At 32.1% G+C, this 144,179-nt stretch overlaps 4 protein-coding genes across 10 annotated transcripts; all 4 read left to right on the top strand.

Moving 5' to 3' along the window:
* The first annotated feature begins 9,811 nt into the window (after nt 1–9,811).
* On the top strand, nt 9,812–53,380 carry LOC130447327 (transmembrane protease serine 11G-like). Of its 6 annotated transcripts, none has more exons than XM_056784085.1 (9): nt 9,841–10,046; nt 14,127–14,353; nt 23,452–23,864; nt 27,781–27,921; nt 31,846–32,048; nt 36,116–36,283; nt 40,172–40,378; nt 49,788–49,949; nt 52,371–53,380. In XM_056784085.1, exons 2-9 carry the CDS (start codon nt 14,144–14,146, stop codon nt 52,586–52,588), a joined length of 1,722 nt encoding a protein of 573 aa, XP_056640063.1. In that variant the 5' UTR covers nt 9,841–10,046; nt 14,127–14,143; the 3' UTR covers nt 52,589–53,380. The 6 variants fall into 6 exon arrangements, with proteins under 6 accessions (XP_056640067.1, XP_056640063.1, XP_056640064.1 ...); XM_056784086.1 differs by lacking the exon at nt 9,841–10,046 and adding an exon at nt 10,136–10,276; XM_056784088.1 differs by lacking the exon at nt 9,841–10,046 and adding an exon at nt 10,785–10,988.
* Nucleotides 53,381–61,089: 7,709 nt separating this feature from the next.
* On the top strand, nt 61,090–91,658 carry LOC130447328 (chymotrypsinogen A-like). Of its 2 annotated transcripts, XM_056784092.1 has the most exons (8): nt 61,090–61,311; nt 65,829–66,032; nt 72,949–73,181; nt 73,249–73,343; nt 74,963–75,130; nt 87,351–87,557; nt 91,049–91,216; nt 91,280–91,658. In XM_056784092.1, the coding sequence occupies exons 1-8, from the start codon at nt 61,309–61,311 to the stop codon at nt 91,483–91,485; spliced, it is 1,284 nt and encodes a 427-aa protein (XP_056640070.1). In that variant the 5' UTR covers nt 61,090–61,308; the 3' UTR covers nt 91,486–91,658. The 2 variants fall into 2 exon arrangements, with proteins under 2 accessions (XP_056640070.1, XP_056640071.1); XM_056784093.1 differs by lacking the exon at nt 65,829–66,032 and having other exon boundaries at nt 61,170–61,311; nt 91,280–91,624.
* A 10,726-nt stretch (nt 91,659–102,384) lies between these two features.
* On the top strand, nt 102,385–102,819 carry LOC130448269 (ATP-dependent DNA helicase pif1-like). Its single transcript, XM_056785553.1, has one exon. It carries the CDS (start codon nt 102,385–102,387, stop codon nt 102,817–102,819), a length of 435 nt encoding a protein of 144 aa, XP_056641531.1.
* A 1,619-nt stretch (nt 102,820–104,438) lies between these two features.
* Nucleotides 104,439–140,877, top strand: LOC130447386 (proclotting enzyme-like). The gene is made up of 8 exons (XM_056784182.1): nt 104,439–104,561; nt 107,389–107,595; nt 122,021–122,253; nt 122,344–122,438; nt 132,032–132,199; nt 135,212–135,418; nt 140,364–140,528; nt 140,590–140,877. The coding sequence occupies exons 1-8, from the start codon at nt 104,559–104,561 to the stop codon at nt 140,793–140,795; spliced, it is 1,284 nt and encodes a 427-aa protein (XP_056640160.1). The 5' UTR covers nt 104,439–104,558; the 3' UTR covers nt 140,796–140,877.
* The last annotated feature ends 3,302 nt before the right edge of the window (nt 140,878–144,179 follow it).

Raw genomic sequence — 144,179 nt, 5'->3', positions numbered from 1 at the left:
AACAATAACAATTGTACATTTTAATTAATAATTCACAACTTATCAAACCTGGTTTTTATTAATAATTACAGTTTTCTCAGGAACTCAAAAAAATGAAAAATAAGAAGAATGGAAATGAAACCAGTGAAACGATAACTTGGTGCTATTTTTCGGCATTGAGTTTTATTGTCCCATCTCTTGAAGCCGCTTATTTTCAATGTAATTTGGTAAGTTTTTCTTAGACAATTTTTACAGAAAATTAGATATAAATATCGGTTGGAATGGAAGGAATACTTAATACAACAATACAAGGGGTGATTATTGCCAATGGTGGGGTGAGTGATTGTTGCCAGAAGCCTCCTCCCTCTACTACCTGCTCACCGCTTATATCATATTCTGTATTCTGTGGAGACATCTGGTTCTCAAACAAACTTCAAATTTTGTTGAGCATATTCATTTGGAAAATGCTACAGTTTTTCTAATGAAGCGACTCCAGTTGTCACATCAAACGAAAAATTATGTGCGAAGTAAAGAAAAAAGGAATATTTGGACAATGACGGTGTCATTAAAGCAGCACTAGAAGTGCTCGCTAGAAACCTCGATGATCATGACAAATTCGGAGAGTACGTTGCGTGCGAACTAAAATCTTCTAAACAGAAATTGCTTCTCTCATTGGAATGTTCTTCTTAAAAATTAATGGGCTCACTAATTGTACTAATAATTCAACCTCCACATTTGAAAATCTAAAAAAATTTCGAAACTGCTGGGATAGTTCCAATTCACGGGTCGATGTGTGGTAAGCGCCTAAATTATTCTGTCTTTGGACCCAAGACCTAACCCATTTTTTTTCTTCCCCGATTCGTTTTTCTTTGACATTCATAATATCAACAAATCCGCTGCTATTTCTCGTTTCCTTGAAGACATCTTGAATTAAAACACTACAGCTGATAGCACTGAACTAAAATATACTATACTAAATATACTATATTAGTAAATTATTAACCAAAGCTGTCAAAATTGAGTTGAAATACTAAGTAGAGCTTGTGTACCAGACTGTTTATTCTGTTGTAATAATGCCATCGTAAACCAACTAATATTTACTTAACTGTTACCACTTTTGTACACGTTTTTATATAAAAAATGATTATAATAGTCCAGGAGCTGTCAATCTAAAAAATTCCCTCATCACGTGTATGTAATTTTTTTTATGAAAATTGATAGTTTAAAACTATAGACATTGAAATAGGGATTTGCAAAGCCGGAAAAAATTAATTATTAAGAAGATCGATAAATGTTTTTCTCTTATGGTATGAAATGGTTTGCCTACAGTGTATTTGATAAAAAATTTCATTCTCTTTTATAAAAAATTTACGCAAACCAATTTTTTTGGCAGGAAAGCCTTTTTTAAAATGTGTGATGAGGGAGGAAATTTTCTCCTCACTACATGGTTTTTTTATTTTGTTCGTTTTAATGTCTACTTTAAGATTATCTTGGATTGGGGGCTCAGAAACGGCCTGAAATATCAAGCAAAGCAGCTTAAAATCCATTTATACATTTTCGATAATTAGAATTATAGTCAATGATCTAGAATAAATGTTCCTCTGTGAAAATACTATTGGAAGGGAGAAATTTCCTTTCTTGTCACACACTTTAAAAATAGACCAAAAAATTGGTTTGCGTAATTTTTTTCTGAAAGAGAATGAAATTTTATATCAAATACACTATAGGCAAATCTTTTCATACCATGTGAGAGAAACATTTATCGATTTTTTAATAATTAATTTTTTTCGGTTTTGCAAATCCACGTAGACCTCGCGATTTCAATTCTTATAGTTTTAACTATCAATTTTCATAAAAAGCTCCTGCATTATAACTATGTTATAGTATCTTTTATAGATGAAACTACTGATTTTTGTGACTTATTTGAATGTAGATTCGATATAGGTAATCATTTGAGTTGGTCTAGATTGAGGTGTATGTTTACTTGCTGAAACGTTTTGTGATCTTTCAAGGTTTGTCAAAAACTTTTTGGTTATGGTTACGGTCTATGTTAAGAAGATTACCAGTGTGTGTTAATAGAATAATGAAAAGGTGTGGAGAAGGTCTGAGGAATATATGTGTCCTACTTGACAGATTCGAACGATGGAGCATTATTAGATTGACCACGAGACTTAATTTGGCCGTGTTCCTATAATGACCCATTTTTTATTGATGCTGGAGCACTCTGAAATTGAGGATTTAAAATTAAAACTTTTTGATATTTAATATTGCGGCCATAAGATTGGAAAAAGTAAGGTTAACATAATCATTCATATTTTTATGATATATTCATAAGGTAATTACCTCCATTTTTTATATTGGAAACTTATATCAAATATTATTATCTCAACGTGAGAAAATTAAAGACCATCAGATGATACTTCTTTGAATATAATACTACAAATATTATTATAGCAATTTATAGTAAGCATAACAAAAGTTCTTAAGTAATAATAATGCAGCATTTTTATAAGTTAGAACAAGTACACAAGTACAACTATTATTTTCTGTCTCAATTCAGATGGCAGCAATTAGAAAAAGAAAACACCAAGACGAATTCCTTAATTACGCTTTTACACAAATAGAAGACAATGGTACAATGAAACCACAGTGAGTTGTATGTATCAAGGTACTGACTTCAGAATCTTTCAAAGAAAGTCAATTGAAGAAGCATTTAGATAATTTGCATTCACACCTGTCTTCCAAACCGCGAGAATGCTTTCTAAATATAGAAATATTTATTAAAAGACAAAGAGTGGACAGCAGCTTGTTTGGTACATTTGATCAGCGTTCAGCATCAAGGGCTAGCTTTGAAGTAGCTTGGTTAGTTGCTCGAAATAAGAAATCATACACTATTGGTGAAGATTTGGATGAACCAGCTGCTGTAAAAATGGCAGAGATTATGTGTGGTCAAAAAGAAGCGAAGAAACTGAATTCAGTGCCCTTGTCTGCGAGAATTGTGAAAGAACGAATTTCTATATTAGCAGAAAATATAGGGAAACAGGTTATTTTCGCATTAAAACAGGCTAAATATTTTGCTATTCAGATGAAACAACTGATTTTAGTAGAAATTCACAGCTAATGTATATGTTCGTTACAAAGGTGCAGATAATTTTGAAGAGGATTTGATGTTTTGCTCTTCTCTCAAGTTGAGATCTCGAGGAATTGATGTCTACAATAAAGTAAATGAGTACTTCAATGCGCAAAGTTTAAAATGGGAAAACTGTATTTCTGTATCCTTAGATGGAGCTCCAGTTATGCTGGGTCATATTAATGGTTTTTCGGCTTTCGTAACAAAAATTATCCAAATATTGAAGTTACTCACTGTATGATCCAACGCCAGGCCCTAATGGTCAAATATTTAGAACCTACACTGGAAGCCGTCATGCATGATGTCATCAAGATTGTACATTTTATAAAGGGACATGCACTAAGCACGCGTCTATTTCGTGAATTATGTAAGGACGATGATGCTGAATATACGGACCTACTTTATTATACAGAAGTAAGGTGACTCTCTCGCGGAAATGTACTAAATGGAGTATGGACTCTTAAAACTAAAGTCTAAATTTTTATGATTGATCAAAAAAATATTCTCGCAGATAAACTTAAAAATTCTTCTTGGGTTACATATGTCGCATATTTAGCGGACATTTTTGAGAGTGTAAATATACTAAACAAAGAATTGCAAAGAAAGACTAATTATATCATTTCAGCCAGAGAAATAGCGTCAGCGTTTGGAACAGAACAGAACAAGGTAGCTTCTTTTACAAGGTTAGCTTTGTTTTTAGAAGATTGCGAAAATATTACTTTTGCTGACATCATAAAATTGTAAGACATCTTATCAAACTTAGAAAGCGGTTTTCAGATTACTTTCCAGATCTTGATACATGTACTTTCAGTTGGATTGTAGATCCTTTTAAATGTGAAATTGCTATGATACCAGAAGAACCTTCAGGTTTGGCAGAAGCAATTCTTGAACTTCGATCTAATACTGAAGCACGTATTTAATTGGAGAGTAAACCGAATCTGTCGTCTTTTTGGTTGTCAAAAGCTGCAAAGGCTTTCAAAATTGCACATGAAGAGGCGGTTAATAAACGAAGAACAGAAATGGATTAAACGCCGAAGGCTGTATTCAAGTTGCTTTTGATGATGTTTGAATTAAATTTTTAATTATTTTTTTCTTTTCAAAATTATCATGGGGGGCTATAATATGAAAGATGATAAAAATAGGTGACTTCGTTTTTTTGCTCTTAGCCTGGGGTATTATCATCTTGCACAAAAATATTTTGGGGTAATGATTAAAAAAGTTCCCCGACCGCTGGTTTATACACATACTCTGGATTTAGGTCAAATATTTGGTAATACCTCGGATTAGCACAAATCTTTAGTTTCGATAAAACTTTCGATAAAACAGACTCTTTAACTCCCATTAAACATCCATTATTTTAAAACATAAGTGCTCTATCTTAATCGCTTGTGCCACCACTTCAAAATCTTATCTTGGGCAGCTCTTTTCATGTTTACGACCATTAAAATTTACAATACCCCCCAATATTTTGACTAAGTTTTGATAAATTTTTGAGTGATATTTGAGTATTTTCGCTATCACACGGTTATATTTTTCTGAATATTAAGCAGTTGCTGTAAACCTTGAGATGTTGTTCTCTCTTCCAGGTTTTGGTTTGAATACAATTGAGAACTACTTTACTACGTAAATAAAAAAATATCTTCTTCATCACTTGTTTTTCATGGTTCTCTTATTTCATTGCATAGTTATAAGAACAACTCAATTAATTTTTGGATTATAGTCTATTTGTACGAGAAAGTAATAAAACTTAGTAACTAATCCAAAACTTAGTGCAGTCATTTTAAACATTATTACAGAATAATCTAAATATTTCCTAAAATTTAATTTGTAACTAAAAGCCGCGTCTCCACTGGACAAACAATGGATAAACATTGTTTGCCAAACATTTGTCGAAAATTTCGACAAACTTTTTTGTTTGACAATGTTTTTGGTGTGGACGCTATCCCAACAAACATTTCATGTATGGAAGGAAAAGGGGCCGCCATTTTTGTTTGTCTAGAATGTTCCCGTCCTAGATCGAAGATTGTTTGTCAGTGACTTCCCCTAACACCTGTTTGGCTTGTTTTAGTGTATGTGGTGGTTTTCCGGCCTAATTTTTGGATATAAACATTATTATTTGTATTTTTTTATTGAAAATATTCAGTGGAAAAATGGGTGTATGGTTTTTCCACAAAATGAGTAAAGAGTTTTGGAGCCAGGAGAATTTGATAAGGTTAATTAATGTTTACGCAAGAGAGCTTGGCAATGAAATTGAAAATGAGGAAGAGGACGACATAAGCGAATATAATGACGAGATTAGAGATTCACCGTTGACAAAGTTTAGTTCGCTATGTAGTTTTAAAAATGACTAACCTTTATGGTTCATATCAAATTTTGAATTGGGCGTGCAATTAAAATAATATGTCAAGCGATTGTATTTGATTTCCAATAAAACCGGTTTTTCTGTAAACAAACTATTTATTCTTTTCCTACTTTATCACACTAAATTACTATTCATCATTTCGGAAATCATCACCACTATATTTATAACGCTGTAAAAACAATTGTCTCCGCCACCTAACTGACTATATAATGTTTAATGCCGAATCGCAATTGTTTGATGAAAATGTTTGCTGAAAATGTTTGTCAAACAATTGTTTGTTGAAATAAGAAATGTTTGTTAAAACTATGTGAGGTATATATTTCATTGAGAACAGAAAAATTAGCGTGATTAGTACATTTATTAAGTAGGAAACCAATTTGTTGAGCTATCAAGTTTTTATGTTTGAAGAGAAAGGGTTATAGACAGTTTTTAATTAGTTGTTTTTAGACAGCTAGGGAAATTCGTTGATTATAGATTCGTTGATTATAGAACATAAAACTTTAATCATCACTTCCGGAAAATTCAAAAATAACTTGACTTGTAACGCTGAACATTCATTGTGGCCGCAGGAAGTCTTATTTTGAATGCTGAGTATGGTTTGCTCTAGCCCAAATCTATCTACGGGTCTAAGGAAGGGACTGTGACTGATTCTCTTAGAAGGAACGAAGAAAGAGCATCACGAGATATATTAGAACTAATATTCTTACTTACGTTCACGAAATAATTCGTCTGTGTGGAAGTCAACAGTGTTTGATGAATGGGTTTTGTTTCTCAAATCATTGATAACATACCAAGTTTCTTTCGAGGAAGTTTTAGCTAGCGACATGCGATTGTTGTAATAGTTGTTGATAGTTTTCCGATACAATAATACATAGTTATTGATATAATTGAGGATGTGAGAATTGTCTGTGAACTTTTTAATATACGAGAGTGATCTCATATTCTTTAATGAAGTGCTAAAGCGCCAAAAACGAATTTCTATATCAGTTATTGAGAAAATATTCTTAATTTGTTTTAAATCATTCATATTTATAAACAAACAATTATGTAAAAGTGTTGATGACACAATGGAATTAGTTGTAGTACGCTTAGTGTTGGTAAATCTATGATTTACAGAGTTATTCAAGTAGAGAAATGTTGTTAAATTAAAACAGCACGCAAAGCTCCAGGAAAACCAAAAATTCAAATAGAAAATCATTTGAAAGAAAGACTTTAAAGGAAAGTACATCTTCTTTGGAAAATAATTTCCGACAGTAGACAAAGTTCTTGTCACACACCATAGAAACTTAAAAAAAATAGGTTTTAACTAGAAAAAGCATTACAAAAACTCTATTTTAAGATACGAGCTTGTAGTATGGAATAGAGCATATTTTATATAGGTGGAAACATGGATCAAATGAATTTTTCAAAAACAGGTTTTTCTAAAAAATAGATAATAGTACACTTCGGCAGTTAAACGGTTTTGTCAAAGGTGGTTTATCGACTTTTGAAATTCTTCTTTCCGGTGTTTTTAAAGAATGTTTCGAACAAATGATAGATTTGATTTCTCAGAACTGTATAATTGTATTCTTTATAAATGTATTCTTTCTCCACTATATTATTGCGAACTAAACCCGATTGAACTGGTATGGGCACAGATGAAGGGAGAAAAATGATTCCTTTAAAATAACTGAGAAAAGGGAGTTAATCATATAATTGAAGAAGAAGAGAGGAATGTGGAAGTTGAACAATATTACTGATATAATAATCGAGTAACTCATTGTGAATAATGGCTGCAACAATTCAGAAAATGGTACCGAATTTCGCTATCCAAACTTCGAAAACTTAATTTTTTCAAACGGCAACCCCCATTTTTGTCTTTACCATTGGATTCTACGTATTAAATTAAAGGGACGTGAGTAAATTTATATCTCTCAAATTAACGATTTTTGTAGAAACTTGAAAAAACTGAAACAAAAGCTAATATATCAACAAACAAACAATGAAAACAGCTTGACATTTAAGCGTTGCAAAAGTGTTCATCATGTCCCGTTTAGGATTTATTAATGAGGATTATTTCAATTTGCTGCTAACATACGGGAAATGTGCTAGGGTTATTCAAAACAGGACATTATGAACACTTTTGCAACGCTTAAACGTCAAGCTGTTTTCATTGTTTGATTGATTGTTGATATGTTTTTTTGGTTACTCCAGACAGCCCACAATTAAAAACCATAAAGATTTCAGATTTTTCAAGTTTCTACAAAAACCGTTAACTTAAGATATATGAATTTCCTAAGAAGTCCCCTTAATTTAAAGCGTAGAATCCAATGGTAAAGAGCAAAATCCAATATTAAAAATGCTTCTGGCAAATTATGCCGTATCTTTTCGGAAAAAACACTAACTAGTCTGGCAATAAATTCTTTTCCCCCCATGCGATTTAAAAATAAGCAAAATAAAGGTTTACGTTTATCTGCAACAAATATGCGATCTTTAACTCACTTTGTAAATGTTGCCCAAAAATTCATCAAATTCTATAACTCCTTCTCATTATCCGCTTTCATATCTCCCTGATACTAATGCTAATTTACAGAGATTCTTCTTTATGCTCTCAGTTTTATCAGAGCATCGCAGTACAATTAATGACATCAAAAATAAATACATCTGGAACAGATGGACAACAAAAATGATTTCGGATCTGCCCGAATGCAATTTAATTAACGTTTTATATCAAAATGGCACATTTTCTAATTGCTTTAAGACGGCTATAAATATACCTCTGCATAAAGGAGGAGATAAAAATCAGGCATCGAATTATCGCTCAATTGCGCACCTTCCCACGTTATCTGAGACCATAGAAAGATTGGTCAAAAAGAAGCTTTTATCATTTCTGCTTAAATATAAAATACTTACTACCTATCAATTTGCCATCACTCCACTGAAACAACTTTTTGTGATTTTTCTAAGGCTTTCGATTGTGTTAATCATAAAATTTCAATTAACAAATAGCAGTATTTCGGTTTCAGGGGAACACTTCTCGCATGGTTTAAGTCATACCTTACCAAGTCAGCTTGTAAAAGTTGATACATCGATATCTTCTCGCAATTTGGTTTCTTCTGTTTATAAACTACATCGCCTATCTAGACATCAGTGGTAAAATATGTTTATTTACACACAACACCAGTTTCTCTTGGAGCAACATGGTTCTCATGGCACTTCACTTTCTAAAACCAAAGTTTTTTATTAAATAACACCACCATTGACGTCGTTGCATCTGTAAAATTCTTAGGGCTTGTTGTGGACAATTCCTTGAAATGGGAGTTACATATTGCCGCCTTTGCTGAAAAACTGAGCTCCTTCCGTTTTGCGCTGAGATCAGTTTCCAAAGAACTGGAATTATCCATCTCCTTAACAGACTATTATCTCCCATATGCCTTTCCCATCTGGGTACGCGTGGCGCGACTCAATTTGAGCGAATCTTTAAACTAAAAAATAGAGCTGCTAGATATTTACTCCGATTAAACAGCAGGGCTCACTGCTTGGACTTCTTTAAAAGATTAAAAATTCTAACTCTTACTTCCTTATTCATCTTTGAATTCGTTTACCTAATTCATAGGCACGCTTCTCTAATTTCAGAAAGGTCGTTGCACGGCTAACCACTTAGGAACACAGTGCACGACCTTTACCTACCTACTCTACGTTCAGAATTTGTTAATGGCTCAATATTTTACAATGCAAAAAAATGCACAATCACTTGCCGTTTAAAATCAAATCGATATCTTTTCCCGTATTCCGAAATAATTTGAAGGCATATTTACTGGAAAGTGCCTTTTACTATGTAAACGACTTCTAATAATAATATTTAACTCCAGGCATTCAGCATACTGGTTTAATTTTTGTGTTTTTTTTTCTTTTAATGGAATTTTGCTATGGACTTATATACTAATTATTACCTATAATTTTATTACTCATTGTGGTTTTCTTCTGTATATTGAAATTTTATTTGCATCTTTATTTAGTTATTTTCATGTTTGTTTTCGGTTTTAACCAGCTTTTGTCTACAAATTGTAATACTTTTTTGACAATAAAGCATTTCTCTCTCTCTCTCTTCCTCTACCTAAGCTTTCCACCCATGACGGCTTACTTTACGTTGTTCCTGTCATACGTAGGTGAAAGCTAGATACTCTGAGATTCTGAAGCATAAACCTTATTTAGAGATCTTTTTAATGAGATTTTTGGTTCCTTTCTTATTGAAATAAAAATTGATAGCGATCGATGTTTTTGTATTTCATATAGTAGTTTTATTCTATTTAAATTCAAATTAGTCTAGAGTTGTTTTAAATACATTTTGAAATACCCACGTACATTAAAACAGTTCTCAAAATTAAATGTTTATTCACTGATTGTAAGTATCGTGGATTCGGGGATTCTCGTTTTCTCATCATATAAACTGGTTTCAATTTATGATCAAAAATATTTCTTCTAGTAGTTAAGAATACGTTCATAAGAATAACTTTAGTGAAGTGACAATTTCTAATAGGTTTATCAAAAATAAACAAGGATTTGCTTATTATTTGTTCAAAATACTAGTAGAAGGTACGTCAGTTATTTTCCATATTATTTATAAAAAAGGTTGTTTATAATGAATTCAATTTTTAAATAGTTGTTTACAATAGACATAAATTACAATATATTTTAATAATAAAATGTAGGAAGGTGAAGATTGTGTCTAATACATGGGAGATACAGCAATGTGATTATTTTTATTCTATTTTACTAAAATGTTAAAAAGTGGAAAATTTGTGTGACTTAAGTGAGAGAACAGTGTAAGCATTCAACAAATTTTTTTTTGAATAATTATTGGGAATATAGGCTTGTTAAAATATATTATACAGTATGGTTTCATCTTTTTTTGATTTCCCGTAGTAATTTTATAATATCAATTAGTTTTATAAAAATAACATATAATATAATTTTGAACTAAATAATATTAAATAGTTGATAGTGTTAAGATATTTAAAAAAAATTCTCCATACAATACATAATTTGGGATATATATGTTTATCAATAAAATATATGAAGGTCAAGCTAACATTTATAAATCGAGTGCTTCCACGAAGAATTCAATTAGTTATTAATTCTCAATTAGGATTCCACTGCCACCAATCTTATTTTTAACGATTTTGTTAGAATTATCGCTTAATATATGTAGAATTTTTGAAATTCTCATATTTTGAAGCTCTGATATTTTATAAAACTAATATATTAATAATTATTGTATAGCTTTATTGCATTCTCCCAATAGTCTTATAGTTTATATTTTAGAGCTGAGATAAAACTTTACTTAGCTGTTGGATGTTCAAGATATTAGTCATATAACCTCTTATACTACGAGCATACAAGTTCTTTTCTTCTTATAAATCTCGGGATTCTTGTCTGTCACTTTGCTTTAAGCTAATCCTCAATTTCTTAGATTTCACATCCGCAGGATGATGACGTTTATATCTAATGTTAGTTAATAGATCTCATAATTTTTTAGTAAGTAATAGTGAGTTTTTTCTAGTAAGTTAATATAATAAATAAATTTTTGTATCTCTTTTCCCATTTTCATTTAATTATTGAATAATTTGGTTATCTTTCGTTGTTTCTGTTTATTAATAATAACTGCTTAGTTGTTTGTTATTGTTCGATTATTTTTTTAAAACTCGTTTACTATCTTCGATTATCTTGTTAGGACTTTGTCCTGAGGCCTCAGCTGCTTTCTATCAAATTCCTTTAAAATATTATGTGTATTATACAAATATTCATATAACAATTTCAAGTTTATTCAATATTAGGATATTAAGAACGTAAGTACCTAACTGAGTGATATGGATTTGTAAAATTTACATATATTGGTTATAATAATGAATCTAGTGGAGGATATAATTCACAAAACAAACCTTTTTCTTGAGAAAAGAGTAGGATTATTCAATATCTGATAAATACATTTATAAAACTTTGTTTGAGGTCTCGTATTGTTTCTGTGTTTCATATTGATGTTTACGTTACGTTACACATTCTACAAATGAACTATATGAATTCGAAATGTATTGACTTTTTCATAAATTTTCAAACATTTATAAGTATCACGAAATATTTTAATATTTACATTCTTTATATTTCGAAAATCTTGTATATTTCTACGAAGAATATAAGGTTCAATGATCATCATCAACTCCGCTTTCTATGATTGAGTGGCAATTTGTTATTCAGAATTATTTGAAATCATGTGTTCGAATTAACGGAAATATTCCGTTAATATACTCAAAGAAATAGTTATTCCACTTATTTTTTGTTTACTTCGTGGTTTACTATGATATTTAAAATTTTTCTAATATTTCACCAAAAAATAAAAAAAAATTTGGCAGAACGTGTTTATACCACTATGTCAGCTGTCATTTTTAAAAAACACTCCAAGTTTCACAGAAATAAAACGTTAGATCGGTATTTTTATCAGTAGTTTCTGAAGGATAACACTTACAAATATCAATTTTTCAATTTAGGTGTTGCCTGGGAGTCGAAACAAAAAGTTAGGAGCCGATGTAATCATAATTTATGGAATATTTGTATAATTATTTAAAATAGAATGCGATACTTCAAAAAATAATTTTTTTGCATACGGAATCTCGAAAAATCGAAACAAATAAATTGATTAAAAATTCAGAGTGAGTTTTATGTATGGAACGACTCAATTATGTTGGAAACAACTTGTACGATTGTTATAAATTTTTGTTGTGGTGGTGGTATGGTGGTATTTACAAAGTTTTCCTTTTTCAGGAAAAATAATGAACTTTGTTATTTAAAATAGATCCCTCTATATATTTTGTGATTTTAGAAATCCTGATTATTCTTCATGTAATTCTCTTTACACCACCAAATGCCATAATTTCGGAGTTATAGCTACATTTACAGTATTTCCAACAAAGTTACAATAAATATTGTACATTTAGATGGTTACGATGGAATAAACTCGTTTAATTTGAATATTCTTTAATAATTTGTGTGCTAATACAAATCTCGTAACAAGATCTAGTGCCAGTAAGTAAATAAAAACTGGTGCAGTAAAATATTTATCCAATTAAATGCTTGTGTCATGTTAGAAGTAGATCCACATTTGTGAAGTAGAAAAATTACGAATTTTAAAAATTCATACAGTGAAGGCGATTACAACAGATACTCAAAATGTTGTCCATTTACTTCATTACAATAAGCCATGTGATTTTTAAAACTTTGCATCAACTTTGTGGTAATCGTATCTTTTAATTCTTGAATATTGCCAGGCTTGCTTTTATAAATAATGTTTTTTTAGTGACCCCACAGGAAATAGTCTAAAGGATTCATTTCGGGCGATTGCGGGGGTCAATTGATAAAACAACGCCTTCCAATCCATCTTTTGGGAAACACATTATTTAAGTATTGCCTCACGGCACATGCATAGTGAGGTGGGGCACCATCTTGTTGTAGCAAAATATTGTCGTTTGGGATATTGTTATTGTTTGAAAATTTCTAATGATGAAGTTTTTTTTCAATGTAATTGAAAATACTTGGATACTTGGATTTGGAAATATTTGAGCCAACTCAAGTACAATATTATTTTCCAATTATTTCGTCGCCTATTATTCCAACCTATACATTCAGTTTTTCGAGATATTGGGTGTGGGATTCACGCATTCAACGAGGATTGTTACGTGACCAGTTTCTACAATTATGCCGATTTACGTTTCCATTAATACAAAAAGTGGCCTCATCGCAAAACATAACATTACTTAAAAATTTTGATCGTTTTGATTTAACATTTTTGGATCATTAAGTCCGCAAACTCTTCACGTTATCAAAATCGTCATCTGACAACTCTTGTACCAACGTTACTTTGTATGGATGGAATTTATTATCACGTAAAATTTTCGTTACGGATGTTTGCGAAATATTGAGTTTCCTGGATATTTGTCTAGTACTCAAGTGTGGATCGTCTCCAGTACACAAACATCTAAAGATTTTTTTTCAATTGATGCAAATTTTCTGCACTGGGATTTGGATAAATCTTGTACTAAACCAGTTTCCTTAAAATTTTTTACCAATTTACTTATAGTAGATCTTCTTATGGGATTTCGGTTAGGATATAAATTATTAAAGATATTCCACGTTTCTTGTTGACTTCTACGCCAATCACCATAGCCTAATATCAATTCGTTCTTGTTCAGATAAGCGATCCATTGTGAGTTTTAATAAACTTCAACAATGATAATTTATTTAAATGTCAAATTTGTTATTGTAGCAGTCTAGCCACCTAAATGTATTATTTTAACTTCGGAGGAGAAAAGGCAAAAGTAGCTATCCGAAATTATGGGATTTAGGTATAGAGAATATTAGATGAAAAATAATAAGTATTTCTTAGGGATTTCTAAAAATTTAAAATATATAGAGGGATCTGTTTGAAATAACTAAGTTCATTATTTTTCCTGAAAAAGGAAAGATATGAATACTTTGTAAATACCACCATGATACCGGCCGTATCATAAGACCCTTGTACACAAAAATTTATAAAAATCGTAGTTCCGAGATAATTGTGACGTTCCATACATAAAACGCACTCAGTATAATTTTGCTGAGTATGCATTATTATAACTATTTTAGGCATTCCAACACTTCCTATGATGATCCTTTATATATTGATGATAGTTTATTTATCAAATGAAGTCGCGGCCCAAGTAGATTTTGATTCACCATGTTCAGATATATTTCATTATGAAAATCAAACAGAATCGAATAGATGGTTTGGAGTTATATCGATTAGAACTCTTGAAGACCTCACAGGAGTTTGGATTACAGTTATATTAGATCGTAGAGCGGAATTATTGGGGGTAAGTAATTATTCAGAAAAAACTTCATTAGAATTAATTCTATAATTGTTTCGATAATTTTCGGCTACAAACTGTATCTTTATGTCCAAAGTCGACAAAATCATGAATGATCTTAATATTGTGTTTCACTAGAAATGAAACCTGGTTTTATAGTTCAGGGCAGAGCTTTTTAGTTCAAAAAGTTTACAGTACAATCTTGTAATGAGGCAATTTTTTACTCCAGTTAATTATTAAGAACAAAAAGAAAGTTTTTTCGTACAAAAATGATTTATTCACGAAATGAAAATTATTTTCCAACTATTAATTTTCTAGAACTTTTTCCATTACATTTATGCATATATACATTGCAAAATTGACGGGTGGATGCCTGTTATCCAGGTGTTAGAGCTTGAAATTTCTCTTTTTTTTGGGATGTTTTGTTATGTTATGGTTTTTAATATATTTTTCGAATATTATGGTGTTTGTTCTATTTAAATAGTTTCAAAATTACTACAGGGAAATTGTATATGATGTAACTGTTTTGTTTTTCGATGTCATGTATTTTAGACTACAGAAAAATGATATCAAAGAATGATTCATCTGATATTCATATTTTAAAATAATTTGGGAAATGATAAAGATACCTATTTATGGTGAAAATTGTCAATTAACATTTTTAGCTAGAAATGATTTTTCTGTTTTTGACAGTTGACATTTTAACGTCCATAACGCAGTTTCCCGGTGGCAGCATAATTAATATTGATATAATAATTGGAACTATTATTTATAGAACAAGAAAAGACAATTTTGAGGAGTCAAAACATGTTAGAATCCCTTCAGTCAACCCGGAGTAATTGATGTTTAAAGAAAAATGATTAAAATTTACACATTTCGTAAGATATCTCGTAATACAAAAAAGATATCGACATGCAGTTTTCGCTATTCTGTTGCTAAATTGGGCTACTTAAAACTGCATGTTTCCATTTAACATTTTTCGACGATAGGTAGATTGAAAAAAATAAATAAATAGCACCCTCTAGCGTATACGTTACTCATTAGGTTGTTTGGAAATTATAACTCTTACATTGGTAGAAACGAGCTCTCTTAAAAAAGACTAAGTTTGCTCAGATAGGTTAAGTAGAACTGGACTTCCAGGCGTTTTTTTATAATAAAGTTCCCGCTTCCCCCCACCTCTTATTTGAAGAAATAGACTAAAACTTGTAAAATCAAATATACGCTGAATATCTTGAAGACTACGATAACCATAGTTTAAATGCATCTTAATTAGGCAAAATTTGTAAATTTCTTGAGGTCACTTTTGTTATAACTTTTTTTACCGAAGCTGTACTATAAACGGTTCCCGAGATATGGCCGAGAGCCATTCTTTGGGACACCCGGAACAATTAGTCAAGTCATTATAAAAATATTATCCTAAGCAACTTCATTTTATTCCTGAAACTGTCAAATGTCACCTTCAAAAATTCTGTCTATAATAATGTCCTTGTCATTTAATACACACTGTTACCTTCTATCTGGAAAACAACCTCGGTATCACGAATTTTCAAGAAAGGCAATAAACTTGACCCCAATAACTATTGCCCCATTAGCCTTACACCAATCATCTGTAAGGTTATTGAATCTATAATTTCAGAATATGTCAGTGAATTTCTTTTGATCGAAAAAATAATACCTGAATAACAACATGGATTTGTAAAAGGACGTTCAACAATGACGAATATACTTTGGTGTGTTAATGGACAAAATCTTTAGATAAGAAAATCCCGACGGACATCATTTACCTAGATTTTGCGAAAGCGTTCGACCGAGTGCCAAAACGAAGATTACTGTATAAATTGGAACATCTTGGCATACGAGGTGATCTAGTTAAATCTGTTTTCTTTCCTTTGTAATTTTTAATTTTCTAACTAGGTACTTTAATTTTTGTAATATATATAGATATTTCAGGGCTTATGTATCTTAGGGTCCCTACCCGTACCTTATTGTAATAATAATAATAATAATAATCTCCATTTTTCATTCGGATGTTTAAATATCCAATTTGTTGAAAATCATTTTAATTTGAAACAACTTATTGTATATTCATTTAATTATGATCAAGAAATTAAAATTATTTCTAGTCTATTTTTTAATCATTTTGTTCCCTTCAATATATTAATCCAATTTATTGAATTTCGTATATTATCCAGCACATAATTTTATATATATTTTGTTGAACTATTTATTTAGCACGATTGGTATATCTTACGAATAATCTATACCCTTGGAGAAGCTCTAGAATTAGTTAATTAATATCAAAAGAAAATGAGAACACTATAAGTTCAAACTTTTTACCAAAATTTTCTCCCCAAATTTTTATTTCCACTCAAACAGAAAACCTATATCTGTATTTCTAAATATGTTTACCCAACATATCTCTAGACTTCGTTGTAATATTTTTATCTCTACTTGTTTGAAAATATGTATGGTCATAACAGTTTATTTTCAACAGCAAGAATGACCCAACCGTTTCTTATCATATTCACCTTATCAAATTATATATTTGACATAAAGACTATATCAAATGAATAAGTTGTTATATGTCGTCAAAATAATTAGCATAAATAAAGCTTACTTAAAATACGAGTTTCTTTGGAACATGATCAGATATGTCTTGAAAAATATAAAATAGGTGTGAGACATATGCTTTCTCTCACTTTATACCAATACCTTCAATACTACAATTACACATTCTAGTCCTCGGGCCTTCGACCCATTTTTTTGATAATGACCAACAAGCTGGAAATTTGTTAATCGCTTGTTTAGGTCAAGACCGACAACTTTTTCCTTTGCGAAAAACCTCGATTTTGCGCCATTCGCCCCGTAGAGGGCGTTAACATGTAATTTGGGCGAGGTGCCAATAAGTAATTACCAACTGATATTGTTTGTTGATATTTGTTTCAACCGGGAGATTATTCATTATTATTACCTCAAAGAAATTTGTCCAACAAAAATAATGCGCCATTTCCCATGTCCGACAGGCTAATGATGTCAGTTTTCCACGCTTATATTAATGGATAACCAGCAAGCTGATTTTTTGAGAATTCGAAGGTTAATAATAATTAAAAAAGCATGTACTCATGTTGTCCACACTTGGAACCTGCGTTTTTAATAACCAATGCATCACTGATTACCAACAGGCTGATTTTTTTACTTCATAGTGATATATGAAACCTATTAAGTTTATTGGCCGACAATAATCATAGGGCAAACTTTTTAGATAATGAAAAAACACAACTGCTTTTTTGTCCAGTATAATGGACAAACTGTATCTTCATTTTTGGCTTTTTCTCTTGATCTACTTACTTTAAAATAGCTGAATGTGAACATATTTATATTTTGAATACTAACTAATACTAAAAATGATAAAATTAAGCATTTTTAGTTTTCTTAGCTCAGTTTTTGGTTCGACGAATTCAGGGTTGACTTGTACAAAATTTTGTGAGTTTCTATACAATTGTATAAAATTTTCTAAAATAATTTTTTTCCGAACTGTCAGTACCAAAATACTCGTTCATTTAGCATAATCCCACATTTTTTAAGTTTACCCAGCCAGCACAAAATATTTCTGAAAGCTTTGTGAAAGATTTTAAAAGGAATAGGTGAAAGATCACAGAAATATTTCATGATCTTTTTCGGAAATTCTTAAGAAATCCATCAATAGTTTTTATGCCTGAATAACAGAGAAGTATTGGTATTATTCTTCAATCCGTGTGCGTGAATACAGTTCACCACGAATTCCATGCGCATGCTAATTCTTGGAAGAGGGAATTGGTATAATATTGAATTAGTGAGCGTGAATATTGAGGGACAACCGGCCTGCTCGTTCAGTTCAGTAATATAAAATTGCAAAATAAATAGATGCTATCGAGAGTTGAGAAAATTTTACTCTTATTTCATGTACCTTTCAGCTTCTTTAAAGTATATAGAACAGGAAAAAATTAACAAAAAAAATCGAGAAAAAAGAATTTATATGTTCTTTGTGTCGGACTACGTTTATTGCGCAATATTTCTCGGTCAAAGTGATATTCAGTCAGAAAATATGTTTTTCTTATAAACCCTCCCGTTGTCCGACGGTTGGTAATCAGTGATGCATTGGTTGTTAAAAACCAGTGTTCCTCAGCAACTTGGTCTTTCTCCTTTCACTCTACTGATTCGGGTACCGCTATATCATGACTTCTCTACTGTAACTGTACAATCAGCTACTATGTCTGACAATGGCTCTACTATCCTCCTGCACGAGCTCCTTTATTGCAGTTACATACCATCCTCATTGGCGGAATTGTACATCAAACTGTAGATACTTCTGAGAGTTAGTCTGTGTCCCTCGAACCAGAAACCTGATGCTGCACTAAGCTCATCTATTTTTGAAGATGGATCCTCTATTTACGTCGAACGCCTTAGCCTTGCGATGACATGAGCATTCAACCTCCTTATGTAATAACCCATGATCTAAACATCATAGTACGGCTTTTTTGGTGACAAACGATCTCTTACATCAGTCTGAAACGATTCTAATTATATTTTTCAGCTAAGTATGTGTTGAAAACAATTACCGATCAATGAGTTATAGATTCGAACCCAGAACCACAGGTTACGCACATTATCAATTTGGTTATGTGTTAGTTGATATTGCATGATTCATTATCATTTCAATTTTTATATTTACGGGTTTGATAAGCCCAGAGGAAATTATAATAGTAAAAAAATTACATTGGCATAGCTTCGCCTCCAGCTGCTTTTGCAATATATATTATATTCCATACTAGCAGACCCGGCTACGCGTTGCTGGGGCTGAGTGATTTGATTTGAAATAATTCTAATGACAATACTATTGGTCTCTCTTCTGCTTGTTCAATAGAATTATACTGGCATCGAGTTGTTACACGTTCTTCACAATTGCCCATAATGATCTGAAGAAATTTTGGATCTTCATTTGGCATTGGAATCAATGATCCAATTTTATGATATACCTAGCCTTGAATTTTGAATGTTGTCTCAAAATTACGACCATCAGATGACAAATCACAAACTTTGGATGCTCTAAACGACGTCATTTGGAAGCAAGAATTAAATTTTCGTGTCAGGTTCAGGTGGAGTAGAGAGTGGCGACAATACATCTTTTCCTGATGCGCAACACATGCCGAGTGTTTCATTGTGAAATTTTAACGCCTGACAATAATTGCATGTTTTGTAAATGGCACCAATAGTAACTTTGGTATCAGCCGAGTAATCGTTGTCAGGTTCATAATTAAATGCAAGATGAACAAATAATCCACACGTTACTGCGCGGTTGGTTCGATGATTTTCTCCGTTTTGTTCTCTATATGAATCTATGTGTTGTTGACGTGCCACCTTGATTCTCAATGCATTTTCTTGTCGATGATTATCACGCTGCTCTCGTGCGAATTCTTTGAGCTGCATTTCTTTCTGCTCTCTGTTCGACTGATTCATGAGCTCTTTCAACACGTGCACATCGAGTCTTCTAGCTACGGGCATTAAGGTTGGATTTTTTGGGTGGCATTTTACTAAAAATAGTATTGAATTTTTAATGTGAATGAATTTCGCTGTTCTCTGAATAATTGTAAGCTAGAAGTAAAAAAAAAATATTCGAAGTAATGTATGCAACAAAGACAAAATGAAGACTGATTTGAAAGAAGCGACGTTAAGTGATATAGGCAAAATAAGACATGTATAGTGTGTAGTCTAAGAAAATAAATTACATTAAAATGATGCAAAGGACAAAATTTTAAAGTTCTCTGTGAAGAAATTCGCTTAAGGCGCCATCTGTTCCAGACTTATGGAAACTACGAATAATAACAACTATCAACGTTGATGATCAGTTTATTATTAATTATTGAGACCATTAATTTAAATAATAACTATCCTATCATTTAAGTTGGACCAAATTACATATATATGCCAACTTTCATGAATATCAGTTGACTCGTTTTTGAGTTCGTTCGGTATATACACAAGGACACTGAATTTTTATATATTAAGATTTAGAGTTCCCACCCCTACCCCATCTTACACATCAAACCCCACCACTATCCGTCACCAGCACGTTACGGAAGTCTTGTGTATTTGTCATCAAAGAGAATAAGGTGAGGAGAAATATTTTATTCAACTCTATCATGTTATATTTTGGTATTTTATGCTTCTTCAGTCCAGTAATATAAATAATATAAACCCAACTACTGTTCCATTCGCGAACATCAACTTATGATTGCGATGAGAAATATGTGTATCTTGTATCTACTGAATAATTGGAAAAGAGATTAAAATAAAATGAAAAGTTCACGCCAGTAATAACCTGCTACTCAAAGAGCGATCTACTCCATATAGAATGAAGAATTATTCATAGAAGATATCACAAAATTATAGTAATTAGTTTTTTTTAATGGCTTTTCAGGAGATAATATTCCTGGAAACATAATTGCTATTCAAGATAAATTCATATGAATGAGAAATCACGATAAATGGCGAAAGTGTTAGACAGTTGGTGACACCATCTAGCATCAATGCTGTCTGTTTAGCTTTTACAGAATCAGTATATTCAGTTAGTCAACCATGTTCATGGCATTTGATTATAAAAATTTCAATATAGTGCCCCCTCCCTATTATAAATACAACCTTTTACCAGTCATGGAAGATTTTAATGTGGTTGATTTGAACTTTTATAATTATTATTATAAATAATTTTATAAATCCTTATACCGTATCTCAGGATAATATTAATACAAAATTTACCTCATCAAGGTAAAATCGAAGACCTTGACTTTTTTTCATTCTATTTCCACAGTTTTTTGCTTCATGGGTTATATCAATTTACCTATTATCTTATATTTCTTATGAATCACACAGAATTAAGTAAGTACATTGAATTTTATTACTAGAACACGACGCTTCATCATTTAATATTAATAGGCCAGTAAAAAGGGCTGGGAACTTCAATTTAAATTGCTCCTACGATAATTTTGCACATCACTTATGAAGAATCTTATCACCCCCTAAGGCAGGTGCGACCCCCCCAAAATACGCGTCAAACTTTGAGGTAATTTCAGAATATCTCAGAAAATCATTGTCCTATAAAAAAAACTGTAGATTCAGAAAGGGCACAAAATTTTACAAAAAAATTCCTTCAACAATTTCGCCAAATTGTACCGTATTCCTGAACAAAATTGTTGAAGGTAAGCGTTTTCGCAATCTGCATGGCGCGCGGCAAGTTGCATTTTTTCAACCAGCGCGGGGATTAAACATCCATAACTCCCGATAGTAATGTCCGATTTTGACGAACCTTACGTCGTTTTGAAGATAAAAATTTCAGCTTTCCATTGACATATTGTTATCTCTCATCGCAGCAAAATTGCAGCTTAAGCTCTCATTACACTACTATTTCTAACTGCGTGAAATAATGTTCGAGATCACTGAAATCTTGTCTCTATCTTTGTAGCGAGTAAAATTAAAAGTTGAGGAGTACTTAATTGTTAAATTCCATAGTATTTAGTCGGTACCAGTAATGCTGGTTTCAAATACGATTATTTTCGAAAGTTCGTTTTTTTGGGCTATAAAATCTTGACAGAGTTGATAATTTCAAATATTGATATATAGGAATACTCTTTTTGAGAAGCTTTATAAAAATGCGCTTACTTGCAGGGATTTTAAATAAAACTCATTCAATCTTGTAGTAGCTGAAAACATACTCTGTCGACGTTTACTCACATTGCATCTTATCCGGGGGAAAATAAAATCAGTCCTTGCAGGAATAACGGGGACTTCAATACACCCAAAAGAACTATTCAGCAATGTACTTGGGAGGAACGCATTCAAATTCTTGTACCTGTACATTGTCGGCCGGAGACCTAGTCCGAGCGGCAGCAGGTGGGCCCCACTGTATGTGTTGTGTCTGTGTGCGCGCCGGCCGGTTGCGCAGTGGGCGGTCTACTACAGTGCCAGCAGTAGAACGATGTAAAAACGACGCTCAATCGACAGTTATTGCATGTTTTAAATCTAAGTTTCCAGTACATGGTTTTGTGCAAAAATGGTGAGTCTAATTTTATGTGTGATGAAAATGATGAGACTTCTAGCTTGACAATTATATTAGACAAGATCCACGAATTAAGTGTTTTCATGTGCATTCTCCTGCTGTGTTATTTTATTTGTCAGGTCTGTGTTTCATGTCCAACCAAGCTCCACTTCATATTAAGTATTGAAATTGTAAGATATGAGTTCCATGTGTATATGAGATGGATGTGTGTTTTCAAGTGTATATTGATGTCTGGCCATGGTCTTAGTTTTGATTGAATAGTATTTTCAAAGGTGCAACTAGGATTTAGAAGGAAACGTTGAAACTATTATTGATATTCTGTTCAATGAAACTTGATCAAATATCTGATAAGTAAGTATATTTACTGGATATTGGTCAGGTTTCAAAGGTGTAACTGTGAATCATGAGAAAATGCTCAAACTATTATTCAGATTTTATTCAAAGAAATCTTATTAACTGTCTGATAAGTATACTTTGAGAGAGTATACGTTTTTGCCATTTTAGGGGGGGTAGCACCCCCCTAAGAGGGTGATAAGATTGTTCCTAAAGAGGTTAACGTCGTTGCAAGGAATTTCATTCTATTTTTCGCGTTCATTTTCATTCATATTTATAGCCCAAAACTGATAAATTGCACGTTTTTTTAGAGAATATCCCCCAAAAATACGTTTTTTCTATTTTAGGGGGGGTAGCTCCCCTAAGAGGGTGATAAGTTTGTTGGTAATGATTCAGAACACTGTAACGACCACAAAGCAAAAAAATCGTAGGAGAAATTTAAGTTGAACTTTTGGGAGAAAAATTGATCTATTTACTGGCCTATAATCTTATGAACATTTTTTTCTGCCAATATAGATTATTTGTAAGAGTTTTTTCTTATAACATGTATTCTTTGATTTCATTGAAAGCGTGGTGTTTAAAAAATGTTCATAGTAATTTCGTAAAGTTATGAAATTTTGAGGTTTAATTCATAGAAAGATTACATCTGAAAAACTTCTATCTTCAACTTTTGTTTTAGAACTGGTTTGGCGAATCATTCACCACAGATAACAAGGAGTTCCGTATTACTAATCCTAATTATGTCCTTGAAGCAGGTCCGCCGGTATCTGTAAGATTTTTCGTACAATACTCTCTAACAGATAGAACAATCCCTAAATTGGAAACTATAAGACTGAATGGCAAAACTATTTGTAGCCGAAATAGTACTGAACATAAAAACGTTCCCACCTTGCATTTAAGTAAACCTACCCCTACTGCAATCCATACATCCAATGGGGGTAATAGGGAATATTATACCTCAAGTACTGATAAAGTTTATGTTTCAACAGAGAGTACTTCATTCTCGGGAACTAGAAGGCCTTCCGTCAATTCAAATGATGATAATTATAACGCCATTACGAAACCTCAAATAACTGGAACAGGAGCGAATATGTAAGTAGAAACATTTATAACGATGTTGGAACTTGCTACCATTACATCAGCACTCACAATTAGATTCTTCCTGTGATGCGTGTTTCGATTGCCAAGAATTCGATACTATCTTCAATCAGATATTTTTTATATTTGTAATTGTTATATTTGTACTTATTTATATAATTTTCTTCAACTTTTTCTTTTTTAGATCCTTTTATATATCTCTCGTGATGATTTCTCTTGATTTTAGGTATCTTTTCTATTAAAATAGAATGTAAAAATTTAAACTTTTTTACCTAATTCGGTGTTTAAACTGATTTTCAAAGAAAAGAGATTTAAAATCAAGATAATTTATCACGAAAAATTTATTGATATATAAAGATACTACATAATTAGATTAAATATTTATACAAATAACCCATATTTACCCAAATAATTTGATAGGACTTTAAATATTTTATACTTGGATGTTCAGAATTTGTATTTTTTGGTAATGTTAGTTCATCTCCTCTTTGGATATTCTATTCATTCCATCCTGTATATCAGCTGACTTTTGGATCTAGTTGAATATTACGTTATGGCCCTTTCTCTGTTATTCGAATTATTTTTTTACCAAGTGGCTAGAAAATTGCCCTATCCACCTTTCCCATGTTTCTGATTTTAAAAGTTCTTTGCTATTTGATTCCTTTTTTGTGTTTATATCGAAATTATAGTCATCCAGTTACAGATAATTGAATAACGCTGTTCGTTTCTCGAATTTGCTCTAAACCAGAAAGTTATAACAACTGAACGAAATAAATAATCTCACGCTTAATGGAGATATTTTCTATTAGAATATTTTCCGCTGTACTCTATTCTTGTCATTTATTTTTAATTAGACCTATTTAACAAACCCAGAGCTTGATGCATACATTTGTTTTCTTGAACAGACCTTGAACCTTTTTTAATTTAAGTGGATTCGAATTATTTTTATTTTATTCCACTAATAAATATCAAAATGATGGAATGTGTAAATGTAATTAGAAGCGTAAAAAACGTATTTTTGAGTAACCGAAATGAGGTATAATTTGTAATATGTGCTGCGATTAAATTAATACATGTATACAATGCTGTCAATATGTATGGAAAGGGATTTTAGTCCTCTGCTCAGCAATATAAAGTTTTTTGAATTTGGTAAAATCATAACTGCGAAAATTAATTTTTAAGATGTAAAATTTTGATAATGTCTCTATCAAAAAACTTTACGTAGAATGAAAATAATGTAATCAACGAATCCTTTGATAAAGGGGTCTAAAAACAGCTATAATTTTTCCCCTGAACAAGGGTGGTGAGAAAAATAACACTAGTAACTATCGTCCAATTGCATTATTACCAATCCTGTAGAAGGTAATTGGACAAATAATGGCAAATCTATGGCTGATTCTCGAACCGTAACAAGAACTTTGTCTATTGTCGAAAATTCTTTTTCAAAGATGTACTTTCCCTTAAAGTCTTTGTTTCGAATGATTTTCTATTTGAATATTTGGTTTTTCTGGAGCTTTGCATGCTGTTTGAATTTGGCCACATTTCTCTTCTTAAATAACTCTGTAATTCATAGATTTTCCACCAAGCGTCCTACAACTAATTCCATTGTGTCATCAACGCTTTTACATAAATGTTTGTCTATAAATATGAATGAATAATGTTTTCTCATTAACTGATGTAGGAACTGGTTTTCGGCGCTTTAGCACTTCATTCAAGAATATGAGATCACTCTTGTATATTAAAAAGTTCACAGACAATTCTCACATCCTGAATTATATCAATAACTATGAATTATAGAGGCTTTTCCCTAGCTGTCTAAAAGCAGCTATAATTCTTCCCCTGTACAAGGGGAAGATAATTGAGCGACTAATAAAAAATTGTCTGTTACTCTTTCTTTCCAAATATAAAATTTTTATAGCTCAACAATTTGGTTTCCTACCTAATAAATGTAATTATTACACTAATTTTTTTGTTCTCAATTAAATATATACCTCACTTAACAATAAATTTTATACGGTTTCAGTTTTTTGTGATTTCGCTAAGGCATTTGATTGTGTTGATTATTAAATTCTGATTATCAGACTAGAATATTATGGCATCCGATGTGTTCCCTTAAAATGGTTTGTATCTTACCTTGAATGTCTAAAACAATTGGTAAGAGCTAATGGCAAAGTTTCAAGTAAATTGCCAGCTAGCAGTGGTGTGCATCAGGGTTCAGTTTTGGGTCCAGTTCTTTTTTTGCTATTCATTAATAATGTCACAGACTTTCTTGGTCTACATATTGATGGTCCCCTCAATGGTCTGTACATGTAGAAAACTTGGCAAAAAATATCGTCTGCGATTAAATCTGTGTCTCCACAGCTCAATTCTCGTACTGCTTTAAACACTTACTACTCGTTGTTCGAATCGCATCTTCGGTATGGTTTGCCTTTCTGGGGGTTTTGTACTTTATACCTTTTCGAATCTATCTTCATATTCCAAAAAGGAGCTATTCTGTATATTTTTGGCTTGAGGAGTAGAATGCATTGCGATTTCTATTTTGGAAAACACAAAATTCTAACTTATTCTCTTAACTATGCCTACTTCTGCTTTGGTAAAAAATGTTTAAAGCCAAAAAATTATTCAATCAGGTACCCTCGGAACTAAAAATGGCAGATATATTTAATGAGTTCCAAATATTGACAAAGTCCTTATTATTCTGTGGCAGAATTCTACAATTTATCATAGACTCAATAGAATGGCATAATTCAATTTAGTGTGAAGTGAGATATTATATATATTTTAATTACTATATTAAATCAATTTGTTAATCTATATGTTTATATTATTTAATATAATTATATTTTATATAAAATAAAAAGCTTCTCTTTCTTTCTCTCAGGGGTTATTTTCTTAATTTCTATTCTAATTTTCTATTTGATTAACTTCTTAGTGCCTAAATTACAAAGACTTTTTCCGGATGTCCTCCAAAAGAGGTACTCGTAGATCAATTTATTTACTGCCAACAGGACGGAGCTTCACCGCATTTTGCGTACAGCGGGAAATTATTTAAATGAGGTTTTTCCCGATAGGTGGATTGGAGGACGTGGAACGATCGAATGGCCGGCTAGATCCCCCAATTTGACTCCTCTCGATTACTTCTCATGGGCTAATTAAAATCTTAACTATATTCTAATAGACCAGACAATATTGCTAATTTATAAGTTAGGATAACGGAAGAATTTAACAAAATAACCCCTGTGGTCATACAAAATGTTGTACAAGAATTCCAAAATCGCCTCGGTTATTGTCAAGAAAGGAAAGGTGGTCATTTTGAACATTCAATTTAATTGTAAAGTACATTAAAAAATACATTCTGAAAATTATGCTACATAATATTCATTTTACGTAAAGTGTTGTGATAGACACATTATAAAAATTCTTTCCACATAGTATATAATAATACTAAAATTGAATTTATTCCATACATATTGTATAAACGCGATTAAGTTGATACATGCAAATAAATGGTATAAGCTGTACAAATGTGGGACCAAAGACGATGATGAAATCCATTTTGGATTTCCCAGCACCTAGTATTTGATCGAAACGCTTTAGCAGTGAATAAAAATGATGATAATTTTGCCGTTTTCCTAGATCGATTTGAAGAGAATGGTCAAATTTGAGGTATACCATTTCGTGTTATGAAAATGTACCACTAGCTTGATTCAATTTTTTTGTTAGAAATAATATTATAGTAACGATCCAGTCACCATTCACGTCTAATTTGGTGAATAAACTAATATTTTTCAATAAAAAATCAAAATACCTCATTATTTGGAAAAACTAATAGTTCATTAGTTGTTTAACTTTATTAAATCGATCATTTTTATTAAGTGTAATTAGTTCTATGAATATTTTTTCATTGCAGCGACAGGAACGATTATAATAGGAAACCTCAGACTCAAAAAACAGGTGCTAATATTCGTGATTCAAACAGAAATACAAATTCTGATAATTCTAAATCAAATCAACTATCTACTAAGGATGACAATAGAGGTCACTCTAAAAAGTGAGTATATAGATAACTTTTTTTTGTTGAAACATTTAGTCCCCTTACAATGTGCCTTACACCGATAGATTATAAGCGTTAAGCGTACATTGCTGATTGAATTTGGAAGTAGTGCTAAATTCTGATAACTTAATTTTGATTTTAGTAATTATGGAACTATATTAGAACAGTTTTTATAATTATTAATGTTATGATAAGTACTATTGTAATTGATCTGCAATTAGTTGTTTTCGAAAATAAAGAGTATGAATATCCTCTTTTCGGAATTATATCATCACTTTAAAATGGAACATAATAAATTTACCTATATATATATATATATATATGTTAACCTTTTTTTTTGGGGTGGAAGTTAATGCCTTCTTCACAGCGGCCGGTGTGCAATGCTATGAGTTTGTGTGGGACTCTCACCCACTAAACCACCTTTCTTCTTTCCTTTTACATCTTTGGGAGCTGCGTACGCCGGGAGGACAATAAGTGGTCATATCATCAACGAATCTCTCCTTTCTTTTTATTTTAACCTTGAGTGTTACTATCCTCTTTCTCCTTTTTGGTCATAACGTCGGTCATGAATGTCGTTACCGAACCTTACCTAACCTAACCCCTTTTTTTGCCCTGAGGTGTGGTGGAAGCTAATGCCATCCTCACAGTGGGCAGGTGCAATGCTGTGAGTTTGTATGGGACTCTGACCCATTAAACCTCCCTTCTCCTTCCTCAATCCTTGGGAGTTGCGTACGTCGGGAGGACAACAAGTTGTCATTTCATCAACGTAACCTAACCTAACCTTACCTATAACCTAGCCTAGCCTCAGTGATTATTTTGACTTACTAGATATACTATAATGTAGACTAGGACGTATTAGTTTATTCTAGAATCTAGAGTGTGTGTATTTATAAAAGGATTAAATAGTTTGGCCTAGGCTAAATTGGTTTATCATATCGGGCTTGGACAAACTAATTTGGACTAGGCTATACTAGTTAATCCTATCACGTATTGGAAGAACGAGTTTGTCCTGAAATTGGGTTTGGCCGCTAACATATGCATTAAGACGAATCTTAACTTTATAGCTTCAATTTCAAAAAACTTAGTAATAAATACCAATTAGAAAAACATAAAATCGACACGCCGATGTCCAATTTATGAAAGTATTAACTACTGTAGTTGGAGTAAATTGTCATGACATATTACGAGGCCTACTATCTCAAGTTTTGGGATATGGCAAAAATAAAGTGAATACTCGTATGTCATATCTGACATTGCCATCATAGTTTTAATGGTGAACGTACTCAGAACGTGTTGTCATTTGAGTGCTGTTTGATTGTTATTGAGTTACAGATACTTAAAACATTCATCGCTGTGCGATGACTCTTTATGACTTTCGACGCGAATTAAACCAACACCAGTGTGCCGATCAACTCACTTAGACTTTTGGTGCTGAAGCACCATTTCGGGTCACATTGTTTCGTAGGTTTTCCGAATTCAATTGTAGTTGCACTTCGCTAGAGGATTAATTTCGTGAAGGTCATCCGATATCGGCTGTTGTCATAGGAAACATCAATGTTTCCCATACTTGGGAACTAGTTCCACTCTCATACATTCAATATTGCTAGAATATTTGACTATCAAGAAGATTTTTTTGCGTTGAATACCGCATTATTTGAGAATCGGTCAAAAAAAGCTTGTGTCGATTGGTGCATGGAAATGCTGAAAAAATTCAATCTTGTTGCTTCAAAAGACGTGTATAAGATCGTGACAGACGACGAATTATGGATCTATGCAAATGAAGCCGAAACTAAACAACAATCGATAGTATAGGTCTTTCAAGACAAGCCAAATCAAATAAGAGCATTGTTTTATGGTTTATAGATCTGATTATGTAAGCAGCTATCAAACTTGCTTTAGTTTTTCAGTGAGAGATTTGTTTAATGTTACATAGTTAAGAAGTATTTCATTGAATTTATTAAGTGGATGAATTGGGATTGAACATGATTCTTGATAATGGCTAAAGGAAAAAATGTTGAGCAAACTTTGCATTGTACGATTAGATTAGTCATTATACTCAATCCATTTGATTTGTTATTGAAAGAATAAAAGATTAAATTTTCATTGTCAATGGAATAATTGGTGAAAAGTATTTGAATAGTTTATATTACCTGGTAAAGCAAAAAGGCAATTTATCTCACTATATTTTTATCATTGACAAGGAAGGATGAACTTATAATTTGACAGATTGTATTAAGTTATAGTAAAAGACCCCCAAAGAAAATTTTGGAAGTTGATTTTCATTCACTTGCTAAGCATACAATACTTATTTTGCTCAGTCATGATTGTAAGTATACAACTATACTGAAATAGGTCGAGTAGGTCGAAAGTACAAGCTTTGTCTGCCTCCTTAATATTGCAAACTAAAATTGAAGATATTTAATATACAAAAAGACACAATTGTGCACTGCAACCAACCATTTACAATTTTACGTATTATTTCTCGATAGCTTACAATCTGTCAATGTCGAATCGTCAAATTGCGAAATAACATGCAGGGTTCATAATATGTCCGATTTTATCATCCGTCAAATTATGAACCGGCCCTGATTGGTGGGTCATGACGGTAGCTCGTTCTGTATCCATGGAGTTAGAAACAAAAGTGAGAGGCAAGAAAAGAATATTCACAATTAATTATGTGATATCAGGTATTTACGTTTTATGTTAATAGCTATGTATGTTCCGTGTAGTAGCAAAATAGAAAAATCATTAGTAAAAAATGTTCATTTATTGCAACATATCAGAGAACTGTGACATTAGAATTCCATTCGATTAAAGTCGTCAGAAATCAATGGCTTTACGACAATCCCTGTTTTAGGAAAGATTTTCTTTGAAAGACATGTCTTGCACAGGTTAAAAAATATTGTTATCTCAAATGTTATTACCACATATTTATTTCTCAAGGCGTGAACAATTTTGTCTCGTCGTCCAGGACCTCTAGCAATATGTGCCTCGAGTATTATTTGGTAATATGCTTCTGTTGGAATTATTTGTACTACTGGATCTGAGATCTGTTTTCTTTTTATTATTAAAACCTTTTGGTTACCAACATTCATAATATCATATTTATTTGCGTGTTGGTATTGTTTATTTGTTGGGGCCTTCCCTGAGATTTAGCTGAATTATAGTCTTCCAACAATTTGATTACACTTGTATTTTTTCACTTGTCCATTCCAACTTCTTACTATTTGCGCTGTGTCCTCTGTAATAGGTTCAATTGCGGACATTGTTATAATTGGATATAGCCTCACAAATCTCAAATAATAATATTGCACACAAGTTTCTTATACACTAAAAATGTTACTTTAAAAATGAAAACAGTGAATCTACTATTTAAAACATATAAATCTACCTACTATTTTCAATCTACTATTTAAAACATATATAAAACACTTATTGAAAATCACAAGAACATTTGTTTGTTTACATTCAGTGACTAGAGAATGGCCGTCAAAATTAGCGGCGCTTAACACTGCACGTTCAACCAATTAGCGAACAGTTCACAATTTGGCGATCTGATGTTGATAGATTATAAACTATCCAGAAATAAACGTAAAATTGTAAATGGTTGGTTGCAGTTCACAATTATTCGTCAGTTTATAATATGGCGAGAATTATTATAACCTAACGATGTTCACAATCATACGGTGACATATACACCTCAGCTTATTATGAAAAAAGAATAGTATCTACGGAACAACTAGTATTATAGTATTAGATACTTGGGTTATTTTATTTGATATAATTCCTATTACATCGTCATTCTCATTAGAATCATTCATTCATTCACCCAACTCTGATTATAGTCAGATTAACACATACGTTCATTATCATGTGCCTTGATATTAATGTCAGCAATTATCAACTGGTTTATTTTTACAGAGAAACAGATACAAACCGTATAAGTCATGTTCCGTTAAATGCAGAAGATGATTTTTTCCAGGGAGATTTTCATGTCCCCAATGATTCAGATATACAGCGGTATAATAACAGCAAAAAACAACAACATCAACTTGGTGTAAGTTGTGGTAGTGTAGTTGCAAGACCGAAACCGCTCATTTCATTTGGCCAAGATACAACACCAGGTCAGTAACAGCTTTTGTGAAAAAATTCAGAAACTTACATTTTCCATAAATGTTGAGGTTATAACTGAATGCCATTTGCCATTGTTCAAGACTTGAATTTCTTAAAGTGATATTAATAAAGTTACTAAGGAGGAAGTAATCGAATCGACTTAATGAATTGGTGTCAGTGAATTGTTATCTTATCACGCATACATCATTACATACCCTGTACGTGAGTTATTAGTATCTCACTAAGTATTAATAACTAACAAACTGATAATTTAACAACTATATAATAAATTTCTTGACAAATTTTAAGGCTAAGTACTTTCTTTGACTTGGCAATACTGATTTGCCTATTAATAGAGAAGATAGTCGTTCCGTCGGTACTTTGATGATTAGGTGTTTAACGTATAAAGATTTGTTTATGTTGTTTCTAAAATTGTATCTCTTGTACGGTCCAACAGTTTCAAACATTGTTTATGCTATTTTGGAACTTGTAGCCATTTCCAATTTCGTTCCCGACTTCATCAATAATCGAGGGTTGTATATAGAATGTAGAATATCGAATAGAAAGCTATCTATAGCTATATCAGCTCAACCCTTACAGAAATTATACATAAGAGTAATAATAATAATATACATAAAAATTTTGCAATTCCGCGTTCACAGGTCTTTTGAGATTGCCGGCTTCCGGACTATGTATTATAAGGACTCATTAACACTTTTGTACATGAATAATATTCATATTTTTTTTGGAGAATCGTTGTCTTTTTTGTTGACAATACTAGTCTCTTTATAGTTTATGTTTTAAACAAAAACCGAGCAATAATTGATCATAGGATGTATGAAATGTAAAATATGTGTGATGTTTTGAACTATTGAAATTCAAACCACGGTCCATACGATCCATATGATTGAAAATATTGTTGTTCCCCTTTACCGAGGTAGAAAAACTATATTAAAATGTAGAATGACCTTAACTATTGAGGATTTTTATTCCAAAGAGAAAAAGAGAGCATTCAAAATAATTTGAATAGTTTTTTCTTGACCATTGCTTCATTGAGCAACCCATGAAGATCAAAACTTCAAAAATATTACTAACTAATGAATGCATTGATAAGTAGAAGAGAACTAGAGTAAAGCTATCGGAATGTGTGACTTTTTGCTATTTTGTGGTTTATAATGAATGCTTTATTTTTTATCAATGTTTTTACTTTATTTTCCGAATATTGTGATATTTGTCCTATATAAACAGCATCGAAATTATTACAGGAAAATTTGCGAATAATGTAACTTCATTTTAATTGTTTCTAATTGACTACTGAAATATGAGACCAAATAATTATTCACTTCATATTGATATATAAAACAATTTGAGGACTGGTGAAGGTAATTATGGTGAATATAGGTAATTAACATTTTGACTTATAGGATCTCCTCTGTCTGTTTCCGTTAGTTAATAATATAATAAAATAAAATAATAATAATAGATATGTTATTTACCAGAGATCACGTCAAATGGACCCCCCATTTCATAATCAAAATTTGATCTATTTTTTTCCCATAAGTAGTTATGAAAAATGGCGGAAAATTTTTATTTTAACAATAAATTTTTTAAAATTAAAATTTTGAGTACTTTTAATTGAGAAATTGATTAAAAATTAACCGTTAACGATATATTAATGAAACTTTGAAGATTCATTGTTAAATACCCATATTTTGATAAAATATTATTGACTCAAATTTATTTGTTCGTTTCCATATTGTTAATTAACTTTTAAATTAACAAATGAAAATTTCATTGATTTCTCGGTAAAAAATGTATGTTTTTTTGACGGTTACATGCATTATTTATTCAAGTTTAATATTCCGAAAGCAAATTTCACTGTTCCCAATTAGTTTAAACAAAATGAATTTTCGTGCAATTGCACGCAAAGTCAGTATATCGCGTTCTCAGCACAGTCCGCGAAATTTAATTTTTTTATCATTTATAGCTTTTTCGTTTTTATGAATGTAAACCATTTCTAAAAATTCTCTTTTTCGTTTCCGTTCCAAAAATTTTAGAATTTTCATAATTGAATTTATGTTTTTTTGATATTTTATGGTTAGGTTGATGCTATTCAAAAAGGAAAAACTGCAGAAACGGATACTACGAGTACATTATCCAACTATTTCACTAAATTGAAATCTAAAACACCAAAAATCAAGAGAACTAATATTATATATCAAGTGCCTTGTACTAATCGTGACGCTGTCTATAAAGAACAGACATATCAGTATTTAGAAAATAGACTAAAAGGTCATCAATACGATAAAAATTAAAACTGCATTAACGAACCATGAAATATCAAAAAAACATGATTCAATTATAAAGATTCAAAAATTCTTGAATCGAAATCTCATACACGTAAAAGAGAATTTGAATAAATGGTTTACATTCATAAGAACGAAAAAGCTATAAATGATAAAAAGCAACTAAAAAATTTAACTAAAATTTATAGCTTCTATTCTATACATTCTAATAAAACTACAAATAATTTAATTGACTACTACTGTATTTTTGAGATGTAAGGACTAGGGAAAAATTAATTTTTCATATTAGAACAAAGTTCTAGTTTGATTTTATTGCTATTTTGATATTCATGATGAAGGTGATCTATTGATCATTATAAATACACTAATTGTCAATTTCAATATCATATTTTGATGAAGAAGAAAAATTTAAACGTCCATTTTATCTATTTTTCAAAAATTAAACTGTTATACCTATTATTTAGATTTTTCTGTACAATAATTATTTATTCACAATTTATTATTAACCGAAAAGAGAGTTTTTACTCTCATGTAAATAAACACGTGATGTGAGCTGCTATTATCGTACCTGTGTATATTGTACTTAACATTTTTTACAAATAGTTTGAAATTACAATAGAAACGTGTACATGTTTGATAAATATACGCGTTTTATTATTGTGAAAGGTAAGTTGAGCAAACAAATATAGTACATATTAAGTCACTGTTTCTCACAAATAAGTATTTCAATATAAAATCATGCAAGATATAAGAGCACGAAGGTCAGAAGAACAAATTCAACAACACAATGCAGTTATGTCAATCATAATCTCAAGATATACGAGATGAACGAAATCAACAGACAATTAAAACGAAAAGAAACGCGCAGATTCATAGTAAACAGAAGTAGAGGAATTGACCCACAACTTTTTCGAGTATTTACATCAGATTTATTTTTTCGACTAGCATTCCAGTATAAGACCGATGTTGAATATCAGGCTCATTTCAAAGTGGTTATTGCACATTTATATGTGGCACATTCTCGCGTAATTAATAGTAAAAATATGAATAATTATTTTTTATGTTTAGACAGCTATCACGAATTTTAATTTGAAATGTATTCGTTACTTCAATAGAGAATTCTTTATTAACCTAAATAAAGCGTACTTCCATTATCTATACAATGCTTTCGATTATAAGTACATCCCTATACACTTATACATAGTAAGTTAATTATCATTAACTGATAAATAAATACGAAAGATTACTTCTTATTCACTGCGACTATTTTTTGTGTGGCATAATAATCAAATAATTTTATTAATTACTGCATTAAAATTTATGAGATCCATCCGCTTCTGCTATTAATTATTTAGGATAAATCTCACATATCTCGATTACTTAAAAATTTGTTATGAGTGTAATATAGAAATTTATTACTGAATAGTCAAAAATACAGGAGTATCCTCGATCCTCTAAAAAATCCAAAAACTAATTCTCGAATGAATGTACTTATTCATATAACATTCAAGAAAATATAAAAACTATCATGCTCCAAGTGCAATACAACGCTGCGCGACTGATTACTAGAATGCAAAAAATCTCAATCTACGTAAATACTTGGAAGGTTATTTACGTATTTTGATAATACTTTTCATCGAGTCCCATTTTTTATGAATAATTAAACTTTTTTCTTTCACGGTCCATTATAGCTAACAACAATTTGGTTTTAAACGTTATCTGCTCATATGGAAAATTTTTCATGGTCAGCTAAAAATATTGTTTTTTTCTAGGAGAATGGCCATGGCATGCTGCCATATACCGTACCAAAGGAATTCAACTAATTTATATATGCGGAGGAACGGTTATATCTGAAAATCACATTTTAACTGCGGCACATTGTGTTACAAAAGCTCGTAGCAAAACAAGTGTTGATCCTCAAAGTTTATTAGTGTATTTAGGTAAGGTTTTCCGAAAATGGTAATATTCTTCAGCTGTATAAAAGACTTGAAGTTTCTGATCTAAATAAGAAACAAGACATTTTTGTTATATTTTTATTTTCAACCGTTCAAGTCTAAACATTTATTCTATCGATTCTTTAGCATTTTTAACATTTTTAAAGAATAGTTGCCGTTTTTCTCTTCAAAATAGACTTTATATATGCGTCTCATAAAAATTTCTCTCCTGTAATTTGAAACATAAGGTTACTAAACACAAAAAATTAGCTGGAGGCCAGTTCTGGTGAATAAGGTGGGTAATTTGCGTAATCCGCAGTAATAAGGGCAGTGAGTAGTGATCCAATGCTGCACCCAATACGTAGATAGTTTACGTATGTATAATTCTTAAGTCAGTATATGGCAAATACGTTCTTTTCATATGCCGATAGCCTCTTCTATTTCTTTATACATAATCCGACGGTTGTCCAATACCAATTTGAGGAACTGTTTCGCCATCAGTCAAGCTGATACGGCCACTTTTGAATGCAGCTGTCCAAAATTTTACGGTTGTAAACGATGGTGCAAAGTCCCGTACATAGTGTTTAACTCCACTTTGATTTGAATGATTATATATTCTCAATATCTCAGTTATGATCTCGATGTGATTTTGCTACTTCTCCCTTATGTTCAGATGGAAATTAGCTACTTAAAACATGCACAACATTCCAACATTTTAATTAGTCTAATTTTTAATTTATAAATTGAATTATGAGTGTGATTGAACATGTATAGTATTTAATAAAATTTGATGAACAAATAAAGCTGCAAATTAACTGCTATTTGTTGATTTGGGCAAAGTATTGCAGTATTCGGAGATAGATTGTGTACCGGGTGTTCCAATAAGAATAGCTCTCGATTATATCTCGGGAACCGTTTATAGTACAGCTTCGGGGAAAAAAATTTATTTCAAAAATGACTTCGAGAAAAACCTGGAAATTATCTACAGAGTTGTAGGTCCACCGCCAGAGGGCGTAATTAAATACCAAAAACTGTAAAATGAATAATTTACAAATTTTGCCTAATTAAGATGCATTTAAACTATGATTATTGTAATCTTCAAGAAATTTAGCATATATTTGATTTTACAAGTTTTAGTCTATCTCTTCAAATAAGAGGTGGGGGGAAGCGGGAACTTTATTATGAAAAAACGCCTGGAAGTCCAGTTCTACTTAAATATCTAGGCAAACTTAGTTTTTATGAAGAGAGTTCCTTTCTACCAATGTAAGAGTTATAATTTCGAAACAACCTAATGAGTAACGTATAGGCTATTTATTTATTTTTTTAAATCTAGCTATCTTGAAAAATGTTAAATGGAAAAATGCAGTTTTAATTGAGGAATATAAAAGTAGACCAATTTAGCAACAGATTAGCAAAAACAGCATGTTGATATCTTTTTCGTATTACGAGATATGTCTAAATTTTAAGCATTTTCCTTTAAACATAAATTACTCCGGTTTGACTGAACGGATTTTAACATTTTTTGACTCCTCAAAATTGTCTCTCCTTGTTCTATTAATAATAGTTTCAATTATTATGTCAATATTACTTATGTTGCCGTTTATTCTTTGAAGAGTAGATTGAACAACAGTTTAAATTTCTGCTCTCGAAATACTCTGAACGGCTTTTCGTATTCTGTCGATCATCTTATCTCTAGTAGTAGGTCTAATTGCACAAACAAGGTCTTTAATCCAACCCCAGAGATAGAAATCTAAGACGGTTAAGTCTGGTGACCTGGCTGGCCAAAAAATAGGCCTCCACGTCCTAGTCACCTATCAGGGTAAGCATTATCTTAAAATTCTCTAACTTGTCTGGAGAAATGCGCCGGACACCCATCGTGCTGAAACAACATAGACCTATGAGTTGCTACTGATATATCTTCTAGAAGAAGTGGTAATTCATCCCTTATAAAATTTAGGTAGCGTTCTCCGTTAATTGCGTTATCAAAAATAAAAGGTCCAATTATCTGACCATCTACAATACGGGTACTATTGATTTGTCGGATCAAATGACTGCTTATTCATCGCCATTGAGAAAACCAATTACATGGTATAAGGGGCCATCCATAAAGTACGTCACACGAATTTTAGGACTTTTGAACCCTTCCCCCCTTGTCCTTGTCACAGGTTGTCACATTTTTATAACCCCCCCCCCTCCTGATGTGACGTCACACATTTTTTAAATTTATGTATGTATTTAAAAATAATCGAGAGAAAACAGCTATTTTCATTTTTTACTTATTTTTATTAAATAATAATTTAATAAAATCAACATAAAGTCCAACATTTCATAAAATTTTTTAAATTTCCAATTCACATCCAAACTTTGCGTTTTAGTATTTTAAATTTCAACATGTGACGTCACAAAACTATTACCCCCCATTCCCCTTGTCACACGATGTCACACTTCGGTGATACCCTTCCTCCCCATTAACGTGTGACGTACTTTATGGATGGCCCCTAAGAAATTAGCTGTAGAATTGCTTCTAAACACTGCTCTTGTAAATGCAATGATTTTACATAAAACAGTGGCCAACAAAGAAATATCTGTGGTTGACTTCAGAAAAGCACTCGTTAAACATGAGCTGAAACGTAAAGATGGTCCAGTGAGGACGACTAGAAAATGGTATAATGCTTGTTATCACAACAACGTGATAAGTCATGACAGAAAGTACGCAAAAAATGAAACAAAAAGTAGCAACTTACTGTCCTGAAGGCCTTTCCCAACCCCATTACTGTTTGTCGTGTTTAAACAAAAAACATCGTTATTGATCAAAACATTTATTTCTGTTCAAAAATATTTTCAATTCACATAATGATTACTAATTAACAATAATAATAATAATAATTCATTAATTAATAACTTTATCAATACTTTATACTTTGGTTATTAATTTATAAGTCTCTAATCAAAATATTCCGAAAACGATTAGCAGTATCAAGATTTATCAGGAGTACCTTTTTGGTTTAAAATTCAATGATGTTCAAGTCCACTTGATATTTTGCTTTATAAATGTAATATTGAAAAAGTTATGTTCAATACTACTGGGTATGAACCGTGTAACTAGCGCCCTCAATAAAAGTCAGACATCAAAACAAATTCATTGGATGTATCAGCTTCAAAAACATATTCATATAAAATTTCAATATAATGTTGCAAGTAGTTACGACAAAATTGTAAAAAATTCTATATTTTTTTTCACGCACTTTATTGGCGTTTTATTTTTTACCGAGCAAATCCCAAATATTTTTCAGTTTTTCAGTTTCAGTTCTATCCTAAAGACTACACACATAGATCATGATCATGTATAGTTTTCAAAAATCTCTATCTTGTATTATATTCACAACTTGATTCAGCTTAATAATAATCAAGGATAAGTCCTTGATAAGTATGTGACTTTTTTATCACTATATCATTGCTACCTGGAACTTTATGATCATTTTCACAAATTTATATTGATTTATAAGATGGTGTTCAGAGCTAATTGTAATCAATTTTATTAGTAATTTTTTATTCCAGCTATTCCGTTTAGAATCGTTGAAATACCAAGAAAGACTTGGATTCGTCTTCTTACCATTAGATTTGTTTCCTAGTCCTAACCATTAGTTTGAATATATTAGAAATATCACAATTTTGGAGAAAAATCGTATTCTATAAATTATCATCTTCAATCATCTTGATTCAAACTGTAGTCTTGATACCTCCACGTTATTAGTAATTAGTAATATTTCACAGAGAATTTATTTATCTAATCATTTCTGAGGAATGCAAGTCGAGAAATATATTTTTATTGTTATATTTTCTTTATTTAAATATTTTCGATTTAGATAATGTATTTTTTTATAAATATTATAGGAAAATATAACTTGAAATCTTTTGGTGCCGAAACACAAGACAGAGATGTGGAAAATATTCGAATACATCCTGATTTCAATTCATCTACTTTCTACAATGATATTGCTATTCTCAAACTATCCAGACCAATTGAGATAACAGACTTTGTTAGACCTGTCTGTCTATGGGAAGGTGATACTAATTTGGAATATTTGACAAATAAAGAAGGTATATATTTTATTAGTACAATAAAACTATGTAATGTAAAACTTTATTTAGTTGATTAGACTAATTTTCTTTCACTCGTAAATTGTCTTTTTCTTAATAGGTATGCAATTATCGCATATTTTTTTAACGTTAATCCTTGCTTTGCGTTAATAAATATGTGAAAATTTTAATGATCTCCGTCAGTTCTATAAATTTAGTGATATATGTTTACAATTTTATTTCCGTTAAAAACTGCTTATAGTACAGGTAAAATGGGATTAAACTCGAGACTCTGCCTCTGATTTTCGAAATTCTTTTTCGGTTACTGAATAAACCTAGCAGCTCTTAACAAAATTACGGGCAGGGGTTTTCGCAATTTGAAACTTGAAACAAAAAAGGTCTCTAGTTATTTTTTCCTTGTAGCCACTATTTCTGAGTAAATCCCCCTCAACACTGAAAGCCGGGGCATCCGCTCGTGTATTCCCGCCAGTGCGGATTAAAGTCAATTTACGTTCCAGGCGCACATTGGAACTGCTCTAACTCTTAGTAAACTACTCCGTTTTCAAAAAATCAAAATGAGTCATGAAAGTTAAGATCTTCATTTTCTACTCGGGTAAGCTAGCATAATTTTCGATTTAGAAAATTTTCGAAAATCTTGCGAGATGAAGAGGTTATTGGCAACATAAGCACTTGAAGTTTCAATGGATAGTTTCGATCACTCGCCATATAAACTAGCAAATCTAAGACGAGATTTGTCGTTCGTGTTATTATTAATATTCTCATGTATATAACACATGTGAACTACTTCTTGGCTTCAAATGAGCTAACTTTTATTAAACACGATCTTGAACACTATCTTCGTTCTCGGTTGATTACTATTTCAATATTCACAGACTTTGTAATAATTTCTCTTTCTCTACGTTTTCGAGTTATTCGTGATTGAAAATATTCTTGAGCGTTCAAACACATTTTATAATGGGAATTTTGAGATTAGGAAAAAATTGAAACCTTTCTTGTACAGAATGTTGTGCTTCACATTTTTTGTCCCGGCAGTTTGTGAAAATTCTGAGGCTAGGTACAAATACCTGGGATATTTTTTTTAGAGAATTTTGTACTCTACATAGTTTGTAAAAGTAGTTTTTTCGAAATCCTCATAGTTTTTGAGTCATTCGCGTTTCAAAATTTTTTTGAGTTTCTAGTTCCAAAATTTCGAAAATCCATGCCTTGAATATATTTATTCATGATCCCAAAACCTCCCAGATTATAGAAAATCAAAACCGCCCAATTTGGATCATGGTTTTAGCTCAAAATTGCCTGATTTGCCTGTACTATTAAGAGAAAATACTGCTATCAAATGTGGAAATTTGAGCTCTAAAATAATTAGAATTATACCATCCAATTGCTACAATCCATATTTCAATTATGCCAAAAAGTAGGTAGTATTAGGAAACATTATTTTAATAGTGAAATCGGAGCTATACAAGAACTTGGGAAATTGCATGCAATTTTTCCGCCGTCAAGAGGTTAAGTTTCATGAGAAAAAGTTAGTTAAATGTATATTTACCAAATAGTATAATTTATTTTTATAGAGGTGTTTAAGTAGAGTTTATAATGAAACTACATAATATAATTTTCATATTGTCTCACACAACTTGAATATTTGTGAAAGAATCGGCAGAAATATGTAATAAAATATTTTTGGATACTGTATTTATGACACATGAACGATCTAACACAAATATAAAAATTCACTTTTCTGGTAGGTTTATTTAATTTTATGAGTAATCATGCCAAACGAATACGTGAAATGTTTTACAAGAATCACTTTTGATTTTCATAGTAGTCCAATCACCCTAAAAAAGTTATAAAGGTGACAAGTGACAAAAATCAGATTTTCGAAAATATCTCGTGATCTATTGTTCGGAGATCACTAGCAGTTATTATAAAAATGGTTCCTAATAAAATTATTAACAAAAAATATTCGCTGCATTTTTCTGTAAAATCGACTGTTTTCGTAGTAGAGCGCTGAAAAATCGACTATATTATGACGATGCACTCGTTTCCTCACCACCTACAAGGTAAAATACAAGGCGCGTTTTCTTACATGACATGACACATACTCCATAATATTCAATAAAAGGTTTTCTTATTCAAGATTAAATAATTTGTTATTGGAATTCAGTAGAATACCAAAAAAAAAACACAAATAAACTTTAGTATATAATTTTTTCTTATTCATTGTCGATATCTTTATTTTCTCTATCAGTAATAGTTGCTGACAAAACGTCAAGTGGACTAATTTCTAAATTGACATCTACATCTTCATCATTTCCATAATTTGTTGACCACGCGTTCAAGCATGAGTGACCACACCAATGTCCATAAACTTTTGAACACCTCAATCCAAATTATTTTTTGCACCCACATTGCCGCCATAACCTTTCGTACAATTACAAAAGATTGTGTTCAGTAGATAATTGGGTGCTGATAGTAATAAAGTCGTTATTGGATGTGGTATATTATATTTTAACTCCCAACCCCACTGCATATATATATATATATATATATATATATATATATATATACTATATATTATTTACTTTCACCTTATTTGCCTGTACTAAAATGGGTTGTACAACAGTTTAAACTCTTTAATCTTTTTAACTGTGCTATTTATTATGAAGTTACAATAAGTGTTCAAAATGAGTACCATTCACTTCCATACAATGGTATAATCTATTTTGAAATGCCTCTCTGACATTGCTTAATACGGCTGGATTTAATTGTCGACATTCATTTTCTATCCTCTCTCGTAAATCATCCAGAGATTCTGGTTGGGTAGCATAAACTTTTGTTTTTAAATACCCCCATAAAAAGAAGTCTAGGGGTGTTAAATCCGGTGACCTAGGTGGCCACTCCATCATCTGCCCCCTTCTATCTATCCAACGAGCGGGGAATGTTTCGTTTAAAAATTGTCGGACAGGCATAGCATAGTGTGGGGGAGCTCCGTCTTGTTGAAATACCAGGAAATCTTCGGAAAGGTTATCATCATTTTCTATTATTGTTGTAATACGTGGGTCAACCCCTTCCCTGAGTAACTCAAGATATGATTCACCATTTAAATTTCCGTTGATGAAGAAAGGTCCGACAATGTGGTCACCTAGGATACCACACCAAACGTTTAACTTTTGGGGATGTTGTGTATGGAATTCACACATAATATGTGGATCACTTTCAGCCCAATATCTACAATTATGCCTACTTACTAAGCCATTTAATGACCATGAGCATTCATCAGAAAAGCAAATATTGTTTAACAATTGTGGATTGTTATTGATAATTTGCGTCATTGATTCGCAAAACTCTAGACGACGATCAAAATCATCTTCATTCAACTCGTGCACCAACTTAACTTTGTATGGGTGGTACTTGAATTTATGTAGAACTCGGAAAACTGTAGAAGATGAAACACCGATCGCTCTACTTATTGTTGACAACGATTGGGGTTGTTGAGCCTCTAAGCTGACTTGCCCTAAAATTGCCACTTGGATTGCTTCGTTATATACGAGTCCCTCTCGCTTATGCACTTTATTGCAAACAGACCCTGTTGTGGTAAATTTCTCCATCAGTTGAATTACATACTTATGAGTTGCATGTCTTCCGTCATGTAATTCGTTAAATATTCTAGCAGTAGCTCTTGCACAATTATTATTTTGGTAGTATAAACCTACAATTTCAATTCTTTCTTGCCAAGAGTAAACCATTTCAGAGAAACAAAATAAATAATGTATCAAATTACACTATCAATAGTGACTACAAATTCTAGTTGACAATGTCAAACTTTAATAAAAAGTAGAGTTTTTTGTTGTTTGGATTTTTTAAGTAGAATAAATAGCACAATTAAAAAGATTAAAGAGTTTGAACTGTTGTACAACCCATTTTAGTACAGGCAAATAAGGTGAAAGTAAATAATAAGTAAAATTTGTGCTCTTAAAAGAAAAATTGTTTCTCTCATAAACTAACCACTTTAACCTACAAGTATTATACATTTTTGAAATCAGCTCAAAGAGGAGTATCCAAATTTTACATAAAAAATATGAAAAGTAATTTAAAAAAATAAAGGGGATGCTGCTAGGGGTGAGGGGGTGGTTTTTCCAGTAAGTTTAAATAAGCCATAATGCTTGCCCCTTCCAACATAAATTGACGTGTTTTTGGATTTTTTCTAAATACCAGTATTACAAAAGTTATTAAAGGTGGATACTTTTATCTGAAAAGCACTGTATATACTCAATAAATCTGCTTTGCTGAAGAAGTAAGGTAAAGGAAATTTCACTGCTGTACTTTGTTTTGTTGCAGTAATTATCTATCGATTGTTCTGAATTTGGGAAGCGTATATTGCTAGTGGAAAATGTATTCCAGCATTGACAATGACATCCCAAGAGCAATTCTTGTTGGAATATTTTTGCAAAATTATTTACACTAGGTGCTTTCTCAAGCATCTTCATGAATTTTCCTCCCCCCAAAAGTGCTGAAATTGTAACACATCATGGCACAGCAATGTGGATACTTGTTAACGCAATCAGTCGAGTATATTATGTTATAACATTGTTTTTTCATTGTTTTTTGAAAATAAATGATGTAGGTTTATCAAGTATATGTGTGTACGTATCACCCATTATGACCCATTGAAACAACTAAAATAACGTATATAACACTCAAGTTAAATTGAAAATTATTTCTTGAATGACGTAGTCCGATAAGCAGTAGCAGGTATAAAGAGACGGGTTTCGTAACAATGACATACGAAACATCTTGAAATCCTGTACGAGGCACAGATTCGTCTTAACCGTACCCTAAAGATGCTTTCTCAATACAGAAGAGAGCAGTTCGATTTATAGACGATCCAGAGTTGACCAGAAACTTGAGCAGCTTAGAGCATAGAAGAGATCACCGACCTGACTCTTTTTTACCGATACTACCACGGCAAATGCTAACATAATTCCGTCTAGAGCAGTTTTTACAAAGACCTATTCGATAGGCAGACGTGGATTATGAACACCGACTTCGCCTGTAGACACCCAGAAATTCAATTTATCGGGACTCATTTCTTTGGAAAAGTACAAGTCTGCAGAATCAGCTACATACAGCTTGGCATCTCCACACGGCAGTCACTTCTCGAATTACTTGAGTGTAATAGGGTTTATCCTTGCTTTTTATATAAAAAAATCTACCAGTGAGGAACATTTGGATAAGTTATAGTAGATTTTAATAAGTTTCTAAACCTCTATAGGATAAGTATATTAAAAAGTAATACAGTTTACGCCTTGGTGTACGGTATGCAATGTCATATGTGAGTCTAGTCGCATTCTCAGCGCTCAACTCCGAAAACTGTTGATTTTATTGAAAAATGCAAGAAACTTTTTTGTAGATAATTCTACTAGGAACAATTTCTATAATAACCGCTATTAACCTCCGAGCAATAGATCGCGAGATATTTGCGAAAAACTGATTTTCGTGACCTCTATAACTTTTTTTAGCCGGTACAATATAGAAGTCGATTTTTCACATCTTCATTACAAAACCGTAATAAAGGTTTATACAAAAATTCAGCTCATTCGGAAATTTTTCCGCTTTGGGATTTAAAATACCTAAAATGACTAGACTATATGTCTTGACGTTTATATTCGTATATGGTGTCGGGTGTTACTTTTGTACACTACTGATAGAGATGACGTTTAATTGATTGGCTTTCATTTTGCATTGATTGCTTCTTTGACGATTTTCGAAGGAATATGCTGGATACCCTTTAGGATCCATCTACAGTAGCATATTGAATTTCGTTTTAGAATCTAAGATAAAATTTCATTTAATAAATACGATATGATTTTCGAACAATAAGCCGAAACATTTTACCTAGTTGTTCTTGTACAAAATACAACTGTTTTCAAGTCTCAATTATTTTAACCATCTCTGAACATTATTCTGAGTGGATGTGGAATGTATACAATGCCAACATCATAAGCATAAATTAATGTTAGTATGTATATACAAACTTTAGCTTGTTTGTTGTGTGTGTCTAAAATGTTGAGGAGCGCCAAAGTCGATAAAGTGTAGGTTAGCTTACTTATTATTATATATCATAATCAATTGGCTATTGTTATTCCTGCATCAACTCTATAACTGATCTGTTTAGTTTCTCCCCATTTTCTTGTTCACTTTAATATAGCTGGTTTTTCCGTTATTTTTCATGAAACGATTTTTTTAAACACACTTCAATGTTCATTTGCCAATAAAATTTTATGCGGGTAGCAGATTATGCTGCCTCTTACTCATTTTTTGTTAATAGTTTAGCTACTAATTCTATTTCTAATTGCATTGTCGTAGTGTTAGATCTAATGATATTAGTTTCCCAGATGTCTCTTAGATTTTTTCAGTTGAATTTTTTGTTTTTTACGAAAGCTTTTTGTCTTCTTATTGGATTCTCTTGCCTTTTGAGGCACAATGTTTAACAAAGTTGTCCATACTATTCATACTAATTATGGTAAAATTCAATAGATTTAAATAACGATAAGATTGCATTAGTGGAATCAATATTTAGTACACCCGCGATGTTACTATATTTTCAGCTATCTCAAGTGGTCACCAGAGTATGTAAGTGCTATCAAGTAATTTTTGTTACACAGTTTCACATACATCTATTAAAATCAAGTTTTGGGCCGTGATTAGATGTCTTTTTTACATTTTTAATAAATAGCTCTAAAACCTAAACAGCAAAGCTCTAGATTTGAACATTGTCGAAGATTGTGATCTTTTGTCATTAGAATGCACTAGAATATTTGAATTGAAAACCGTACCTCGTCCGAGATCTTATTTGTAATATAAAATATCTAATATCGAAGAAATACAATTTACGAATTTACGAAGACATTGAAAAACCAATGTTGAGGTTAGTTCAGTAATGATTGTTGTTAGACTAACAATTATGCATATTATGAAAGTTGACCTATTAATTCAATAATCTGTAGAAGTTCGTCATTTCAAGCAAAACTAAAAATCAGAAATAATAAACACATATGGAAGTTGAACTGTGAATGAATATTAATTATACTGGTGTACAAAAAAATTTTTAGTAGTAACACAAGAACGAATAGCATATTATGATAAAATGAACTTATACAAATATGAAAATATGAAAAAAAATATTTGTAACGTAACGTGAGGTTTTTAAGTTACATTTATAGAACCATATTCATTGGTAAAATATTTAATATTTATTAAAAAAATAATTTGGCGTGTTTTAAATCGTATATATTGACAATATTTACAGCTTACATCTAATAAATATGCCTCACATCTATTGAAAACAAAAAAAATCACTTTAACTATCAATTAGCTCTACTTTTTCCTTTTATGAGGGTTGCACGTTCTCTTTTCAAAAACCAACAGTAATCACCCATCATGGCCGAACCCCATAATCCTTGATACTGAATTTCTATTGTTCTAATATCTTGGTGGAACCTTTCACCCTGCTCATCACTGACAGCTGCCAAATTTTCGGGAAACAATGTCAGATGGTAATGGAGAAAATGAATTTTCAATAACATTCGAGTACCAAGGGATTTGGAGGCGTCTAGAAGTTCATCAACTAACTGTTGGTAGTTTGGATCCATATTGTTGCCCAAAAATCCCCTCACTACACTAACAAATGCCTACCTAACAAGCTCCTGTCTGTTGAGCTTTTTTTCAAAATTGTCATCGTCCAGCAATCTTCTCATTTGTGGCCCAATAAAAATACCTTCCTTTAATCAATCCATCAATCAACTGGGGAAAGACTTCTCTAACGTATTGAATCCATCACCCTCTTTATCCACAGCCTCTACAAAGTTCTTCATCAATCCAAGTTTAATGTGAAGGAGGGGCAGAAGAACATTTTTGTATCTACAAGGGGTATAAACTTAACATTTTGAGACCCCGGTTGAAACTCACTTCTTGCTTGCCAATTTTTTTTACACAGTGTTGATTGCCCGACTGTCCCATGGACAAAGAAAACAGCAATGTTTCATAAACACTCCCTGAAGTACCATTAAAATTCCAGTCACCTTCAGGTCCCCACATATCTTCCACTTATACTTGTTGAATAAGTGACAGATATGTGGAAGTGGAATATTTTCTTAAGTTTCTTTCATCTTCATAGAATGATAAACTGGTATAGACGGTTTTAAATTTCCATTGTGTAATAACAGTCCTTTTAAACTGTATTTAGATGAGTCAATAAATAGGCGCCACTCACTGGGATTATGCTCAATATTAAGTTCCTTCATTAGACCATCAATATCGGTACACGCACACAACCAAATTATCCATATTGTAGAATGCAGAAAATGTAGCATTTCTTTTCCTAAAGGTCGTAATTTTTGTCTCTTTGGCTAAAAAGTTCTATTCCCTAAGACGGGAAGCAAGAAGTTCCGACTGTTGCTTCCCAAATAACGTGCTAAATAATTCACCTCACTTTGAACAATCAAATGTGGCTCGCCGGAACTGGTACTTGGAGTAAAAATAGGATCGGTGCATTGTTCTTCCGAGCTTCCTGATGTTACGTCGTCTCCAGTATCTTCTAAAACAATATTTTGCAGACCTAAAGGCTCAATCCGCACTGGTAAATCTTCGTTATCGGGAACAGTTCGTATAGCAGACTGCAAATTTGGATACTCGATCTTGTGCTTTCCTTTCTTAGAATAACATTCAGTCTTTGCTAGACAAAAATAGCAGTCATCAAAATGGTTAATAGGTTCCTGCCATATCATAGGAATTGCATAAGGCATGCTTTTTTCCTTCCCATTCATCCACTTCACCAATGACATGCTACAACTAATACAGCACGCGTGGGGGGCCCACTGCTTGTCTTGGTCTCCAATTATAGTACCAAAATATTTTAAATAGGCTTTTTTCACATTTTCGGAAAATGGCCTGGTTCGCAATTTCACCATAAATTCTCCACAAATATAGGAAAATTTGTCAGAAGTTTTGCAACTGCGGCGCGTTCATCTAGAAATTTTCGTCTTTATAATCCCTTTCTGCACTATGAACAGAGAACTACTTACTAAGAAACTCAACTGAATTCTAATTTTTAATATTATTTATATGTTTATTATTCAGTTCAGGTATTTTTTCGGCCATAAAATTTACCGATATTAGCCGCCCCTTTATAAAATTACCTACCTGCTAATGTAAATAGGGATAATTAAGCTATTGAAAAATAGTACCTGTTAGGGCTTAATAAATATTTTTTCTATTATCTATAAATATCTATAAATACCCGTCCATATTTCCAATTTAAAAGTAAAGGTCTCGCCTGTGTTACGAAAATCTTGTCGGCCAGTGTTATTAATTCCATACAGATTAAATATTTTGATTAACTTTTTGTTTTTAGGAACAGTAATAGGATGGGGATTCAATGAAAAAAGAGCTCTCTCAGAAAAATTAATGCAAGCAAAAATGCCCATAGTTTCGACAATTAAGTGTATATATTCAAACAGAGAATTTTTTTCACGTTTCACCTTTGAGAAGAATTATTGTGCTGGTTTTAGAAATGGTGAGTAGTCTTTAGAAAACAATTGATATTTCCACGGGATGAAATATTGAAACCAACTGGAATATTTGAAATTATGCATAAATAAAATAAAACTTTATATTTTCTTATCCTAGCCAGAAGTGAATTGAACTAGTCCATCATAAACATTTATAAAGAGCAATGTTGTTTACCTAGTATAGATATAAAATAAATCTTATTAAAATTTATTCATGTTGCTTCCATCTCTTGATCTTGCTGTACAATGTAATCTTATCATTCTCTTAATATTCTTTGATTCTTGTGATGAGTACGGCCGTCTAGACAAGGTGTTGGCTTTTTGGTGACAATAGTAGAAGAAGGCAAGCTTCTGATCCTGGTTCGGTGCTGCCCCCTTGTAGGCATTTCGATCTTATTTTCCCTGTGACTGGACTTTGTCTACACGATCTTCGTGCTTGCCCTGGTTTACCACAATTCCGACGTTTGCTCTCTCTCTCTCTCTCTCTCTCTCTCTCTCTCTCGGCTTCTTGTTAATCATACCTCTCAACAAGTTGACGATCTGGTCCAATTTATCTTTGTCATCTTCTTCTTGTATGGTTGTATTCCCGTTATATGCGGTGGCCTTCGTGGCTGCATCCTATTCAATAGCAGCAGTCAGGGCATCTACTAAGGTTTTTAGATGGGTTAATCGAAGCGTCCACTGCATATCATGATCGCGCAGGCCGTCAATGAATGCCTGGATGCCCAAACATTCCATCATGTTTTCTGGAGCTTATGGATAAGCAAATCGGAAAAGTTGGCAATGTCTACTTTCTACTCTTTAAGAATTTCGTCACGCTTCTGCCTTCTCTTCTTCATCTGCGATAGGATATAGGTCTAGATACTCGTGACTATTTCGCCACTCCAACCCCTTCTTCACCTGTTCGAAGTCCTCCTTCATGATAAATATCTCCTCCTCAATATTTGCAGAAATATCATTTTTAATAGTTGAAATATCGTTCTTCATTTCAGAAATTGACGAGATTAATGTGAACGTCACCTACCAGAGCCACTTTAATTCTTTCTACTAATTCGTTCTTTTTACCGGACGTTTCCGATTCGCGATTCTACAGCTTCGGATTTCAGTTCCATCACTTTCAGGTCACCAAGTCTCTTCGCCATGCTTACGTCACTATTGATTCACAATACTCCACACCTTACACTAATTAATGTTTTTCTAATTTATTCACACTCTTCGTGGGGTGAATTAATAAACACCGTCTCTTACGTTCTTAATTTATTTACATACTATACAATACACTTAATAATTCACTTATAAATATCACTTAAATAATTTCTGAGAATACTTTTACTAAATCGTTATTTTCACTATGACTATTTATTTATAACTGAACTAACTGCACAAATAATTTATATATATATATATATATATATATATATATATATATATATATATATATATATATAAATCTACAAAGTTCTATAACAAAAAGAAACAAAACAAATAAATAAATAGAATAGAAATTCTTTAGAAGAAATACTGTGAATAAATCGCCTGCTACTAAAAAATTATATATAAATGAATATCAAACGACTTCTGACATTTATAAAAAATGTGAAAGACGCCGCCCGAAAATCGCCGAGCGATTTCGCCGAATTTTGAAATATTCCATAGTAGCTGAACAGGGATGGCCTAGGGAACCATTGTTTGTACATACAACAGTACATACCTATAAAATACCCTAGATTTTTAATTATTCTCATAGTTTATTCCAAATATATATTATGTATATTTCTGGAATATACGTTAGCTACAATGTAAATATAAACGAGATGAAGGTGGGGAGGTGGAATGTATATACTGTATATTTGAGTTTACTATAGGTGTATGCCAAATGTTCACCATATATATTTCTAGAATATAGTAGTCATGTGTTTGTGATGTATAGGGAAAGCCATAATTTATATTGTGGAACATAAAAATTAGAATTCGTTTCAGTATAGTAGACAAGATTTGGTACTGGAGAATAGATAATAAATGATCACTCAGTTTTAAAAACACACAAAAATATTAAAATAATAAGTTTACATCAGACAGTTGACGCCATGGATTGCACTTTTCAGTAACAGTAAATACATTTACAAAGAAACAAAGTAGGGCTCCAAAAGGACATGTCCGATCAATTTCATTATGATTATCTTGAGGTGTAACCTGTAAAACTTAGTTTCACATTTTGCTGAGTAAAAACGGTCACCATATTCGTAAATTTATAACTATTAAGAATCTAAAAAAAAACAAATTGAAATATATAATACAAGTGAAGAACTATTTATTGAAATACCAGTCCTATTTATTTACCCTAGTATTTTATTCTGTGTATATTGAACATTCAGTTGAAGCTTCGACCTTGGGTAAAGCTAATTTATTCCTTTGTTCAATTCTAGGTACTTCGGTGTGCAATGGTGACTCAGGAGGATCAATGGTATTTCCAAAAAGAGGAACTAGTGGTCAAAATACTATTTGGCAGATTAGAGGATTAGTGTCTGTGGGTGTAGCATTACAAACCGAAGGAGTATGCGATACGTCACAATATATCATCTTTACAGATGTTGCTAAACACTTGTCATGGATACGACAGATTATGAATTCTAATAATAAATGATAATAAATAGTGTTTTAACTTTTGTGATAATTTTTCAATGACTTTCTATATTCTTCAACTCAATTTATATAGCTCCTCTATTTGGAACACTGATTTAATGATAAAATTTGCTTTTCTCACTTCGTTTTAAGAATGTGAGCAACCGTATTTGGGGTATAAAATAGCAAACAAGAAGAATTTTAATATCGACAAGTTTTAAAATAATTATTGTTGAAATATAGATACTAGATACTTAATAGTCGTTAAATTAACTAATCAAGACCCAAACTATCTATTATCAATGTACATTATAGGATATTTCTATAATATTCTAGCAGACTTAAGGAAACTATTGAATTCTTATATCTTTTGACAGTTAGGATAACAGTTGTATCTGATGTACCACATAACCTAATTCTAGCTGTTTTTCAATATTCAACCTCACTTTTACAATATCGCCATAAACTCTTTTGACCTGTATGTTTACCTAAACTTTCTGTTATTAATGTACTTTGTAGGACTGTAGACTAATATATACTGGAAAAAGGAATTTGGACCATTCAAGAATAAAGTGATACAGTTGAAATTTAAGATAGGGAGAACTGCTTGTAATTGAAATTGTTTCATTTGCCTCTTCCTTTACCGTTACCATTACTCGAAACTTTAAAGTAATGACAATCCAATCAGAATAAAGCAGAGAGGTAGAGAGTGGTATTCCGATGTTTATTCTTTCTTTATCAACAGTTCGCGCGTATTTGAAAAACATATACCTCTCTCAATATATTCAATATTAAATATATAAAACTGACTTGACTAAATCTTTTATTTGATAAAAAGTATGCTAGAGAGATCAGAACGAGAATTGTGGTGAGTAAGGGAATGTACGTAAATGTTGCCTGGGGACTCCTATGTGCATTGGTTTATCGATCCTCAATCTATAGTCTAAAAGTGAAAGTACTGCCAAAATCCTTTCTGGATGCCAAATTAGACTTCCTTACGACCTGGATTTTGAATGTTGATCTGATGAAGATCTATTAGAAGGCGAAGAACGAATCTTAGAGTTGTCAGTGACAAAGTGAAAAACATTGCGTATAAAAGTTTTCCAGTTATGTAGCTATTATCAGTTCAAGTTTGATTGATGCTTTATTAATACTTGGTACAGATAAGTATAGTATTAGTATATTACGTAACAAGAATTTCAAGTAACCCATTACGCATAAAGTGAAAAATTTGATGAGTGCGTAATGGGCTTACAACTCGTGTAACGTACTATACTTTTTCTACGCCCATTCATAGCATGCTACTTAAGAAAACGTGTCCTATTTTTAAAGAAATTGCATAATGTGCTGTCTATATTAAGGGGCATCACTCTTTCAATCCTAAATATATCTCGCTAATGCTAAAAGTTTTTATGATTTTTTATTGACTAAATTAGTGTAAATAGAAAAAAAAAAGTCCTACGTAAATCAATATTTTATTGTAATTTAATTAAATCCAGAAGTTTAAATTTTCTTCTCAAAACGCACGTGTATGTTATGAGATCTCACTACGTGCGATTTTTGACGTTTACAGACATGGGCGTAGAAAGTATTTACGGTCTCCAACTCTCTAAGGTAAAAACTGAAATGATGTTTCTCACGAGATGATGCATATAGATGACACAGTTCATGAGGAACGGAGTAGACTAAATTCGTACCAGAGGCGAAGACAAATAGGTGGCGGTTACCTTAAATTCGAAGATGTCTTTATGGCCCCACATATATAAGACGACTCGAAAGAAATCTTGAGTTGATCATTCAAAACTTATTTTGAACTTTATATTACTATATTCAGTAGAAATACAATAGCACGAACCCAGACATAAAGACAAAACTGAGGTAGCGTAATACAAAACGCGAACAATTAAAAAGTTATCTGACTTGATTTATTACGTACCGGGTGTCCTAATAAGAATGGCCTTTGACCATACCGCAGAAATCGTTTAGGGTACATCTATGGGGATAAATCATTTCCAGGTTTTTTTTGAGGCATTCGTTTGATAAATTATGTAAACTAATTAAATGACATTATTATAAGAAACGCCCCTAAAACCGATTCTACTTTACCGACTTAACCAATTTTTTTCTTCTTGTAAACACTAAATAATATGCAGTTTTATTGAGGGTTTATGAAGGAAGACCTGCATAGCATTAGAATAGCAAAGATCATAGTCGATATCTTTTTCTTATCCAGAGATATCTTACAACAACAAATGTTACCACTTTTCTTTGAATATAGATTACTTGTTGAAGTTAGGTACAGAACAGATTCTTACACTTTTGAACCCATCAAAATTGTCTTTCCTAGCTTCATTACTGATAGTTTCAATCATTATTTCTTTATTATTGTTAATGCAACGGGGAAAATGCGTTAGGGAAGTTAAAGCGAAAATATTATACTTATATAAAAATAAGTATTAGGTCACAGCAAAAACATCTGTCAAATGGTAATATGACAAATGAAGACCTAACTATCTTATCTAAAAATTAACTTATCACTACTTATATAATTAAATATTCACTACTAATTTATTTAGATCGACCGAATACTGCTTACTATTTTATTCCAATCACTATAACTTTTTATTACAAATGACTCTCGCCCGCTAAACAAGCTCGAATATATACTCGAGGTGAATAATAACGCACCACCCCGATTTCTGAAAAAATTTAAATTAATATTGCTATTATTTAACTCCTTTTCAATAATTTTGACGCAATAATAAGGAATGTGTATTAATTTTAAGTGATTTTTAATGAGTAAGAAAATAAAAATAAAAACATAGCAATAAAACCAAATTTCCTTAAAAATAAAACTTGCATTCTAAACAATAATGTTCCTTTTTTTAAAACGCTAGTAGCATGTATTTCCGCCTCTGGATGTGATTGTTGCTAACATTATCTTGGGCATACTTTCAATTAGGTGCTGTATCACTTCTTGAGGTATGTTCTTCCATTCCATTCCTCTAATGCCGCTCGCTCAAGCTCATTTAAATTTTGAGGAGATAGATTTCGAAGACGAAAGCAGCGTTTGAAAAGTCCCAGACATGCTCGATAGGATTCATATCTGGACTTCTTGATGGCCAGTCCAGGGTATGAATTCCTACTCCATTTAGGTAATTCAGAATATCTGTCGCAACGTGTGGTCTAGCATTATCATGCATTAAACGAAAATCATCACCAATAAATGGCCCAAACGGAACGACGTGATTTTCAAGAATGTCAGTTATGTATCTTGCTGCGTTAAGGGCGGGTCTAGGATGAGACACTAATTCTGTGCGGGCATCAAAACAAATTCCTCCTCAAAACATAATAAACCCTCCTTGGAATGGCTCCCTGTGAATGATACAAGACTGCGCAAATCTTTTTCCTCGCCGTTTTTTAATTTGATTACGTCCATCTGGACCTCTTAGACTGATTCTTGTCTCATCAGTAAATAAAACTTGACACCAATTTTCTAAATTTAATTTAATTTAGAATTTAATTCCAAAAAACGGCCATCTCGAGGAGTTAAAACTGAATGATGTCCTTGTCCAGGCCTCCTAGAATGTGAACCGATTTCTCGAAATCTTTCATCTATCTGCCAATGGTTGTGTGGTGCACGCCAAACAGATTTGCAACTCTTTACGATAACTTTGTCCCTGTCCAATTAACTCTGCTTAACTTAACTGTCTAACTCTATTCATTTTTTGTTTAACTAGTCTCGACTTTAACACATCTTGATTGACTTAAATTACTGCTGTCCACAAGTTGGTACAACAATAGAATGAAACATTGAAATATGTATAGAATTAAAATTTTAAAAAACCACAAAAACAGTTATTTGCTTATAAGAAATTTTGCTACATTTTATCGCTAACATTTAAAATACTTTAACATTATGAAAAAAAAGAAACCCAAAAGATTTTAGGTTTTGATATTGAAATGAAGGGTGATGCGTTATTTATGGCCACGAGTTTATATCAGAACGGAACTTCTAGAATTCTAGAAAGTAAACAGGTAAATAACTAAATAAATAATAAGACCTTCCTAGAAATCACATAGTTAAAGCAAAGAGGTATTTTTATTACATCCAAAACACATTTTGCTCTAGTTTCTGCGTAATTTTTTGTCGATTATGACTAAAATTATCCAACTAGACTTTATTTGTTGATTTCAGTTACACATGGGAGTTATTAAAATGTTAAATTTGTTCCCATAGAGGAAATTTTATAATGCAAACTAAATATTACACGTTTTCTTTTGGAGTGCCTTTTTAAAAAAGAGAAAGGAAGAACATAATTATACATTAATTTTTATCCGACTTATATATAAGCACGATGAGGCTCTTCGATAATGGCTTTCGATTCTTGAAGGTGTTTATATTTAGATTCATTTATCGCCAAAGGATGTTTATATAACGCCTCTATCTTCGCATTTTTGTCATCGTTAAAATTCCTCCTTTGAAAAAGCAGCCTATACTCATCTGTAAGGGTCTCCCGGTTATTACCTGTTCGTAATAGAGTCAAACTTGATTTTTTTCATAATTGTGGGAAAATTTAAATTAATATTGCTATTATTTAACTCCTTTTCAATAATTTTGACGCAATAATAAGGAATGTGTATTAATTTTAAGTGATTTTTAATGAGTAAGAAAATAAAAATAAAAACATAGCAATAAAACCAAATTTCCTTAAAAATAAAACTTGCATTCTAAACAATAATGTTCCTTTTTTTAAAACGCTAGTAGCATGTATTTCCGCCTCTGGATGTGATTGTTGCTAACATTATCTTGGGCATACTTTCAATTAGGTGCTGTATCACTTCTTGAGGTATGTTCTTCCATTCCATTCCTCTAATGCCGCTCGCTCAAGCTCATTTAAATTTTGAGGAGATAGATTTCGAAGACGAAAGCAGCGTTTGAAAAGTCCCAGACATGCTCGATAGGATTCATATCTGGACTTCTTGATGGCCAGTCCAGGGTATGAATTCCTACTCCATTTAGGTAATTCAGAATATCTGTCGCAACGTGTGGTCTAGCATTATCATGCATTAAACGAAAATCATCACCAATAAATGGCCCAAACGGAACGACGTGATTTTCAAGAATGTCAGTTATGTATCTTGCTGCGTTAAGGGCGGGTCTAGGATGAGACACTAATTCTGTGCGGGCATCAAAACAAATTCCTCCTCAAAACATAATAAACCCTCCTTGGAATGGCTCCCTGTGAATGATACAAGACTGCGCAAATCTTTTTCCTCGCCGTTTTTTAATTTGATTACGTCCATCTGGACCTCTTAGACTGATTCTTGTCTCATCAGTAAATAAAACTTGACACCAATTTTCTAAATTTAATTTAATTTAGAATTTAATTCCAAAAAACGGCCATCTCGAGGAGTTAAAACTGAATGATGTCCTTGTCCAGGCCTCCTAGAATGTGAACCGATTTCTCGAAATCTTTCATCTATCTGCCAATGGTTGTGTGGTGCACGCCAAACAGATTTGCAACTCTTTACGATAACTTTGTCCCTGTCCAATTAACTCTGCTTAACTTAACTGTCTAACTCTATTCATTTTTTGTTTAACTAGTCTCGACTTTAACACATCTTGATTGACTTAAATTACTGCTGTCCACAAGTTGGTACAACAATAGAATGAAACATTGAAATATGTATAGAATTAAAATTTTAAAAAACCACAAAAACAGTTATTTGCTTATAAGAAATTTTGCTACATTTTATCGCTAACATTTAAAATACTTTAACATTATGAAAAAAAAGAAACCCAAAAGATTTTAGGTTTTGATATTGAAATGAAGGGTGATGCGTTATTTATGGCCACGAGTTTATATCAGAACGGAACTTCTAGAATTCTAGAAAGTAAACAGGTAAATAACTAAATAAATAATAAGACCTTCCTAGAAATCACATAGTTAAAGCAAAGAGGTATTTTTATTACATCCAAAACACATTTTGCTCTAGTTTCTGCGTAATTTTTTGTCGATTATGACTAAAATTATCCAACTAGACTTTATTTGTTGATTTCAGTTACACATGGGAGTTATTAAAATGTTAAATTTGTTCCCATAGAGGAAATTTTATAATGCAAACTAAATATTACACGTTTTCTTTTGGAGTGCCTTTTTAAAAAAGAGAAAGGAAGAACATAATTATACATTAATTTTTATCCGACTTATATATAAGCACGATGAGGCTCTTCGATAATGGCTTTCGATTCTTGAAGGTGTTTATATTTAGATTCATTTATCGCCAAAGGATGTTTATATAACGCCTCTATCTTCGCATTTTTGTCATCGTTAAAATTCCTCCTTTGAAAAAGCAGCCTATACTCATCTGTAAGGGTCTCCCGGTTATTACCTGTTCGTAATAGAGTCAAACTTGATTTTTTTCATAATTGTGGGAAAATTTAAAATCTAGCTCTATTAAATTGTGATGTTGTGAAGGCCTAGCAACTCTTAGAAGGGCAATATAATTTGCTGGGTAATTAATGTTTAAAATATTTCTCCTATGGCATGAACATATCAACTTCCATTAGCTGCTCGATTAATATTTTTTTAGACTTTGCCAAATCACTTAAAGTAGAGGCTAGAACTTTGTTTCGATTCTGGTAATTACGAGTTCACCCGTCGGATATTAAAGTTACTTCTTTTACTAACTGAAGAAGATGATAAATGAAATCGACTATACAGGAAGTAAATTCATTGCTTGTAATGCTGCCGTTCCCCTAATGCCAAACGTACAACGTTACGTTTGCATTATTGAGCTCATATCCCGTAAAGTTGTGAAGCTGCAGTTTTTGTTTCTTAGAAACTTGCGATGCTAAAATTGAAGGGCATAATAATACACTCTGAAGGTGCATAGTTAAAACTATTTTTTTCTTTAATTTCTTATTTCTTAGATCTTTTGATATGTTTATGTTTCAAAATCTTTTTGATTTTAGGTCTCTTTTGTTTTGAAACAGACCCAAGAAGATTTAAAAACATAAACTATTTTTTCTTTAGAGGCTTGTGATTTTGTAACATTTTTTGCATCTCTCGCATCATTCTTATTCTTAATATGTTTCTTATATTTGTTCTGACTAACGCTTCCAAATTTAAAATCACAACACAAATCACACTGATCTTTCCTATGCAAATGGATTGCGATATTTTCATCATTCATAACTTTGGTAAAAAATAATTTACAGGATGGTTTTATTTTATTAGCAATACACTACTTCTTATAAACACTGAACATGTGAAGTTTTGACCTAAAAGTTGATTCAACATTAATTTTCTTTGAGGATGCCCGGCAGTAATGGCTAGGTACCTTTGGTAGTTGTCCGAACCATAACCTAATACTTTGTCTTCCTTTTTTTCTAGATGTTTCTAACTAAGAATCAGTCTCTTGCGGATTAGAATAGTAGTTCGAAGTAGCAACTCCTTTCACACATCTCTGAAATGTGTCTTCACTGAGGCTAAGAATATTAAGTAAAAACTTGCGGCGCACTCTTAATTTCTACTTATTCCTTTTTGTGGGTATACAAGATTAATCATGGAGCGGTATTAAATAAAGATTGATATTTTCCAATATACCTACATACGAATGTGAAATTATAAAAGCCGTCTCTGTCTATGGGAGCACAATGCTGCAACATATGCACGCAGTTGTCGATCTGTCATTTTTTTTTAATCTGTTGCTCGTTGTTCACAACAAGAAGCAATGGCGGCGGTATTAAAAGCTCATTGAGCGGAGATCGTTGCTGTTGATTGAATCGAATAAATTGAAGTTACTTAGTGGAGTAGAGCACTACAGATGTATAGAAAAAAATATCTGAGAAAATCAATGTCGCGTGAAAATAGTTTTTATAATTCAAACCAACTTATGTTTTATTTTTTTTTTTATTTTATTGCGATACGTAGACAGTTTAGAAGATAGATACAGAAATATTAATTAAATCTTTTGGAATTGTATCGAGTGAAACTGCATTAAAAGACGAATGTCGCCACAGCTTGCCGAGTCTTGTGTCAAGAGCCTCGCGAGGGTCTGGTTAGTGCATTATAGAACACATGCATTTTATGAAATTTTGAGAGTTTAAAATGTATGCACAACACCAATTACGTAATTGTTTTGAATTTAAATGAAAACATATAATTTCACATTTCCTCAATGTTCATGCTACTTTTAAAGTATGGTAACGTTTTTCAAAAGCGAACTGATACTTGGTCTACGACGTGAATCAGTTTTCATAGTATGTGATCTTTACTACCATGAGCATTAAAACTTTTCTTAATAAAAAGGAATTAGAGGAAAAATATTAGTAAGAGGAGTAGGAAAAAAATTATGGAATAAAGAAAATGTTTGAATCATTCTGACTTAGAGAATGAGATTTTATATATTTGGTTAATAATTACAATTTCGTTTTATTTAATAAGCAATGAGACAAATATCACGTAGTTATCATTTGCCCTCGTATATCCCGATTGTGATATTTAAAAAATACACACGGTAAGATTTGACCTTCACATAAATATTAACAAACGTTGTAGAACAGCTTATTGATACAACAAACCGAAAAATCAAATCAAATTTAATTGGGTTCTTCCAACTTCACGTTCAATGTTAATAAACGACTGTCAAAACATAACGAAAGGTTAAGGTTTATCTTGTGGCATGTTTGATTTCAACTCTATATGTGTGAATGTGTTGGACGCTAACTAAAACATGGTAAGTATTTGCCTTTATTTTATGATAGGTATATAAGACACGTGAATGAATTATTATCAAAATATTTAGATCTGATTCAAAACTTACATCTGTGAAAAAATAACGTATTCGTTAGAGTAACATATTATGCAGCATATAGTTTGATGAAAACCTGATCTAATTAACTCATGCAGACAAAATTGTTTTCTTCTTATATTTAAGATGAAACTAACATCCTAAATCCTTAAATTTCAAATAGATATGTATCTTTGTTGCTGTGATAAGGGACTTACTTGGGACTTGCATTACTAAAATTTATATTAATCTGAAGCTTTAGAATGTTCGGCCAATATTTTCCAAATCACATGTATTTTCATGTAGAATAATAAAAACAAAATCTGAAATATGGAGCAACAGCTTTAATTAAGTAAACAATTGTTTCAAAAGAGAGACAGTAGATTTCCAACTTATTAAAAGTTATTTGGTAAGAAAATAGGAAGTTGATTGAACAAAGTGAATAGCGAACAAGTAGGGAATTGAATAAAAAAGATACTATTTTTTGTCAGTAGTTAAAGCTTGATTTTTAAAAAATATCTTCAAATTCTGAACAAAACAAGAGAAGACAAGAATGAATATATAATGAATTTTAAAGAAAATAAAGATTACAAAAATATGAAGTGATGCCACCCTCGTAACTTCTCCCCGTCTTTAAGAATTGATGTTGGGCTCTTCAGTTTCCTTACTTTTAGATGATATCAAGAATCTCCGTAATGAAAGGAATATTATTACCTCCACATATATAATCATTAAAATGGGAATTGACGTTAATGTCAGAATTTTGTGTATTTTTCCATGGGAGATTGGCAATTCGATCGTATATAAGGCATCGTAGCTTTAAAATTCTTGGTGCTTAATAATTTCTTCATCAAAAACTTTTCATATTTTACTAAAATCTCGCATCCACTGGGAATTCTAATGAGAGTTGGCACATGAACTTCAAAAACTCGGTTATTTCGGCATGTTGATGAAAGAGTTTTTAGTTCTATTGTTATTACAACTACATTATTAGTTACTTGTTCGGTGATGGATTATTGAATATCAATCCCCGTGGCGTGGCAATTGGTCAGTGGTTGCCGCTTAAAATTTGAATTGTACTGTTGTCTCTTACAGTAGAATCTTGTTTCGAGCATTGATGTTCTTCTAACTGTATATTCTTTTATCTGTCACGTTTTTGATATTTTTCTGTAGAAGGTTGGTGTCCCTGAACAGTTTCATTTTGACAGTTAACTGGAAGATGCATTATTCGGTCATGAGAGTGTTGTGTGATGTTATTTCAATTGTAATATATTATTTACAATAAATTCTGATGAGTATTTAGTCAAAGTAAATGTCATGAAATATCGACAAACCATACAAATATGCAGTGAACATATTTCTTGGATAGACCCAATCTTAAAATGAATAGATGATTTAATATATTAAAATTATGTGTCACGCTCTAAAGAGGTAAATTATTTATGGCGGTAGAGGCCATGTCCCGTAATTTTGGTTGGGTCAACTGAAGTTATTAAACCGACATTTCGCTTACAGGATGAATTTATTTTGACTCCAACAAACAAAAATTCAAATAATATTTTGCAAGTGAACTGTCAAACATGAATCAGTGCTACTAACCGACCACCTATGTTACGGTATAATTTCCCTAATATACATTTTTAACAATTTTTCTATAAATAAATAATAAGAATATGAGCCGAAACAGAGAAAACAGTATGAAACACACGTAACAGAAGGCTACTCTATGATTCGTTTATTTGGAACTCTTACTGGAATGAAAATGAGAGGTACAGCAGGTAGCCCCAGAAAAATGGGCCATATTTGTATAAAAAAATGTCCGAATCGAAAAAACTATTTGTTCATAATTTGTTCTAATAATTGTGATTTAAACAAAACGTACCAGTTTTTCGCAAAAACGCGGGGCATATTTGGATTCAGCGGCTCAAAATACCTACGAATACCACTGTTTTATCCTTGACACTATGATTTCATACGGCCCGCTCCCAGACTAATACCTCAAAAACAAAAAATATTCTAATGGTATCTAGCGGTAAAATCTACCATGTTAGCCGCGGAAACCAATTGATACTAGTATTTATAATATTATATAATATTTATAATTAAAAAGTTACAAAAACTATAAAGTGTGAGAAAGGTATCGGTGCTTTATCGGGAAATAGAAAGAACTATTTAAATTCTCTAATCTCACAAAAAATAGAAAAAGTTATATTCATCTATCTGCAGATTTGATTGAAATATGAATTATGTGAAAAATTTCTTGGAATGTTCAAAGATAATTTGAATCCAAAAAATTACCATATTATTGAAAATGATTTAAATCATATTTATCTTTAAATAAAAAGTGTGTGTAATATTCATAAATATCAGAATTCATTTTATTGTTAAAAAGCAAAGTGAATCTACTGATTATATATATTTTTATTTGAAAAATCTGAATAAATTTAAATCAGAAAAATTACCATATTCTTAAAAATGATTTAAATCATGTTTATGTTCTAATAAAGTCTGTTTGTGTAAGATTCATGAATATCAGAATTCATTTTATTAATCTAAAAAAGCAATGTAAATATATATATATATATATATATATATATATATATATATATATATATATATATATATTGAAATATATTGAAATGATCAGAAATCTAAAAGCAAGTAGGTACATAATGAAAATTTATAATTTATTGAGATTAGTTTTACTAAAGATAATAATTAAACTAAAGGCAGGATATCGATAAAAAAAATAAAAGAAATTGAATTGATATTTGTAAGTTAATTAATTATAGTTATTTCATATATAAGGAATTATTTATTAAAAATGATATATTCTAAAAGGATTGCATATGTACAAATCATAATTTGTATCATAGAATAATGTTATTAATTATAAATTAATATAAAACTTAGTGGAAGATTGATTTTTTTTTAAAAAATATATGAAACTGTTGCCAAAATGACCCATAATAGTGAAAATTCATAAACTATTAATGAAATAAAAGTTTATTTAAAAACATAAATATAAGAACTGACAAGTGTTTGAAAAGTGAAGGACATTGTGAGGAGACAAGAGCAGCAAAAGTCTAGTCAGTCATATTATATGGTTGCTAAGGAAAAAAAAACAAAAAAAAAGAAGGGGATTTTTTTATTTTTGGAAAAAGAGTATCAGCAGAAAAGAGAATGGGGAGTGCAAAGTTATAAGAAATAGAAGTTAAATTTGAATCAAAATACAAAATAATTGCGAATTATTAAAGATGAATGGAAGATAAATATCTGGACTGAAGAAAATCCAATGAGTTGAAGATTTGTTACTAATCCAATGAGTTGAAGTTTTGTTACTGACAATTCACAGAAGTAAATGCAAGTTTTAGATCTGATATTGCAAGATATTATCATCTCAGGTCAGTTCCTTCACGTATTATTGGCCAATAATAATAATAGTAACAATATAAAATAATTTATAAAAAAACAAAAAAAAGGAATATTACCTATACTTACGTTGACAATGGATAAAATTCCTTATTTGTGAGGTTAAGATTCCTTTTCCGTAGAAATAATATGAATTGTGTAGTATAATTAAATTTTGTTCAATGTATCATATGTAATCCTTCCACAGAAATAGAACTTCTTGATTATATCATATAAAATTGACATAATTTTTTTAGTATTTTCCTTATATTGTACATCTAAATAATAGAATATTCATCTGAGTCGATTTATAACAGAGAACTGTGTAGAATTATCAAATTAGAGGAACGGCTAACTTCAGGTTAGACTCATAGGCGTACTCAACTACATTTTATTAAACTTTATTTGAATTAAAAATAATACAATTAACTTTTAACATAAAACTTTTATTATTTATTTATGCTAGAACTCAAGAACTCAAAGAGAGAATGAGTTTCATGCCCGTCATATATATATATATATATATATATATATATATATTAAAAATCTTAATAAAGCTGAAACTGTTTTAATATTAAAAAGAGATCACAAAGAATGTTAAGAAAACCTTTTATTGAAGAAAAACAATAGACGAAGTACAAAAATGCTTCGAACAGTGGGACAAATTTATTAGTTGTAATGAAGAGTATTTTGGAGGGAATAATGTTTGTTAAATAATTCCGAGACTCTCCCTCAAATTATAGTTTCTTTCTGTATAAAATTCTAAAAACACCATATTGACTTTTCACTGTATCCTCTCTTAATGGGCGCGTAGTCGGTTTGAAATTTCACAAAAGTGTTTTCAAGAAATAATTTAATTTAAATTTAAAATTTAAAAACTTTAATTAAAAAACATGCTTATTCATTGGAATTTTTTTCAATTCTTCTCATCATATTTGGGGAGACAAAAAATTACTTTAATTTACTGTAGCCAAATTGAAACTACAAACACCGTATCTTTCTGAAGCATGGACTCTTTGTAATTATAATCACATACACATTTTTATTCGCAGAGTCTCGTGAACATCATTATATTATTAGCATTTGTGCAGAAGATTAAAGGACAAATTGAATCACCCTGTCCAAAATATTTTGTTTTTGAACCAAATAAATCTGAAGATGATAGATGGTATGGTATTATCTCATTAAGCAGCACGAGAGATTTGAAAGGAATTAATTTGTATCTAGAATTTGATAAATCAATTATTCAGTTAGGGGTAAGTATTATCCAAATAGAGAAACATTTTGATGTGGCATTGAATTATTAATTATGGACTGCTCCATTAAAAGCGAAATGATACAACAAATTATTCACTTGAATTGAATTACAAGGATAAACTTTATATATTCCGCTAGGACCATAACCCTTAAACTTCGATGAAATCAATATAATTTCAAGTATATCTCATTCAACTGGCACTTCGTTTCGATAATTTTAACTGTAAATTACGCGAATGCCAATTAAGACTTTCGCCTTATTATAACAATCAGATCTAATTTTCATCATAACCACTTAATAATAATTTATTATAAAAGTAGGTCTGGTCAATACGGCTCACATTTTCAAACGCTGGAGTTGTACGAGGGTTGCTACTTAAGTTTTGGGATATAGCCACACTGATGCGAATATGTCAAATATCACATTGTCATCATAAAGTTTGACATTTTCAATGGTGAACTTACTCATAACATGTTATAATACGAATGTTATTTGAGTTGTTTACACATTTTCTTGTGATGACTTTCTATAACTTTCGAACGTGAAAAGGTCGTCCAAAAATAAGCTATTATACCAGAAAACACTGATATGCTGTACGAAAACTGATATTACGAGATTTGTTGGCATTGGATACCGCATAATTTGACATATGCCTCAAAAAAGCTGTCCATTGATGCAAAAAAATGCTGGAAAAATTAAATGCGGTACTTCATAAGACGTCAATAAGATCGTGACAGGCGACGACTAAACAACAATTGGGTCTTGCAAGACGAGCCAAATCCAACAAAAGTTATGAGAGCACGTAGCACTTCGAAAGAAATTGTCGCCTGTTTTTTCGGAATAACTGGACATGTTCCATCAGTGCAACGTAGAATCGGTCAATTCTGAATGGCAAATCAGCATTTGTTTGCCAGAATTGTTCAAAAAATCAGAAAACCTATCGCAGAAAACGGATCCTTATCCACCTCGATAATGCGAGCTCTCGCACATCAGTTCAATGAAAAATATTTTTAAACAATCGAAATATCGAATTAATGGGTCATCTGTCGTACAATCCTTATTAATATTTTATAAAATAATAAAGTTATATCCAATTATAAATATTTCAAAACTTAAGCAGCAATCCCCGTAACTAGCTTTGAAAAATAATAGCAGTCGAGTTCAAGAAACCACAAGAGGAACACATAAATTATGTACATTATTTAGTGGCTTCAGCATACTCCATACATTTTTAAGTAATTGACAATATTTCGAAAATAATCTTCGGATGCAAGAGAAATAATGAAAAATAGAATAGATAAGATACTGTTTGTCATAACAATTTTTAGTGATTGATCTTTTTAATGATAGTAGAATTTATTTTGTCGTATGTATTCTAGGACGTGATATTTTATTTTTTGGTGAAAAGCCAATAATCATTTCTGTATTCGAATTTCCTCTGTTCCCTTTTTATTTATGTCTTTCATATGCTTTGATTCATATCCAAATTAAATGGCTTAAATGGAAATATTCTTATCTTATCTTATTTTGAAAATATAGTTTAAGTTTAACAAACTTTACTGAATACTTATTTTCGTTTCAAGAATAGCAAACTTGTCTTATTATTGTAATGTTTTTCTTATTTATTTACTCTTTCTATTCGTAGGGTAAATTTATGGACACTGTCTCTTACGCTCTTAATTTATCTAAACACTGTACACTACACTTAATTAACTTATAAAAATTAACTTATCACTAACACTTAACTCACTTATATAATTTATTTAAACTCTTTGGTTACTTGCTATCTCGTTCTGTTCACTATGACTATTCATTATAAACTAACTAACTGCGCTCAACAAATTTGTTTATATATCCCAAAAAAATTCTCAAAAGTTCTAGAAAATAAAGAAACAAAACAAATAGATCGTCCTAGAAATTAATTGAAAAGTAACAATGTAAATAAACATCAAATGAATTTTGCAGTTTATAAAAAGTATATCAAATGCGCCACGCCTTCACGGAATTTTAGAATTCCATTGTAGCCGGACAGGACAGGCTCCAGGACCAGTATCACGGACTTGTTTGTAACACTATCTTCTTCTAATATAGCTCTGCTCAGATAAATATCTTGACTATATAAGATTTCAGATTTATATTCACTTGTCTATTCTTGTTTTTTCATAGTATTATCTTTTAAATTTAGTGTTATTTAGTGGCGAGAACTTACAAAATATTCAATTTTAAACATTGAAGTCGCGTCCAATGACAAATTTTTAGGTATACCTGATAAAACGAGCTAGACAAGAAAAATAAAATTACCCTACAATGGATTCCAAGACACACCGGAGCAAAGGGAAATGAAATAGCTGATAAGCTCGTTAAAGCGGTGGCAAAAAAGTCCTTCATGGGACCCGAACCCATCTGTGGTATCAGCTACAGGACTGTACACTGGAAAAGGAGGTAGATAGGAGCAAAACCAATTGTTGGGACGACCTGAGACAGGCAAAGACTCTTCTAGAAAACTATAACCATAATTATAAGTAAGAACAATCTACGAATACTAACAGGAGTTCTATCGGGGCACTGTTGCCTCAACAAACACCTGAAGTCGCTACGCCTAGCAGATAATGTGGCATGCCGGTTTGGTTGCCCATAGGACGAAACCACTATACACATTCTCTCGAAGTGTCAATCACTAAGGAACTACAAAGCACTACACCTGGGTGCGTATGAAAGAGAAGACGAAGCTCTGTGGTAATTAAAGCCATCCCACATTCTAGACTTTTTAAAAGAAATGGGATTAATGGATTAGCTGTAAACACGGGGTTCTCCAGTATCGCAGAAAGAAAGGGGAACACAATACATACATATATCTGATAAAGTCACCATATACCATTGTTACTACATGGTAATTATCGTTTGATTTTGTTTAGATCTAAAGTTTGCAAAATATTGAATAATGGGATTTGTCAAAACAAAATTTAAAATTTTGCCTAAAAAATGAGATAAATATAATGGAAAAGCATGCAGGCGTGTATTCAATCAAAATTAGGCCTAATCAAACGACTTCAATAGAAATTTGCAGCAACATTAAGTGCTACAGAGTTCTTCAGATGATATGAAATCAATCTGATACTCATTAGTACATTATTTTACCATCCAATATTTGAAAATGAGACAACTATGATCAGGTTAAACTCATCATGATCTGAATAATCGGTTCACTGTTGCTTGGGAACTAGTCGAAGTAATCGAGTCATAGCCATATGAAAGGGTAACTTCTACAGTAGACTATGATTTTTTGAACTTGAGAAATGATTCATTCTCTTCATATGGTTATCTATAAAATCTTTTGAGCAGCTTAATTGACAGGTTACTGAGTCTTGCAGTTTTTTTACATAAAGATGGCTTATTGGTTTTAATTTCATTATATAACTGAATGAAAATATTAACACATATGAAACATGAAGCATTATGGAAAAATTAACACACGAAAATAGAGTAATAAAAATCAAAGATTTTTAGAGGTTGAGCTTTAAATTTGGAAGTTACACAGATAAGCTAATGCGACGTTTGGAAACAGTGATAAATATCTCATTTTTGGTTAGGTTAGCTGATAGGTGATTTATCTAACCCAGTATAAAAATTCCGAATTGTCATGTAATAGAGAATGCGAAAATAGCAATACTGGCAAATACTCATTAGTAGTTTATTATTTATTTCATGAATTTTTGATTCATTCAATTAAAACTCGTAATTAATTGTAAATTGCAATGAAAATTAAGTGTATGAACATCCAATGTGTGTAGTGCATATGAAGGAGATGCCACTATAAAATTGTGCCATACATTGAGATCCTATCATTTCGCCATAGAGAGAATATATTTAATCCAGATGGTTTTAAGGGAAAGATTTCTTATACAATCGCGCAAAGTTTCTTCATTAACTTCCAAACAATTAGCAATCTTCTGAACGCACTTTAGCTCGTTTCACCACTAATAAGTAAATCAGAGAGAGTATTAAACAAACTTCGAACAATTTCATTTTAGAAAAAAAAATAATAATAAATACTTATCTAAGGTAGATGTACCTGTAGTCTAGGAGTTATATTTCGTCTTATTTTGGTGTGAACGATTAGTGCAGTCATTGAAGCGTTATTGCTCCGAATTTTTTTTTCCAAAATAACCTCGGATATCGATAGGGGCATAATTTTGAGAAAAAAAAATGTTGTATAAAATTTTTATAAAAACCCAATACTTTTCAAGTTATTGGTAATTGAAAATTCGGAGTTTTTTCACGTTTATCATCGGTTTTATGCAAATATCTCCGAAAGTATGCATTTTAACCAAAAAATTCACAATGAAAAAATTGGAGTAGTTAAAAACCGAATAAATCTGTTTTTTATAAAGTGTTCTAAGTGCAATATTAAGCGAGATATTAAAAATCAAAGCCGTTTTTTATTTAGGGATCGAGCGTGAAACATAGAGACAGCACTACTGTCGGAGTCAGCGCTCTCTGGTGTTTCATTGGTGAACATAGTGGGATCAAAACAAATATTTAATAACATTAAAAAAAAGTTGCAACAATGGAAAAAATAATAAAATATGAATTTCAACCTTTAGTCAATAATATACATATACATGACCAGAACGATGAGAAAGGCAAAAAATTATTCAAATCAAAGCATGTGTACGGTGTTGTTGAAAAAACGGATAAAATTCAATCAAATCTTTATGATGTGACAATTTCTGTAAGTTAAAAGTAAAATAAACAATTATTGATTGCACTATCAGGGCCAACTCCAAAAAACTTCCCTCCTATAGCAAATTTCCCTTATCATACCAAAAAATTTTTCCAACAAATGTCTCTCTCTCTCTCTCTTTCTCTGCCTCTTGATCTCTCGTGAAATACGTGGTTTAGATTCTGCTGTCATTTTTTGTTATTCCTGTGTTGGTGACTTTATTTTTTTGGAGGTGGTGCATTGATGCACAAAAAGTCATTATAAAAGTAAAGTATCTTATTTATCTAAATAATATCCGATTAACTATACGTATTCTCGTCAAATTCCTATACAGTTAATCTAATCCTACTTTTTATAATGATTATTATATGAAGCCCACTTCTGTAGGTATTGAGTTTACCAGAGAGGAGAATGACCGGATGACTCTTCAATTCACATTAGCTAGTTACGAAGAAAACAGAAACTTACTGGCTCTTCATCTTTTCTTTTCAATATCATATACATAAATACATTTAGTTAATATAAATTATACAAAAATCTATTTTTTAGAGTGAACGAATAGATTGAAATTATTTATACTTTTGTTATTTTATTTAAAGCTATACAGAGTGAGTTTTATGTATGGAAGGCCTGAATTATCTCGGAAACGGCCGGTACGATTTTTATATACTTTTATATACTAAAAAATGATCTTTCTTAAGGATTTCGAAGAGCGAAAAATATTCAGGATAATCCATTTGATATAACAAAGTTCATTATTTCTCCGAAAAGGGAGAGATCTGACAACAATGTATATACCACCATAATACCGGCCTTATCACAAGACCTTACCCAAAAAAATTTAAAAAATCGTACAAGCCTTTTCCGAGATAATTGAGGCGTTACATACATAAAACTCACTATGTATTTATTGTTAATAAGACGTTGAAAAAGGACGTCTCTGGGCTGTGACATTTTTAAGTGATTTTTACGTCTCCAGGAAGTGATTTTTGTGGTGATGTAAAAAATGAGTAAATATTAACATAATAAAGACGACACCGTGCTACCTGGGGTACAAATAAAATCGGATTATATACTCAATGACATATAAACCCACTGAAAATTATTAGATTTAGATAAAATTTAACATACATATTAGGTGCTTCGTAATATGTAAATGATCTAAGTTTCAATCCAATCGGGTGACTATAAGTGACAGCTGGCCATAAAATTATGAAAGGAGAGAACTAACTTGAACCTAAAATATGGTTAATTTATGGTCAAATATAACCAAATGTTGTCTTGATCAAGAGTTTCACCGTTGTACTGATCACAGTTTTCATTTTAGAAATGGTCAGTGTTCAGTTTTAGTATGTTTTAGTAGTAGTGCAATCTTCTGAGATAATATTTCATAGGTAAGTTGTTGGAAATTTGAACAATTAATCGTATGTTTCATGTATGTTGAAGAGCTATCAGAAGTTAGGAAGAACGCGGTAAATGTATCAATTCTTTCGACTATATCCCACACATGTTCAATTGGAAAAAAATCGTAGGGACCTGGGGACCAAAGAAGGAGATAAATTTGAATCTGGTGGACGTAATTCAAAGTTCTCCAATATATATAAGGCCGAGTGTTATGTTACTGGAAATTTGGATTCTGAAGTCATATTGTGTGTCATTTTTAGTGAAGGGTAGAGCAATGTAACCTCATACCATAATAGCAACAGAGCGATGTACATGTGGGTTAACGAAAAGTTGAGTTAGGACATTTGTTTGTTTTCTTGTCACCCTAGCTTACCCATGATAATATATATCTAGGCAGAACTGGGATTTATCACTGAAAACAATAATGTTTCATCCCTGTCTCCACGATAATAATTTTTGGCATCACCATCAAGGCAATTTCTTCGATGTTCCAGAATTAAGCACCAACTAAGATTGGTATGAAAAAACACTTTCCATTCCCTCCATGTTCTGCAAATTACTTACTCGATATGGATAAGGAACGTTATTATAGATCTAATAACCCCAGGCGATATTCTTGTTCCCTGATCACTTGTCCTGTGCCTCTTGCTTTGGTCTTAGTTCTGCCATGCTTGATAACATATCACAATAGTATCTACACACCTGTTTATTTCACTTGCTGTTGCTTAGAATCACAGACCAGCTTCGCGAAACTATCTAAATTTATCATTATTTTATTTATTTTTAGAACTGGTTAGGTGCTGTGAAGTCAGATTCGGCAAACACAAAATTTACTATAAAGAGTAACAAAGAAATGAAAGCGAATACAGTATACAAAGCAGAAATATATGTTGTATACGATCCTTATTATGATTTGAAACCTCCAAGATTGATAAAAATTAAATTAAATGATAAGGAAATATGTCCCCATTACGAAGTAGAAAAAATTGTGCAAACTATTCCAAATAATAATAATTACAGGTATGAGAAATAGTGTGATCAATACAAAATAGTGATACATTGTAATTTGAAATAATTTCACTTTTAGGCCATTATTAGATATCAATATTAATGTACCAAAATGTGGCATTCCTATAGCTACTCCCGTTGCGCTAATTACTGAAGGACAACGTACCCAACCAGGTGATGAATTCTACACAGCTACTCGAAATAATTTATTGACTAAATTCGCTGAATTTTCTACCAGAAAAAAATGTGATCTAAATATGGCTTACTAGTGAAATATGTTTGTGCATAAAATCGATTCATATACAAGGTCTGGCTATTAAATAACGAGACTGGTTACGAAAAAGAGTTTATTATAAAAATTATTCTAGATTCGAATGCCACCCTTCAATATACTCCCTCACCACACACCTTTCCATACGTTTTTTCCATTGATCGAAGCAGAGCTGGAAGTCTTCTTTGGTGAGTGCCTTTTAGGAGCTCTGTAAAGTTTTGCTTTACCGCTTCCATCAACTTTCAAGGAAATCGGAGCAGACTCATTGACGCAAAACTTCGCATAGACTTTTGTCATGTATAATTCCTAGTGTAACATATTTCTAACCGTTTCTTTATGCTCATTCGACGATCTGCACGTACAATTTGATTGATTTTGGTCACTGTTTTCGCAGTTGAAAGAGTCACAAGGCGCCGTGGGAGCTGGTCATCTTCAGTGCTCTCTCGGCATTCACTAAAGCGATTACACCACTCAAAAACACGCACACGATATAGAGAATTGTCTCTATAGGCCTCTTGCAATAGTTTAGAGTAGTGGAGTTTTTTGAAATTTAACGAGAAATATGTTGCTCTTGTTGTTCGTCACACATGATTTTCGGCATGAGAAAACAAGCACGTTAGTTTCAAATCTCTACTGTACAAATACTATAATAGTGATGGAAACGTGTTTTGGGATGTGCATAGACAAGATATCTAGATACCCAACGCACTACTCGTCTTTGACCCCACCCGTCAAGGTGTGGGTGCCGTCTAGGCGCGCAGTCTCGTTATTTAATAGCCAGACCTCGTATCTGACTTTTGACAGATAGAAATAAATTATCAAAAGCAAAATATATCGATTCAATAATTGATATACATTGACTTACTGCCTCTTATCTACGATGGAAACTGCTTGGTTCTATTTAAAAGTTCTTAAAAAATAAATCTCTAAAGAAATTAAACACCGCTTTTTCATAAAAGTTTAACTTTTTCTTACTCTTAATGGCAAATATGAAATCAAAAATATTTCACTAAGGTAAATAAATTCTTGTTTTTTCTTGAGGCAATTTTTATGAAGAGTCTAACAATTCGTCAGATCCAAGAGTCGTGTACCCGAGAAATTATGTGATAATCGAAAACAGTATTGATAAAACATTTTGAAGAAACTATCTTCTGTTATACGCTGCTGTCTTATGACATTTAAAACGTTTGCTAAATTTAGTAGAAAGATGATATTAGCAACTAAAATATAATATTTCATAGTTTCAACTTAAACATGAAGTATTAGTATTTTGATCAATCATAATTTTTTCAATCTAAAGAATAGGTATACTGTAGATATATTTTTCAACTCTATTGCCTAAATCCTCGAGAATTCTTTAAAGATTGATCAAGAGTAATAATGAATTCTGTTTTACTCCATCAGAAGGTAGAAATTTCTGTCATGTTACAAATAGTAAGTTATTGTATTAAGTAAAAGAGATCATTTTCAATAAAATGGGGCTATGAAGTATCTGATGTATGAACGAAATCAATTTTTGTAGGTCAATTTCCTTGGCATGGTGCTCTTTATCGAAAAGATGGCGATACAGATGTTTATATATGTGGTGGGACACTTATTGATAAACAACACATTGTAACTGCTGCCCATTGTGCTACCAAACAAAATTTTCAATTTCCTCGTGATCCCAAGGAAATGGTTGTGATTTTAGGTGAGTGTTGTGAGGAATAAAAAACAATTATGAAAATAGGCAATACTATAAAAATTCAATACTATCATACCTTTAATATTCCAGTTCATTTTCTTGCATTGACCTCAAGTTTTGTGACCATATAAAAGCACTTCTCTTAGCATTATAATTGGAAGAAAGTTAAGTTGGAAAGTTTTGATTCGTTGATGATATTCATACGGATCACACTGTTTATGCTACCACTACATCGACACTCAATTACTTTGTCTGACGCGCCTTTCGATAATCAAGTTAAGGTCTTCATATAGTGTAATTGGTGTGATGATAGCGTAAACAATACAAACATACAAACGAACAAGTTGTTGAACAAATCAGCCATTATCTCGAACACAAGATACAGGGTATGGACTGTCAACGCTCTAGGAGAAATTCCTTGGGTCAAATTATGCGTATCGGGGTAGGAAACTAGGAAACTTGTGTCTGCAAACGTATCCTTTCCAAGATAGATGGTGTTAAAATTTTGAGAATAAAACGATTTTTTATTGATAAATAAATAAATGGTGTGATCGATAGTTATTGAAACTTTTTGACGATTATCAGGCTGACGAACTACTCGTTCTAATACGAATAGATGATTTCAGATGGGGTCAAGAACTCTTCATGCACCCCTGAATTCTCGGCCACTAGATAAAATGTTACTTTTTTTAATATTTGAATTCTACCATAATTCCTTAATAAAAAATTAATAACATTTGACTAAGCTGAAACGAACCATTCTCGAGAAAAACATCATTTCGAGACCACACTTGTGATTATTTAGGAAAATACAAAACAGTTTTTTTCGTATCAACTTACATCGATATGTTAATGATGTCCAACAAAATATTTGTTCGTTTAACTACAAGTTTTCTTTGAAAAAGTATTGTCTTCTACTACGTTAAAATAGTTTTCCAGAAATTCTTAATTAACACTAATGTCATGCAGATGATATTTTACAAATAAATCATGGAGACTGATTCTTCTCAGCATTGATAAGCGCACGCTGCGGAAACCATTAGACACATTAGAAATTTCTTGTATGCGACAAACAAGATCTTTCTCAATTTCTACCGGACCCTGATAGACGAGAGATTTCATATACCTAGACTTAGCTGGCCAACCAATTGGCACACCTCAACCTATCCAGTTCTGTCTATAAGTGGCATTTAAATGGAGTCGTACATTTGCTGAAAAATGTACAGAAGCTCCATCATGCTAAAATATCATATTTTGTCCGGTATAAGGAGGAACTTCTTCCAGATGTTCTGGTAACATGTCCCTTAAGAATTTCAAATAAAGTTCTCCATCTAATTTTTTACGAAACATGTATGGTTCTATTATGTAACCGTCTACTATTCCAGCCCATAAATTTACAGAAATGTTTTCTGATATGCATATGTAGAAGTAGCATACGGGTTCTCATCCGCCCATACATGACTGTTTCGGGAATTAAACATGCCTTCTCTAGTAAACATTGCCTTAACGGTAAAAAATATTGATTTAAAAAATTCATCATAACCCATTGTTGTTGAAGACACCAATTAGAAAATTCCATGCTAGTCGCAAAATTTCTTGGTAAAACATCTTGCAACTTTCTGAATGTATAAAGATGCAATGAGTGTTCATTTGCAACTCTCTATATAATGTTCCAATTTGTATTAAATCTGTGACTCATACTTAAAGATGGTTGATTCTTTATATTATTTAAAAAGTTGTTTTAAAATTATTAGAACAAGTAGTTCATCAACCTGATAATCGTCAATAACAATCGTTCACACCATTTAAAATTTATCGACAAAAATCGTTATATTTTTATAATTTCAACACCATTTCCCTTCCCCGATAGGCATAATTTGACCCAAGGAATTTCCCCTACAGCATTGGCAGTCGAATTTAGAGACACCCTGTATAGTGTTCGTCTTCATTTTTATATATAAGACAAGCCTTCAATGAGGTATGGCAGAAAGGCCTGCAACGGAAACTAAAGTACCACACCAATTCTACAGTAACTCCAAATCATACATAAAGGATAAAGTATTTCTAGTAAAGTATCAAATGATATATACAAAACTATACCCAATAAACTTAGAGGTACCGTTTTTGGTTTCCTATTTTATTTTATATATATTGGCAAAGAAAACATCCACCACGTGCAAAGTGGCGCTGCTGTATCAAAACAAATATGGCAGCCACAAGGCTTCAACGTTCAACGACTAGCGTTGATTTCAATATTTATATTTGATTAGTATTTATTAAAAGTGATAAAAAAGTTTATTACTGTCTTACCGAATACATTGTGTAATTATACTGATGCAACTCCGTCATCTCGAAATATAATTGAAGGTGAAAAAGCTATTAATTCTGGTTTCATAATTGAATATGGAACACAATTTGCAAAGTTACAAACGGAATCGACTTTCATTGTGTTTACGCACTAGTGGATTGGCTTCCGAGCCGCATACTATTACAGAAAAATTGTCGATTAAGAGCAATATTGTGGAATTCATAAACAAGTATCCATTTATATAATGGATTCCACTTACAAAGCTGGCACGAGTCACTGTATTGTAATAGGTACGTGAAACTAATAGATATAATGATTGTTATGATAAATACAAAATTTCTAATTTGATTTGATAACTATGTGTTAGAATAATTTTTGTGATTCTAATATATGGTGGTATTATTTCAGAAAAGACTTGAATACCTTAGAAATGCTGTCGTCAACGGATACAAAATGTTTATTATCAATTTATGTACAACCTGTGATGAAATTGTATGAAGCTGTACTGAAGCAAACTTTCTGTTGCATCAAAGTAGACAGATTACCTCCTTTGCCTCCGAATATATTATCAGAATTAAGACAAAATTTCATCAAATAGTGATAGTGAAACTACTCTTGCTAATACTGCTAGACAAACTATAAATTATTATTGTTAGTCGTTAAAAAAATAATTTTTACAAAATTATTTCATAAATTTTTTAGCAATCGCAGAAGACAGGGTCCTGGAAATAGTTTTAGAGTAAACATTTCATCTAAGAGGGTTTTGCGTGAAAAAAAAATGATAACATTTTTATAAACTCACCAGTCGTTTAATTCTGTTTATATTACTTTTTCTCGTGTTCATTGAGACATAATGCCTTTATGAGTATCGTTCCTTTTTCTATGGTTTGCCCAATGGTTTTGGTTTAAAAATCCAGCCTCCGTACAGAAAAATGAAATCAAATCAGTACTATTGGTTGATTTGACGACAATCCCAACTAAATCTAGATATTGTCTAGATTTAGTTACACACTTAACTTTTTGTTAAGTGTGTAACGCTCCTTCGTCGCTACATAACCGTTTCACGCCAAAGCTCAGGTATTGGATTGCCTTAGTTATTTATCGTGGTATGCTTTACTTGCTCTGGGCAACGTCAGTAAAGAAAATAAAATACTCCAGTTATTAATATGGTGATGAATATGCTGAAGCCAGTTGAACAGTTTTTACTTGTCCTCCTAGATTGGTAACCTGGGTATTTGCTGCTAGTGTTACTTATAAAGCTTTTGGCAAAACAACGGTTAAACAGAATTTGTTTTAGTCACAATTAAAATAAAAATAAACTATAAATGAAAATAAAGAAGAAAAAAAATTAAATATTATAATAGAAGCGTAAACTCTACGGTTACTACCTTGTAATTGCCAAGTGAGGCGCAAACGGTTACTAAAAGAAAAGGGGAGAGTGCAACAAGCGGGATTAGGAGGCGTGCAAAAACTAAGCTCTAGGTCTTTCAAATCTCTATGGTAGGGCTGCGTTTCTCAAATCTCGCCTTAGTAAATTATTGCATGCACGTTTATCATTTCCGGCAATAACTTTTCAAACTCTTTTCTTACTCGGTTGGCTGAAGGCACTAAAACGACTGAGATGTGAATACCCAGCGCCCTCAGAGGCAATTTCCTTAACCCACGAAATCTAAAGTTCGGCGGCTGAGAACTACAATCCCACAAACTAAGTTCAGTTTCTAACCTGAACGGTCCGGTGCGATCTTCGGCGGTTGTTGCAGACACTATGTCTGACCTATCTCCGACAATCTCCGGATAAATCCAGGGATGGATGCGAAGAAGGACATTTCACCAACCCCCTGACTTTTCGACAGGTCCTCATCCTTATTCGCATAGACTCCTTCCTCTCCCCTGAGTTCTATGGGAGATTTTGGGATGTCTTATCTTTTTGTTAAGAGATTAACCTATATTCTATACACTCTTGGCTTCTTGTTGTGGCCATCTTAATGTGTGTGGGTGTTTCACTGCCTCAGGTGAACCTTTTCCAACTTTTTTCGGCAAGAAGTGATCTATTTCGAGCGGTCCTTCACCTTCTCTGTAGCTATCCCCGATGTATAACTCTACACTTGCTTATGAAATGCGGAGACTGTGGTGAAACCCTGGGCATCTGTAACATTGTACAGGTGCGTCATGTCTTTCTTCTTCTACCACACTTATTTTGGTGTGGCATAGGTATCTCGGCTTCTTGTATGCTTGTTGTTGTAGTAATTTTCGGGTGTTGTCATCGTTTTTTTTGAGTACGGCTCTTTTTGGTCTTAATCCATTTTCTCTCGGCTCTCTCCCAACTTCCGACGTTAGGGTGTTAACTGCAAGTCTTTTTATGACTAGCTTCCTCTCTTTTTCTTCATTGAGTTGGTACGTATACCACTCAATCCCCTTATACTCGGTCAGAAGCATCTTCATTCTATTGAAATCCTCTTTTGTAGAGGTTATTTTCCCTGTGTGTATTCCCAATTTACACTGAACATCGATTTTCCTCTGCACTAGCTGCTTTCGTAGTGCTGCTCACATGAGTGGGGACTTAATATTATCGGAGGTGGCCTTCTCTCCGGTTTTGTCTGTTTTTTTGTTCTTATCTTCTTATCTTTTCCAATTCTTCTTGAACTTGTTTGTCCGTTGTGTCTTCTTCCCCGGAGGATTGCCTCTCTGGTTTCTTCCTCTTTTTCTTGACTTCTGTGTATTCTCCTTCCATGGGGCAGTCTTCTATTTGATTTTTCTCAGAGTCTCTGGCTTCCGTTGATTGTTTTTGGGGACTCCCATTTTTAGTTCTTTCCTTCGCCTTTTCCATTCGATTTACCTGCTTTTCGATGAGTATTGTCGTTTTGACGTCCATTTTTTGCATTGTTTCTGTCATGCTCAGAAATCTAGCGGTTAGAGCTGCAATTATCGCATTCAAGCCTTTATTTTCCTCTTCCTTTTTCCTCTTCTCTTCTTCTAGTCGTCTTAATACGGCCTCTTGGCTTTTCCTCAATCTTTCGACAGAAGATCCTCTGTCACTTCCTTGAACGATTCGGTACAGTTCCTTGAGTTTCGAATCGCGGGGGAGAACCCTTAAATAAATAAATAGTAATTTTGAGGAAGAACTAAATTTTACATTAAAATCGGGTTAATTTTTTGGTTGTATTCGGAAAAAATTACATTTTTATGTTGAAAAATATCGAGATATAAATTTAAATTTAAAATCCATTATATTGTTGCTTCTACGTTTTAGAAACATAGTACGTTATAATTGAAGGGATCAACCGATAAACTTTTTTGAATATATTTGTGAATACAGAGCAACACTCTAAAATAACCTTCAACTATATCGTTAAGATGGATTCAAGAAATTCAATTTTGATAAATTATTATCATTTCTAATGAATATATATATATATATATATATATATATATATATATATATATATATATATATATATGTATATGTATAATATATATTATTATATATAATCTATATAATATATATGTTACCGGCAATGTGTATAATCCGGTATTGTATACAATACCTAGGCAATGTATAGAATACCTAAAACGGGCAGGTAAAGTATGAAATAGAATTTATTTTACACTTTACCTAGGTATTCTATACAATGCCAAACTTGCAGCAGGTAATGTAACACTCGAACGCAATTGTGGTTATTACAAACAAATAAGTATGGTAAGCTTCATAGAACCCTGACACCCTTCCTAGAGGCGCCATTTCAAGCATTAATGGAAGTGAATCGTTTTAGCATGACCGTTCACTCGCGAGTGTACGCCGCACGCGGGTATCCTTTGCAAATGAAATTAAATCTTTTGACAAGAGACGGCACGGCGCCAAGGCGGCGCGATCAAAGTAATAATAATGTATAATAATGTCGGTACACCCGAACGCAATTGTGTTTAATAAAACAAAATACGAATAAAAATTATCGGGACACACAAGCTAGGTGCAAAGATAATTTTAATCAAAAATATGCGAAAGTAGGTAAATTCAAAGTAAAATTACACCACAATTCTTCATCACTCGAACTGTCAGAGTTACTACCACCCGTATTTTTAATAAGAGAGCCATTATCACGCTCTGAATCCAAAACAAAATATTTAGGTACTTATTTTCTTCTGTAATTGCGTGAACTACGTATACTTATGTTCCACATAAATGTGGAATTACCTTTTTTATTATTACTTTCTTTTAGTTTGACTTACAGCTGGAGTGTCTGTAGGTTGCTACGGAGGTAAGTACATAGGTGTAATTTATCCAGAATCTTATCAAATGTCGGATTTTTTGAGGATAAATTCAATTCGTAGTACAACAGTTCACAAACACAATCTTTCACTACGGAGGCGCTTCGATATAAAACTGTCAATTTCACTTTTGGGTGTACGCCGCACGCGGTAGCCTTTGTAAATAAAATTAAATCCTTTGACAAGAGGCGGCGCGGACGCGGCGGGCGGCCGGTCAGGTCAAAGGAGCCGCCGCTTGACAAAAAGGATACCGCGGGCGGCCGGTCAGGTCAAAGAAGCCGCCGCCGCCGCTTGAGAAAAAGGATACCGCGACACTATTTAAGCAAACAGCCGCATTTCTCCATTTCATTTCGCGACGTGCGATGATACTGTTAACACGTGTATTGAGCTATTTGCGTCATAGTTATTATTTTTGCTAATTTTCGTCAGGTAGGAAAGTAATTTAATTTATTAAAAAATGGCGGCCGAACAACGAATAGCTGAGATGAAAGAAAGATTTTATTCACAATTACAAATAAAAAGAGAAGCAGCAAATACAAAAAATCGCACGTTTATTGAAAAAAATCGTTATGAACAATTGATAGAAGAAACAAAAAATGCAAAAACGGCTGAAAAAAAGGCTTCTCGGGATTACTGGTTATTGAAGCATTATGATGTTATAACTGTTGGTCAGAAAGATATGTTGATTTTTCCTGTGGATGCTACTACAAATAATATTATATACTACGTTGCTGATACTGAATTATTTCAAATACTTCACGACGCACATCAAAGGATCGGCCATGGAGGACGAGACAAAATGCTGAAGGAGCTTTCTTCAAGATATAAGAATATAACTCGCCACGATGTTGAACTATTTTTGCAACTTTGCGAACCCTGCCAGCAAAAACAAAAAGGAATAAAAAAAGGGATTGTCGTGAAGCCCATACTTTCAACAGAATTTATTTCTCGCTGTCAAGTAGATTTGATAGACTATCAATTTCATCCAAACCGGGATTATAAATTCATAATGTTCTATCAGGATCATCTCGCAAAGTTTGTCATATTAAGAGCCCTGAAAACAAAACGCGCTGAGGAAGTAGCGTACAATTTACTGGATATTTTTACACTGATTGATGCACCAGCCATCTTACAATTGGACAACGGTCGAGAATTCGCAAACCGAGTGGTCAGTAATCTTAAAATATACTGGCCGAACTTAAAAATTGTGCATGGCAAGCCTAGACATTCCCAAAGTCAAGGGAGTGTCGAACGAGCTAACCAGGACATTGAAAACATGCTTACAACTTGGATGCAAGATAACGATAGCGAACGTTGGAGTGATGGTCTGCGATTTGTACAACTCATGAAGAATAGGGCGTTTCACTCAGGAGTCAAAAGAACACCTTATGAAGCTCTTTTTGGGTCGAAAATAAAAGTTGGCATATCTTTGCCTTTTGAGGATACTCACAACCTGGAGAGCGAAGAAGATTTAGAAAAAGTGATGAAGTCATCTTCAGAATCTGTAATAGATGCGGCTGAGACATCAGAAACTGAAACAGCTGACACTCAACCTCTACAGGCACCAGATCAACAAAACGCTGCACTCGATAGTTTTAACATTGGTAAGAAAGCTTCAAATGTCCAAAGTGCGCATGATGAACACATGGCTATCCCAAATACTAAGAATGTTGTTGAGCCTACGAATGTCGAAAATCTTCCTTGTGAGGTAAATGATCAAGCGTTACATGATCCGAATTTGGTATCAGTACGAGAGGAGTCATTGAGTTGTGCACTTATATGCTGTGTTTGTTCCGAGGAGACAACAGGTGGTCATTCGTGCAGAATGTGCAATAGGCCTATTCATACTATTTGTGCTGCTCCGGAAGAAAATATTGCAGAAGGTTTTGGATCCAAAGTTGCTTGTCCTTTATGCGCAAAAAACGCCTTTTCGATAGAAAACCGCATCAGAGCCAAAGAGAATTTGATAGTACAAGCTCAGAAAATGCTTAAAACTTCTGAAAAAAAATTCCCTCCCGTATCGTTGGGTACCACTGTACGCATTCCTGTTCCAGAAGTCGATAGAGGTCGTGGTGATGCTCGCAATATACTGGCTGTAGTATTACACAAAACTGATGACGATCTATATCAACTAGGCACAAAGCAAGGCGTTGTCAAGACATTGTATTCAAGACAACAGTTCACTGTTTGCCATCAGAAATTACTGCAAGAAGAAGACGTCGCCAATCTGGAAACGACACTCCGTACAGATGCGACTTTTCAATCTACGGGGACAGGACAGGGCTTTGAGAAATGTAGCTGCAAAAAAAAATGTGACTCTAAAAAGTGTTCCTGTGTCAAAAGTAAGGCTCTGTGCTCTTCAAAGTGCCATAATAGTTTGTCGTGTAAGAATAAATAAAACCTACTTTTACTTAAAATTGGGAATGCCTATTAGACCTACTTTTTGTTATAAAGAGAATTGTTTTGTTTGTGAAGTTCAATTACAAAATTACTTATATTATGTTAAAAGATACTTGTAATGTTATGTTACAAACAAGAAAACAAGAAGAATTTTAAGTTTCCTGTTATTTTTTTGTGATTTTAAAGTTGATAATAAAGTTTATTTCAAGTAAATACAACATGTTTTATTTGTCCGCTATTTGATAAGTAAGTCTGTTAAGATTTATTGATATTAACCGGATTACCAACATTAGTTTAGTCTTAAGATTTATTTATTTTACACATTACCGGTGAACCAGCAGGTATTCTATACAATCCCTAGGAATTGTATACAATACCTAGGTAAAGTATGAAATGGACAATGATATTCATGATATTTCATACATTGCCTGGACGCCCCAGGGATTGTATACATTACCTAGGGATTGTATACAATACCTGAATTATACACATTGCCGGTAACATATATAATAATATATAGGGAACACTTTTTAGAGTCACAGTTTTTTTTGCAGCTACATTTCACAAAGCCCTGTCCTGTCCCCGTAGATTGAAAATCGCAACTGTACGGAGTGTCGTTTCCATATTGGGGACGTCTTCTTCTTGCAGTAATTTCTGATGGCAAACAGTGAACTGTTGTCTTGAATACAATGTCTTGACAACGCCTTGCTTTGTGCCTAGTTGATATAGATCGTCATCAGTTTTGTGTAATACTACAGCCAGTATATTGCGAGCATCACCACGACCTCTATCGACTTCTGGAACAGGAATGCGTACAGTGGTACCCAACGATACGGGAGGGAATTTTTTTTCAGAAGTTTTAAGCATTTTCTGAGCTTGTACTATCAAATTCTCTTTGGCTCTGATGCGGTTTTCTATCGAAAAGGCGTTTTTTGCGCATAAAGGACAAGCAACTTTGGATCCAAAACCTTCTGCAATATTTTCTTCCGGAGCAGCACAAATAGTATGAATAGGCCTATTGCACATTCTGCACGAATGACCACCTGTTGTCTCCTCGGAACAAACACAGCATATAAGTGCACAACTCAATGACTCCTCTCGTACTGATACCAAATTCAGATCATGTAACGCTTGATCATTTACCTCACAAGGAAGATTTTCGACATTCGTAGGCTCAACAACATTCTTAGTATTTGGGATAGCCATGTGTTCATCATGCGCACTTTGGACATTTGAAGCTTCCTTACCGATGTTAAAACTATCGAGTGCAGCGTTTTGTTGATCTGGTGCCTGTAGAGGTTGAGTGTCAGCTGTTTCAGTTTCTGATGTCTCAGCCGCATCTATTACAGATTCTGAAGATGACTTCATCACTTTTTCTAAATCTTCTTCGCTCTCCAGGTTGTGAGTATCCTCAAAAGGCAAATATATGCCAACTTTTATTTTCGACCCAATAAGAGCTTCATAAGGTGTTCTGTTGATTCCTGAGTGAAACGCACTATTCTTCATGAGTTGTACAAATCGCAGACCATCACTTCAACGTATTAATAAAAAAGGTAATTCCACATTTATGTGGAACATAAGTATACGTAGTTCACGCAATTACAGAAGAAAATAAGTACCTAAACAGTTCGAGTGGCGAGTTATATTCTTATATCTTGAAGAAAGCTCCTTCAGCATTTTGTCTCGTCCTCCATGGCCGATCCTTTGATGTGCGTCGTGAAGTATTTGAAATAATTCAGTATCAGCAACGTAGTATATAATATTATTTGTAGTAGCATCCACAGGAAAAATCAACATATCTTTCTGACCAACAGTTATAACATCATAATGCTTCAATAACCAGTAATCCCGAGAAGCCTTTTTTTCAGCCGTTTTTGCATTTTTTGTTTCTTCTATCAATTGTTCATAACGATTTTTTTCAATAAACGTGCGATTTTTTGTATTTGCTGCTTCTCTTTTTATTTGTAATTGTGAATAAAATCTTTCTTTCATCTCAGCTATTCGTTGTTCGGCCGCCATTTTTTAATAAATTAAATTACTTTCCTACCTGACGAAAATTAGCAAAAATAATAACTATGACGCAAATAGCTCAATACACGTGTTAACAGTATCATCGCACGTCGCGAAATGAAATGGAGAAATGCGGCTGTTTGCTTAAATAGTGTCGCGGTATCCTTTTTCTCAAGCGGCGGCGGCGGCTCCTTTGACCTGACCGGCCGCCCGCCCGCCGCGCCCGCGCCGCCTCTTGTCAAAGGATTTAATTTTATTTACAAAGGCTACCGCGTGCGGCGTACACCCAAAAGTGAAATTGACAGTTTTATATCGAAGCGCCTCCGTAGTGAAAGATTGTGTTTGTGAACTGTTGTACTACGAATTGAATTTATCCTCAAAAAATCCGACATTTGATAAGATTCTGGATAAATTACACCTATGTACTTACCTCCGTAGCAACCTACAGACACTCCAGCTGTAAGTCAAACTAAAAGAAAGTAATAATAAAAAAGGTAATTCCACATTTATGTGGAACATAAGTATACGTAGTTCACGCAATTACAGAAGAAAATAAGTACCTAAATATTTTGTTTTGGATTCAGAGCGTGATAATGGCTCTCTTATTAAAAATACGGGTGGTAGTAACTCTGACAGTTCGAGTGATGAAGAATTGTGGTGTAATTTTACTTTGAATTTACCTACTTTCGCATATTTTTGATTAAAATTATATTTGCACCTAGCTTGTGTGTCCCGATAATTTTTATTCGTATTCTGTTTTATTAAACACAATTGCGTTCGGGTGTACCGACATTATTCTACATTATTATTACTTTGATCGCGCCGCCTTGGCGCCGTGCCGTCTCTTGTCAAAAGATTTAATTTCATTTGCAAAGGATACCCGCGTGCGGCGTACACTCGCGAGTGAACGGTCATGCTAAAACGATTCACTTCCATTAATGCTTAAAATGGCGCCTCTAGGAAGGGTATCAGGGTTCTATGAAGCTTACCGTACTTATTTGTTTGTAATAACCACAATTGCGTTCGAGTGTTACATTACCTGCTGCAAGTTTGGCATTGTATAGAATACCTAGGTAAAGTGTAAAATAAATCTATTTCTTACTTTACCTGCCCGTTTTAGGTATTCTATACATTGCCTAGGTATTGTATACAATACCGGATTATACACATTGCCGGTAACGTATATAATCTATATAATAATCGCTCAATATTTTTAGCTGAAAATTACTTTCTTTTTTGTAGGAAAGCATGGCCTATGGGTATCAGGAAAATTCGAGCAATCGTTTTCGGTAATAAAAGTGAGTGTACACGAAAATTTCAACCGAACTTCCTTTTACAATGACATTGCAATTCTAAAATTGAATAAACCAATCGAATACTCTAACTACGTAAGACCTATATGTTTATGGGAAGATAGTATATCCTTAGATACTGTAATTAATAAAGTAGGTACGTATTGGTATAATTATTCCGATGTAAATTCCTAGAGGTGTTTGTGCAGAAGGGCATAGGTGAAAAATTTGAATTGGAGTTTGGGGAGTGATATTCGTTTTATAAGATTGACCATCCAATTTTTTTAGTTCAATTATATTATTCAATTCTGCTTTGCCGAACTGAGATAAAAACACATAATTTTTGACCACTTTGCGATATATTCAATATTCAAGATATAATAACAATCAAAATAATAATGTATTGAGTGGAGGAAGTTCAAAATTTTTGCAAATATTTCTTTTAGGTTCTTGTATAATTTTGGGATTATTAAGCAAATATAATATTCCCATTAGTTCATGAACTATCGCTTGTGATGATGGTCCCTTCATATATCGAATAATACATTAATGATCTTCAATTTTTTTATATGTAGCTTGTAGCTCTTTTACATATAGGTCATTGAAGGAGTTTTCGGTTATTCTTGACCATTAATTGTCTGTACTTCAGATACTATCCATTACAGATAATAACATTGATCGACAAAATATGTACAAAAATGTTATTAAACCTCTTTAATACGTTTTTTAATACAGACAGAAAAACTGTGTAATGATCCACTTCATTATCTACACTTCTGGTTTCATAGAAATAGGGTTCATTTTTCATTTTCAGTTCCTGATCTGTCTCAAATATCATTTAATTGGATAACAAAGCTGCTCAATTCAAAATTTCATTGTTATAGAATACTCGGTCTGTCTAATATTTTATCAGACAATTTCTTAGTTGGGATGAACTAAAAACAATCCATACTAGTCTAAATCCATTCACTCTCATAGTAAAAGCTGAATTTTCATAAAGATCAAAACTTTTATGAACCAAACAACTCCTTATAAATTAGTTCCATATGAATGTAATAGTAGTAACTAAACCCGAACACAATGAAAAGAATAGGCCCAGCATGAAATAAGAAATTTTATATTCCATAACGCATCTTAAAAAAAAAACTAATGCATTCTATTTGATGGTTTTCAATTTTTTATAGTTTTATTTGTATTTCTGTTTATTTAGAATTTAATTCTTGATTTACCATAACTTTTTCTCCTCCTTACATTGGAAACAACGCATTTTGACAAGTAAGTGACAATTAACAAAAATATGTCAATTGCCCTTAACGTCAGCTTACAAGTCAACTCACCACACTTTGGTGGTAATATCTTGTATCATATAAAATGTGTATCCTATTTACTTAAAAAAATAGGCTATTCATTAATTTTCAACCACAAATATAGGAATAACATTTAATTATTTTATTTCGTCAACAACTAACAATGATTCATATAATAGTACAATGTTTAGAATTATGGACATTATATACAAAATATGAATAACTATTTTCACTTTTGTTAACAATTTGCAGTATAGTTCTTCCAATATCAATTGCAGAAGACAGTTATGCGGGGAACAATCTATATTTCATAAATACGGACGGCACTGATACCAAATTAAGAAATGAAAAATAATGTTTACTCCCCGTATAAAATTCGGTAAACATCTTACAAATCGTCAGTCAACGTGGACTGTTTACAATGAAAACATCGAATCGTTAACATAAATGCATTTCTATTGGCTGAAGCCGTATGTACTAAATTTCTTCGAAATATTCCTGCCAGAAAATCTGCGATAAGCATTGGCGTGGCTTGGTGAGATTTATTTAATTCGTAAATTTCTTTAAATAAATAGAAACATGACGTTCTTTAGACGATACCAAATAGTAGTAAAATATTCCTATTCCTGTCAGCACTCGTAAAAAAGGCCCAACAAACAAAGAATTGCTTACTGTTATTAGAGGTCTGAAGTTAGAGGAAGTTTATTATATTGACAAGATGTGCAAAGAACAGGTTATACTCTTTTCAGATTATCTCCTTGCTCCATATTTAATCCTACAGAATTTATGTGGGCAAACGTAAAATCAGAATTACGAAAATCTCTCCAGAAATGAGTAAAGAGGTTGTAGAACTCATAAAGAAAATTTTAGCAACAGACCACCAAGAGTTTTCGAAAAATTGTTTTGAACATGTTATCAAAGAAGAAGATGAGAATGTGGTATGACCCTCTTTACAACCCTTCATAATTCAATCAAATGATGAGAGACGATTCTGACTGACGGAATGTTTTTTCTTTTGTTTTATTTGCGGAGAATTTATTTTCCTTTATGGTATTTACTTTGAAATTTCGTTTTCCAGAGAAAAACGAATGGGGTTCAAAAAGAGTTCACGTCTGGTACCCTGTTTAAATCAAACTTCCTTAAAGGCAGGTACATTTCACTCATTTATTTACGTTTTATAATGTAATATTCAGTTGTAGCAAGTTAACGAGGTATAATAATGATTTTTGAAGTGAAAACTTCTTTAGCGGCGTTGTACACTTTTTTGTAATGAGTAAAAAGGACGTCAGGACACGTAACCTGATCGAAAATTCGTAAGACGAAAATTTCTTTAGTGGCGTTGTACACTTTTTTTGTAATGGGTAAAAAATGATAAACTCGCGTCAGGACACGTGACCTGATCGAAAATTCGTACGACGAATGGCGTAGCACAACGAAACACAAAACTACTATTGCTGCGGTCTTTATTAGACAATAAATAGGTTCGAATCGATTATGGTTCTAGTAATAAAGATGGTAAAAATTCGTTGAAATTATAGATGGAGGTTGATTTTTCAGAGAGATAAACTTTTTTATATAATATAAATTGTCATGTTTGTGTACGATGCGCAATAAATAAAGATTGTATTCTACCACATAAATGATAGTACTTTTCTATTGATAATTAAAGCAATATTTGCAAAATTATTCCTTAACCATTCCAAAACATCAAAAATGCATAACGTTAATATTCAAGTTTTCACTTTTGTCGGCACTCCCAAAGTGCCAAGTTCCAAGTAGGACTACAATTAAGTGCATCTGTCTAAATAACGGCGTATAATGCCATCCAATTTATACTGATTCGATCGCCTTTTAATGAATACTTTCTCTTATAAGATAAACGTATGTTTAAAAGTATTTATAAAAATAATAAATATATAAAATGAGGTATGTATAAGGTTTTTCTAATCTGCAATAGTTATTGGAAGAACTATAACAGTATTTCTTGGACACCAAGCAATATATGTTGGTTATATTAATTTCAATTTCTCTCAACTTTTAATAATGAGTTCTCAAGTTGACGTTTGTTGATAAAATAACAATGTTTACGATGCTATAGAAACCGCTCAAAGTTGTCCATAATTTCATGCGAAAAATATCGAATGTAATTAAAAAAAATCCAAGAATAAATTCTGCGGGAAGGAGAAAAAATCTTATATATTTTACCGGATGTAATTATATTTACTAGTCTCAAATTTAATTGTCAGCACTTGTTTTCGTTCGGGCGCAAAATCTTTCTCGATTAGCAAATGTTACTTACATTTCTTATATGTAGTATAGATAACTAATTCATTATTCGTAGGAATTTCAGTAGGATGGGGCAGAGATCACAAGGGACATTCCACGACTGATTTATTAATGCAGGCTAACATGCCAGTTATAGATACCTTGGACTGTATTTATTCTTATCCAGAGTTTTACTCCTTATATACAAATAAAGAAACTAACTTTTGTGCTGGTTACGGAAATGGTAATTTATTTCTGTATATTCAATTGACATTATTGAGAACAGTCTCTTTTGAATTCCTTTTAGGCACGTCTGTATGTCTCGGTGATTCAGGAGGTGGTCTGATTTTCCCCAAAAGTGGCTCATCTGGAGCCAACACTGTTTGGCAGCTAAGAGGGATTGTTTCGAATACTGTATCTAAAGGAGATAGTTGTGATTCCAATAAATATGTTATTTTTACTGACACAACCAAATATTTGGGCTGGATAGCTAAAACTATCAAAACTCCTTAATTTATTCATTAAAGTTATACGGATATATTGGAATGAATGAATTTATTTTTTAAACACGTAATCAATATTGAATTTCATATTTGACTGAAAAATGCTTGTTCCAGCAAAACATTATTGTAAGCTTTCAATGAAACTAGCAATAATAAATTAATAAAAAAATTAAGTTATAATAATGATATATTTTACTGAAACCCATGCACTAAATTTACTAATGAAACCCATTCAGTTTGAAGAATAAATAATTGATGATTTTTTTGCCAAACAAGAATTTGTGACTTTTATATGGTTTAATATAATATCTCCAATAATATGCATAAAATTGGTTTGTTACAGAAGACATAAAACCTAAAATAAAAAAAAATAAAACAGAATAGTTACTTATATATCATAAAAAGAGACTTGTTATGTACTGTATTTTTTTCAAAATCTCCCAGATTCAAACATACTGCGGAAATATTTGGATCTGAAGCGAGCAAAATAGGTTTTGAGTGCAGCATTTAGTTACTCAGCTGAATACGATTGTTGCTACTTAAGTTTTGACTTAGAAAAATAAAAACCAATATTTATACTCGTAATTGGATATGGCTGTTTTTCAAAATATTCTCCATTAAGAACAATATATTTTTGCATAAATTTGAACAAATTATTGAAGCAGTTTTCCCATTTCGATTGAGATACCTCCAAAACAAGTGATTTGTACGCTACAACCGCTTTTTCAGGTGTAGAAAAAAATTGACCTCGCAATTTATTTTTAATCTGCGGTAATAAGAAGAAATTATTGGGAGCCAAACAATACTGTACGGAGAATGATCCATCAATTCGATGTTTTGACTGTTCAAAAACGTTTTTGTTCGAACTGATGTGTGAATTCACATGGTCATAGTGGAGAATGATTCGTCTTCTGCAATTGGTTTCCCTGATTTTTTCGAATATTGTGGCAACCAAATTCTGATTTACCATTCAGAATTGATCCTTCTACCTTGTTCTAAATAAACGGTGGCGACACGTCCATTTATTCCGGAACAACAGGCGATCATTTGCTTTGTAATGCTTCATCATGCGCGTACAACTGTTGTTGGATTTGGTTCGTCTTGAAGGACCCATACAGTCGAATGTTGTTTAATTTATATGCATAGATCCATGATTCTTCGCCTGTCACGATTTTATAGATGTCTTTTGAAGTATTGAATGTTTTCAGCATTTATTTGCCCCAATCGTATGCGATTGTAACTAATGTTCAAGTATGCCTCAATATCACAGTATGTCATATGACGATCTTGCAGTATCAGTTTATGCACAGCATCGATGTTTTCTGGCACAACAGCCGATTTTGGACGACCTTCACAAAATTCATCCCGTAGCGAAGTGAGACCATAATTGAATTCGGAAAACCAGCGAAAAACGGTAGATGGAGATGGTGCTTCTTCAACAAAACTCGGAGCGAGTTGATCGGTACACGGCTGTTGGTTTAATTCACGTCGAAAGTCATAGAAAATTATCGTACGAAAAAGTTCGTGATTTAATTTTATTTTTTGATTTGTCAAACTTCATGATGGCAATGTCAGATTTGACATATTCACATCAGTGTTGCCATATTTCAAAACTTAAGTAGCCCATTCGTATATTAGAACTTCAGTAGTCTATTATCTGACGCAAATAATCTATCCGTCTATTCGAATAGATTTTTTGTGGTTAAAACCAAATGCCGACAAAACTTGAAACAATGTTTTTAAACTATTATAATTGTATTCTGAATAATCTGCTACCTTTTGCTGTACTACTTCTAATATCGCGACCCTGTTCTTTGCACAGCTTGGCAATATAATAAATTTTCTCTAACTTTAGACCTTTAATAACAGTAAGCAATTCTTTGTTTGTTGGGACTTTCTTACGATCGCTAACAGGAATAGGAATATTTTTTTCAGACTTAAATGTTGAAATTTGAGCTTTGCTACTACTACTATTTGGTATCTTAAGGAGTTGCCGGAGTGGTAGGATACGTTGTCCATAACAATTACTGACTGTGGTGGAATGTTAGGTCAAAGCTGTTCATTATAAACCACTTTCCAAATAATTCTGCTGTCATATCTTTATGATAATCAGCTGCACTATTTTTAATTTTTTAATCAGATATTAATGAAGCATTAGACACGAAACAGTCTTTGCTTTCAGCATGTACTATTATAATGCCGACGAAACTTTACGCAATGTATCTAAATTGGTATAATTGTATTCTGGACAAGCTGCTACCTTTTGCTGTATTACTTCTAATGTCGCAACCCTGTTCTCGTTATATAAACTATAAATTGTCCTACTTATAAAATCTTGAGTAGTTTTGTCAACTGATTTCAGTTTTTCTTGACATGTTTTTCGGTTTTGTGAATGATCCACAGCAACCCCTTCTCGTGACTACTCGATAAATGGAAAAATTATTTACCCTAGTAAATTAAATAAATATCACCAAGCCAAGTCAATGGTTATCGCAATGTCGCAACCCTGTTCTCGTTATATAAACTATAAATTGTCCTACTTATAAAATCTTGAGTAGTTTTATCAACTGATTTCAGTTTTTCTTGACATGTTTTTCGGTTTTGTGAATGATCAACAGCAACCCCTTCTCGTGACTACTCGATAAATGGAAAAATTATTTACCCTAGTAAATTAAATAAATATCACCAAGCCAAGTCAATGGTTATCGCAAAGTTTCTGGCAGGAATATTTCGAAAAAATTGTATGCATACGACTTTGTCCAATAGAAATGCATTTATGTTTACGATTCGATGTTTTCATTGGTAAACAGTGGAGATGATGGGTCCACGTGGACTGACGGTTTGTTAGTTGTTTACCGAATTTTATACGGAGAGTGAACATTATTTTTCAGTTCTGAATTACACAAAAAACGTGTGATTCCATGTTACATTGATAAACATAAGTAATTTATAACATAACATAAGTCTAAAATTTTAATAATTAACTAAAAATTTTATATATTGATGAAAAAAGTATTCGGAGACTAGTTTTTTTTTGGTTTTTTGTCTTTTCTGAAAAAATTTACCATGGTGATGATAATACTTTTCACGCAATCAGAAAGTAAAGATTTCAAAGAACAAAAAGCTCACTATTTAAAAAAATGATGATATTTTGATGAGAGAATAATCGATTTAAAATTAAGATGCTTTTTGATATTAAGTCAAAATAAGGCGCAAACATAAATATTCCAGATCAAATAAATTCCATTATGTTTGGGACATAAAAAAGTGAGTTTTCGCCAAATTTCATGAGAAAAAAATGTTTAGTAAGGAATAATAAAAAACCATATACTTGGTTATTACAATTTCTCGCATAAATTTTTATGTGAGAAAAAAGTATAGGTATAGAAGTTGTGGATCTTTTTATCGCCTACAACTTGTTATTCAACTTTTTCCGTAGGACTTATAGTTTTGCCGGAAAATAAACCGTTTTTTATCCTTAAAACCTCACCCCCCTTTCATTTCAGATCAACCATATATTTCAAATTCTCTTCCTTTTCTGATGGGTTTCATCCTACTATTTTTTTTTCACTTTTTAAAGGTCAGTTAAAGTATTTGACTCTGAGTTGACGCTTACGGGGAAAAATGTTTTCTTTGATATATTTTAAGTTCAAACTTTCTTTTGCGAAATTTATTGGGGTTGCAATAAACGTTTGTTATCGAATGATTTCTAATATAAAATTTTTAATTAAAAATAAAACCCAATAATTAACGAATCATCGATTACATAAATAAAACATGTTTCTTTCACTGTCTTAGAAGAAAAAATGCTGTCGCGAGAGCAACTTTTGAATCAAAGGTAATATCGTGTTAGAAGTTTCAAATTTAATGGCTTACAGCAATTTAAATATACATTAACGTAGGCTTCGAAAACTTCTTCACTCCTACTGTCGTCAACTAAATTTTTTAATGAGTATTATTCTTCCATTTTTTCTTTTTTTCATTATCTTCAACATTATGGATTTCTAAATGGCCCTGGTAGTTAATTTTTCTCATATCTTTTTCTTGTTTATCTTCTAATATACCTAAAAACAGGCATATTAGTGAGGACTTTAGTCGTTTTTTCTCTTTTTTCTTCCTTTCTTCCGCTCTATGCAAAGGTCGAATCACATGTGATGAAAAGAACTTATCTAACTCTACATCTGGCGGCAATTCTCTGTTGTTGTTGATGAAATGGGTGACAATTCTTTGGAAGTTGATATAAGAGGCAACAATTTTTCAGAATTGGAGGAAAGAAGCAACAATGTGTTAGAAGTTGATGGTACTCCACGTCTACAAATCAGTAGACGTGGAGGTAAATAAGAATCATGATCATTAAATACGTTGCGGTCTAGATGCCAAATTCCCGAAGTTCTAATTCGTTAATATTTCCTGTCGAGATTGGCCTCAAATAAGATGTAATGTCGAAACTTGTAAATTGAAATAGTTTTTCTAGGATTACTTAACATCCATTCAAGCTTTAAAGATGCAGTAATTTTTTTTATTCATAGGCTGTCTGGCATGTGGCACCGTCTTATTAGCACTACATATTAGCTACTTCAATATCATCCGACAAAAAGACTGTGACATCATGTCATATCAAGCACTAGTGACAGTCACTGCTTGACCAGCCTCATTTTGAAAAAAATATGGTCCAATTATGCCTCCAGCCCTAAATGCACACCAAACTGTGACACGTTGTGGATGCATTTATTTTACGACAATCACATCTTAGAATAGCAAAGCGGCAATTTTGGCTATTAACATACTCTTCAATATGAAAAAGTGCTTCGTCGCTTAGGATGATTCTGCTCGAAAAATCAGCATCCATTTGTTGCTACTCAATAATACATTTAACAAAATCTCTTCGCGGTGCACGGTCATTAGGCTTCAGTTGTTATATTGATTAAATTTTGTAAGCATGAAGACGCAGAACTTTAGTGAATATACGTTGTAAAGAGCTTATTGAAATTTACTTTCACGCACTGCTTCGATATTGATATTTGAACAACTTGTTTTTGAACGACCAGTGTGTTTGGCATCTCAAACGGATCCTGTCTCCCGGAATTTGTTAATTTATCTTTTCACAGTAGACGAACTTCGAATACTATTCCATATTTTGTATAAAATTCTCGAACTGCGGCCGCTAAGCTTCCATTATTTTTAAAATATTGTTCAATAATGAAGACACGTTGTTCTATCGTGTAACGCTCCGTTTTTACTACCCCTAAATTGTCAGCTGTCGATTTGTTTTTTTAGTGTTGTCTAAACTTTAGTGCATGAAAGACGGCATATACAAAATTGCGTTAATTTTGGTACAACCATTATTATGGTTTAAACAACTTTTAAATAGATGACATGGGTATCAGAAAAGAGCAAAATCATTAATATGGTTTCAAGAAATTTTTTCCACTGTAAGAATTTCAGTTAGCTCTTATTATTAACCCTACTCAGACATACATGCAACACAACGATTTTGGACATACTCAGTGCTTTGTTCCATGGGAGGGCGAGTAAGGAAAGCGTCGCTGGCGAAATTTTTTTTCTGTTCAAGGTCAAATGCCTTTAAATTGATAAGCTGCAGTTTTGTCATTTTTAAGTTTTTAGGAAAAAATGGATTTTTATGTTTTATTTTTATCGTATTCGTATGTCACAATCGTTGTGTGTGAAATAAGTGTAAGAAGTGAATCAGGAGTAGAAATGCAAATATAATTTGAAAACTTTATTTTTTTGGACAACTTATAAAAATAAGTTAAGATCAATAAAATACTTTATCAAAATAAAAAACAAACAAAAATATCACCTTTACATAAAAAAAGTACCAATTCAGCACTCAACGAAAAGTATATAAATCAGTTGTTCTACAGTCTACAGACTAGGTACCTAATTATAAAATAACCTTTCTGAGTTAAAACCGTAAAATCTATTTTTTCACAGATTTTGGATTCAATAGAGATGATGGCCAAATCTGATAGCCTTTCTTGTGTCATATTATTTTTAATAATTTTTAATTTGCTGAAACTTCTTTCTCCTGAAGCCACAGAAACAGGTAAGGTTAAAAAATTCTTATTGTTAGAGCATAATTAGGAAAACAGAAAATGAGATCATTTTTGACTATGATTTCTAATACCTCAATTGACTGTTTCTTACCTGATATCTTTGAATGAAGTTATTTCATTAAACAGTTGTATACCGTCTATATCTTTCACGATACTTCCTTCCTCCTGTACCTGTAACTTATATGTAAGTCCATGCAGGCTCTCATGAAATCATCACTAGAAATATTGTGAAACTCATACAGAAAGCAGAATATTGAAAAGCACTTAGCTAATATGTAAATCTTTCATTTACCGATGAGATCGCGTGATCAAGAATTGCAAAATAGAAAGAAGCTTGAATTGCTGGAAGGGATTTAAAAGGGGTTCATGACTGCGTAATAAAATAAACAGACCTTTTTTCTGAGCCTCGAACTTGGAAATTCAGGATATTTACCTAAATCTCTAGCTAATTCGACAAATATTTTAAAATTATCGTCTGAACTTTGTGAAACAAAATATTTTTTTAAATTATCTAAGCCTTTAATGCATTCCGCGATGTTTTAGGATTTAGGATTTTTAAGTATTTTACTCTAAACATTAATTCTTCATAAAAAACTATGTCAAATCAAAATTGAACACAAAAATTTGAATGATTCAAGATTTTTAATTATTGATTTTGCACCATTTTTTGTCTCTCGTGGAATCTTCAATTAAAGCATTTAATGCGGTAATAATGTTTTTGGGGTCTTGCTTTAGAGGTCTAATAGCATTGATACGATTATCCCACCTTGTTTCACTTAATGGTTTCAAAGTTAGACTTTTCACGTATTCTTTTAGTAAATCCCATCGATATGGTGACGCAAAAAAAAAATTATATACCTCTTGTACCATATCAAAAAATCCAGAAATTTCACCTCTGGAGCTGGCAGCGGCATTAACGACAACGTTTAAGGTGTGAGCCGCACACGGCACGTATAATGCTCTAGGATCGATATCGAGAATCCGTTTCTGAAGCCCCTTTATTTTTCTCCTTCATGTTCGATCCATTGTTGTAGCTCTAACCACGTATATCTTTAACTTCGAGCTGCAGACTAGGTAATAGCTTCTATAATAGAAAATTGCACAGACTTTCTCCAGTGGTATTAGTTACTGGAAAAAATCCTAGAAAAAATTCAGTAGTGTTCACACATTTAATTACAAACGTTGTGTTTTTTATCTTTGTATGTACTGATATTATTAAGGTTTGAAATAACTGGATCAAATTTGACCAACATCTCTGCCTTCAAAAAATTACCAATATCTCATGATACAACTCCGTACTAGTTCCTCTGAATGCTAAATTTTGACTGGTTAAAAATTGTACTACAGCATTCATTCTTTCAATGATGGCGCGCTATCATTGAAAGAATGATTGCTGTAGTACAATTTTTAACACCACGATCTTATGGAGTTAACGTGTTTTAGAGTGCTTATTGTGCTTATTGAGGTAATCCGAACAATCACGCCAATCAGAAAAGCCAGTACTTACAAGTTGTGTTAAACATTCTCTACTAAACAATTTACATGCAAAACAAAAAATAAAAAAGTTAATTTAGTTTTATGGAATAGCAGAGCCACGCTCGATTCATTTTCTCCGCGTTCACTAAAGTTTTGTTATAATATGAACAGCTAAATTTTCTGCTACTCTCATCAATCGGGAATTTGACTTGTTTGGGACCGTGTTCTACCAATAAATCAATATATTTTTTTGTCAAAATGTTAGGCCAAGTACCTGGATCATCTAGTGCTACTTGAGCAGAGCCCCTTTCCTTTTTGCTCTCATCTTCACATTCGGCTTCACTGAGAATGGGATGCTTGATGATTATCTTACAGCTTTATCACTTTCATCGGGTGTGAAATCTATTGATTTATTGTTTGTCTCACTAGTACTGGTAGTAATCAAACTCCGCGATTTGATTCAAATCTTTTTCTTCGGGTTCACTTTTCTCCGGTTTTCCAAAATACTTTTTCAATGCTTGTTTTGAGATTTGGTATTTTTAGACTTTCTGTTTTTGGACGAGGACGACATCTAAAGGTAAAAGGTAAGAAGAACGATAAGTATATCATGGCTCACAGATGCAAATAAAATGAATAGGAATTTTTCAGAAATTTGGAAATTCATCGAAATGACCTCTAAAAAGTACCTACCATTGTTAATACTCTTTTTACGTGAAGTGTAAGAATATTGGTTCTTCATAAGAAATCCCCATTCCTGTTGAAAAAGTTAGAGCAAATTATTTAAAATAAATAATGAGCGTTCTTTCAAAATCTGGGTAAACATTATAATTTTCATAAGCTTCCTCGGTTGGTAACCTATAATTTTGTATGAAAATTTGAAAATGAACAAAAATTTTGAATTTTCATACATTCTGTACTTATCTTAAAAACGAATTATTAGTTTAAAAATATGCCCAGTTTTTATATATAATTAGAAAACACCTTGTACAACATTTCATTTGTTCATAAATCTAGTTAAGAGCTTTGGTACTTACCACAGCTCTGATTTAAATGATACTCAACAGCAACACCTTGTCACTAATTTCCAATATCATCTTAGACTTGCTTGCACTTGATTGTGTTTATGACCAGTCTTATTGTATGTTGATTCAAAATTAAATGAACATTTTGAAATGAAAATGATTTATATATAGTGATGGTGAAGTAGAAAAAAAATTCCCTTCCCAATACATTTCTTATCTATAAAGAAAACCGCTAAAATAAAGTTTCTCTTATTCTTTTGACCATTGACCTGCGAGCCGCGTGCCAATTGTGATATAAATAGTCTTTACGAAGTAAGTTGGCACGGAGAAAAAAAATTCAAAGGAGACCGCAGCGGCGAAACCTTTGACAAAAAGCGGCCCGGCGAACAGCAGCACGTTTTTTTCAAAGACTTCGCCGCTGGTACCTCCTTTAAAATTTTTTTCTCCGTTCCAAATGACATTGTAAAGACTATACGTACATAAATAAATCGCCGCGCCGCACACAGGTATCAAACCCTAGAGATATTAGCAATAGAGTAGACATGTCTACAAGTGAGAGCGTCTTACGAAGGAGAAGAGAAAGAGAGTCATTTATGTATTTCTATCTCTTTCTTCTGTTGCATACTGCGTATGCGTGTCTCTGATTCAACGGGCAACGGTAAAGTGCTTACGTAACCTGTACGTCTGTAAATAAATATTAATTTACCCAATATAAATAATGTGATAAAGATTATTAAACATTTGTTGTCGAATATGCCTTACTACTGTGTTCTCTGCAAAAAAGAACCACTGCCTGGAGATAAAAGTCGCAGTTTTCATAAGTAAGTCCGTATAAGTAATTCAAGAAGTAGTTAGCAAAAATATTGTTTTGAGTGTATGCACAATATTAAAAAAGAAGTGCTATAAAAATGAGTACTATCTGTATAATGTTTTATCATTAAAATATGTTTTGTTTATTGTAGATTTCCGGATGATGATGGCTTAAGATAGGAATGGATGGTTTTTGCTGGATTAAGTTCTATAACCAAGTATACAAAACTTTACAGTGATCATTTTGATACGAGTGCCTATGAAGACTCGGAAAATTGCGGTCCCTTGCAGATTTGTATCAACAGACAAAGTTCAAAGTGTTAGCTACCCAGTCACAAAAGATGAAACACAACTGAATTAGCAAAAACAGTCATGTGTCAGTAATGTTTCTGTAAAAACCGTAGTTAATTTGCTACCCTCTATCAACAATCGTTTGCCTGTAAAGACTAGTAAAGCATTTGGTGAAAATAAGCAAGATTTTTGTGAACCTGTCGGTTATTTTATATCAAACTCATGGCCGTGGCTGCGGATTTGGATACAAGTAAAATTTTTCTAACAAACTCATCTGTGGCTCTAGAGTTGTACTAATTTATTAATAAAGAATTGTCAAATAAAGTGTTTTATTTAATTCTAATTTTTTTGTTCCTTCAGAGTATTCCATTTTGTTTACTGATAAACTTAATTTATTCTTCAAATTATTTGCACTACTGATAAATAATGTTGATTTAATGGAATGCAAAAAAAATTGATTGATGCAATAGGACTAAATTTTCAGTTATAATAATAATTAATTAGCCTTGCAAAATAAAATATAAAACAATACCAAAAAATTCTCTCAAAACAATCTTCTAGTCTTCTAGTCTAGTCTTCTCTAGTCTCTAGTCTAGTCTTCTATCTCTAGTCTAGTCTATCTTCTAGTCTTCTACCTAGTCTTCTAGTCTTCTTGTAATATAATATATATATATATATATATATATATATATATATATTTTATTTTTTTTTTTAATTAATAATATATAAAATTCTCGTGTCACAGTTTTCGTTGCCATACTCCTCCGAAACGGCTTGACCGATTTTGATGAAATTTTTTGTGCTTATCCAGTATCTATGAGAATCGGCCAACATCTATTTTTCATCCCCCTAAATGTTAGGGGTAGTCCACCCCTAAATTTTTTTTTTATTTTTTAGACAAAATTTTTAATTTCTATTTTTTTATGATACAACATACAAAAATACATACATCCTCAATTTTCACCCTTTTACGATCAACCCTTATTTTTTAATAGCCATTTTAGTAATTTAATCATTTTTCCTCTCCGGTCGAAAACGGATCAATCGTCATTTAATTAGTTATCCCCGCCAGATGTCTACATGTGACTTCTGACCCAGTAAACAGCACGGAGTAGGGATGAGAACGAAGCCGGTCTCCTTTCTTTCTCACTCCCTACACAGTTGTCGGCCATCATTATTGTTTATGCATCAAGTGTAGTAATAGAGTTTTTAAACTCACTGGATTTGCCAGGCATGCCACCGCATAATTTACAATTAAAGGTTGGATCTCCAATTATCTTGCTTCGTAGTTTGAACCCGCCCCGGCTGTGCAACGGTACGCGATTAGTCATTCAAAAATTAATGAAAAACGTGATCGAAGCCAGGATTTTAAATGGCAAGTTCAGAGGTGAAAATATACTCATACCACGGATTCCTATTATACCTACAGATGTGCCAATTCAATTCAAACGTATTCAGTTTCCGATTAGATTGGCATTTGCAATGACTATCAACAAATCCCAAGGTCAAACAATGTCTGTTTGTGGATTACATTTGAGAACACCATGTTTTTCACACGGACAATTATACGTGGCATGCTCTCGAGTGGGTAAACCATCCAGTTTGTTTGTGTTAGCTAAAGATGGACTAACAAAAAATATTGTTCACGCTATAGCATTAAGAGATTGATATTGTTTCATAGTGTTACTGTCGTAATTGTTTAATTAATGATATATAATTTTAAGGAATAAATTATAATAACTTAAAAATAATGTTTGCCTTTTGTTATTTTTATATTCCCTCATCGTTCACAGCGCTCCATGCTTATTTCACGCATATACCACATTCTTACATACATACAATATACACATTCTAACATACATACATACATACTTACAATAAGTAAGCTATTTTTTGTCTACACTATAAATTATTAGGAAATTATTTATATGGCAAAACAACGTTTGCCGGGTCAGCTAGTATTCCTATAAATATATTAGAATAAAAAAAATTGCATTTGCCGGAATCGAACCGAGAAAAGCAAAATCTAAATGCTGAGATCTTGACACCTCGACCACCGTGCATTCATGGATATACATAGTGTGAAGTACTTCAAAAACATCTATTTTTATTGAATATTAATTGGGAAATATACAATTGTTTTCATTGCACTAGATTTCATTTATCCATAGTATTGCAGGAAAGATCTTATTCTATTTCAAATCATGTTCTGACACGAAATCTAATCAACGCGCATGCGCCATTAGACAGACAGCAATACATAAATTATTCTCTCTCTCTCTCCCACTTTTATGAGCGCCTACAGCATGCTTACTATATCTGTAATATCTCTATGAACCAAACACACTTAGTCATGTCAAAAATATGGTTTTTTTATAGAAATTTCAATTTTTCATGCTGCATTGCCGGCTCTGCCATGAATTTTGCTCTCAAATGAAGAAAGTGTGTAGATGAGAGTAGGAGAAGATACTAACGGACAATAGACCTATACACAACACAACTGAGCATTAAAGTTTCATTTTTCTTTAAAAAAATAGCTGTATGTTATAACTAAATGCGGCTTGCGGCCGCCCCTTGATTTGGCCACTCGCGTGATGTGCACGCGCTGCATACCTGCTAGGATCGGCCCCTCTCTATCTCCCTTTACTTGCCACTAAAATCTTGCCGTTTCTACTACTCGAAAACTTCGACGGCACGGGGACTAAAATCTTGCCGTTTCTACTACTCGAAAACTTCGACGGCACGGCGATCCAATCAGAATAGAGTGCGTGGTATACCGATGTTTTTTCTCTCTTTATCAGCAGTTCACGCCCACTTGGACAAGCTCCCATACCTCGCTTTCTTTAACTTCAATATTAATTCTATATTCTGTGCTCTCAACTAGATCTGTTAATCATATCATATCATCATTATATCGTATCATCAGAAAATTTTAAATCTGATAAATTAAGTGTCAACTATATGTACATTCACTTACAAATTATATATTTTTTTTTCAAAAATTGTGTCAAATAGCTCCAATTGTTTTATACCTACCAAGTTTCAATTAACTAATCTTGGGAAAGTTATCCGAAAATTCGCCTATGTTGTTACCGTATTTTCATTATCTTGACCTCAAACTAAAAATCTATGGTTTTTTTGAGTGAAAACTCACTGAGCCATGTAATATTTACGTATTTAACATTTTTCTTATATAAACCAATTCCCATGTGAGATTTGGAAAAATATACGACGAGAATTGACCTTCAACTATATGAAACGAACCTCAAAGTTGTAGAACAACTATACAATAAGTACGACAAACTGAAAAATACATATTTCTCAGAAAGACGATATATGGGTTGGGGTACTACCAAGTTTAGTTGTTTGAATTTATATGTGAGAAATTATTCGTTTCCATAAATAACATGGTAAGTAGTTTTTGTGTTTATGTATTATAATCGAATGATTTCATCTTTTGCAATGCCCCAAATGGGGCATTAACATTTATACCATTTATAAGAACTGTTTCATGAGCAATCTAGTAGTGGTAAGTTCATAAATGTGGATTTTGCTAAGGTTTTGTAACTATCTTATGTATGAATTATAAGCAATAATATATAGACCTATGGTTTCAACTGAATTTCATACAAATATCTGGAATAATTTCAAATGGAAAACAGAATAAATGATTATAAAATTTTAAGTTTATAGCATAGAATACTTACAAAAATTGTAGCAAAAGGTAAGTATGAAGTTATGCTTCTAAGTGACTGATATGTCAATAGAAAAGTAAATTATATAATACATGAATTTATAAAAATGATGTGGTTATCAGGAATTTGAATTTGAATACACTTTGTATACGAATTTGGTTCTTCATTAAAAAACTGGTCCAACTGGGAAATGAACGTTTTTAACTTCCTTGGAGTTAACAACAGATTTTACATACTTGAAAATTATGAATTATATTCTAAGAAAACTGTATCCCACATAGTAACGTGGACTTAGGTCAGCAATAAGAATCTGTGGAATGCTACAACATGAAATTGTTCACTTTTATTATATTTTTAAATGAGTTCCGAGCAAATCATTTAAAGGGTGTTTTCATACTAAATTCTGTGAAATGAAATGGAAAATAAAATATTGAATACTTATGTTTATGGGAGAGTGGTTATGAAAAAGGGTTTTATTATAAAAATTTTTCTACATTCGAATGCTCAATATTCTCCCTTCCCCACACGCATTTCCATACGTTTTTTCCATAGATCGAAGCAGTGCTGGAAGTCTTCTTTTGTGAGTGCCTTTAGGAGTTCAGCCGTTTTTTTCTCAAATCGGGTCCTTTTCAAAGCAGATTTTATATTCGGACACAAAAACGGTCGCCAAAAGTGCCAAATCTGGTGGGTACGGTGGGTGTTCGAGCACTGGAGTGCGCTTATTGGCCAAATACTACTTCACAGCTCTGTTGCCAAAACAGACAAATAGTACGTCTGGTTGACAGTCTGACACTCTGGAACCCATTCAGTCATTCAAAACGTGTTTTTGAATGTGCATAGACAAAATATCTAGACACCCAACGCACTACTCGTCTTTTTCCCCAGCCATCTAGGGCGCCCTCTAGGTGCACTGTCTCATTATTTAATAGCCAGAACTCGTATTAAGCAGATCTTGATAATATGAGTAGATGAATGAATTAAAAAGCGATTGAATTATTCAATAAACTGTAATCTATCTTTTACTATAATCAAAAATTCCTCTGTTCTTATTATTTTTGCTCCTTTATTTTGTTGGACGATTTATGGTGTTATATTATTCTTAATTTTACGTATGTCTATATCAACTCATTTATTTAATTGATTCAAGAATTGTTTTTGATTTGATTATTTTCCTGATATCTTCTCATTTTCATTGCCTTTATTTTTGACTTATTTTTTTTCTTAATTGTCCTGTGCTGCTGCTGTGTATAATATCACATTATAAATTTCCATTTTGACAGCCATACCAGGGCCGAAGCAAAGTGTCACTAGGGGACAATTCAAAAGCAAAAAACGAAATTCTATTTACTTATTCACACTGGCAATTAATAACTCAGCATATTCAACAACTTGGAACTTAAAAAAACGTGTAAAAAAGTATATTAACCAACTCAATGTAGAAGAAAGAAAATCTAAAGCTATAAGGAATCAAGATATTGGTACGTTAAGGGTCATGCTTGGTGTACACAACACCATGCTTTAAATACAAAAAGTCTTTTCATCCTTTCAATTATTTTATTTCAATGACTACGATATTAGAAGTGCATGCTCCTTATACAATCTTAATCTATCTTTTCCCATATACAATCTCAATCTATCAATCATCTAATAAATTCTGGCGGTATTCTGTTTTCTTCACTTGTTTTCCCTATATGTACCTTCCAAATATTCACTCATCATTTCTGTCTCTCTTTATTTCTGCATAATTTGTATCTCGCTTCTCAAATCTGATATCTACATATTTATCCCTGTAATAGACTATTTCTGTGTTCTATTGCTTCTGTTTCTCCCTTTTGACTGCCCCTTATGGTGGGTCTATACGATACAGACTATAGAATTTTGTCTGTGCAAACTAGACAGTACAAACAAATGTCGGTGCGATCCAAAAGTCGGCGTATGCATATAAATCTGTACAGACATTCTATCCAAATGTTTGGGTAAAATGTTTTACTCCGACTCCGTAGTCTGTACAGATATCTGTACAAACAAAAGTCTGTATCGTGTGGACCCACCATTTATCTTTCATCGGTGTACAAAATTTTTTAAATTTTTCCTACGTGATTCTGTAATCTTTGATTGTTGCTGTGTTTCTTTTTCTAGTACATTCTCTTTCAATTGTAAATAATTGAAACTCCATAATCATTCATCAAAAATACATATTTTTTCTTAGTATCAACCCTAAATAAATTGAAAAGCCTCAGTAATCACTTTTTGATCCTTTGAGGAATTTTAACGTATTAGAATTCAGTTACAAAGAGAAGCTGAAAACATGAAAAAATTAACGCCAGATAATAAAAAAATGAAAAACAAAGTTTATTATTTATTGAGATTAACGTTCGGAGATTCTGATAAAAATCTAGATTTGAGTTATGATACGCAAACAGATCATAGGTGATCTATCTAAACCAGAATCATTTTCCCAAAAATTTGTATACAAATTGTTCTCGATTACCTAAAATGGAAATGAAACATTGAAATATTAGTAATTTGTTTTCATTTACAGTGGTTCGTCAACGTATTCATCTTAATATTAGTAATTATTCAAAAGATTGCAGGGGACATTATATCTCCTTGCCCAAAATATTTTCTATTTGAACCAAACAAATCCAAGGATGATAGATGGTATGGTATAATTTTTTTAAACAGTTCAAGAGATATAAAAGGCATAAAATTGGATTTAGAATTTGATACATCAATTATTCAGTTAGGGGTGAGTAACTGAAAAATATAAAAGCAATGTACAATATACGGTTTATTATCGTTGTTTATGGCAAAAATGCTATTTCTGTCTTCCTTGTCATTGTAGCCATTCCAACCAACTATTAGAAAAACTTCTTAATTATGTTCCATAATATGAAGTGATAATTCATCTAAGAGTGAGAGTTTCAATATTGAAAATACTGAGGCAATATTATTATTACTAAGAATAGTATATTGTGCAACAAGTGGAAAAAGTTCAACTTTTCTAACGAGTGTGGAAGCTCATGGCACGAGGTTGAGGGCGAGTGCCTCAAACACACGAGTGAGAAAAGTACTTTTCCCACATACTGAACTTTTTCTGCAACTGCACAAATTGAAAGAATAAAAGTAATGTAATGTTTATTTTTATTTTTGGTAAAACTAAAATAATACTAAAGTATCCTCGTAACTGTAAAATAATATTATTTAAAATTAGTTGTAGTAGTTGATTGTGAGATTTTTACAATTTTGTATAGTTGAACCCGGAACGTCATTTCTTTTTATTAAATTTTCTGTTAATGTTAATTTTGGATTAGCAACGTTAATTTTATTTTTTATAGACTCTTCGACATATCCTTCTGCCACGGTACTGGATTGCCATTCCCATGGCGCTTTAAGGTTAATATGTCCCCTCCTGCATTTACTAAAATTGTTGTCTAAGAACGTCTGAAGCAGTGACCTGTGTAAAGATTGGGATTTTCTGCTACCAAATTTGTTAATGCCAACTACCTGTCCAGTATATTTTCCGTGTTGGTAATTTAAAAAGAATCGTTTTTCTGCCATATCAATCGGTCGAAGAGCATATTTTTTATATATCTCATAAAATTCTACTGGTATTGTTAACGTTCTTGGCTTTTTTGTTCTTGTATTATCTAATTTCACAAGTAAAGCTGAATTTAAATTCTTTAAATTATCTATTCTTAACTTCCACAACTCCTCTCCGACATGCCAAGCCAAGCTAATAGAGTTTTTACTGATTATTTAATTTTTTTATCTACTGAAAAAACCACTAATCGTTTAAAAATCTCTGCAATTGATCTGCTGTCAATGTGTTTGATTTTTTGGGGACGTAATTGTCGAATTTTCTTTTCAAAAATAAACGTATATTCTGATACATGGATATATCAATGTTATTTTTTATACTAATAGTACTTCGTAACATTGAATATTATGACGCCTTTAAAGTTTTCGACAACTCTTTAAAGTATACCAACAGTACAGTTTCTGAAAAAAATTTTTTTGTATTTCTTCTCCATTCCATAAATTTCTTGTATGCCAATTCATATTTTTTTCTTGAAACTTCCGGAAACAAATCTAAAGTGACTTTTGCTGCTTTTTTCGATATCTCTGTTGCAGTTTTATCAATTCAGATATGTCAGTATCCATATTATTTATTATAAATTGGGATAATTATGTCCAACTAAAATGATATTTAAGGTAAATTGCGTTGACAATAGCCAACTATGTTTTCGTCGATTTTTATGATTCTCCATATAAATATATGTGGTGTGGGCAAAGTTCCGTGAGAAATAATATTTCTCACAGTGTGAGCAATATATGGTTTTGAAATTAAGTTAGCTATGAGTATACGTCACTTTTCCTAGCAGTTGAAGAAAAAGAATTTTGTACATTACTTTTCTGATTAGAAATAAATTTTTCTAATTTACCATTAGAAAAATACGTATTGGACAAATCAGTAAATATTCTTTTAATAAAAGGTCTTGTATATTATCTCCTTTTTCCAAACAACCGCATACTTTTTCAGCGATACTTTAGTCCATGATGATGAAATTAAGAGACTATTTAAAAAATTATTCTAATTATTCGTAGATGGGCTAAGGGCATAACTATAGGACCAAATCGTGTAGAGCCCAAGAGGCCAATTTAAGATCTACTTCCACTATTTTCTCCTTTCAGCGTTGGGACAACCATCTCAAATTTCCAAAATTGTGGAAAGAAACTCTTATTCCAAAATTTTGAAATTTGAAACCTCAAATAGAATAGAACTTTCTCATATTCGCAGAAATTTCTTTCTAGAAAGTTAAATAATGGAATAAAGGAAATAGGAAGCTATACTGGAAACACTGTTTAAACTACCACTAAACCAATACTTATAAATACACTGAAAAAAAGATCTTAAGGCACTCCAAGGTCTGCAGGATCGGCACGCTGGGAAATAATGAGCTTACATCAAAGGTGATTAAAATTTCCCCATCCTCAATATCTGTACTTTTCACTTTGTTGATAAATTATTCTATAATCTAATCTAATAATTTGGAGCTGATATAATGAAAGTATATTTACAATTAACTAAAATATGGATGGAGCAAAACTATTTCTACTACAAAAACGAATTCTACAAACAAGACGAAGGAACATCTTTGCGAAAGGCAATGAGACCTATTGTTTCAACAATTTGTACACCTAGTTATAATATTTCCAGGTGGTTAACGAAAGAATTTGAAAGCTTACCCATCAAACCTGAGAATTTCACAGTGAAGATTTCGTTATAGTGTATCAACAGAGTTATTTTAATCTCCTTCGATGTAAATTCATTATACCTTGAGGACTTACTGAGATCTAATAATTTGGAAGCTGATGTAATAGAAGAAAATTTACAGTTAACAGAAATGTGTATTGAACAAAACAATTTCCAATACAACAAAGAATTCTTCATGCTAGACGAAGGAACAGCAATGGGAAACTGCCTATCACCGTTTGTGGCTAAACTATTCAGGAGTCATTTTGAAAAGCAAATTAGTCAAGAGTTCCAGTATTTTTCCAAGATACAGGTATGTGGATAAAATTTTCGCTATATTCAATACGAAAAAGGCAAAGGTAGAAGATTTTATTTTGGACCCCAATTCAAAATGTCCATATATTAAGTTCACCTATCAAATGGAGAATAATAGACACTTACCATTTTTAGATACTTTAGTAATTTAGTAATTGATGTAATTCATTGGCGATAAATTTAGTATAAAGCAGATAAGTCAAGTTAATAGGTTTTAGTTTGCTTCCAGACGATAACTTGGTTATCAAAAAGCGCGTCAGACAGTGTTAGTGTAGTGGTAGTGTAAACAGTGTGTTCAGTTCATGAATATCACCAACAGTTTCAAAAATTCTAGCTTATTTTAAGATAATGATCATAATATCTGAAAAAGTAATGGTGGAGAGTGGTATATAAATTGTTGAAAATCATAGCCAACATTTGAAACAGTTTGAACTATCCTAGAATAACCCAGAACAACCTTGAAAATTCTGTAGCAGCTCAGAAATCGTTTTCCAATTTTCTCTAAAAATTTCATCTTCAGCCCCATGCCGTTTTGGAACAAAGTAGAAGAAATGTAGAGCAACCTTCAAAATTTTTCTCCAAAGTTCAGTGCCAACTTCTTGTGGGTAAGTTATCCTCTACGGAGATTGAAGGTAAACTGTTTACCTTCAGTTTCTAAAATCATTTCACCGTTCCAGGCGCAATAATCACAATAATAGATGTTACCCACAACTTGGGAATAATTTTCATAAATCTTAAATTTGCCAAACTGCATAAATTGTGTCACACTTTTGCTTTCAGATATATATCTCACCCCCTTACAAACACGTGGCCAAATATTGACTCTTTCGTCCGTACAGTCTATGAAAACCATTTTCATCGATTACCAAAACATACATGACATCTACCAAATTGGCACTGGAAACGAATTTGCAAATCGCCAAACCAAAGAAACCTTCATCAATCCAGAAATGCTAGTTCAGTCTCAAAATCAATAAAATAATAATTCACAATAAGCTAATCCAGTGATGGGAAAACTACGGCTCGCGGGCCAAATCCGGCCCGCGGAAAGGTTTAATCCGGCCCGTTTAAGAGTGCCGTTGTGAGAATGTTTGAACACGCTCTTACTTCGTAATGTGACGACCCGCATATTCAAAATACAATAGTATTCTGGACAAATCCATCCGACCTAAACAGATGACTCATCTTCGCTCGAAACTTCCAGGCACTCTTGCATTTTCGATTCATTGTTCTGTTTTCTCGAAAGAACCGGAAAAATCCAATTCCCGAACAATCCTTGCAGGTAGGTATAAATACAAGCGAGGCCGCCCGAAGATCATTTAGTTCTAAGATTATATTAGTTAGCGACTTCGTCAGTCATCTGCAACGACCCGCTGTGACTCAGTAATTGTTTGTGTAATCCCGAAACTCCCAGAGCCTCAACAAACACCCGCGCAAGAGCATTAGTTAGCAGTAAGCTTTCATCAATTGCGTTTCTGTGTATTGTTCTCCGTAGTAGGTAACGTCTAAAATGGATGTTAAAAAAAGAAGTGGATTCAGAATGTCGAGTTTTTAAAGAAGAATGGACGTGGAAATATTTTTTTAGTATATATAAAGAAAAACCTGTGTGCTTACTTTGCAATACAACTGTTGCAGTTTTAAAAGAATATAACATTCAACGCCATTTCAAGAACAAACATGAAAACCACTCCTACTCATCGTTAAGTGAAGAGTTGAAAAATTGAAAAAAATTAAATCAAAAGATTTAATAAAAAATTTATCAAGTCAACAACAATTATTTCAGAGAGCTAATCATTTTCAAAGATGCGCTACGAAAGCCAGTTATGAGTTGGCTTATAATATAGCTAAATCTAATAAAGCATTTTCAGATGGTGAATTTATAAAGCAGTGCGATATTATGTGCCCTGAAAAGAAAAATGATTTTCAGTCACTGTCTCTCTCAAGAAGAACAATCACCGAGAGAATTGAAAATATTGATAAAAATCTAATTTCACAACTGACTACAAAAACTCAAAAATTTATTTTTTATTCAATTACAATGGATGAAAGTACAGATATCAGCGATACTGCACAGTTACTCATATTTGTAAGAGGAATCAACGCCCAATTGAAATTACAGAGGAACTTGCAGGGCTGCAGTCAATGAAAGGAACAACGAACGACTGGTACCGATATATTTAGTGAATTTGAAAATTGCATTGATAAACTTCGTTTACCTATTGATAAGTTATGTAATGTAACTACAGATGGTGCTCCTAATATGGTTGGAATCAATCAATGATTTGTTGGGTAATTTAATTCTAAGTATCGGGAAAATGATGTTTTTTTGCATTGCCTTATACATCAGGATGTTCTCTGTAAATCGGCTTTAGATATTGACCATATACTTAATATTGTTTTAAAACTAGTAAATATGATTCGTTCCAGAGTATTATTACATCGCCAGTTTTTGTTTTTTTTTTGAGTTTTTGGAGTCCGTACATCCTGAACATTCTGATATCCTGTTTTACTCAATAGTTCGTTATTTAAGTGCTGGAAAAGTATTTGAAAGAATTTGGGATTTAAAAGACGATATTGTGAATTTTCTTCTTGATAAAGACATTTATAATCAATCTGACGTCTTAAAAAACAAAACGTAGTTTTCTGATTTCACTTTTTGTCACAGACCTCCACGTACACATGAATAAACTTAATTTCAAATTGCAAGGGAAAGATCAGTTTCTTCACGATATTTGGCAATACCTGAAAACTTTCAAATTACAGTTATTATTATTTGCTAATCAGATCTCTAAATCTGATTTTTCTCATTTTTCAAGAATACAATCTTTAAAATATACTATATCAAACAATAAGATTAAAAAATACGAAATTAATTTGAGAAGACTATCTTCAGAATTTGAAAGAAGATTTCAGGACTTTAGAAAAATGGAACCAGAGTTTAGTATTTTTGCGAATTACGAAGAAGTTGATACAAAATTTCAACTTGAGTTAATAGATTTGAACTGGATACTCTCCTGAAACAAACTTTTCATACAGTACCATTACTAGAATTTTGCTTTTTTATTATAAAAATAATAAGTGTATGTAATGATATATGTTTATAGAACACATAAATAATCTTATATCGCCAATAACATTAGAAAAATGAGATGAGTACTTCTCTAAATTGTTTACAGAAACAAGACCAGAGTTCAAAAATCAAAAACAGGACAATATAAACATCATCACATCTCCGCTTAGAATTACAATTAAAGAAGTAAAAGACGTTTGTCAGTCACTAAAGAATCGAAAATCTCCAGGCCCGGGTCAAATAGCACCAGAGTTAATTAAAAATGGCACTGAAAAACTTTTTTCTCATCTGCAAATGCTTTTCCAGAAGTGTATAAATGGTGAAGCGCTACCCCAAGAGTGGAAAACATCTTATATGACTACCGTATATAAAAAAGGGGACAGAGAAAATTGCGGCAACTACCGGGGACTTACAGTGCTGTGTACAATATCCAGAATTTATGGAAAAATCATAAAAAATAAAATCGAACAGGAATATTGCAACATGGAGGCAGAAGAACAGGCAGGCTTTAGAGCGGGGAGGTCGACTATTGATCATTTATTTACGATTTCGCAAATAATTGATAAGAAAACCGCCAAAAATCAAGAACTCCACCTTTTGTATGTTGACCTTAAAAAAGCAAATGACAGCGTACCTCAAACAAAACTATGGGATGCCTTGGAAAGAACAAATATAAATGCGGCCCTAATAAAAGCAATACAAAAGCTTTATGAAAACAGTAAATCACAAGTAAAAATAGGAAACAAGGTCTTAAAAAGATTCTTCATCAATAAGGGGTTAAAACAAGGATGCTGTTTGTCGCCCACACTCTTCAAGATATACCTGGAACACGCACTAGCACACTGGAAAAGGAAATGTAAGAGCATGGGCATTCCACTAATCGATTCCACACTATATACCCTGTGTTTTGCAGATGACCAAATAATCTTGGCACAGGACTACGAAGACTTAGAATATATGACAAGAAAGCTAGTAGAGGAATACAGGAAATGGGGTCTAGAAGTAAATTTTAGTAAAACGGAATATATGTGTATTGGAGGAGAACGACAAAATTTAATACTTAAAGAAACACAACAAAAAATAAGTCATTGTACAAAATACAAATACCTAGGCATGATCATCACTAATGATGGAAGATTAGCTGAAGCAATAGCACAAAGAAATAACCAAGGAAGACAAGCAATAAGACAACTAAATAGTGTATTGTGGGACAAACAAATATCCAAGGAAAACAAACATCGAATATACAATAGCATAATAAAAAGTATAACAACATATAGTAGCGAAGTCTGGCCTCTAAAAGAAAAAACAGTCAAAATGCTTGAAGCCACAGAAATGGATTATTGGAGACGCGCGGCAGGAATATCAAGACTGGAAAAAATAAGAAACGACAGAATCAGGGAGATCATGAAGGTGCAACACACGATTACGGAAGACATTAGGGTGAATCAGTTAAGATGGTACGGACATGTCCAAAGAATGCCTGAAGACCGCATACCCAAACAAATTTTAAATTGGGCACCACAAGGAAGAAGAAAGAGAGGACGACCAAGATTAAGTTGGAGAGAAGGTATCGAGAAGGATATTCGAGAGAGAGGATTGGAAGAAGATCTTTAGGAAGATCGAGAAAAATGGAAACTGGGAATCGGAAGACGGCGAAGAACGTTTTAACCCGATTAATATAAAAAAAAATAAATTTTTTAACGATTAAGCATTATTCTTTTACCCACCACGATTGTCTAGTTATTACAAATGGCCCGTCTTAAAAAAGTTTCCCCACCACTGAGCTAGTCGATTATAATAATAAAGAAAATAATAAATTATTTAACAATATTCATAATAATAATAAAAATATTAATAAACATATTTTGATAAAGACAAAAGTAGGTCAAAACGTAAATTTTTCCTGAAAGTTGGAATGAAGTCTTTGCCAGCTAATTTATCATCAAATTGTGCTGATTAAGAACTTATATTATTGTAGAATTGCTTAGCTTGTGTTTACCAAAAGATTATTTAATTCACGTTTGTATTAAAAAATATTAGTCTTGTAATTGAAGTTGTTGGTAGAATTTATGTTAGAAATAAAGTTAGTTTTTAAAAACACGGTTCCAGTAAATTAAAAGTTAAATGGCGCAGTCAGTAGGATAGTCAATCGGAAGTTAAAGCATATAACATTCGGTTCGTTTCTACGATTTGTTGACTATTCGAACAAGTAAAGTTAAATTATTGGAACTCTTAGTTGGGCGAACTGAGTAACTCAACTAGAAGATCTGTGTTGTGCTAGAAACCGGAAGAATCAAGAGGATATTGGTTGTTCCTGTGCAGTCCGAGCCAATGGAAAGGATCTTCATTCTATTGCTGTAAGTGTTTTTAATGTCATATAGAGGAAATATTAATTATTTACTTGACACATCTGACGATTCTGACTCAAATTCTGATTCAAATAACTCAAATTCAGGCTCAAACTCTGTTAATACTAAATTAAAATTTAACTTAGCATCACCAAAACTTTTTTCTACGAACAATTTTAATAAAATGGCTACTCCACAATTAACTATTTTAAAAAAGGAGTATCTTGATATGATACCCGAATTTGATGGAAACAATGCATTACTTCCTAGGTTTATAGAAATTTCAGAGAAATTAGTAAGTAAGTTTTATAATACTGTGGATGTAGGGGATTTTCAAAATGAATATTTGATGTCCAGCATTTTAGCAAAAATAAAAGGTGAAGCAGCCATAAACATTTCTTCTTGTACGATAAGAACTTGGGAAAATCTAAAAGATGCACTTCTTAATACTTATGCTGACAAAAGAGATATTTACACTTTAAGTATAGAACTTTCAGAAATGAAACAAGGTAATGAAACGCCTTTCGAATTTTATAATAGAATTCAACATTTATTAAATCTTCAAATTTCTTATCTCACGACACATTCTAATGTTAGTGAACATTTAATTTTGGGTAATTACTTTAAAAATTTGGCTCTCAGAGTATTGCTACGCGGTTCAAAAGAACCTTTAGGCACATTAATGCGTACGAAAAATCCAGAAAATTTAAATATTGCTTTAAATGTTCTTACAAATGATTTTCAAGTTTATATGACCCAGAATAATCATCCGAAAAATGTTTTTTCACCCTTGAATACGCAAAATAATTCACATAAAAATAAAACCAATTTCCAAAATAATGTGGCATATAGGCAGCCACCTCCTAGGCAAAATTCTATTCCGAATTATCAATATACTAATCGAAATTCCGCATCAAACCCGCAAAATCGTCCTTCAACTTCTTACACTCCTTCTAATAGGAATAATTCAAACTTTTCTAATAATGGTCAAAACGTCTTTAAACCCAATCAGAACCAAAGATTTCCAAATCCAACTCCAATGAGTATGTCTACAAAAAATACATCTAGACCCCCTCAAAATTATCAAAATAGGTTCCAACACAATCCGAATCAACCTAGAAATTTTATCTCGGAAGAACTCCATAATATAGACGATTCTGATTGCACTAATGATGAATCCGATAATTTTTTAGAGACACCAGCCTCGGAACCAAACCAAACATTATCGAATTGTTAAACTTAAATAATTCAGAAAGCGTGTTACCCTATATAATTTTTCCAGAATAAAATCTTAAGGTTTTAATTGATACTGGTAGCACAAGATCCTTTGTGACACCAGCAGATGCTGAGAAATATTTCAAAAAATCTTATGTCAAAAAACCCTTCCATGTAAAATCTGCCTTTGGTAGCAGTCAACAAAATTTCTGCACACTCATTCCAATCCCTAAAATGTTTAATTATAGGAAACCGCTCAATTTAGAATATTGCGTTTTCAAATTTCACGATCATTTTGATTGTTTGTTAGGATTGAATAATTTAAAAATACTTAATGCAATTATCGATTTAAATAATAATTTGCTTATGACTCCTAATAGTCAAATTAAATTCAATTACTTTGACATTAAAACTGGATCCACGAATTGTATAGTAGTGCCTCCACGTTGTGAACAAGTAATTAAATTAAATATTGAAAATGTAAAAAATGGTAATGTTATTATACCATATACACGAATTGGGAAATTAGAAATCCCTGAATGTTTAACAAAAGTTGAAAATAATATAGCTTTATGTACAATTTTAAATCCTTCAGAATCCAACTTTCGAGTAGATTTAAGCCCTTCTATTAGTGTTGTGACATTCGATGAATACGAACAAACCCTCAACCCAAATTTTAATGAAATTTATTGTGAAAATGTTAAATTTGATGTTTCGAAAGTTAGAACTGAACACATGAATTCCGAAGAGAAACAATCTGTATTAAAATTAATTCAAGAGTATAGTGATATTTTTCATGTTGAAGGAAATCAGCTCACCTTCACAAGTAAAATAAAACATCACATTAAAACTTCTAATGAAATACCTATTTATTCAAAATCATACAGGTATCCTGAGATTCACCGAACGGAAATTCAAAATCAAATACGAAAAATGTTAAGTAATAATATTATTAGATCATCCAATTCTCCATGGTCTAGCAACATTTGGATAGTCCCAAAGAAGCTAGATGCTTCTCAAAAGCCGAAGTTTCGACTCGTTGTTGACTATCGAAAACTGAATGAGATCACAATTGGAGATCGATATCCATTGCCAGATATTACAACGTTACTAGATAAGCTTGGACGTTGTCAATATTTTACAACATTAGATCTCGCTTCTGGTTTCCATCAGATCGAAATGGCTGAGGAGGATATTCCGAAAACAGCCTTTAATGTAGAAAACGGGCACTATGAATATGTGCGCATGCCTATGGGTCTGAAAAGAGCTCCTGCAACCTTTCAAAGGGTCAAGGACAATGGGTATACAGAACGAAAAATGTTTGGTGTACCTTGATGATATAATTGTGTTCAGTACCAGTTTACAAGAACACATCACAAATTTAAAAGAAGTATTCAATAGATTAAGAGAATCTAATTTTAAATTACAAATTGATAAATGCGAATTCTTGCGAAAAGAAGTAGCATATCTGGGACATATTTTCACGCCAGAAGGTGTAAAACCGAACCCAGATAAAATTTTAGCAATTCAAAAATTTCCAATACCAAAAAATTCAAAACAATTAAAAGGTTTCCTTGGACTCCTAGGATATTACCGAAAATTTATAAAAGATTTTTCAAAATTAACTAAACCATTAACTATTAGACTGAAAAAAGATGCAATTATTAATGTAAACGATTCAGATTACGTCGAATGCTTTGAAATGTGTAAAAATCTGTTGATGAATGAACCAATACTTCAATATCCAGATTTTACAAAACTCTTTAACCTTACCACAGATGCCAGCAATTATGCTTTAGGTGCTGTTCTAAGTCAAGGCAAAATAGGCTCTGATTTACCTGTGGCTTACGCCAGCAGAACCCTAAATGATTCAGAATGCAACTATTCTGTAATCGAGAAAGAACTTCTTGCCATAGTTTGGGCAACCAAATACTTCCGCCCCTATCTTTTTGGCAGATAATTTACAATAGTTACCGATCATAAACCACTCCAGTGGTTATTCTCACTTAAAGATTCAAGTTCAAAACTTGTTAGATGGCGCTTGAAACTTGAGGAATATGATTATGATATTGTATACAAAAAGGGTGCTTTAAATACCAATAGCGATTGTTTATCCCGAATTCAAATAAATATCAATGAAACTGAATTACAAGAACCTCAATGTTCAAAAAAATTACTAGTTTATATGGACAAATTTAATAAAAAACTCTCATCAACTCCCGACGATACTGTATCGCTAATAGTTGAAACAGATAACGAAAGTAATAATAATGAGAATGACGACGAAGATATAACTGTTCATACAAATGAGGAAAATCCTGTAATTGGTATACCAATTTCAGATTCAGCGATAAATGTTGGTAAAAATCAATTAATATTTTCAGAAGTAAATTTCGAACCAGCCGTACCTACTATTATGAAACTGTATGAAAATAAACGAAGAATTGTTGTGCAATTATCTAAAAACAATTTTGAGCAAGATGTCATTAATTTCGTGAAAGAATACATAGTACCAAAAACTAAATATTTTATTTATTTCGAAGACCCAATTTATGAAAAATTCAGTGTCGTTCTACATAATCACTTTCAAGATTCTCAAATTGACTTTGTTAAATGTAATAAAAAATTAATAGATGTTCCCTTAAATGAAATTAAAGAAGTGATTCAAAATTACCACGAAGGTAAGACTAATCATAGAGGACTAGATGAAACTGAAAATCAATTAAAAACTTTGTATTACTGGCCAAATCAAAGAGCATCTATACAAACTTATATAAACAAATGTGAAGTTTGCCAGTTAAGTAAATATAATAGAGTACACTAGGAATAGTATAGAAGAAAAATTTGATAACATTAATATTCATTCTACCTTAGATAGACCAAAGAGAGGGTTAATTAACGGTCTTGGATCAATAGTAAAAACAATAACAGGAAACTTGGACTCTGAAGATGGAGAAAGAATTAATTCAATTATGGAACATTTAAAACAAAACCAAGAAAACTTGCAAAATCAAATAAGAATGCAATATTCTGTTAGTCGCCAAATAACTGATAATTTTAATAAGACAATTCAGGACATTCAGTATAATGAAAAATTATTAAAAACGAAAATATTTGAGATAAGAGATATTCTAGATTTTCAAGCAAATGCGGAAAATATTAAATATTTAAAAGAGTTATTCAACGAACTTCTTATCACATTCAATGTAATACAAGACATTTTAGAAACGGTTGAAAATTCCTTGACCTTCTGTAAACTTAGAACATTACATCCAAGTATTATAAAATCTCACGATTTATTTGTAGAGTTGCAAAAAGTGCATTATTACTACCAAGCGGAATTACCCTTTGAATTAAAACATAAAAATATTTTAGAATTTGAAGCCGTCATAGACGTAGTTTGTAAAGTAGAAAATAATCAAATTCAATATTTTTTATCGATACCCATTAACTATAATATTTTATTTAATCTTTTTTATATGTTACCTATACCTACAGAAATTGAATCAGAATACGTAACATTAATACCTAATTCAAAATTTTTACTTAAATCAAATAATGTCATTAAACCTCTAAATGACATTTGTACTCGCGGCAATATATTTCAATGTCCTAACCATTTGCAAGACAATAATAATTATGGATGCGAAGAGAACATATTGCTAGCAGGAAATTCTACATATTGTCAATATACAAAAATTGAAATAATTAAGAATCACATTGAAATTATTCCGGAGATAAATCAATTTTTGGCAATATTTCCCGTAGAAGAAAAATTAATCATAAAATGTAAGCAAGAAACTGAAGTGAGAACTCTTAAAGGCATTTATTTAATAGAAAATTCAGCATGTAAAATTATATTTAGGAACCAAGAGTTAATATTTCAACAAAAAACGTTTGGACAACCTTTTGTAATAAATGAATTAAATTTGAAATTAAATCAATTACACGTTTCTCCAATGAGGATTGATTTAAAAAAATTGAAATTAAAGGATATTCCAAATTAACTGGTAACGCCAATATTCACGGATAACACTAATTTTCACATTCCCAGTATTTGGACTATTCGTTTGTAATAAAAAATATTAGTCTTGTAATTGAAGTTGTTGGTAGAATTTATGTTAGAAATAAAGTTAGTTTTTAAAAACACGGTTCCAGTAAATTAAAAGTTAAGTTATATATATATATATATATATATATATATATATATATATATATATATATATATATATATATATATATATATATATAATATATATATATATATATGTATATATATATATATATATATATATATATATATATATAATCGGAAAGGTTTCTGCCTACTCCACACCCCTTTTTTTGGTTAATTCCAAGGCCTCAATCTGCCAACTTCACGTAATTTCACCGAGGAAATGAAAAGCTGAATCAGAAAAATTCGAAATTATTAATGTAGAAAATAAAAATAATATGCTGACCATCAAGAATACTGTTGACACTAACACTAAAAAAATTATTAAAAAAACTAATTTCGTAACAGAAGGTCTAGGAAATAAGAAATTATAGAAATTATAGAAATTTAGTTATTTAGTCCTCTTCATTAGAATAGCTGAATACTTACAGCAGGTAAAACTAATTTGTAACTACGGAAACTTTATTTTTTTATCTTATCACCTAAAAAATAGATCAAACCTTGGGTTCACGGAATCAAAAGAACTAAATACTTTTTTGATACAAACCAAAGCTATAGTTATACAGCAATGAAATGACCTCAAGCTATTCGTTAAAGAGTTATGATAATTTGGAGCGCGAAAGATTGTAGTACAAGAATAGTGAATTTATAACATAGATTACTTCAATGTTTATGTTTCTAAATCTTCTTGATTTTAGGTTTCTTCTTCATATTTTTCATATTTTGATAAAGACTTAAAGAAAAGTCAAAACGTCAATTCAATTCTAATATATATATATTTAAATTTTTTAGAACTGGTTAGGAGAAGTTACATCCAACTCGGAAAACCAAAAATTTATAATTAGAAGTGACAAAGAAATTCAAGCATCTGAAGTATATAAAGTCGAAATATATGTCGTGTATGATCCTTATCATGATTCTGAACCTCCGAGATTAATCAAAATCAAGTTAAATGATAAGGAAATATGTCCATTATATGAAGACGTAATAAATGCACAAAATTATCCAATCAACGACTTTTACAGGTACGGAAATTTTGAAATTCGAAAATACTCAATTTGAAATTGAAAAGTTTGAGATACCATTAGAATAATCTGGAATAATTTCTTTTATAGGCCAATATTGGAAGTAAATATTAGTATACCAAAATGTGGTGTTCCTATACCTACTCCTGTTGCTTTGATTACCAAAGGACAACATACAGTTCCAGGTATACATTTAGGTGGTCTGTATAAAGACTTCTATCTTACCTTCATATTTATGAAATCTCTACAAAATAAATGCGATTAATAAAAATAGAAGTTATGAGAGATTTTACCCCTTGGGTCATGCGAAATTAATTCAATCAAAAAGTTCGTCCCGAGCAAAGGACAGCTCAGCATCTAACTTCTTGGGGCTTCCCCATTTTTGCGTTATACCTCGTTAGCAGTCTGATGATAAATGAGTGTGAATGTTTCTTCAATTTACAAGGTGGGACAGACTTCTGACACAAATTTAGCTCCATTATCGCTAATTAATTTTCTATGGAGTCCTTATCGTGAAAATATCTCATTTATGGCATATTCTTTGGCTTTGGTTGTTTAACTGTAGTTCACTTCCAGGAAATGTTTTTTTTGTGATCTCACTTAAAGGTCTGGATACTTCTCCAACATCATTGTCGAAGTGGTAACCAATAAGCGATGATATTAGTTTAATCAGGATGTACTACGATATCTCGTGGCGTAATGAAATGCACTAAGTACTTTACTTTTTGTCGCGCTAACACGCACTGTTTTCGGCTGGTACGGAGATTAAACTGGTCCAATATATCAAATACAGTTTACAAATTATCTAAATGTTCATTAAACTTATATTATATAGTACAATCAAGTGTCTAAATAATTTAAAATTACACTTTAACTATGCCACGTCTAAAACGATACATTAAACGTTGGAATGTCCCAGGTGTGTCCTTGAGACCGAAAACATGCAAAAATATATATCAGTTCCAAACTGAGTAACCAATTTAAGTCTATAGTAGACATGAAAAATGTTTTGTTGCAGAGTTCGTCCATACGCTGAAGCAAATATGAATTACTTCCAATTATCGCATTTAAACGTTTGTAGTCGACACACAACCAAGTCCTCCCGTCCTTCCTAGTGAGTAAAACGATCAGTGCCACCCACGGACTTTTACATTTCTTGATAGCCTTTTCGCTTAGAAGTTCAACTTTCAAAATTTCTGTTTATTGGAGTATAGTATTCCATATTTATATGGTGTCCTGCATAAGTTGTGGTGCTTGCCCTTATTTTGAATGTACTATCCCTACTTTGCAAAAAATCACTCTTTTTCGGTTTTCGGACGTCATTATAGTGCCTTTTAAATTGTCACAGCTTACAATTTCTAGAACGAGAGCATCTGAATTTGTTTCAAAAACGAGTGAATACTTATTTTCCAGGTCAACGGTACAATGAGATTTGTTTGGTGTATTTGGTAAAATTTTGTGGGCACTGTTACACGCATAACATTAACTTTAATCAAAGTTGTCAATATTTTCTCATTTTTTCCAATCCCATTAGCATATTAAACGAATATATCTTCTTCACAACAAGGCTGTTATTATCTTTGAGGATTTTGTTTAAGCATCACTTTGTTAAGCCGCAGTATCCAAGATGCACTAAAATACTGATATGCAAGATAGGCTTTGCTTTCGAAGAAATTAGGGTTCTAAAACAGAGTCTCCATCTTATTACACAAAAGATCTTATGTAGCCTGACTTTCCGCAAACGTACATCATTCCTAACTACAACCGCACTAAAAATTCTTCGAGTTGTTCTTTTGTTGAGTAAAGTTTTCTGAGGTTCTCGGCATGCTATCCAGTTAATAACAAACTAAAGTTCAATCGATGATACTTTGTAAACGATATTATAACACAAAGTACTTACAGTTTCCTTCCGTGATCACTAAAGCGCAACTAATATCCTTTTGAAGCACTATTTATTACAGAACAAAGTTTTTATTAAATTATTAGTCTGAATTAGAAAGATGGAAGTTAATAACAACACTTGTTTCTAAATTCCGAATTTAAAACGAGTAAAAATCAATGAATTTCTTCAAATCGTTAAAGCCTAGAACTATATACGATTAACAACGTTACGTGAAAACTATCGTATATACTACAATTGAAAAAACTTGAAACATGGTATATAAAGTTTCAATTTAGAAGTTGGGTGGAATCATAAACAGTTATGCACCATGCAAAATTATTGTCACATTCCTAATTACTTATTTGAGAGATACATTGAAAAAAATAGAGATATGATTGTTGTTTCTGACTTTTATAAGTTCATGTATAACTGAATGAAGATAATAATATCTGGGTAAACCGAAATGAATTGCATAGAAAATCAACTCATAGTGAGGGGTGAATAGAAGTGCATCTAAACTGATATCAGTGACTCCAAACATATAATAAAACTCAACAACACCATCGTCAGGTATTCCTTCTTCTCTCAAACTAATTCCTTTGTTCAATTTTTGAGATGTTTACCAGTTATAACCCAGAAAAAATATTCTAGAAGCTACACCTACGAATCGGCGACACTAGTTAAAATAATAAAAAAATTGTGGATAATGCCTTGGGTTTTCAAACACCCCGAGTACCTCTTTGACCCCAGACGAAGGACACAATGAAGTTAAGTCTTTATAAGAAACTGTACCTTCCTGAATTGTTATTAGAAAAGCAGAAAAATAAAGAACTTTTCAATTATAAAATTAGAAGCCTTTTTTTAGGTTAAGACAAAGCAATGTTGTTCTCTACCAATATGTCAAGCTTCAGGATTAGATGATGACGACTCATTTTTATCATATAAATTATACAGCTGGGCTTTAGTAGTCGGCAAAGTCTTGACAGCAATTATTTGATTAGGACTTTCATGTTTTCTATCGTGAAGATGGTAACGACCAGTCGAATCTTTTATGGCTAGTGTCGCCAAAAATGTTTGCATACAAACTTTTCCTAACGAACCATTTAGGTAATATAATCTAGTTTCTGACCGTCTAGAATAATTTGCTGTCTGTGGTCTTCCTTTTACGAGAATACATTGAAAAATTCTTAGACTACTATAGAACCAAACAAAATTTCAATGTCAAAATATTTTATTATTCGACATATTCTCCTCTTAATTGGGTACATTTATTACAGAGAACCTGCAACGTCTCTAGACCTAGAAAAAATGTTTCTTCTTGCTCTGCAAACCAGACCTCCTCGTTGGAAGAAAATTTACGACCTTTTAAACTTTTTCAGGAAAGATATAATAGTCAGACGGAGCCAAATCTGGTGAATAAGAGGGGTGTTCTAGTCATTCAAACCCTAAATCACGAATTTTTTGCATGGCAACATAAGATTTGTGTGCAGGGGCGTTGTCCTGCAAAAACACCTTTGGATAGCTTTCCGCGTCTTTTCTCTTTAATTTATTCCGTAGAGTGGTCAGTAATGTCGAATAGAAATCTCCAGTTATTGCTCTTATCCAAAAAATCAATCATGATTACTCCATGGCAATCCCAAAAAATTGAAGCAAGAACTTTTCCAGCAGATTTTTGGATACGAAACTTCTTAGGTCTTGGAGAACCAAAGTGTCGCCATTCCATCAATTGTTGCTTTGTTTCAGGATCGTAGAAATGTACCCAAGTCTCTTCCATATTAACTATTCGGATTAAGAAGTCTACATCGCTTTCAAATCGATCACAGATCGAACGCGATGCTTCTACCCTTGCACGATTTTGGCCAGCATTCAAATATTTGGGGATCCAATTTGCAGCAATTTTTCTCATGTACAAATTGACGTGAACTATATTGATGAACGCGTTCGTACAAAATATTCAGTACTTCAGATATCCGTTCTAGCCCAATTCGACGGTCTTCCGACTGGCCTTCCCGATCGGTCATCATCTTCAATGGAACATTTACCTCTTTTGAAGCTTGCAGTCCAATTTTTCACGGTCGCATACGAAGGACATTGATCACCAAGGATTTTAAGCATATCTTCGTAAATCTGCTTACTCCTTAACCATTTTAAATACAAGTACTTGATGATGGCTCGATACTCGATAGTCGATACTTTCAATTTTCACAATTTCGGTGGACATCTTTTTTCTTTTAGTTTATTCCGTAAATCTGGTTTACTTTTTTGACGCCAAACTTTACACTTCTAATATGTTATTGTTCGTTTCTATGGTAAAGCAATATTATGCTTATGCATGGAACTGGTCTAGGCTAACTAGATATCAATACACCCTCGTAACACATTTCGAGGTAACCATCGACCTTACATAGATTTTTGTAATTTCACGTCATATCAAACCTAATAATACTATATTTAACTACGAGTAAAGACCCTTTTTGATATTAAAAGTATTTGTTACCGACAATTCACAATAACAATTATATTTAATGAAAATAATAACTTAATGTTCAAAGTGTTCAACTACAACATCTATGTAGGTTTGTATTCGATTTTCGAATGAATTTGTTTGCACGTTTTATGTTCTTGAGTGGCTTATGTTCTTTGATATTTTCGTATACCACTAATCCAGTACGAACAAAGAGAACCATTAATCGTATTTAAAAAAGCGGTTTTTTATAACACAGTTTGTAATACGACAAAGTATGTCTTAAGTACTTCTAAAATCGAAGGATATACAGGATGATCTATTTGAAATAACAAAGTTCATTATTTTTCCGAAAAGATCTGACAAAAATGTAAATACCATATAACTTCCACTGCTTAAGATGGGAGCTGAAGCTACTTTGTTCCGTAATGGTAAACAACAGCTTTTACAAATATATCGAGTTTCGTTTCTTTTTCCCTTTGAATAGCATACTCTACACGCTCTAGGCGGATTTGCTTTTCTGACAGTGACTATTTTTTCTAAGACGTGGTCTTTTACTTGTCTGGAAAGCCTGAAAGTTGTGTCTTTATAAGGAGCTGTTTTAGAAATTCGAGAAGTGTCAGGTGCAATGCTACATTCTTTGAAATCCAAACTTATCCATTCTCTAGCTACTTCCAGTAGAAATTTTTTGTATCTTGTTTTATTTTCTGGCAGATAAGTACAGTACAGTTTATAAGCATTGAACAATGTGCAGTTTATCAGAAAAAATGCTAATTTTTGTACCACTTTACAGTTTTTCGTAAAATACTGCTATTCGCCAAGTACTGATCTGCACGATCTACCCCTTTCATATGTTTATTGTATTGCAATATGCAAGTAGGTTTGATTGTATCGTCTATATAATTTTTTTTTTCGATTTCCACTTGATTTCATAAAAGCAACATGAATAGTTGATATCATCCGTACTATTCTTTTATCCTTCCAACAATAAGGATAACAGGTCCCTTCCGTAAAAAAGTCATTTCTCCTCTGTGTAGACTTTTAGATCACAAGTTTACTCGTGGCCGGTCAGCAACGTTCGGCCATAGAAACACGAGTTAACTCGTGACCGGTCAACAATATGCTAATATTAAAACTGGGCCATGAACATAAGTCAGAAAAATAGAGACTCTTCATTGATTCCCCAAAGTCGAGTCTAAAGGTTGTACTGCTCCATAACATCACTACATTTAGCTTACCGAGCTCATTTAAAAGAAACATACGACATTATGAAACTAGTAAAAAAATAGAATACAGCAAATTCCAATGATTAATCTGTGCAGATTTGAATGTTGCTGATTTACTTTTAGGGCTACAGACTGGCTACACGGAATACTGTTGCTTTTTATGCGAAAACTGTTCCTGAACAATGAAATGTGAAAAATTAACCTTAAGTTAACTCCGAAAAGATAATATTACCAACTTTGCATATCAAATTAGTGCTAATAATGAAATTTCAGTTTTTCAGAGTTATTGAAAACTTTTTAGGTAACTACAGCACTCCTCAACATTCTGAACACAGCAAAAAAAATGATCAATGCATATTATGAATTGGGATATATGTCTTTGACAATACACATTCCCACCTAAAGTTGGAAACCAGCAATGCTTGCAGACTACTGTTGGTCCTTAATTAGAAACAATCCGGACTCCAAATATAGGAGAATTGTGAAACGGTCTTAGAAAACATGGTTTTTAGTGATGATAATAAAGCTGGACTTTCATGGATACTAAGATTTTTCAAAACAATAGATTTATTTCTCACAAAAATGTGACGTGACTCAATTTTTTTCTCACTTCTCACCTTTCTTATTTATTTTTTCTATATGAATCACGAATCACATTAACTTATCCACGAGGAAAAAATTGATAGTTTTTTAGTTGCCTAGTGTAGTTTGTTACCATTTATTCATTGATTTTGTTATTATAGCAAAGTTTAGTAAAAAACGTCATTTGTAACTTTACAGTACAAAATCTCAGGACCGCCAAACGTTACTTATTTTCTGAGTAACAAAATATTATCGTTCACAGTAATGTTAAAGTCTACTCTGCTAGCTCACATATCTTAAATTCGGAGTGCTGATTTTTATATACATATTTCATAGAATTTTATTAGAATTTTAAAATCAATATTCCCAGACAGTCTTCGTCAGACGCTTTAAATTTGCGGAAAAATGATGTAAGTTTACTTACAGTCTGTCTGAGTCTTGAGTTTTATATGTACTATTTTGGAAACTATTTCAACACTATTTGCATGCCGCCAGGCAAATTGTAGAGGCAAAATATGCCCCAGACATATTTAAAATCTCACCGTGAGTATGAGTGAGATCATTATTCGTACGCTCAAGCATGAGAGAGATACATAGGTGCGTCGATTTTCCCCCTGTCGGTATACTCTGCAGTGTGGCCAAAGCAGGCGATTTTCGGGACCCATGTCGTTAGCAGCATTGATACTCTTTACAGTATTCAATGATACTCATCGTGTTCATTCATTCAGTGCAGCTGTTATTTCGGCTACAGCGTGTGTAAGTGAAATAAATATATTTGCAGTATGTATTTCAAAGAATATCATGGCAGAGTTATTGAATTATGTTTTTGTAATAATTCTGATGTGAATTTAAAATTATTTACAGAAGAGACATTACGAAAGTGTGGAACAATTTTAAGACAAACGAAGGAACATAACATCAAGTTTAAGGATGTTGTTTTGCCAATTGATTTGTTTGCAAGTAGTTATTATAGACGGTGTTACAAGTCATTTACAGGATTAATGACAAAAATATTTGCCAAAATCTACACGTACAGAAAAGTCTATTCCAGATGACAAATTGTCAAATATTACAGAGAAACAATCAACAGCGTGTCTGTCATGATCTGAGTTTGATACACAGTGTACTGAGCCACAATCATCCGTTTCACAACCTTTAAGTCCAATAACTTCTTTTATACCGGACTCAGAAACAATACCTGGGTCAAATATTGTATCTGAGTTAATTGAACCGGTCCTATACATTCACAAGCAAGTAATGTACTGCTGGAAAATATAACTTCCTCTTCTGAAATTAAAATGTTGACTGAAAGTATATTTTGTCATCAAAAATAAAAAAAACTTCGGTCAGGAAGATTGCCTTTATTTTCTTTATTTTTACCATCATATAAAATGTCAATTGGACTTTTCATATAAGGCATCTTATAATAAAAAAAATTAAAACTCGTTGGCATGATCTTCGTAATTATCATGAAATAGCTTTCGAAGAAATATGTAATTTGGTTGAAGAAAATGATGATAACTTAGACAATCAATACAAAGATTAACTGGAAGACGAGTTATCAAATATCAACGATGACGAAAATTGAAAACTACAATATAATTTTTAATTATGAAAGTAATTAATCTTAAATGAATTTTTTTATAATATTTTCTCTACCTATTTCCTTTATATCTTGTAGAAAAATACGAATAAATACTTCCTTATAGAATTAAATGCTAGTAGAAAATTTATTTTCAAATTACTTCTAAAATGAACCTTTCCGTTCAAAGATAACAATTTCTAGCCTACTGAAATTTATAATTTGTAATTGAGCACTAAAGTATGGTTTAATAATTATTCAAAAATTTCACAAGACTTTAAATAAAACATAAATTTAATTGGCCTGTTATATAAAACCGCGATGTGCGCGTTCATACTCACGGCCCCTACAATTTGTCTGGCTACATGCAAATAGTGTTGAAATAGTTTCCAAAATATCATATATAAAAATCAAGTCTCAGACTGTAAGTAACTTACATTATTTTTTCGCCAACTTAAAGCGTCTGGCGGAAATTATCGCCGACGAAGACTATCTAGGAATATTAATTTAAATTTTGAAAATATATATGAAAATCAGAACTTTGATTTAAGAAATGTGATCGATGTTTTTATATACGTTTAGCACCTGTGAATTGGCCGCCGGCCCAAGCTAGCAGGTATATATATATATATATATATATATATATATATATATATATATATATATATATATATATATATATATATATATATATATATATATATATATATAGGATAAGCTCTATTCCGCTGGGTGTAATTAATATGGTTGGTATAAAATTGTTTTCATTAATAATTTCTGTTTGTTAATAATTATTTCCATAGAATAGTGTGCCATGTGAATTCGCTATAGAATTATTTGTATCGTGCAATTTTTTCGAATCAAGTTTTCAAATTAGCAGTACTTAAATGGCTAAAAGAAACAATGGGAAACCAAAGTAGTAACTCACAGATGCTAACTTCACCCTATTATCTTAGCTGAATCCTACTTGTATTCAAAAGATGCTGTTTTTAACCCACAATATTCTCACTTCTATCTGAACTTCATCTCTCAAAGATTCTTTTGACGCCAAAAATGTTATTTTTCTTGCTTTCGTTACACTAAACATCTTATCAGTCCAAAACTAAGGTGCATTCGATATTCACTCGTAGAAAACCGGTCACTAAGAGTTAAAATTTTTGAGTGAATCGATAATAATATGAAAACGTTTGTTAGCATTAAGTGACATTCTTATCGATTTCACGGATGAAAAAAACTTGTACAACATATTTCAAATTATTTCTTTGTTTTAATTTATGTTGCACTATTAATTCATAAAATATTGCTGAACTCTGGTGAAATATTATTGAGTAGTATGATGATCTCCATTATGTGTATTATTAAATTTGAAGATATATAACAGTACATACGAAATTTACACAGCTTGTATGCGTTGATACAACGATGGCTTCTTGCAATCCAATAGAATGTGGGGTACCCCAAGGCTCAGTACTAGGCCCTCTTTTGTTTCTTCTGTTTATAAAAGACATCGCCTATCTAGACATCAGTGGTAAAATATGTCTATTTGCAGACGACACTAGTTTCTCTTGGAGCAACCCTGATCTCACAGCACTCCTTAGGACCATATCTAGAAACAAAATCACCCTCAAATCATGGTGCGATTCTAATCTACACTGTCTGAACGTTCCTAAAACTAAAGTTTTATCATAAATATAAAAAGACATTGCTGCCTTTTTTATTAAATAATACCACGATTGACGTCGTTGAATCTGTAATATTCTTGGGGTTTGTTGTGGACACTTGAAATGGGAGTTTCACATATTACTGCCTTAACTAAAAAATTAAGTTCCTCCTGTTTTGCGCTGAGATCAGTTTCCAAAGAACTGAACTTATTCATCTCCTTATCAGTCTATCATTATTGACTCACATCTCCGATATTGAATTTTTATTTTATTTGTACAAGCTTTTGTCTACAAATTGTAACAATATTTTGTCAATAAAACATTTCTCTTTCTACTTTTGATATGACGAATCTTGAAGATAATTTAATCTATTGTTTGTAGGACAATTCCCTTGGCATGCTGCAATTTATATAAAAGAAGGTAACAGAGCTGATTATAAATGTGGAGGGACACTTATTAGTTTACAGCACGTCGTGACAGCAGCTCATTGTACTGTTTCACAAAATTTTCAACATCCTCGCGATCCAAATGAGTTTGAAGTAATTTTAGGTTAGTGTCAAATCATAAAATTATATAATATATAATAATAATAATAATGCCTGCAAAGCAATATGTGTTTTTCTGAAGTTGATAGGTATCATAAAAATTCGTTTTTGAGCCAGATTAAAAATAAAATAGAAATAAACTGAATTATAACATTTTATTTATTAAAATATAAAAGTATATAATATACGGTTGTTAAAATCAGATCAAAGTTATAAAAGATGGTAGGTAATTATGTTGAGCTCGAGGATCCAAATTCCTGACTTCTTTTATTTTTGACAAGCTCATGTCAGGTATCATATTCGTTGTAGTTATTTTAAGAACCGATTGGAGATGTTCATTCGTAAGTCTTGTGTGATGTTTGTTCTTATTTATTTTTATCACGGAAAACATCTGCTCACATAATTAGGTACTATTGTATTGAAATATTGTGTATAAAATGTAAGAGCACTAATCTCCTTAATTTTTTTTTTAAATACTGTCCAATTGAAGATCTATTAACTTCATTTGAAAATGAACTGGTGCCTGTGAAGCTTCAAAATTGAATGGAGTGTAGAAAATTGATTGAGAATACCATTTCATTCATTTTGTGAGTCTTCAAAACGATTGTTGTTCCGAAATCAAATTTTGCAGAAGCCGAGAATATTCATCCAATTTTTTTTGGTTAACTGTGCCAAATGATTTTAAATGAGGGAAACTTGAGGAAGACTTGAATATATGAATACATTTGAGTGACAATCAGATTTTTACCCAGTAACTTTATATTCAGATATTGGTTTACGTTTTTCTAACATGAAAGCTTGAATCGGGTCACGTATTGAGAAAAATCTTTCTAAAACTACTCCTCGACTGAGCCAACAAACTTCGGTGAAATAAGGGATATTAGAAAACTTTTCGTCCAAATCTTGTAAAAATTTCCTGATATGTCGGGGATTTAGTCCCATTCCAGATGAATTAGACAGTGAAATCCCACAAAATTCCCAAATGTTTTCTGTTTTAATTTAGTTACAACGCTCTAATGTTTGCCAGCCATGGCAGCAGCGCAATCCGTAGTTGTGCTGAAAAGTATATTCTAGTCGAGTTCATATTCTGCCATCAAATGCAATTGCAGAATTGCATTTGCTGCTGTAGTACCTGTCAATGGAACGCACTTCAATAGTTCTTTAGTTATTTCAAAGTTACTGTTAATGCCTCGTATAAAAACAGCGGGTTGAGCAGTACAATTAAAATACTTCTCCAACCGTATCGCTTCGATTACTGGACTCAACAGACTCACGTCATGCGCATTCGTTTTATATGGTTAAGGAAGGTTCTAGTCTAGACTCGAAGCGCGTGAAAGATTCTATCGTTCTCGACAAAAATAATAGGATGTTTCCGCTTGCTGCTAAGAGATGGCGATACTTTCTTACACTCTCGCTTGTCAACACATGCGCTGCACTTGAAATTACTTATAAACATCCGTAGACTTGAGAGTACGAGTATTTAAAACATCCTTAGAGGAATCGAATGAAGTCTAAAAGCTCTAAGAAACATTATTCTTCTTTCTGTGACAAATTGCAATAGCGGGCGAAGCAGCCCGCGGGCCGTATCTTTAACATGACTGAGAAAAATTATATATATATATATATATATATATATATATATATATATATATATATATATATATATATATATATTTATAGAAACATCAACACAACATTATACACAAAAAATATACAAAACGTGAGCGTTGGATATCAGCTCACTTCGCTCTTCCGGGTCTACTAATGTCTAGATAGGCATTGTTTATAAATAGAAGAAACAAAATAGGGCCTGGTACTGAGACTTGGGGTATTCCAATTTCATTGGCTTGCAAGAAGATATCGTTGTATCAACCTTTAAAAGATGACTTCTGTTTTTAAGATATGACTTAAGATATGCAAGAGGTGTTCCCCTGAAACCGCAGTACTCCAATTTTTTGAATAAAATAATGTGATTAACACAATCGAAAGCCTTAGAAAAGTCACAAAAAGTTGTTGCAATGGAGTGATGGCTGTTTAGGCTAGAGTATTCGGGAGGGAGAATATAGAATCATTTGTGCATTTGTTACTCAAAAACCCAAATTGATGGGTAGTAACAATTTTATATTTAAGCAGAAATGATAAGAGCCTCTTTTTGACCAATCTTTCTATGATCTTAGATAATGTGTGAAGGAGTGCAATTGGGCGATAATTCGAAGCTTGATTTTTATCTCCCCCTTTATGCAGAGGTATAATTATAGCCGTCTTATGGCAATTGGGAGACGTTAACTAAAGTGGTAAAGTGATTCAATAGGTCATGAAGTCCATAAGTTCCAGATGAGTATTTATTTTTGATGTCATTAATTGTACTGCGAAGCTCTGCTAAAACTACGGGCATAAGAAGAAACTGTAGTTAGCATTAGCATCAGGGAGATATGAAAGCGGATCATGGGAAGAAGTTATAAAATTTAATAAATTTTTGGCTACATTCACAAAGTAATTATTAAGGTTATCAGATGAAGTAAAGATTATGCTCGATGAAGAAGCCTCATTTCTTAGATCATTCACTATGGACCATGTTTATTCAGAAACATTACGAGAATTGGCGAGCCTTCTACTGTAATAAATATCCTTGGCAGCTTTTTATGATAAATGTTTCTGTATAGTTTCACGTAATTTTGAAAGAAAACACTATCCGAGAATTTACTAGATATAGATCGCATATTCTTTGCAGATATACGAGTACGTAAACCTTTAATATAAGAATAAAAAATAATATAAGAATTGCCCTAATACACTTCCTCGCTGCAAGTTATATGAGTTAAGAATATGCTCCTACTTATAGGAGTTGTGAAAAGAGTTTGGAAAGAAGTTAATGAGTTTTGTGGCTATTTTTATAAACACTACTTACTATTAAGGTAATCTCCAAAGAAACATAAAACAGAAAAAATTTTTTAATTTCTTCATAGTTCTAAAATATTTTATACATTTACATTTGAATAATTATTTCTTGTTACAGGTAAATATAATTTAACATCAGACGAGGATCATCAACAATTATTTACGGTGATAAAAGTAAATGTACACGACAAATTCGATACCACTTTCTTATTCAATGATATTGCAATTTTACAATTGAATAAACAAACGCAGTATACCAAATTTGTAAGACCCATATGCTTGTGGAAAGAGGACACATCTCTAGAATTTGTAATCGATAAAGTCGGTGCGTATCTACTAATAAAAATATTACAATCACTTGGAAAAACTGTTAAAATTGAATTAAATTAAACTTCTTTCATATATTTTTAATCATCTGCTGTGTATTGGGTCTGTGGTATTTGGACAATAATTCAACTTTTTCTAAATAATTATAGATTATACGATTCTTAGTCTGTTTGACGTATTCCTAATCTCATCTAAATTAACTTTTGTCTATCTCTTGGATATGCTTGGTACCATATTAGGTGAAGTACCAGAATAACCAAATCATCAACCAGTCCAGAGTTTTTTCGTTAAAATTATGCACTCGATATAAGAAAAGTATAGTGAACTGAAATATTATTTTTTTAATTTTTCAATAATTAGACTTTTCTTTATTAATTTTTTTATGAATATATAATGTATATTTTTGGCTATTTCATGGTTTCTTAATTTTTGAAATAGAGTTAAATTAAAGAAAAATGTTGAATATGATCTATTAATTCATAAATCAGAATTGTCAATATCTGATAATTTCTTTAGAAACACATTTAGATGAAAACATGTATTACTACAAAAATTGCTAGATTACCAGGATAGCTGGAATCCCAAACAACCACATCCTTTAGATAACCAGCTCGAGCTCCCGTTTTAGCGCATTCTTTTGGTTCATTAGTAGGACTTAACGTACATGGAAACAAAAGTTTCCTTTCTGCTTTTGGAGGCATATTTCAAATTCAAATCTTCAGTTGATACAACTTCATTGAATTGTTTCGAAAAATAACTGGACGAAAGTTGATCTTACGTATGATGCATCCTTTCATTTTTAAACAAAGAGAGAATGAGGCTTCAAAAAATAAACAAAAAAACATGAGCAAAACGAAAAATTTTTATTACATAAGAAAAAAGTACAAAATAAACATAAAGATAAATACATATGCGTATGTATAAATTATAATATCATATACACCGTAATCCAAAGGTCCCCCTTTATTGTTGCGCTACTGGGAGTCTAGTATTCATAGCTAATTAATTCAACTCCTCTTAGAAAGTCCAGAATGTGGGATGGCTTTAATTGCCAGATATCTTCATCTTCTATTTCATACGCTCCCAGGTGTAGTGTTCTGCAGTTCCGTAATGTCTCACACTTCGAGAGAATATAGATAGAGGTTTTGTCCCTGCGCAACAGAATCTGTCGGCTGCATTATCTGATGTCAGATTTAAAATCAAGTGCAATTTCTGTAATTCAAAAAAAGAAAAATGCAATATGTTCCTTACACAGCATTTACAGGTGTGGAAATTTTAAGGTGGGGTAGACGAGGCTTTGACGTTTTGCATAATAGAGCACTCACAAGTGCGCCTACAAATATTAAAGATGGTCATATAGTTCCTTTCGACTAACACCTCTATCAAACTTTCAAAAATTATTATTAAAAAAAAACTAATTTTATAACAGGAGAGACCTAAAATCAAGACGATTTGACATAAATATATATATATATATATATATATATATATATATATATATATATATATATAATATATACAGTGCGGTCGTAAAGTATGGAATAAATTCAATAACAATAATTTCTAATCCAAGAGATATTTTCAAAAACCCTCGGACACGTCAATCTTATTTTTCGACGAGGATTTTTTTGAAGAAAAAATTAATATACAGGCTTGTTCTCAAAAAAGCTGGGCAGGTAGCAACTTTGTTTTTTTAAATAGACACCCCCAATTTTTTGACATTTTCGGATTCCTTGTAAAATTCTAAGCATTTTTCATGTAACACTCCCTATACCTAACTTTAACCGTTTTGAAATTAGAGTGTGTTAAAAAAAATCGCCTCGATATTACATTTAAGTCAAATTAGGCCATGAGCAGCTGCAAACAAGAGAAAAATTCATACGAAATTAATAGAATCCACGGGTTTTCAGGTAACATTTTTTAAAAATTACGATTTTTACACGACATTTTAACTCTAATACCTAGTTTACATAATTTGATTTTAACAAATGTTGAAAATGTCTTCCATTTGTTAACTGGCAATAACCTAACCGATTAATAAATTCATTCTGGACACTATTAATGACTTGTGATGTGATACGTCGCATTTCTTGAGTAATACGATTTTTTAATTCTTCCATATCTGCAGGTTTTGTTTTAAAAACTTTTCCTTTTATGTAACCCCACAGAATAAAGTCTAAAGGGGTTAAGTCCGGTGACCTTGGAGCCCATTCGATCGCCCCCCTTCTTCCAATCCACCTATTCGGCAAAATTTGATCTAAATATGCGCGAACTTGTGCATGGTAATGTGGCGGAGCGCCATCCTGTTGGAACCAAATGTTTACATTAGGTAAATCCTCTCCCGGATATAACGTTGCTAGGGCTGGTTGAACAATGAACAAATACCTTTCACCAGTTGAACTTTCTTCAATGAAAAAGGGCCCTACAATACTGTTTCCTACAATACCCGCCCATACGTTAATTTTTTCCCTATACTGAGTATGGCATTCGCGCATCCAATGCGGATTTACGTCCGACCAATAACGGTAGTTTTGCGTGTTTACTTCTCCATTTAAATTAAACGTAGCCTCGTCCGAAAACACAATATTTTTCACAAAGTTTTCATTCTCAAGGCACATAGCTTGTAAACGTTCGCAGAACTCGAGACGTCTGTCATAATCGTCCTCATAAAGTTCTTGAAGGACTTGCATTTTGTAAGGGTGGTATTTGCTTTTATGTAATGTTTTGATCACTGCTGTTCTACTAACATTTAATTCTGAGGCCAGTTCTCTAGTTGTAGCATGCGGCCGTTCTTGGACACTTAATAAAACATCCAATTGTGTTTCTTCTGAGACAGATGGTCTACCAGACTTTGGAGCATCTCTTACATGACCAATTTCTCGAATTTTTTTTTCAATCTTACATACTGTTGATTGCGAAATTGGAGTCCGATCGGGATATTTTTGGTTAAATAACTCGCATACTTCCTGTTGCGTTCTGGTTCTATTCCCATAGCCAATCATGATTAAAACTTCTATCCTTTGCGTATCAGTTGCATCTTTATAATAAAATTAATTATAAAAATGTTTTTTTCTACGACCGTGCGTTTTAACCCACTTTCCCGCACATATATATATATATATATATATATATATATATATATATATATATATATATATATATATATATATATATGTATATATGTATATAAAAGGTCCAAGAAATAAGATGATTTGTTAAAGCAGTTTTATTTTTTTCATCGTATTGATGGCCTTTTAGTCTATTTAATTAATAATAAGATGTCTACCCTATGTAGACAGCTCACAATTAGTATAAGGCACTTGATATGTAATATCACTTCCTCTGTTTTTTTGGTGTTTTAAATTTTAGCTTAGTGAAATATTTGGATATTGTATTAAGTCCTTTATGACTTCTACTAATATCATATGTATTGAGAAAAGTTCGTGAGGACACTGTCCTAAGTAAAATTGATATAACTGCCGTATCAAAAATTTAAATTGGAAACAAATAAAAAATTCAGTTCTTATCGTAAAAAACTTTAATTCGCAATCGAAGTGGAACAAAATAATGAAATCAATTTTCTTGATGTTACAATATATTAAATTAACAATAACATAAAAACAGAATGATATATAAAACAAACTTGGTAAATAATTATCCGGAAAAAAAGATTATTAAAGAATATTAAAGAAAAAGATAAAAAGATACTATAATCAATTAAGTAACAAAACAGAAACGAAACATAAAACATGTCTTCTTACTATATGTACGAGGACTTTCCCAACAATTATCTAATTATTTCAATAAATATGATATTAGTATAAGTCATAAAAGACATAATACACTATCCAAATATGTCACTATACTAAAATTTTAAACACCAAGAAATAAAAGAAGTACTATTATACATCAAGAAGTTGTACTAATTGTGACGCTGTCTACATAGGGCAAATATCTCAGTATTTAGAAAATAGACTAAAAGGTCAACAATAACTGACCTGACTTAACGAACCTGAATAATTAAAGTGAAATTTAAAGTTCTATTTAGTAAATTCAAGAAAACCACAAGTAATTAATTGACAACTGCTACGTATTTTTGAGATGAACAATTAATGTAATAATAAATTTCTATTTTGATTTTATTTTTATTTCGATATTCATGATGTAGGTGATCTATTGATTACATCCTTATATTTCGGTTGCTTGATCACAATTTGACACTAAACACTTTTGCACACCTATTTCAGGCATCAAAATAACTCTCTGTATGTGATTATTAATAGAACGGAAACGCTTCTGTACAACTTAAAACGTGCAACAACCTTCTGTTGTTGGTTGGTTGACATCCATCTAGTTTTACCTACCTTTAAATTTATAAACGTTTTGTTATGTTAATAAAATACTGGCAACAGTGTAATTACATTTTGTGGATGATGAAGCACTGCATAAATTTGTTTTTGTCTCCTCTCATATATAGCACTAGTTGCACTGTTAGTTTTATTTTAAATATAACTTTTTTGAGGTTTAATTTTCTTTATTTCATGTAAACATGCTTGTCTTTCATAATATTAACATTTGGTTTTCAAGAGCTCCTTAGACACCTGTTAGTCATAATTCTACAATTGACTATGGAAAATTCGGTTTGTATTGCTTCAAAACATGCATTGTTCCATATAAACCATTTGCTTCTCACTCATTGACTCATATCTAAATTCTTTTTAATGTAATCAACAAACATACAGAAACAGTTACATTTTTCAAATGGAAATAGGGTTCTAGACAGCCCTAATAGAATTTCTACTAGCCTTATCGTTTGTAAAACTAATGACTAAATATCTTATGCACTGCTGATTTTGGATTTGGGCTTCAAACCGTTTTGAAGATCTGTATCTTGACACAAAAGCAGTTAATCAAACCTTACAATGAATTTTAATACGTTGTAGGAATAGCAGTAGGATGGGGTAGAAATGACCAAGGACATTCCACGACAGAGTTATTGATGCAGGTTAATATGCCAATTATTGCCACTGAAGAGTGTATTAATTCCTATCATGAAATTTACTCACAATATACAAATGAGAATAATTTCTGCGCTGGTTATGGAAATGGTAATTTATCTTAAAAATATATAACATGATTATGATAATATATATTTTAAATGTATTTTAGGCTCGTCTGTATGTAATGGGGATTCAGGTGGTGGTCTGATTTTTCCAAAGAATGATAGAAGTGTTACAAACACCGTGTGGCAGCTGAAAGGAATTGTTTCAAATACTGTAGGCATACAGAATATTTGCGATCCTACTAAATATGTCATATTCACAGACGTATCTAAATTTTTAAGCTGGATAACTAACATCACCAGAACTACATAATTTATTCATCAAAATTCCATAATTAACTCGTTTTGTTACAAAATTTAAAAAAAAAATAAATATTCCATTTCAAAAACAAAAATATTTATTGATCATAATGTGTTCTAAACAGAATATTATGGGACGCGCATTTCAATAACCATGCATTACATCTTCTGAATTTTTCTCTTAACTTATCCTGAGATATATGAGTGGAAAATATTTTTTAATGGAGATGGATTTAATCGGATAAATTTTCCAACTCTCCAATATTATCCAAAGATAGGTACCTAGTGTATAATTTCAAGAATTTGTAATGTATTGTAATGTTTTTTTCTTTATTTACACTATTTATATTCGTGGGGTGAATTCATCAAAAGTGTCGCTCACGTTCTTAATTTATTTAAACACTTTGCACTACACTTATGACAAATAATCAACTTATCACTAATACTTAACCATCTTATATAATTAATTCAAATTCTTCGGTTACTTTTCTATTTCATTCCGTTCACTATGACTATTTACTATGAACTAACTAAACAATACGAGAAATTAAGTCGAAAGTAATGGCACATACATACTAGATATTTCTAATAGTAGGGGAGTCCAAGCGGAGATTTCGGGCTATACTAAAGCGCGACAGATTAATATTCAGGAGGATACCTTGTATCCGGTTAAGTACCTCCACCAAATATGAACCCCATATACGTACCCATACACCCATATGTAGAAAAGTAGATTAAGGTACAGGCTTTCATGTAAAAATGAAATTATTGCGATATCTTTGACTTCTTTTTTTAATTCTAAAACAGTGCCTCGTATAAGGCCGCTCATCAAGGATATAAGTTCAGATTAGTAAAAAATGATTATCAGTTGCAGTTAACTTTTTTTCACTGAAACAATTGTGGCTCAAAATACTCAAAACAGCTATTTCTTGTGGGAAATTTAAGGCTCTATAAAAAAGATCTGAATGCTAAATCTACCGTTTAAAAGTCATTCAACGATAAAAGTTGTATGCATAGTTGAATCCATATTTTCCAATTTTTTATTTATTATCGCTTTTAAATAAATAAATTTGAATGTTTGAATGAATTTATTTTTTCGAATTTAAGCCGATTAAGCAAAAAGCTAATCACAATCACGTTTTAAATTTATCGTTTTGTAATTTAACGCCATCTGTGGGCAACCTAAAAGAACTTTCTGTCATTTGACACCTCTCTTTGTGGAGACTATGCTCTTCATCTCATAGTGAATAAAGAGACATTTAGCGACGCCTACAGATTGATCCAGATATTGAAACTAAAGCCTGAACATCTGATAGGTCACCTAAAGATTGTAGAGCTAATAAAGCTAGAAAGCTGTGACAAATCAATGGACCAAATGCTGCACAAACATACCCCATTCGAAAAGGTAATTAAGCACCACCAATCATGGGTAAACATATATCTCTCTGGTACACAGAGGGTTAGAGCTAGCCACAAGGACTGCTGGACTGGACGTTTTTAGACGAAAATGCAAGCTCTCCGTATCTCTAGGAACATCATTCGCCATTTTTCAGGTAGAGTTGCGAGCAATAGACAAATGTGCTCTGAAGTGTTTGAATAGAAACCACACTAAAAAGCACATATACATTCTGTCAGATAGTCAAGTGGCCTTGAAGGTCCTGAAAGCTATTGAGTGCACATACAAACTAGTATGGTAGTGTTGACAAACTCTAGAAGCATACCTTGAAACGGATCCTTACTGTAGCATCACGAGATTGCACATTAATAACGAACTAACGAATGGCCAAAGAATCAGATGAAGAAGTCTGAAGAGCTTCACGTGATGGCCAGAAATGACATGAAACTGGTGGTCGGTCGCTAATACGATGAGCGTGGTAGAGGACCACAACTTCAAATTCTGCGAGCAACCCGTGGAAACAGCTGAGCATCTACTCAGCGAAAGTCATCCCCATTTCGCTAAAAGGCTAAAATACCTTGAAGAAAAATAGCCTCCTTTTGGAGAAGTCTATGTATTTTGGAAGCAGAACAATAAGATGTAGAGTCTTGTACAAAATATCTTCTAGGTATAGGTGTAGAGTCTAAAGCCAAAACGACTCCACAAATTAATCTACAACCTAGAGGCATGCGTTTGAACCCATTTCAACGAATCCGAATCACTATCATTATGGTTCCATAATAAGGGGTTTTCATTTTCCAGGTGGGGCTTTCAAACCTGTTGATGAACCATCTACAATAACTTGATATTTGCTTTTTGACATTCAAATCCTACGACATTTCTGTCACGAAATGTTCCTCATTCTCTATAAATAAGTTAATCTAACGCAAAGTGCGGACATTTTCAACCAATAGCAGAGAAAACGCAGTTTTCTTCACAGTTGGTAATAAAACATTTTTAATAAAAGATTCATGTTGATCTGTTTGGTTGTATTGTCCAATCTAGGTTGTTTTCTTCCGATAGTCTCAGTATTCAATCATCTCTCTCAATCATATTTCTGACAAACTTTCATTATTCAGAGCAAAAAGTGTATTTCTTTTGATATTTAAGTGTACTGCCGGCAAGTTATTACTGTTTAGAAGCTAGAGCAAATAGAATAAAATAAAAACAAAAATCCAGACTAGTCATTGGGTAACCGGAGACCAGAGCTAACTAGATATGCAGTTGTGTTTGGATTATTTTTGTTCGTATCTTATTTTCTGTAAAAACCCATCAATAGAGTTGTTATCTAATATTTATATAAAGAACGTTGTGTAATATTTGAGATTCATCATAATTATTATAATACATAATTCTTTATACTTAAAAGCTAGGTATATTATATTCCAAAGTGGTTTCTATCATTTCGAAAATAAGAGCTGACAGGTTTTTACAGTCTAAATGTTTTGAAAAAGGTATAATTGTCCATGTTTTCAAAAAAATTTTTCCTAATTTGGTGTTTTATAATAAATTTTATAAGTTATAAGTTTTTATATAAGTTTATAAGTTTTATAATATTATAAATAATTGTAACACGTAAGGTTTTTAAGTTACATTTATAGAACCATATTCAGTGCTAAAATATTTAATATTTATTAAAAAAATAATTTCACGTTTTTTAAAACAATATTGACAATATTTATAGTTTACATCTAATAAACATGCCTCGCAGCTATTAAAAACAAAAACTTTAAAAAAATCACTTTAAATCACTTTTTCCTTTTATGAGGGGTTGCACTTTCTATTTTTTAAAAACCAACAGTAATAACCCATCATGACCCGATCCCATCGTCCTTGATACAGAATTTCCATTGTTCTAATATCTTGGTGAAGCCTTTCACCCTACTCATCACTGACAGCTCCGAAATTTTCGGGAAAAAATGTCAGATGGGAATTGGGTATATGAATTTTCAATGACATTCG

This window comes from Diorhabda sublineata, chromosome 8 (genome assembly GCF_026230105.1).
Source record: "Diorhabda sublineata isolate icDioSubl1.1 chromosome 8, icDioSubl1.1, whole genome shotgun sequence".
NCBI classification, from domain to species: Eukaryota; Metazoa; Arthropoda; class Insecta; order Coleoptera; family Chrysomelidae; genus Diorhabda; species Diorhabda sublineata.
Note: the sequence above shows the minus strand (reverse complement) of the source record. Positions and strands in the feature narration are given on the sequence as shown.

Coding starts and splice junctions, on each gene's coding strand:
- LOC130447327 (XM_056784085.1), top strand. CDS start 14,144: ATGATGATCCTTTATATATTGATGATAGTTTATTTATCAAATGAAGTC. Junction 23,865..27,780: donor ACTGGAACAGGAGCGAATAT/GTAAGTAGAAAC, acceptor TTTTCATTGCAG/CGACAGGAACGATTATAATA. Junction 36,284..40,171: donor AAGTTTATTAGTGTATTTAG/GTAAGGTTTTCC, acceptor TAAATATTATAG/GAAAATATAACTTGAAATCT.
- LOC130447386 (XM_056784182.1), top strand. Junction 107,596..122,020: donor CATCAATTATTCAGTTAGGG/GTGAGTAACTGA, acceptor TAAATTTTTTAG/AACTGGTTAGGAGAAGTTAC. Junction 140,529..140,589: donor CTGCGCTGGTTATGGAAATG/GTAATTTATCTT, acceptor AATGTATTTTAG/GCTCGTCTGTATGTAATGGG.
- LOC130448269 (XM_056785553.1), top strand. CDS start 102,385: ATGCCACCGCATAATTTACAATTAAAGGTTGGATCTCCAATTATCTTG.
- LOC130447328 (XM_056784092.1), top strand. Junction 87,558..91,048: donor TACTGTAATTAATAAAGTAG/GTACGTATTGGT, acceptor CATTATTCGTAG/GAATTTCAGTAGGATGGGGC. Junction 91,217..91,279: donor TTGTGCTGGTTACGGAAATG/GTAATTTATTTC, acceptor AATTCCTTTTAG/GCACGTCTGTATGTCTCGGT.